General features: G+C 41.7%; 11 protein-coding genes across 12 annotated transcripts; 2 read left to right on the top strand and 9 right to left on the bottom strand.

The window, feature by feature from the left end:
• Positions 1–6081: 6081 nt before the first annotated feature.
• On the bottom strand, positions 6082–7391 carry LOC148593456 (Wilms tumor protein 1-interacting protein homolog). Its single transcript, XM_088530815.1, has 2 exons — positions 6577–7391; positions 6082–6191 (listed from the first exon to the last, which is right to left on the bottom strand). The coding sequence occupies exons 1-2, from the start codon at positions 7365–7367 to the stop codon at positions 6188–6190; spliced, it is 795 nt and encodes a 264-aa protein (XP_088386941.1). The 5' UTR covers positions 7368–7391; the 3' UTR covers positions 6082–6187.
• Positions 7392–15319: 7928 nt separating this feature from the next.
• UBA2 (ubiquitin like modifier activating enzyme 2) lies at positions 15320–28951 on the bottom strand. Its single transcript, XM_088530823.1, has 17 exons — positions 28804–28951; positions 26387–26470; positions 26045–26115; positions 25520–25584; positions 25011–25111; positions 24728–24849; positions 24046–24113; positions 22403–22524; positions 21477–21576; positions 20876–21036; positions 20311–20404; positions 20100–20212; positions 19473–19628; positions 18789–18885; positions 18008–18113; positions 17378–17514; positions 15320–16228 (listed from the first exon to the last, which is right to left on the bottom strand). Exons 1-17 carry the CDS (start codon positions 28945–28947, stop codon positions 16047–16049), a joined length of 1923 nt encoding a protein of 640 aa, XP_088386949.1. The 5' UTR covers positions 28948–28951; the 3' UTR covers positions 15320–16046.
• An 834-nt stretch (positions 28952–29785) lies between these two features.
• PDCD2L (programmed cell death 2 like) lies at positions 29786–35260 on the bottom strand. The gene is made up of 7 exons (XM_088530804.1): positions 35165–35260; positions 33405–33534; positions 33146–33315; positions 31889–32283; positions 31261–31374; positions 30171–30319; positions 29786–29932 (listed from the first exon to the last, which is right to left on the bottom strand). Exons 1-7 carry the CDS (start codon positions 35258–35260, stop codon positions 29802–29804), a joined length of 1185 nt encoding a protein of 394 aa, XP_088386930.1. The 3' UTR covers positions 29786–29801.
• A 1552-nt stretch (positions 35261–36812) lies between these two features.
• Positions 36813–45301, bottom strand: LOC148593457 (fatty acyl-CoA hydrolase precursor, medium chain-like). Its single transcript, XM_088530824.1, has 13 exons — positions 45179–45301; positions 44272–44476; positions 43338–43482; positions 42825–42958; positions 42371–42524; positions 41323–41424; positions 40198–40302; positions 39562–39702; positions 39390–39476; positions 38228–38375; positions 37881–38012; positions 37499–37571; positions 36813–37087 (listed from the first exon to the last, which is right to left on the bottom strand). Exons 1-13 carry the CDS (start codon positions 45249–45251, stop codon positions 36913–36915), a joined length of 1674 nt encoding a protein of 557 aa, XP_088386950.1. The 5' UTR covers positions 45252–45301; the 3' UTR covers positions 36813–36912.
• Positions 45302–48494: 3193 nt separating this feature from the next.
• On the bottom strand, positions 48495–56745 carry LOC148593458 (fatty acyl-CoA hydrolase precursor, medium chain-like). Its single transcript, XM_088530805.1, has 13 exons — positions 56673–56745; positions 55711–55915; positions 54775–54919; positions 54262–54395; positions 53838–53991; positions 52793–52894; positions 51666–51770; positions 51028–51168; positions 50856–50942; positions 49733–49880; positions 49385–49516; positions 49002–49074; positions 48495–48751 (listed from the first exon to the last, which is right to left on the bottom strand). Exons 1-13 carry the CDS (start codon positions 56743–56745, stop codon positions 48577–48579), a joined length of 1674 nt encoding a protein of 557 aa, XP_088386931.1. The 3' UTR covers positions 48495–48576.
• Positions 56746–60071: 3326 nt separating this feature from the next.
• Positions 60072–69112, bottom strand: LOC148593459 (fatty acyl-CoA hydrolase precursor, medium chain-like). The gene is made up of 13 exons (XM_088530828.1): positions 68857–69112; positions 67890–68094; positions 66955–67099; positions 66435–66568; positions 65964–66117; positions 64908–65009; positions 63778–63882; positions 62696–62836; positions 62525–62611; positions 61366–61513; positions 61041–61172; positions 60658–60730; positions 60072–60246 (listed from the first exon to the last, which is right to left on the bottom strand). The coding sequence occupies exons 1-13, from the start codon at positions 68927–68929 to the stop codon at positions 60072–60074; spliced, it is 1674 nt and encodes a 557-aa protein (XP_088386954.1). The 5' UTR covers positions 68930–69112.
• A 3021-nt stretch (positions 69113–72133) lies between these two features.
• On the bottom strand, positions 72134–81198 carry LOC104576362 (fatty acyl-CoA hydrolase precursor, medium chain). 2 transcript variants are annotated; one of them, XM_088530825.1, is made up of 14 exons: positions 81120–81198; positions 80150–80354; positions 79001–79145; positions 78475–78608; positions 78001–78154; positions 76947–77048; positions 75821–75925; positions 75671–75721; positions 75342–75482; positions 75170–75256; positions 73568–73715; positions 73222–73353; positions 72839–72911; positions 72134–72426 (listed from the first exon to the last, which is right to left on the bottom strand). In XM_088530825.1, exons 1-14 carry the CDS (start codon positions 81190–81192, stop codon positions 72252–72254), a joined length of 1725 nt encoding a protein of 574 aa, XP_088386951.1. In that variant the 5' UTR covers positions 81193–81198; the 3' UTR covers positions 72134–72251. The 2 variants fall into 2 exon arrangements, with proteins under 2 accessions (XP_088386951.1, XP_088386952.1); XM_088530826.1 differs by lacking the exon at positions 75671–75721.
• Positions 81199–87151: 5953 nt separating this feature from the next.
• LOC148593460 (fatty acyl-CoA hydrolase precursor, medium chain-like) lies at positions 87152–96098 on the bottom strand. Its single transcript, XM_088530827.1, has 13 exons — positions 96020–96098; positions 95057–95261; positions 94120–94264; positions 93601–93734; positions 93125–93278; positions 92077–92178; positions 90950–91054; positions 89868–90008; positions 89696–89782; positions 88542–88689; positions 88214–88345; positions 87830–87902; positions 87152–87426 (listed from the first exon to the last, which is right to left on the bottom strand). The coding sequence occupies exons 1-13, from the start codon at positions 96090–96092 to the stop codon at positions 87252–87254; spliced, it is 1674 nt and encodes a 557-aa protein (XP_088386953.1). The 5' UTR covers positions 96093–96098; the 3' UTR covers positions 87152–87251.
• A 6159-nt stretch (positions 96099–102257) lies between these two features.
• On the bottom strand, positions 102258–111156 carry LOC148593461 (fatty acyl-CoA hydrolase precursor, medium chain-like). The gene is made up of 13 exons (XM_088530830.1): positions 111043–111156; positions 110183–110387; positions 109242–109386; positions 108725–108858; positions 108251–108404; positions 107205–107306; positions 106077–106181; positions 105004–105144; positions 104832–104918; positions 103678–103825; positions 103350–103481; positions 102967–103039; positions 102258–102555 (listed from the first exon to the last, which is right to left on the bottom strand). The coding sequence occupies exons 1-13, from the start codon at positions 111113–111115 to the stop codon at positions 102381–102383; spliced, it is 1674 nt and encodes a 557-aa protein (XP_088386956.1). The 5' UTR covers positions 111116–111156; the 3' UTR covers positions 102258–102380.
• Positions 111157–113496: 2340 nt separating this feature from the next.
• Positions 113497–114926, top strand: CIAO2B (cytosolic iron-sulfur assembly component 2B). The gene is made up of 5 exons (XM_088530831.1): positions 113497–113644; positions 113749–113828; positions 113905–114030; positions 114135–114180; positions 114721–114926. Exons 1-5 carry the CDS (start codon positions 113497–113499, stop codon positions 114816–114818), a joined length of 498 nt encoding a protein of 165 aa, XP_088386957.1. The 3' UTR covers positions 114819–114926.
• A 13052-nt stretch (positions 114927–127978) lies between these two features.
• On the top strand, positions 127979–130902 carry RRAD (RRAD, Ras related glycolysis inhibitor and calcium channel regulator). The gene is made up of 4 exons (XM_010216125.2): positions 127979–128337; positions 128425–128498; positions 128968–129172; positions 130022–130902. The coding sequence occupies exons 1-4, from the start codon at positions 128001–128003 to the stop codon at positions 130297–130299; spliced, it is 894 nt and encodes a 297-aa protein (XP_010214427.2). The 5' UTR covers positions 127979–128000; the 3' UTR covers positions 130300–130902.
• Positions 130903–141013: the final 10111 nt, after the last annotated feature.

Below are 141013 nucleotides of genomic sequence, written 5' to 3' on the forward strand. Positions count from 1 at the left end.
CTGGACCCCTCCAGACGGTGTACCTGGCTAGGGTGGCTTTGGGGGGGCGGGGCAGGGGGTGGATAAAAACCTCATATTACTGCTGGGAATTAGACTAGCTCTTACTTTAGGAATGCAATGCAAGTCTGGCTTGGAACTTGTGACTGTATCCTAAAAAATGAGCAGATCCAATGAATTGCTTAGTGTTTTATACAGAAGCCCTGTGGCTTTGGAATTACCAGTTGCACAGCACACTCCAAACCAAAGCAAACTAAGGCATGGGCTGCACTCAGCACTCACAAACCAACAGCCTTTTCACAAGGATACAGACTCTTTGAAAGAGGCAAAAGTAAATTCCTTATCCACATACATTTTGAATGTAAACAACCTCTTTTATTTCCGATCTGAGGAACTGTGTGGTTTGTTCCTCCCCTCCCCCTTGACACATGGGCTGCATCAGTCCATGGCAAAAATAATAAATAAATAAAGGGCAGGGGGAATGCTGCAACACTCAGAGAGGGACACACACAGGTACCAAACCATACTGTGACAGAAAGGATTAAAATAAAACCTGTTATATTATGACAGTACATACACTCATGCCAGCTCTATAGCACATCCAAATCTCCATCAGAAATCTTATGTTAGCAACAACTGTTGTTGTTTTTCCTGTTTTGGAATCATAATCATGCTTTACATCCAGAATTTTATCACAACACAGACTGAAAGAAAAGGTAAATATGTACAACGTGTACTACTTTAGGGAAAGGGAGGATGGGAGTAGACACACACACACACAAAAAGGCGCTAAGCCATCAAATAATCACCCTGTTCACAGTCAAGTTTCCTGCAGCTGAAAAGAGGAAAGTGTGTCTGCTCATAATAAGGGGTTTTGAGACAATGACAGTCACTCAACTTTATATTTAATACATGTTATTTGAATGCATGTTACACAACTAGCATATACACTGAAAATAATACAGTTATTACATCCTGCAACTCTCTCCTCCCCCTACCGCATGGTCTGGCTCCTTCCAGCTTCATCTAGAGTCAGGAATGTACCTACGGCTAGCAGGGATTTCAAGAAACCATCTAGGGCTACGCCCACGTTTCCATGTGATAGCAGTAAGATTTCTCTTCCAACAGCAGCAGTGCTCTGCTGACTTTTAGCACTTTTGGATCAGCATCACTGCCTCTCTCGCCCCACACCTTCCTACTCCTTCCTCCCACGGCATTATCCTCAAGGTCCAAGCTTTCTCATGCACCATACTTTTCACCACTATTTTAGCCCTCTGCTCACTCTTGGGCTGCGCTCTACAATCATGCAGATAGCACTGTGCACTCACGCATGCACCCACATCCTGCGACCTGCCCTCTGCCTATCGCCTTCAAGAGCGAGATCTCACAAGACAGACGTGAACATACAACACTGAACTTGCAAGCACATTCCAGGGCTCAAAAGTCAAGCTTGTCATGCCAGCAAAATTTCTCAATACAAAGACACACATTTGCATTGATGACTATGTACATAAAGTGCACAAAGGGTTTGGATGGGTCTAGGTATCTACTTCCTCCCTTCACCTACACACCGGGCCAAGGGCTTTTCAACAGGACGGTATCAGCAGTGTTTCCTGGTGGTTCCATTCCAAAAATGTTTGCTAGTATGACTGGGTGGCCTTCTGCAAAGATCCAGGATATCTAGAAATGCAAGGCTACTCGCCTGAGTGAGAAATCTTGTTTACTAGACAGTTTACTACAATTAACAGAATTTGGACTTTGTATCTCATCCTGAAACATCAAATGACCCCCTGCTTTGCTTACTGGGACCTCTCACTGGGTATTGAGAAAGGAGCCATCTTCCTCAGAATGGCAGAGCCCCACATGGAAGTACGTTTGGAAGACAAAGGAAGGTGACAGCTCGTTGTGTCAGGATCAGCTATTTCTCACTATTAAGCACTTTCCATATTCTACACAGAGATAAAAAGCGAGATACTAAGGACAAAGTAGCAAGCAGGAAGAGGTAAGATGACGCTCTAGATGCCCAACAGATCTGAGGAAAAAAAACACTCTTACTAAAGGAATGCTGCACAGTATTAATGTCATCAAACATACTAATGTCTGAAAAAATGCAAATACCACTTGCCTCTCTTAAGAGTTTGCATAAACTAAAACAATTTCCTCTCTTCCACCTCCCCAGTTTCCCAACGTCTTTTTTATTTCCTCTCTAAGCCAAAATGGTGAGACAGTTCAATCACTTCTCGTGCTGTATCCCTGCACCCTGTCTGGAAGCAGAAGAGGATGAGGGCTTTGGATGAGAGCTGCAGCACAGCATGGGCAGCTGCAAAGACACATGGGGCTGCACAGAGGCAGGTAACTGCTGTCTAAGTCTCCCTCTCAATTCGCCCTCAATTTTGACAGTGCTGCTGGGGAGCCACAGGACGCAGGTCTTGGACTAACACAACCACCACATCAGTATGACATTTCCCTGGTCAGTAAAATGACGAGCAATAGGTTTACAGGCTGACTCAAAAGCACTGCTTGGATTTGAATGGGCATGCCAAAAATCCGTTTTTGCCTGGACATGAGACTGAAGAGCTCCACAGAGCACACAGAATTTGAGTAGAGACTGAGCCGGTGAGTCTCCAACACCCACAAATAACTTGTTAACACCTTAGGATGTACATTCAATTGAAAACATCCATGAAACTCAGCTTGGACAGCTTAGCCCACCACATACAGAGGCACAGCTGAGAACACACATGAAAGTGAATGAAATTATATTTTAATACTTCTTAATTTCTTCTCAGCATCTGTCACTCCCTGGCTCCCCCAGAGACCCCTTCAAGGACCTGACTGCTGCACCTATCCCATCTACCACGAGGCCCTGGGTGCCTGCGGGGCTCCTAGGTGCCTTCTGGAAGGCTGTCCACCCTCCTAGAGGCAGTCCCCGCTTCCCACTGCCTGGCAAGCACTGCAAGAAAGCCAGCTCTCGCCCCTTCTCTGCGAGCACTTTTAGCAGGGCCTTCACTTAGTGCAGAAGCCATATCCAGAGTGCCTCTTCTCCCCTCTCCTTTGCTCTAATGCCCTGGTCATCTACATTTTAGTGACTTCTCCAAGTGGAAGTGGCATTAGGAAATCCCAACCCCTCGCCCCCACCAAGAGGGCTGTGGACACTTCCTCAGGGAGCCCACATAAGCAAAGCGGAAAGGCAAGAACTGCAGCAGCAACACCATGGGCTTTTTTCTTCTTTTTTCTTCACAGATTAGAGATTTCTTCTGAAGTGGAATAGCAAAGTATGGGAAAGCAGCCAGGGACTGCCAGCACTACTGTGGTTGGGGGAACACCCAGACACACAAACCCACAAACAAAATGAAAGCAAAGTAGAATTATTCCTCTTCCAAAGAGGACTGATTAGTCATTTGACCTCAAATTCAAAATAATTCGCTGTTCAATTTTTCAAAGTTGCATTTGGACATATGACAAAATAGAGTGGCCTGTGGACAGCATAATGGAACAGCCCCATGTAGAGCAGCCCTCCCTCCGAGCAGACAAAGCCAGGATTGTTTGGGGCTGGGAGTGGGCATGGTAAAATTAGCAGTGTCACAATATGAGCATTTACTCACTAGACAATTCATCTCATCTAATTAAGGAGTATTAAACATCTGCTCTGCTCATGCTACTTTGTTAGACTCTTAGGCTCGGTGTTTTTGTTTTCCAAGGGAATTGCAGGCATCTGAGCTCCAACCCAACACTGTTCAACTGCCTTCTAAGCATGCCAGGTAAGTGTCCAAGGAGGCAACAAACAGGCAAGCAGTGACACTGAGATATGAACAACACCAGTTTGGCTGGGACTGGGCCACATGGCTGAGATATGAACCAGTACATTTCTACTGGCTTCCCTTTACAAAGGCTGTACTAAGACCCTCTCAGAAAAGTCAGTCAATCTGCTTTAGTCTCATTCATAAGCAAACTTCTCTCCCTTCTCTTCTCATTCTCCTTGTCTTTAACCCTTCAGATGCAGTCAAACTGGGCCAAACCGTGCCACACTTATGTAGCCAAAGCTTATCCTTCTGCTCAGCAACTGCCTTGAATCAGAATCAAGCTCATCAAGACTCATTAAAACAGCAGCAATTCACAGAAATCATTCCTGTCTTCTAGAGCACTCCAGCCTTCTAGGTTGGGAGTGCTACAGGGAAGTCACAGAAGCACTTCTTTGTGCCACTACAGTAACAAATAGCTCCAGGGCAGCTCCGCAGGCTCTCTAAGCACTTACTGCTGCTCATCTGACACACACCACATCTGCCCAGGCTTAAGGCATGTTGCAACATGTTACCAGAGAACATACCTGCAGGTAGTAACACAACAGGCAAATTCTTAAAAAATAATAAAAGTGGGGTGGGGGGACTGCCATGCACAACACACCTTTGTAAGGCTCCTCCTGGAGCCCCCAGTCACACCCGGGCCCCCTTAGTGCACCCTTCCCAGTGGTGCAAGGCAGCTATAATTCTCCCTTCTTGCTCTAAATGTATCTTGATTCTCCAACTTTCACTGCGCCCCCACCCCGGCATTTAGGAGGCACACATTTTTGGTACATGTTAATTAACACCCCCAAACAGCTTCTGCAGACACTCGGGGGTTATCTGTTATTATCCACAGCTGATTATGTTCCTACAGCTCCGTACAGCCTCTCGCCAGGTGCTAGGCATTGCAGAAGACACAGCTGGTGACAATTAGCTTTATTCTTCAGCCCCACATTAACCAGAAGATAGATAAGAGTCAGGCATTAAGCAGGCACTGGATTCAGCTTCCTTTGGACACAATGCTATGCAGTTAACAACACAAGTTTACCTGGTACTAGAGAGTACTTGCTCAACTGCCTCAGATGATGTTCAGAAATGGGCCTTGCAACACTTCCGTGGAGGATGCATTAATACTGAACTGAAAATGGTATGAAATCCTTTAATAAATTAAGTTCACATGCATCTCCATTCTCTGAGATACCTGTCTCAGTCAAAGATCACAGTCCATCAGAGAGGTGCCTCTCCTCTCAGCATACACAGGCTGGGAGCCATAACTGACTCCCCATCCCAAGGCCACATTTTGTACCACTGAGTCACAGCAGGGATGAGCAGGGGACTGACACATCCCTGGATCTCCTTGTCCTTCCATTCTTACTCTCCTCCTATGAAGAGCTGCACACAGAGCTCCCAGAACCCACCTCCCTAGCTCAAGCAGACAAGCCAATTCTGAAGGCCACCACAATACTGCTGCCCTAGCTATCTACAGAGGTACCCTGAAGGTCCCAGTACCTATGAGGAATAGGACAGTGTTTGCATGCTTAGGGATTCTTCCCAAAACAGGCATCTTGTCCTTATCTATCCATTAGGGGGAAGAAAAAGAAAAAAAGGCAAAAGAGCTTAATCTAAATGGTGCAACTACAAAATGTGTTCACTGTTCTACAAAGAAGCAAGAGAGAAGTTAAGGAGACTCCCCCAACAACAGGCTGACTCAGCTTCACCAGGGCCAGGCAGAGGTGTCCTCTCTCCCAAACTCCTCTCCCTTTTCAGAGAGAAATCCAAGCTCTGCCAGACTCATGTGATAACTAAGAGAAGCCCTGCAAGGCCCCACAGGCCAGAAACAATGTCACAGGCTCCCACGAGTGCTCTGAGCGAGGACAAAGATTTCACTGAACTAGGCACTGAACATTGCTTTACCAGTCCAGCTTGTCTACAGAAATTAAAATACTAGAGCTAGCCTGAAAACACCATAGAAAACACCACAGCCTTGAAAATACCAGAGCTTACTGCAGAGGCTCTGACAGGCTGAAGTTTGCAAGCACTACCTGACCCCTACCAGCCCAAACGGGCTCTGTTTTGCTGCAGACGAGTTTCCTATTGCACCTGGAAGGGGAACCACTACAAATCACAGCGAACTGCAAGCACCAGGCAGAAGAAAAAGATGCCAAGGAAGACTCTTGGCGCAAACACCTCTGATAGCGGTTGTGAGGAGCAGAGCCTGCAGCAGTGTGGCTGCCCCACCGACAGCCAGAGCCTCCTGCAGCGGCTCAGCATCCGGGCCTGTGTGCCCCGCAAGCGCCACTCACCGAAATATTCCTTCTTCATGTGCATCTCCAGCTCCTTCTCCAGCTCCAGCGTCAGCGCTTCCAGCCGCCGCTCCGCCTGGCTGGGGCCGCTCTCCCGGCACGGCGTCACCTGGCAGGGAAGCTTGAATTTTGGAGCCGAAGCGGAGCCTTTGGTCGGGCTGTACGAGTAGGGGGGAGCCGCGTCAGGGCCCGGCGCGGCCGGGTGCTGCTGTGGCCGCGGCGGGGACTGCCCGCGGATGCCGTGGTAGACGTCGGCCGGCTCCGGCGCGGCGCCGTCGTCCTGCAGGCCGGGCGCGAGCAGGGAGGCACGGGGCGAGGGCAGCTGCAGCTCGGGGTAGGCGCTCATGGAGCCCCGCGAGCTGCGCGAGCTCTGACTGGAGATGCTGGAGCGCGGGCTGGCCACGGCGGCGCCGCACACGCTGGAGCGCGGGCTGGCCAGGCGCAGCCCGGCGGCGCCCGCCCCGTCCGGCTCGGCGCTGCCCGGCGGGCCGTACCTGCAGTCCGAGTAGCTGGAGCGCGGGCTGGCGGTGCCCGAGTACTGGCTGGCCGTGCTGGAGCGCGGGCTGGCGTGCCGCTGGTCGTAGCCCATGCTGATGCCGCTCGTGCGGTTGCTGCTGGGCTTGCTGCCGCCGTCGTAGCTGGTGAGGCTGGCGCGCGGACTGGAGTGCTTGCTTGTGTCGCTGGCCGTGCTGGCGTAGCTGGAGCGGGGGCTCAGCGCGGCGCCGTCGTACTGCGCCAGGCTGCCGCGGGGGCTGCCGAACTTGTCCTGGCCGGGCACGGCGAGGCTGGCGCGGGGGCTGCCGAACTTGTCGTAGGGCGGCGCGACGGCGCCCAGGCTGCAGCGCGGGCTGGGGAACTTGCCGTGCTCGGCGGCGGGCGCGGCGGCCGCCAGGCTGCCCCGCGGGCTGGCCGCGCCGTACTTGCCGTCGGGCGCCCGCCCGCCGCCCTTGGCCACGTAGCCGGGCTCGTAGGCGCCTCCGCAGCGGTAGCCCTCGGCCGAGTAGCGCTTGCCCTTGTCGGCGAAGCCGCTGTAGCAAGGCAGCGCCACCTCGGAGCGCGTGCAGAGCCCCTCGTCGCAGCACGGCGGCCCCGCGTACGCTCTGCCGTCGGCGGGCGGCGCGGCGCCGTTGCTCCTGCGGCCCCGCGGCGGCTCCTCGGGCTCGGCGGGCAGCGGCTCGCGACGGGCGGCGCGGCCGAACGCGCCCTCGGCGCACGCCTCGTACAGGGACAGGTCCTCCAAGAGCCGCCCAGCGCGTAGGGCCACGTCCTCCTCGTACTGCTCCATGCTCGGCCGCCCCAGCAAAAAGTAAAGCGAGGAAAAAAAAAAAAGGCAAAAAAAAAAAGAAACAGCGCTCCCCGCGCCCCCTTGCGCGGCCCCGGCGGGATGGCTCCGTCCCTCGCTCGCTCTCTCGCGGCCCCGGCGGCGCAGCGCGCGGTCACCTCGGCGGCATCGCGGCGGCGAGGCGGGCGCAGACGAGGAGCCCCCGTGTCACTTTCCAGCCTTAAATAAGTTGCTGGGTCCAGTCAATGGCGCGCTGCGCGGAGGAATTTGCGCTCGGCGGCTCCCTGCCCCCGCCGCCCCTGGCCGGCCGCCCCGTGCTGGGGCCGGGGCCGGAGCAGGGGCCGGGGCCGCGGCCGGGCCGGCGCCCGCGGGCGGGGGGCGAAGGCGGCGGGCGGCGGCGGGGCGGGCCCGGCGGCCGGGCGGGCGGCGCGGCGGGCCCGGCGGCCGGGCGGGCGGCGCGGCGGGGACTCCTTTGTGTGGGGCAGGAATGCGAGGAAGGAGACGGGGCGCTGCGTCCCGCTGGAATGTAGCTAATGCCGGAGCCAAACAATGATTCTCACCGAGTCAGGCCGGGAGCGGGCGGCCGAGGCGCTGCTCGCCAGCGGGCCGCCCCCCGCCGCCGCGCCCCCGCCTCCCGGGGCCGGGCCGCCTCCGGCGGGGACCAGCCTCTCGCGCGCAGCGCTCGCCGGGCCCCGCGCTGGGCGGCGGGGCCCAGGGACAGCGCGAGCATCCGCGGGGCGGCGGCGGCCGCGGGGCTTCCCTCTGGGCAGCCGTGACGGGGAGGCGAGCGGGGGGCGCAGCCGCTGCGGGACCCCGGCCAGACCCCCCCGCCCTGCTGGAACTTTCCGCGGGGGGGGGGGGAGGGCGCGGGACGCCCCGCCCGCGACCGTTAAACCGTCGCCTCACCTGAGCGGCTGCCGCTCAACCGCCCGCGCGGCGCTGAGGAGAGCGGGCTCCGGCACCTGCCGGCCAGGGGCTGCGGGGACCCGGCCACGCTCCACCGCAGCGGTGGGGTCGTTAGAAAACAGCAAACGTGCCCAGAGGCGCCCCGGAGCTGAGGGGAGTTAGGAGAAGTGGCTGCTGTTTGTGCAGCCCCCCCAAGGCTCCATCGGGCAATCCTGAGGCAAGTGCAGTGCTGCTCGCCCTTCCGATGCGTATATAATGTCAGAAAACACCTCCGAGGCGGTCACTGAGGGGAGACCTTTCCTGTGACACTGCAGCCACCACGGCTGTCCCAGCTCTGCCGCGGCTCCGCGCAGCCCGCGCTGCCACCACAGCGCTGACGTAGCCTTGGCTGCCGCTACCTGAGCGGGGCAGCGCAGCAGCCCGCGAGGGGAGAAGTGCGGGCCACGCTGCCAAGAACATTTTATCGTACCTAATTAAACATTAAAAGTAACTCTGTCCTTAAAAATGTCCCCAGCTTTGGAGGGCAATCAATTGGCAATCTATTTTGTTTCTGTGTGCGGGGTAGGAGAGCAGGCTAAGAACCGCCCCCAAAAACATCTAAATGCACCCACAAGACCCGCAAAGAACACCTGTGAGCACAGGGGCACCTCACCCACGTGAGGTGTTTTGCTAAGGAGCTGCGCTTGCAAATGCAGCCACTTCTGAAGTCAAGCTCTGCTCTGTTTTTACATCTCTAATGCTCTCCTTGCAAGTTTTGCTGGTCTCCTAAGTTGCTTTGCACGTGTGGACATTAGCACTCCATGGGTTAGGTTCCGTCTCGAGCTTGCAAGTCTTGGAAGTGCCTCTTGCTGCTGTGTGTCATCGTGCTCACTGCGAATGACCAGCACGATGCAGGCCCTAGGCGTCCTCAGCAAAGGTGTCCTGGCAAACATGCCGCAAGGCTGACCCAGATCAAAGGGGCAGTTCAACTCCCCATCCCTCTCAAACCTTGGACTTTCTGGTAAAACCCTCAGCAAAGACGTGAGCTTTGCTGCCAGCTGTGCAATGCCGACACGTGCCGCGTTATGGCACCAAGCACCGGTTACTGCCAGGGAGCTGCAGAAGTCGCCCCGAGCCCCATGCGGCGCCCCGTGCAGGTGCACGGCCTGCCAAGCACGCTCGCGAGCTGCTGCTCAGGCCTAGGTAGCAAGTCTGTATGTTAAGCCTTTTGGTACAGAAGTGGTTAAAGAATCTGCTTTCTTTAGGATGAACTCATGGAAAAAAAAACATGCCGGGGACCGAGAGTATCTGGGGAATCTGAAGAAACAGCCCCTTTTAGTAAGCAATGTGGATCAAATGATTAAGAATCCCTTACTGTTACTGTTGAAAGCTTATGCTCAGTAAGTAAATCCTCAAAGCAAGGCACAGACAAACCCGCTGCAGCCCAGGGCCTGTGTGTTCCTGCACAGTGTTCCTGTCTAAGCCCTCCATCGGAGCAACACTACAAACCAGCTCTTCACCAGTAAATCGTGCTTTGTCATGCACATAATGAACATAGCATTTATCCACACTATAGCCACAGATGTAGCCCACGTGGGTAATATAAATACGTTTGCAGTGGTACTTAACACACTTGCGCACCGCTGCATTTTTCATAAAGGACCATATGTACCAGGCCGTGCAAACATGAAGTTTAGAGTTAAAACTGCTGTTGCTGCTTTAAGTACCCTCATCATTCTCCTTCCTGATATATCCATGTGCATATACATATACATAAAAGTAGCAATTACAGTTTGACAATACCACATATTTTCCTTTCAACAGTATTTAAAATATATTTGCTTCATTTTAACAACCAGCAGCAAAGCATGTGTATTGTAAAAACTCCCTCTTAGACAAAGGAAACCCCTCTTCAATAGCTGTCATAGAGCCACCTGACAGTATTATAAAAGCTGAATTTCATTTCGTAATTTGGTGTGTTAATCCTTGTGCCTGATTTGAAGTTATATCAGTAAATCAGATATTAAGGAAAGGCAGCTGCTTCTGTTAAATAAACTCCTTTGTCTAAGACTTAAAGGGAGCAAAAAAGCCAGGTGGAGTTATTGATCTGTGAATATCAGCCGGCTGGGCCTCACAGTCAGTGGACTCCTATTTCTTCTAATTGCCAGAGCCTTCAAGGAAACTCTGACTGAGCCAACTTGTACAGAGAATTGACAGGCTGCCTGGGGATTGTGTCTCCCTGGGCTGCAAATAGTTCATTAACAACAAAGCAGAGAATCTGAAAATAAATAATTCACTGGTGCAACTTTGCTCCCATAGAAAGCAATGACAAAAATCCCTCTGACTTCTTATACTGCATGTTATATTATACCTATTTTTACTGTCACAATACACAGCAGATTTGTTATCAATGTTATGACTGGAACATCATGAAGCTACTTTACAATTTGCTTATCACATTAGAAACTGATTTTTTTCCAACTTCCCTCCTTTTCCTCTCCAGCATTGAGAAAACAATTAAATTATACCTCAAAGTTCAGATTATTTAGGATTTTACAGCCTCAGTTTTCATATTTTTAATTTGATTACTTTCTTGTTAATGTTTCTTCTAATGGTTATTCATTTTCCTTTGTCTGTTTTGAACAAATACATTAAAAAAAAAAAAAAGTTGTGTTGCTTATATCCTATTACTTTGGGCTCTAAATGAGAGTTCAAGCATCCCAGACTTCACTACTTAATTTTGGGGACTTTCACCTTGCTCTAACATATTTTTAAAAATATCAATTTTCAGATATCATATTCATTTTCAGATACACCTTAAAAGTTGAATGTGTTTTAGGGCACCATCTTCTGGTAGAAAGAACACATTGTATTTGAATGGCTACCTTTTGACTAGTAGGCAAAACTATTTAAAATATTTTGACTAAGTGTTCTGTAAGCTTGTAGATCATTTCTCACGCTAAATCTGCAATAAAACACTATTTAACATTTTTTACATTCTTCTTATTCCCTTCATAGCTCACTGCAAATGCAGCCATTTATCATGCTGCATGAATATAGCCAGGGAGAGACCCCGTAAAATTCCCGTTACAACAGCCGCTTTGTAAACACATTATGTTAGACTGACAATGTTCATCCAAGCTTTTAGGACTAGTGCACCATTGGATCTTACTTCTATGGTTTCAATCTTTGCTACCCTTAGATATTTCAAATAGCACTTTTGAACAAAGCAACCTATTAGCCCAGACTTAGCACATGGTCTTAGTCTTCCTGGCAATCACAGGACATAATCAGTGCTTATTCAAGTGATCTATGAACTTAATATTAGCTACTACATTTGCATAAGTTAGCCAGTTCACTTAACAGTGCACCCACTTAGCCCTCTTCAGGAAATAAATTTAGTTTATTTCAGAGACTTGAATATTTAAAACCAGATATTCTCCAGAGCTAAAGGTTGTCCCTTGGAGCTCCCCCATGGCTACAGGGCCCATAGCCCGCCGAGCCCTCAGCTGCTATGTGCAGTGGTTCCCTCCACCACTCCCTCAGCAGGCTTGTCACCTCCCTTCTGTGTGCAAAACTCCTTCTCTACAACATCTTAAGTTCTCTCCCAGGTCTATCTTGAGTCTTCCCTTTATACTATCCACAGCTCCTAGCACTTCCAAGCTTTTTGCTAGGCCTCTTAGCACCCTCTTTCCCTGCTCCCTCAGCTACCTGCCCTGCTCGCTTGGCTGATGCACCGGCTGCCAGCAGGTGCGAGCACAGCCCAGCCGGGCCAAGCTCCCCACAGGGCCCACGTTTACCTGGACAGCAGCAGTAGCTCTGAGATCACAAACGTGTTCAACTTGGAATGCTGCTGGAAAGAACTGGCAGAGCAATCCCATCCGTATCTTTTCTTTAGGAAAAATATAGTGAAAATGTCTCACTTTTCTCTCATATGTTAATTAAGTAGCATGCTGATGAGAAAGGCAAACATAATGATGTTATTTATAAACAGCAACATTCTGTTGTTAAACTACAATCAAGCTGCATCTAGATCTATACACTCTGTTGCTCCCTTAAAGAAGCATCAAGGCTCCACATCATGACATTAGACTGCCTCCTCCTCCTCTCCCTTTCTCTGTAGGTGTGTGACCTCTGTAATCATTCTGCTTAGACACCAGACAAACAATAAAACCAAGACTTCTGGCTTATATGAGATTTGTTACATTTCTTTCATCCCAGTTTTCACATTCTTGAATATTCAGGAGTACTTCAGATATTCAAAACCAAAGTCATTTTCCTTATAATTGCAAAGAGAAGAAAGAAAAATCTCCACCCAGACCAACAGAAAAGCAGAATAAAGAGGAACCCCCTTCGCCCCCTATTTATTTTCCATAGTTCATTGTTTGTTCAGTGTTTTAATCCACATTTACAACTTTCGTGTAGTAGAGATAAGGCTCAAAACAGACACTATGAGCGGTAAATACTAACTGAACACAACCTCGCTTTACCTTCTGCGATCTAATAAACGCTTAGCAAGAGGTCTTTGTGTAAAGGTCACGACTTGAACCGGCACATCAAGCTGCCTGCCAGCTGTCGGAGCCAACGGGCTAGGAAAGCATGCACATCTCTGTGCTTCCGTGCTGCAATGGTTTCACAGGCAAAATTAAAATGTCACAAAGCTCTACTACAAGCATCACAGCAATAGCTACAGGTTACAGTTGCTTTTTAAGAAATAGGCTGATACAAAGCTGCAATATGATAGCCCCAAAAGCTTTTTCCCCTGACTGCAATGGCTATTAATTGCATCTTGAAGGAACAAATACTGTACCTGGATGATGGCCTGTTTCGAGGATCAGATAGGTTGTGTTTCTGTGCAAAGTTTATTTTTATGTACAGTAAGTTTGTTGGAAAGTCCTCACAAATTTCTTCATTTTAAGTGAGAAAAACTTCAGGAATCTCTACCTAACTGCTGTGCTGTGGTCAACACTCCCTTCTATGCTCCAGTGCAGAAAAGGCATACTGAACTAATAGCATACAAAGACAGATAATAAGCTTTCAAGTAATAAAATTATATTAAGTGGTTTAATTTATAATCTGCACCCCAGAACAAGAGAAAGCGTAAATTGAATGGTGACTAGTAGGCAATTAAGGATCCTGACACTTCCATCACTTTTGGAGAAGCAACTTTTCATTTAGCAGAGGTAGTTTGCATTTTACTGGTGCACTCAGTATTACCAAATTAGTAAGAATCCAAAGAAAGAGCTGATATTAAGTGAGCCCCTGTCATATGCTCCATAGAAGCATCTTATTTAAAGGAAATGTATTAAAAACTGTCTCACTTCAAAATATTTTGCAGGAAGCATCTTGGAGCATTTATATCAATCTTGAGTATTTCTAAAGAAACAAGAGCAGCACAATTACATTTCCTAAGTACATCAATATGTATTTCCTTATGTAATTAAATTCTAGGCTACCTTTTATGCTACAAACCAGAGGACACGTAGTTTAAATTCTGTGCTGCTCGAAAATCTAATCTAACTGATCAGTGCCCTGCCGTGGCCCCTCGCATCCAAGATACAATGCGTGGTTACTGCTCAGCAGCCGTGCAACCTGGCTTCGTCAACTGCCCCCAGAGTACCACCAGATTCTTAGAGAAACTGTAATCTTACACTGACACTACACATCAATTGAAACACTATACAATTTAAGGAGAAGTCAGCAAGACTGAATAAAAATTTCCCTTCTTATCCTTCACCTTTTTCGCGGCCAAATTTGTTGGTGCTGCATGTTATTGTAAAAAAATGCTTGAAAGAAGCTCATATCTCATTCATCTTTCAAGTCTTTAATTGTCAACTTCAGTAAAACTGATTTGATAAAGTTACCAGAATTAAAGCTTTTACCTTAACTGCACTCCCTTAAGCAGCCCTGTGCAAGCAGGGAATTCTGTCAGGTAGTAAGTGAGATCGAATTCCAGACATGTCACACATGGCACCTGCTCCTCACTGTGACCTGACAAACCTCTACCACACAGCTAACAAGCAATTTGACAATTAGGTTTATAAACCAGTAAAGTTTAATTTCTAATAAAGCTTGAAAGAAAATACTGATTTTCCAGATTATCTCAACCTATCATTTTAGTGACATCTGAGATGTATGAAATTCTAGTGCTTTAATTAGTTAGGGAGAAAAGTATAAAAACTCCCCATAATGTTGAAAATACTTTTAATCCTCTCATTTACATCTTTACCTCTGTCTTCACTGATGGTGGCCAAGAAGCAACTAACTCAAAAGGTTTTACAGTTTCACAGCAGAGAAGTTTATGTCTCCAGACAAGCCACTGCATATGACTATTATGACCTAAAAGAAGAGATGAAACGTTAATTGCATTCTAGAATCCACCAATTCTGCACCTCGTGGACAAATTAATACTAATTAAAAAGTGGCCTTTGTACTAGACAGAACCAGTTGCAGAACTGAAACCTAAATAATTCTTTTAAATCCTCTTTTTTCCATTATTAATAATTCAGTCATTTTTCAAACTAAAGTAGAATAAATCTCATCTGCTCATTGTCTCTGCTTTCTAAGGCCAAAATGGAGTGCTTATATGTTCAATAAAAGCAGTCTAGTTCATCGATACACCAAAATTTATAAGTAATTTCAGCATGGTGTTGGTAATTAGGATGAAGAATGAGTCTTTAAGAATTGAGACAATTTTAACAACTTCCAAAATATTTACAAAAATGCAGTAGCTTAAAGATATTGTTCCTATTCCATGTTTTGCTCTATGCACGAAGCGTAGTTCATAAAAGATCAGTGCTTTCTCTTTCTAAAAGCAAGCAGTGATGAAAGCCTTTCTACATTGTGGTGTAAGTGCTCCAGCTGAAGAGGCCAATAATTGATTGTCCAGGAAAAAAAAAACATTCACAAAAGTTTTATTAAAAAAATCCCCTTTCACCTCAAACAAGTGAAGCTTAAGTTCTGTACTGCTAGGTTATGTTTAAAAAAATTGAAATAGTACAGTAATTTTTGAAGGCTATACATTGTAAAATCCCACAGATCATCATTAACTTGGACTGTGCAAGCAAATATAGCAAGTATTTCAGATGTCATTTATTTGGTCCATCAGATGTACAGTATAGTAGTAGTATCTGAGTTTACAAAACATCAAATATAAATAACCTGAAACTGTAACAATACACAAAAATTTGCTTCTTACACTGACATACCAGGCAGTACGAGCTGAAAAACTTGAGTAAATTAACAGTTTTACAGTAATGTACATAGTGCCAGTTGAAGTTTAAGAACACTGTTAAAACATGGCACTAATTTGCTTTAGTGAATTTTGTCTTTTACTTGAGTTCAGGGTGTGAAAAATAGTTAGAACTAGACTAACATACTTTTCCGCAAGCAAAAAAAGCAAAATAAAAGTTACTTATACATTTGGATATCAGGTGATAACCCTTTCCTAAACCAGGGTAGTTTTCTTTGTCCTATTGAATTATACCTAAAAGGTATTTACACAAAAATAACATGCCTTTTTTTTTTTTCTTGTGATCTTTTATGCAAATGCTTACGCGTAAATGTTCAGAGACTATATTTCTACTACATTTAATATACCATACGGAAAAACTTCTAAAGAGTCTATCAGGATGAAAGCAGGAACAGACACAAATTATTTAAGTCAGTGGACTGGTATTGTCTTGGAACAAAGGTCTTAAAATTAGTCTAGTTCTTGACATTTTTCACACCCCCAACAGAGCATACTGTTACTGTATTACACTATCTGAATCATTTTGTCAAGGGGCACTTGCATGTTCAGTCTAATGCTATGATTTCATCTTGCTCTTCTGTCTGCTCTGTACGCACTCTCTTAGTACTGACGCACTCTTTATCTTCTAGCTTTCTCTTGCGGCTTTTATTTTCCATATCCTCATCAACGTTGCTTGAAGGACCTTCATCTTCAGAATCAACAATCAATAGATCATCTTGATCTGGAGCTGCAAAATATATGTTTTTAAATCCAATGTATACTGCAAGGATAGTTTATCCTCAACCCAAATTTCATACCACAAAACAAAAATAAGGGTGTGTCTAATACAACACATCTTGAATCATTTATTATACACATCCCTTGTCATTCATATGAGACAATAATTTTCAATTTCCCTGAAATGTACATAAAATAGGTTTTTCACATGTTTCTATCTCTTCACCTGACGTGAAAATATCAGCCATCCAGAAGCATGGAAAATGCATTAGTTATCAAGGTTTTTTTTTTGCACAGGCAAAACAGAAGAACCGTGTACTATCTGCAGGAGTCCCTGAGGAGACAATCTTTACATACACGGAATCATAGTCCACACCGCCTTTTACTGACACACGCACCAGAAGCCAAATCTCCTGAGACACACACATGAAGAAGAAAATCAGTGGAAGGGGAAGCAGGTTTTAACAAAGAGCTAAAAGATACCCATGGAGAGTATAAAAGAGGGAAAAATACTGCCCAATAGAATCTTTTAAGAAAGTCATCAATTCTGTTTCTTTTTAAATAAAATTCAATGTAAAAACTAATTTTATGCTATTTTCTAATATTAGTTTTTATCTAATTTTAATAAATTAGATCAATGTTCTACATTTAGCCTCCCAATACAAGTAAGATGCAGATATCTTAAATAAGACTATCTGACAAGCAAATGAACACGGTTCCAGAGCATAAGACAGAAATACAGATATTTAACTTATGTGTGTCATAACAAATATTCAGATGTACATACTATCCCTATGAACCAGTAAGGCTTTAAATGCTCAAATGTCTTGCATTCAAGTCAAACTATTCTGAATAGGTTTCAAGGTTAATATTACTGTAAACGTTTATAACAATCTTAAATTTATATCTTTATGTATGTAAAATACATATATGCATACATATATTTGTACACCAACATGCATACATATGTGTGCACATATATGCATATATATACACACACACACATATATGTACATATATACACACACGGAGCGAATTTACATTTCACATTAGCAAAAAGAAGTTATGTCCTAATACTAAAGACAACTTACGTTTTAATTGGACTGCACTACTGAAAGATTGCATTTCATTTTGTTTAATATTCATTTCTATCACTTACCCGTCGATGTTGACGGTTGCGCTCCATCATCGCTACCATTGGTTATGTTCCTGGGTGTCGGTTCTGCAGGTTTAGGGCCAACTTTTTCAGGGGCATCACCAACAACTTCAAATTCTACATCTTTTTCTAGGTCTTCACTGTGGAAAAAAAATATTATTTTAAAAATGCTAGAATTTGCAAACTGATTTTTTCAAAAAAATATACTTCACTCAGCTATTAGAGCACCCTACAACTATGACAAAAAGGGGGGAAAAATTAAAAGCAAGGCAAGTCTGCTCGGTCCTCCTTCACAAATTAGCAAGGTTCTTTGGACTTTCTGGAATTTCTGACACATTATATTAAATTCATGATAAAACTCAAAGGTTAAGCCGCTGAAAATAAATATTGGGTGTAGTATTTTTTAACTAGTTGCTGTAGAATGTTTTTTACTAGAATAGTAGTTGCAAAGAGTATATTTTATTTGATTCAGTATGTTCATTGCATAAGGTAAAAACGCAATACAAAACTATATTTACTTTTGAGACTACCAGTAAGTGAGAAACTGCAAAGGATTTAAAACAAACAGTGTCAGAAATTACAGATAGAAGTACTTAAAATATATACATGAAATAATTATTTCAGAATCCTTACCTATGAAGCACATTGATTAACAGAGTATAGTCCTGGAGGAAATCATCTGCTTGTAGTCGAGTGCCATTTCGAATTCCAAAGTCTGATAATTTCCTATGATTATTTGCTAGAAAAACAGTGAAATGTTGTGGTACAAATGGGTTAATATATTAAGATTTTACTTAGTTTTAAAATTCAAAACTATCCTTTATATCTGAACAAATTTGATGAAAGGAGTACTCCAGAAATTTTATGTAGAGAAACAAGATTAATGTTTACTACCTATATTTAAAGGAAAAAAAATGACGTTTAAGCCTATATGGAGTTAAATCTATATGTTTGACTTAGTTACTTCTGGTGCATCCTTACATTTAGGAATGTTTAGCATCATTATTACATTCAGAAATGTTTTCTGGAGAAAATATTTGTATTACAATGGGGTCTACAAACATCAGTCGTTCATTTTAAAAAGATCCTATGTAAGAACCTAAGAACAAGAAGAGGAATGGGCTTTCAATTAGGAGGAGCTAATGGGAGCACTTCTAAAGCTGAACATTGACTCTTGAAGGAATTCTGATGCTCAACGTGAAAGCACTTTATACAGGAAAGCTCAACACTACTTATAGGCGTGCAGACAATACTACCAGTTATTCTCAAGCCATTTACATACATGCAGGTCCAGTTCTCTTCAAATATTACTCCAGAGAATGTACACTTAGAAATATGCTATAATTACATGCTGTACTACTTAGATACTTTCTAGTTTCTATTTATTCTTATTTAAAAGTTTTAATATGCATACCTTCTGTTTCTCCTTCTTCGGAAGAGATAAGAATAGTTCCTTTTCCATCATCTATTTGTACATCTGGTGCTACCATAGCAAATTTTTCTTTCACTATCTGAAAATATGAACATGATTGTTATCATCTTACCTGAAACTACTTATGAAGGAAATAACCTTAAATAATGGTGGTTTTCCTATCCTAGCCCAGGCTCATTAAAGCATCTGCTAAAAGCTATAAAATTACTATTTTTTTTTCTCTCATAAACAAAATAATTATCTTTTTGCAATCTGAAGCCACAGATCCAGCCACTACAGACACCACCTAAAAACCCTGTAATTTCTCCTTTAGAGGTTCAGCCATTATGCTGAAAAAAAAAAAAAAACTTCCAAAAAAGCACAGAATTACAATTCAGTTTTTATTACAACACTATAACCTGGCTATTGTAATTTTAAAATGAAATACAACTCTTCTTTGCTGTTAGATGCAAGCAGGCTTTAAAATATCAAAGAATTACAAAATACAAGTATTCTTACACAGGAGTCAGAAGGGCACTGACTAATCTAGCTTTTATTTTGTCTAAGAGAAATGCAAGTTACAGAGCAAAAACAAACAGCTAAAGTATAGCGAATAATCCATGTAACAAAACAACTTCATTCATGTATATTACAATCAAAATAAAAGCTGTAGATAACAAGATTTACCTTATCTTGGAGCGTTAACACGGTAACTTTGTGTACATTAAGTTTCACAGTCACTTCTGGTTTACTTGCACAAACGTAACAGTTAGGATTTGGTGGATCCAAAGCACAAGGGACCAATAGCTTCTTTCTGGGATTTGGCTGCTTGTTCAGAAAAATCTTGAAGGAAGAAGAAAATAAGTTATTCGTTAAGTAACAACACTAATAAAACTTGGTTTCCTAGAGATTTATTCCTAGTCTCACAGGATGTTCTCTCCCCTAGTCCTCTTTGACATGCCTGTTGAGCAGGAGAAAGTGCATGTTATGGCCAGCCCGCAATGACACCTCTTCTCATTGAGGAACTATTGCCAAACAGACACGTAACATGGGACAGTTGTGTTTCAAGCAGGGTCAGAGTCTGGTTCTCTCCCTCCCACCCAGCAGTCAATTTTCATGAGATGAGAAGGAACTTCAGGATCCTTGAGATTTCCATTTCTCTTTCTGAGCTGAAACTTCCCAGCACATTCAGGATCTACTGGGGTAACAACAACTGACAGAGAGTAAAACTGCACACTAGTCAAAGCAGGTTAAGCACAACTGTTAAATACATAATGAATAACAACAAAATAAAAATATCTTATTCCCACTTACCGTTCTACACTGATCTATTTTTCCTGATAAAATCTTCAAACCCTCCAGCACTATCAGACCAGCTATTACTGCATTAGTAGTAGCTATAGCTGGGATAATATTTCCTGCCATTGCTGCAAAATAAGCAAGAGTATGCAAATTTTTAACAGTAAATGAAGACTACAAAAAATAGGTATCTTTCTATTTAAGTGATGGTATATTTTATTCTTACATTTGATGTCAAATCTGCTCTTCATATTCATACTGAAAACATGCATCCTGAGGTTTGCAGCAGAAGTGACAAAATCCATTGCAGATGGATCATCCTGACAAGAAGTTAATGCAAAAGTATTTAAAATCAGATAACATACTGGAAAAAAAATTGCAACACATGGTTTCTAAATTATTATCTTAAAGAGAGATACATCTCTTATTATACATATCTCTTTAGAGATGTACAAATCCAGTTCAGTGTTAATTCACTCTGTCTCTTTCAAATGTATGTCCAGGCAGTTTCAATGTTGTGTTGATGATTATTTCTGAAATTGTGTTTTTTAAAGTTTTTGAATTAAGCTATTACCTTGCACCTCAATACTTAATTCTTAGATAAATGAGTAATAAAATATGACGTGTCTAAAGTATAGACAAAAAGTGTTTTCTATGAGATGCCAGACATTTTTGTAGTACTATTTTGTTAAGTACTGTAAGTATTATTTTGGAGTGAAATTTGAGAGTCCAATAATATTTGTTCTAAATACATAGCATATAAGTGGTTCCTACGTATTTGGGGAACTAACCTTATCCCATATAAGTTCTGCTCCATCACCCTTCTCAGCTAGGTGAAGTCTCAGGGTTTCAACACTCTTGGAAAATAAGTGTGCATAGCTCTTTACATCCAGAACCTGCTGATCCTTCAAGACTGCTGAGGACTCGTTTTGTTGGTCAGACACACTCTTCTCTTTGGGGAAAGAATAAATAATTAAGACTAGGAATATTTAGAAATCTGACAAAAGTTCTCTTAAAGGGCTAAGCTTTCCAGTTTCAGTAAAATTAAATGTTTACTAAACCAAAAAAACAATGTCCTTAAACAACAGTAGTCCCACCGTTTTACAATAAATCTGCATTTAAAACTGCAGTCTAAAGCTATCCTTACATCAATTGCTTGGAGATACACTACTCAATAGCAACCATGAATTTCCAGACCAATTTGACAAATATATTTGTGTGTATGGAAAAGAGTCCCAGAATAATACAAAAAAAATGTTGGAACCACAGTCAAGTAAATATGTTCATTGTCAGTTCTCAAACTTTGACAGTGAAAAAATGTTCATATCACAGAGATGCACTAACTAACAGGAGGTATGACCTACAGATATACAAGGCGAGGGGAACAATTACCTTGATTTTGTACCTCAGCCCAGTCTAGCGGCACTGGAGGCTTTCTCTTCCTCCATAGCTTATCCATTGTCAGCAAATACCTAATGTCATCTTTGAAAAGCTGGGAAATATCCAAAACAAAAACAAAACAAAACAAAAAGAGAGAGAGAGGAGAAAGAAAACAGACTTAAGTACTTTACTTTTAATCTGCTTTGAAGTTTTTGCTTTTCATCTTCATCCACATAAATAAATCAGACGACACAGAAGAAAAGTTACAAAAAAGTTCTTATTTCTCATCGTCTAACACAAAGGAGACAGCTCTGATTTTTTTTTTTAAGTAAAGTAAGTCAAGGAACAATAACCCAAGCAGTGGGTATATCTGCTTACTGAAGCCATCATTGCAACTATTTTAATACTCTCCCTGAGATATTCTTCTCTGGATGTTAATGAACAAACTTACATCCAATTCCAAGGAAAATGGCTACTGTCCATCAATACATACTCATACTCTCATATTCTTTTCCCATTCACCCCCCTTCTGGTAGCTTTTTAGAAGAAAATCTCCTAAAACAGCTTGTATTTCCTTATGCCAGGGTCTGATTATATACTGGAGGTGAATGACAGCCACTTCCCCCTCAGACTGCAGTGTGATGAGGCGCACTGAAGACCCTATAGGATTCAACAGTTTTTATTTTTTATATTAAAAATAATCCAAATGAAGGTTTCTGTGTACAATATGGAACCAGCTGCTGCAGCAGTAGTACAGATGTAGATCGAACACCATAAAAGTCACGTGTTGTTAATACCAACACCAGCAAAACTAGTGGAAGCCATGACATAATCGCATAATCAATGGCTACCAGTAAGCATATAAACTGTGTTTTGGGTTAACTTTAAAGCAGTTCACACACTTGAATACAGACATTTACTGGGGGGAAAAACGATACCTTAGTAAAAAGTTTAACTGGATCATATCCAGTTGATTTAGCCCACTCCTTAGTTGAAACACGTTTAATCTCACCATCTTCATTGGATGCTCGTGCTCTGGCTTCTGCTTCTGCTGGCTCCCCTATTAACAGAGTGTTAACTAAGTATTTTAATTAAAAAACAAACAAACAAAAACACGAATCCACAACCAAATATTTCCCCTAGAATCAACAAACATTACACAGGGACCACAACATGGTCCCTACCACTTTAGTACTTTATCCACATAAGAATCAATCTGTTCACAGGCATATCTAATATTGTTGACCCTAACACACCACTGATACCCACTGCATTTAACCAACATTACAACCACTGCTAGTTTGCTCAGTACAGACATCGGCCTACAGCTCCATTCCTGGAATTTCCCTGGAATACCTCCTTAAAAAATTAGCATGGCATCTGCTATCTTAAAGTCTTCCAGCAACAATTGTTATAACTTAGTTACGTGCCACTCTCGCAAGGTTTAGTTATTCCACTCTGAATTTCCTGGAGGAATACTGGTAAGTGAATACTATCTGCTGCTGAGAGGACCTGAAGTATCAGCAGATCCCCTAACCTTCCTCTCTCAAACTCATGCATCTGTTAAAGGTCCAGAAAAAGAAGCAGAAGATACTTATTCACCTTTACAGCAACTACAGTTATGGGCATTCAAAAGATACAGGACAGGTTCAAAAACATAACTAAAAATGAGCATATACCCTGTACATATGAACACAGAAGTATTTCAGACCAAAAGCATTCACACATGATCCCTGTTCTTCTTTGCAATCCCTCAGTTAGGAGTTAAAAATGAAGAGCGACTACAAATACCACTTAGTTCTCTGTCCTCAGTTCAAAGGACAAGACTCTCCGCTGCAAGGAAGGAAGCATGCCCTCACACCCAAGTATAAAGGACCTCCATCCCATGGAGACCAGTATACTTAATTTTCACTTCCAGCTCACTTTGCATTTCAGATTTCTGTACACAGAGTAAAGAAAGTTGCTCTACATGCAACAGGAGTCTCTGAATACACAGTGAAAGCCTCTTTTATCTAAATCATACAATTTACCCCGGATGTGTTAATCCAAACTTTATAATTAGTAGGAACATGACTGTTCCTCACAGCTGCTCTACCCAGATTACCTCTGACAAAACTAATAAATGCCAATGACCTGCATGACACTGCAGTAAAAACGTTTTCACAACAGCTGAACAAATCATTTTATTAATTTTCAGACTGCCCACACGACAGTTCTGATAACAGACAATGGTCATCTTGAAGAGTATTTTTTGCACACTGACCACACTTAAACATCTCTGACATTGTACATATCAAGGAATCCAAAAGACATTGGAATTGTTTTATATTTCTATTAAGTGCTAGCAAGCAGGCAATGAATTACCTATGGTGAACAAAAAGGTCTAAGGAAAATTACTGTTAACACTCCAAACTCATGCAGTACATGGGCACTTGAAGTGGAATCCTTAGAAGAAAACAGAGTTTAACTGCCCAACTTTAACTAACTTTAAGAAATGGATGGAAACAAGTCATGATTTCTGAAACAGAACTTTAGTAAATAGGCAGTGCTCAAGTAAGCTACCAGTTTATATCACACTCACAGGCAGCTTCAGGATCAGCTCTGTCAGGAGAGACTTCTTGATCAGCATCTTCTTCTCCAAAGAGCTGGCTGTATGAAAATTAAAAACAGAAACATAGCACTAGGTTTTCATCATATCTAATTAATCACTAAAATATTTCCTAACTGATGTGCATCCATTTGAGAATTCTTATTAAAGCACCACTTCATATTGAAATTCACCACATGTAGACTTAGTACTGACAACACAGAAAATACTATAAAAATTAAGTAAAATAGATTTATGCAACTTATTCAATAGTTCATTTAGCTTTACCTTTATATTGCAGTACTGAATGAATCGCCTATATCACCTCTGTAAAATCTTAGCAAATTTTACAATCGTGGATACAATACTTATTCTGAAAAATGTGTTAACTTCACAGGAAATAAGTGAAGGATAAAGCAAGTTCTTAACAACCCAGACTGCTGTACCAAATTTTTCTGCCAGGTTTTCTGTGATAGCAGAACAAGCCTCAGTACTAACAGACATGTTACTTTTTTAACAAACACACTGATAAAACAACAGAAAGATTTCTCAATAATCCACAATAAATTGAAAAAAATGTTTTCGTTTTGTTTCTCAGACTACAGGTATCCAATTAAAAAAAAAAAAAAAAAACAAGAATGAATCACAGTGACTATTTTCTTTAAAAATGACTTACTTGAACAAATACTTAGCCCACACAATGCAATGGATAGGCTCTGATGGTGTATTGCGGATTGTGCAGCCTGGAAAAGTCTTCTGAGTTGGTTTAGGATGACATTCATAACATTCTGTCACTCCCTGGGGAAAAGTGAAATATTTATTTGCCACACTGTGAAGGCTACTGATAGTATATGCTATTATCAGATGAACTGGAGGTGTATCTCAAAATACCCAGCACCTGGCTGCCTAAAATACCCACTGATTTAAACTTAAAGTGATACAGCAATAAACAACCTGACCTTTTTAATAACTGTTACTTGTCCAAGGTAGCCTGCGGTTCCACTCTCTATAAGGGGAACATCAGCAGCCAGACACATCCTGTTCACATGGTTACGAGCAGCTGCAAAAGGAAGAATTTTCAAAAAATTTAAATAAATAGAGAAACGATTGACTTGTCTGGACTCAAACTAGTCTCTCATGCAAGTATTTATTTGGAATCTGCCTCATTTCATCATACGTAGAATTACGTCTTTTTAATTTAGCCCATCTTGCAATTAATACAAAATAAACTGTCACTATTAAATACAACTGAAAATGTATATATGTACTTACAACACTTATTTCTTCCCATAAAAGAGTAACATCAAAATTAATGTTCACTTTGTAACAGCATTGACTACATTTTAAAGTTTATAGTCAAAATATTAATAGCTTAAGAGTTTAATACGTTAATTTCTGAGTTAACTGACATTGCAGAAGTAGCAATAGTATTTTAATTTCAAATATAAAAGTATAGGGAAAAATTCACCTCTGTTATCCAGAGCATTCATAACCAATGTAAACTGGCGGAAGAACTCTACATTATAGTCAGGGCTACAGAAAAGAAAAACAATATTCAAAACAGTACATGAAACTTGTTCATCATTATGCCATTACAGAAACTACCTGCATTCAAAAGTAGACTGAGTTAGTAGACTACTAATCTACTAGTAGACTACTACTTAGTAGACTAAGTTATTCACGTACACACACACGCGCACAGACTTCATGGGTTGTTTTAGATCATGGGCTCAACATTCCCATTTATTTTCATCCAATTATTGCTCAGAACATCTGGGAATCCTCACAGTGTAGAAACTTCTATATTAACTGTTGTTAATAACAGGGAAACTTGACACAACAAAAACTTCAGCTCCCTATCAAAGCATAAGAAAATTCATGGAAAGTCCATATTCCCACCAGGTGTATGGTAGTGTTACATTTACATTGTAGCATTAAATAAGCCACTATTTGCAAATCAAAACAAGTAATTAGAACTTAAAAAAAAACATACTTCATGATGCTATCATGATAAGCTATAATATTAGCTTCTGGACAAAACTGTAAGACGCTTTCCTTGGCAACCTAGAAACGAGAAAAAAAAGAACAAAATGTGCTTATTTTGTCTTCTTTTTAAAGCTAAATGCTCTAGCTTACTCGCACCTTGGAGCTTGCAATACATTTAAATGAAGTGGGTAGCCACAATGAGCCCAACACTTACTTTAGCAACTCTTCCACATAGAAGACAAAAATATTATAAGCAGAAGCACGTATAGTATAAGCACAGTTGTGACATATTTCTAACACTGACCATGAAATAATAGTACTGAATAGGAAAGACTAACTTTTTTCTCACCTGTGATTTTGATCTTCCAACATGTTTCTTTTGAAATAAAAACTGCCTGTTGAGATTGCTGACATCAATAGTATCCAAATCAATCTGTAAAAACACAAGAGGCAGCCATTTCATTTTAAAGAAGTAGAAAGGAAAAAATCATTACTTGACTTTGAAACAACTGTGACTGAACAAAGAACATGAACTCTATAGCTGCATTTTCAGAACTGCATACAGATAGTTATTACATTTGCATTATTGCAGCCATTGAAGCAAAGTTGATTAGTTGATAATCTTCAGGAATAGCCAGATTTTAAACAATTATTCATGATGGAAATGTATTTCAGAAATAAGGGCTACATGACAACAAATTGATTAGAAAGAGTCTCTGCTCAAATGCACGGCACATGTTGAGATACACACGTGGAGTGTTAATATCGGGATTTTTCTAGTTAGCATCAACAGAGACACAAGGATCCGCTGGGAACACTACGGATGCATCCAGGGAGGTGCTGCAGACGCGAGCCCGGCTGCAGCCAGGCTCTGCAGCCAGCTCCCTGCTGAGCACGGGCTCTCTGCCACGCTTGCCCCAAGGCCTGGGGCTGCTCGGCAGACTAGCTAGTCCTTCTGCTTCGCATGTGAACACAGCTCTGAGCAACCGAATCAGCACACCCGGGGCTGCGTTTCGTCTCATTCACACATTGCGGGACAAAAAACTTTCACTATTTGCTACCAGGACCAACTGCTTCCATGCACTCTACAAAATTAGGAAGTCTGGTTACAAAGAAGTACAATCAAGACACTTAAAATCGGAACACCCAGAGTGCACAACCTCAAAAAGTTGCACCTTTAATTTCCCAGAGCCAGGTTTCTATTTATCATATGCACATGAACTTGGTGGTTTACAGTGGCTTTACTTCCCCCTTGTATACAATCATGCTAGAATTAAGAAGATTTAAATAGAACCATGAGAAGAACTTGAACTGTTTTCAAACCTTTGTTGCTGCTACTCTAAGTCAAAAAAGTTTATCTTGCCAATTGCTGCTGTGAAAGGTCCTCTCCTCTCCCATCCCTAGCAAGGGCAGGGAGAAGAGTTTTCTAAGCCTCAGTAAGACATTTTAGACTTGAGAACCTTCTAGAAAGCCAAATGTTAATATTCTTATTTCAGACATGGATTTTGTCTAATTTTGTCCTCACAAATAAAAGACACATGGCTCTATCAACCAAGCATAGTTACATATTTCTGAACTATACATTCAAAACTAATTTTTATTATTGCTTTTGCTAACAATAATAATAATAATAAAGGAAAAGTCTGCCATGGCTTTCCTCGCCCCTCAAAAAAACAAAAAGCATTTTCTTGCATCCAAATGTATTAGTGTTTTTTAATCAAGGAAAACCTATAAAAATCACAGTCAGTAAGAAAGGCAATTTCTTTTCACGATAGCAGAACTCTTTTTATATAACAATACATTCTTTGGGCCTCATCTTGTCCTTTGCCATCCATTCTCTACATTACCAAAATGCTACATTCTTGCATAAAACACTGCCAAATAATACTTTTAAAAGATCATGGGCCTGATCCAACATCTACTTAAACTGATGGAGTCCAGCCAGGTTGGACCTGAGAATGCAGTGCAGAAAATCCCAGCGCAACACGTGAAACAATAAACATGCCCCAATCAGCTTCGTGCTGGCAATTAACCGGGAAACGAGGTTTGCAGTGACACGGGAAGGGAGGGAAAGGAGGGAAGAGCAGCGCGGGCCTCTGCTTTCCCTCCCGAGCTGGACTCGGGGAGTTGGTGCTGGCGCCGGCCGGGCTCCCCGCGGGCTGCGGGGAAAGGGGCAACGTGGGCAGAGCCCGAGCGGCTCCTGCGCGGCTCAGGAGGCACCGCCGGGCAGAGGTTCGAGTCCGGGGAGCCGAGGGACGGGGAGAGCAGCCGCGCGCGCTGCGGACCCGGCGGTCCCCACACGGCTCCGCTCGGGAGGTCTGAACGCGGCCCGCCCTCACCCGCCCTGAGGCGCCCTCCGGAGCCAAACGGCCCCGCGGCCGCCACGGGGCCCCGTCCCGCTGCCCCGCGGCCGGGCCCCGGGAAACAAAAGCGAAAGCGACGGCGGGACCGTGGCGCCCGCCCCGCACGCGTGATGGCCGCGGCGCCCACGCGTGTTGTGGCCGGGGCCGCGGCGCCCCCGCACGCCCGGGAAGCGCCGTCCGGGCGCGCCAGGGCGGCAGGAAAAGCGGGGGGGGGGGGTCACCGGGGCCCGCGCGGCGCCGCCCTCCCGCGGCCTCGGCGCCAGCCCCCGCGGCGCCCGCCCGTCCCGCGCAGCGGCGGGGCCCGCAGCCCGCGGCCCCTCGCGCGTCCCCCGACGCGTGCGGCGCCGTTCGAAAGCGCGCACACCCCGCGGCGGGGCCGCCCCGCGCCCGCCCCGGGCCGCACCACGTCGATGTTGCTGAAGCCCGTGAGCACCAGGTCCTTGAGCAGCTCGCAGCCGATGCCCCCGGCCCCCACGACGAGCAGCCGCGCCTGGGCCACGGCCTCGGCCAGCTCGCTGCGCAGCGGGCCCGACACCGGCGCCGACATGGCGGGCGGGCGGGAGCGGCTCCTCGGCCGGGCCGCGCTCCGCACAGCGAGCCGGGGCACAGAGCGCCGCCGCGCGCGCGCCCCGCCGCAGCGCCCCCTGCCGGCCCGGAGCGGCAGCCCGCGCGGCGCCGCCGCGCCCGCCGGTTCGAGGCCCGCGCCCGCCGGTCCGCGGCCCGGGCCCCGCAGCGTAGGGCAGGCGGCAAAGGAGGACGCGGGTTTCCTGGGGCTGCTGAGGGATCCCTTAGAGCTTCCTCCCACTCGTGCTCAGTGGAGCAGTGTTGATGCCCTGGCGATGAGTCTGTACAAATCTTTAGGGACCATCACTTAAACTACTCCTCCCTTAAGTCAATTAAAACACAGCAATTTAGCCCTAAGCCACAAGGGGGCTGCTTTAACTAAAGCAGCGTGAGCCACTTGCAAGTGAGGTAACAAGCCCAGCACTCTGCTATTTCCAATTTGTTTTTTAAAATAAGGCATTAAATTTCTGATATTTAATTTCTACAAACTGGAACCCAGCCCCATAGCATGAGTAGTAGAGTAAGTACCTAGCAATATAAAAAGTAACTAAAGTGGACAATCTTTCTCCTTCACTTTCCTCCTCAAAATGTTTAAAAGTGTAACCAGCATCACAAAACAAAATCCATTCAGCATGTTTAAACAAAGTGAGCAATTTTCTACGTCACTACCTTTTACAAGGCATGCTATAGATACTGCAAGCAATTTGTTATTCTTGGAAACGAGCCCCACATGACATGGATTTCATTTTTCATTTCTAGCAAAAAAAACTCTGACATAATTACACATGCTCAAGTTAAGTCAAAAATAGACTTTCCATACATGTGCTGTAATATGTTTTATTTAAATAATTTCTGATCTGGGTCTTCTTGTACAAAAATGAATTCTTCAAGAGGGGTTTGATGATTTGTTGGCCAACAGCTCCTCTCACATGTGTAAACTATAGCAGTCCCAAACTCCACTGATAGATCTAAAAACAAAATGAAGACGTGTATTAGGAAATCGATCCATGCAGGGGCTTTTACTTATTACTGTCCTTGCATTTATGTATAGACTTGCATAACTTCATTACTCAGTTGGTCACTTACATTAAATTAGTGGTCATTTTTGGGGGTATAGTTCAAAGTTCTGTACAATGATTCAGCATAATGATTATACCAAGACGCTGGCAGTTTCTAGTGTTCAGCTAAAACAAGAGAAGTCCACACCTGTATCACTCTGAAGCATGCTGACCAGTGCTGGCATAAGCTGAAATTCAAACACTCTGTTACTTCCACAGTTACTGCAGGCTGGAATATCTTTGTTAATGTCGGCTGGAGGAGATGTTATGAATAGAGGCTCCCCTCCCCAGGAGTATCTACGGCAAGAAAATAAAAAATACATATATATATACATATATGTATAATCTAAATTTCACAGCAAAACATACATGTTGGTGTCAGTGTTCAAGATTCTCTGAAACCTCAGGGCTTGCTTGAAGCACACACACACAAAAAGGTTAGGCACCACAATCATTGCTAAGTTTAAGGAGAGTCATTCAAGATTAAAGATGGGGAAGGGAAAATTCTTGGAAGGTCAACACTTGGAGATACTTGTAGAGAGCGTTACATTAAAAAAAAAATTTGAATTGATATTACAAAATATCCTGTACCCGACTTGTATTTTATCAAACAAACTATACTTTCCTGGAAATAGAACCCTCATTGCTGGCCGTTAAGTATATCCAACACTATCAGCCTTCACAAGCCTTGTACATACTGACACACAAAAAAAATATTGCTGAGGGCTATCATAGCTCTGCATATAAGTACCACCATGATGAAATACAGTTTCCACTGAATGCCAACTGGTGATTCCATGTTGTGCTGACAGCACAATAAAGAGGCTTGAGATATAAGCAATGACAATAACATGACCAAACTTCAGAGGAGCAGATGACCTTGAAAATATTCTCACAAGAGCATCCCACTGTGCCTTATGGTTTCCCCTCAAGACTGCCTCTGGAAAACTCCATACCTAGGTTTCAGTGGGTCTTCAAGCAACAACGTGGCTCTTGTCAGGGCTTAGGTTGGACATCCTCCCATAGGCAGGTCCATGCTCTCTGACCCTGCTTTGTTTCTTGTCTTCTACTTTGTATTTAGCCAGTGACTAAGTCTGGGTAGCATACGTGCTAGTAGTGCTGTGCCCAAATGTTTTCATAAGAAAAAATATCTTTCCAATGATATAATTTATTTTGATGTACTAGCAATCCATGACTACAGACTATATCTCCCTTTTACAACAAAGAGATCATCATACCTTATAATCTGTTCAGGACAGACAGATATTCTTTTCATAAATTTATGAAATGTGTGATCCCTGCTTTTGACCTCACTCTTCTCATATTTTTCCTTGTCACCTTCACCTGCAAAACTATGGAGAAAGACGAAAACGAAACTTCCAACCAGGTTTTCGTTAGTGAGCGTTCTGTAAATCAGCAATATTACTCTATATTCATGTTACCATTATCCCAGTCTCTAGTCCATGATTAGATCAATTTCCAAGTAGTTATACTTTTAAAATCTCAAATACAATTGAAGGAAAAGTAGCATGCTGAAAAGTCAAACTGACGATACAAACTTGTGGTTTAAGCCACACTTCATGTTAAGAGACTGAAGGTCCACTAGACCATCCAGAGCTCAAGAAGGTTCCAGTTGTTCAGCATCTCAGAAACAGGTACATCTCTGAATAACGCAAAGTTTCAAGTTTTAACAAAACTGTGCTCATTCTTGAGATCCTCCTGCAAGGTACCACACATCATTGATTCCTGGTGGAATCAGTTATGAACAAAAAGGACTCAGATGTACCGAGAATCACATGTAGTCTATCAGCCAGCACACAGGAAACTACGCAACCCCTTCAGCACAAAATCTAAACCTGCTCTCACCTTTCTGACATCAGCTGCTCCAAATCAACACCCTCTCTCTGCTGATACTCCCTTAAAAGCTCATCTGCATGATCTGTGTCAAGGAAACCAGCGTAGTCCTCCTCATCCACAACATTAATGTAAAAGGGCTGGAACGCAGGGGCTGAACCAGCCACTGCTGCTCCCTCCCCAACAGGAGGGCAGGGACTCGGGGGAGCTGGCGTGTCCGGAGCTTCGGACAAGCGGAGCTCTTGGAACCGGGATGCACACTCCACCTCTCTAGGCAAGGAGTTGCTCATCACCGCTTCGTTTAAGCCAAGCAGCTGAAGGGATGTGAACGCCGGAGGTCCTGCTTCATCATGGCCTCCCCAGTCATCTGCTTCTTCACACCAATCACTTGCAGCAAAGGTGGGATCCTGTTTGTGAGGGAAAAAACAAAAGGAAACATTTTCAAAACTCACTACTCTATCGACCATCAAATACAGTTTCACTATTACAACAGAGAAGTACATTCCCACATACTAATGCTTTACATTATTTTGTCTGTTTGCCCCAACATGCTGGGTACCTGCAAACCCATGGCTGCTTTTCACAACAGTGTGCACAGCATGGCAAAAGAAATCTCAAATTGTAGAAATATCTCAAAATGGTACACACTGTTTGGAATATTTATCCAAACCATAGTTCCTGCTCCATAGACAAGCTCAAAGAGCAGCATGTGCAGGAAATACATAATACGTAGATGCAAATTAAGTTAATTGTTTAAAAATATACTGTGGGAGCAAAAGGCTAGGGAAAGAAAGTAGAAAGCAATAAAAAGGTCCATCAAAATTTTACCCATCAAAATTTCATAGTGCAAATGCAGCTCTGGAGTTAACACTCTTACAGCCTGTAATCATTAGCTTGCAAGCCACCCATCCCCCCCTTTCAATTTTTTAAAGCCAACTTACAGAAACCTGTCTTTAAATTTATAGAAAATTATCTTTAGGAGGGAAAATCCCATAAGCACACTAACAATAATTAAGTCAGATTAGTTAAAATCGATGATAAAAGAGGCTAGGAAGATCATACACGTTTTTAGGCCTCACTAAATAGCACTGGGCGTTCTGCCCCAGAGCGGACAGCGGTACCTGCTGCGGGCGGCGCGGCGGCGGCGCGGGCGGCGCGGCCTGCGGGCCCTGCGAGCGCAGCACGGCCCAGCTGCGCGGCACACGGGAGAGGCGCGTCAGGAGCGGCGGCCGGCGGCGCGGGGCGGGCCGCGGGGCGCCCCCCGCTCACCTGCGGGCCCGGCCCCAGCAGCCGCTCCGGGCGCAGGCGAAGACGTTGGCGACGCGGTGGAGCGGCGAGGCCTCGAGGGGGCAGTAGAGCTGCACGAGGTGCGCCAGGGCCGCGCCGCACACGCCGCAGCGCGGGCCGGGGCCGCCCGCGCGCACGCCGGGCACCGCGTCCTGCGGGAGCGAGAGCACGGGCCGCGCTGGAGACGCCTCGCCAGCGCCGCCCCGCCGGCCCCCGCCCCGGCCCGCCCCGCCGCCCGTACCGCGCGGCCGCCCAGCTTGTTGGTGGCCCAGGCCGCGGGGTGGCCGCCCGGCGCCGCCATGGGCGCGTCGCGCAGCCCCAGCAGCACCGGCCGCCTCGCCGCGACCGCCATGGCCGGCCCGCGCGCGCCGCTCCGGCAGGCGGCGAGGCCGAGCGCGCCGCCCCGCTCCCTGCGCGGCCCCTCAGCGCCCCCGCCGGCGGGGAGGCGCGCGCGTGCGCGGCTGGGCGGGAGCCGCCCCCGCCACCGGGGCTGGGCGGGGCGCGCGGCGGCGCCATTTTGTGTGTGGGGAGGGGCGGGAGGCGGCGGCGCCGGGCGGGCCCGCGAGGCGCCCCGCGCTGCTCGGCAGCCCCCGCAGGACTCGTGCTCGGGTCGACTGCAACCCAGAAACCCGAGGTGTCTCCCTGGAGCGCCCGGGGGACAACTGTTAATGCTTTGGAATGATGATCAGCAGATCTACTGGAACTGCACTCAATAAGTGTCGAAGCGTTTACAACGTACTGTCTATTAATCTTCAGGCAGTCGAGTTGTCCACAGCTGTTAGCCTAAGGCAAGGCTATGAAATACCCCACTTGCACTCACTAACAAAGTAACATGTTTGATTGAGGTAGAAAAAGGCAACCTTACCTGTTCTGAGCCAGGTTGGACCGGCACTGCATAGTGGCTCTGCAAAGTTTAAGTTCCCCCATGCAGCATTCACAAGGCAGGAGAGGAGGGAAAAGCAGGGAGGGCACAGGATGAACAATCATGCAGAGCATCCATCGTTTTTCCTTTCTCTTTTGAACTGACTTTTAGGAAAAAAAACTTCCCATGAATACAAGCTTCAGAACTGACTCCAAATGAAGGATATGAGGGAAAGGCATGAATCCACAGTTATACAGGAAAACTAAAATTTCTTATGCTACTAGAAATGCTTTTTATCTTACCAATGCATAGGTACGAACAAGAGGGAAACAAATGATTTGGCAGTTAAAAATTCAGGGGTTGCCAAGGAGAGCTTTCAAAGTACAAAGACGGTGTTATCTCTATACCCTGCTTCTATTGGCCTTGTATGCTCAGTTCAACTTGGTTCATGTTGCGCTTCATCAAAGTTCACGGGATTATCAGCATCTAATAGACAAATAAAACATTAATAGTTCTGGTAATAACATAACTGAAAATTATACGCTTAAAACAAGAGCTACCATAATAACATGTGGGTGAAATGACTATCCTACTAACTCTAAATGTGAGCTATGAGGACACTGTGTGTTCTCAAAGATTAATAGGAAGGAATCCTTTACATGCCAGCACACCCTGACACGGAGCTGGTGCCATTACCGCTATCAGGGACCTACCTGGTGCTGAACTGTGAAGCAGATTTTACCTGAAACCATTGCAGAAGACCAGAGCCTCTAGAAGCTCTTGCTCTGTGTTATGTTCATGGGGGGCATTTGTATTCATCCTCTTTCTGCCATATAAGCTCTGCTCTCTCCTGCCATACATTTTGAGTTCCTCTCTAAGAATGATTCCCAATCTTCAGTGTCCTATGGACTTCAGTGCTGAAGACTTCAGCGAAGTGACTCTGCACACGAGTGACACAAGTCAGCTGAAACAAACTCGGGCAAGTTACACGTTGCCTCCACTTGATATTCGTCTTAACTTCCTGTGCCTGCATGCAGCAGTGCCAGAGCTTTGGGGACCAGTGCCTCACCCCTGCCAGGGGAATTTCAGCTGTTGGGACAAGTCACCAGTTTTAACATGCATCAAAGATAGAAGCTCACGCATTGTTCCGAGGATAACTTCAGAACATCCTGAAGGAGACATGGGCTGAAAACATGTTGAACAGTTATGGTAACAGAAACATTGAGGAGCTTCATTCTCGGCCTTTGCTTCATGTGCTCAGTTCAGGTATTTTCCTAAAGCTGGTCACTCAACTCTGGTATCTAGCTGTTTCAAAGGATGGAAAAACAAATATTGCATCTCCTACTGCCTCAAGAAAAAACATCTCACATTTCCGCAGGGTTCTGTGAGTTTTTTACATACTCATCATATACTGGACAAGCAAGCTCTGGAGAAACGTGCAGAAAAAGACCTATTATTTTAAAGCAAAGCAAAACTGGAATCACTGAAAAACAGTAAGCATGGATTTAGCATGAAATAGCTCATCAGTGTGTAAAGCAAAGTCATGCTTAGAGCTGTGTGAGAGCACCCTTAGAAACGTGTAATTCATAAAACACAAGAAATGGCAAATGCCTTCAGCTGAGTTTTCCCATGTTGCAAATGAGTGGGAGACTACTATGTCATCTGCTATATCATTGCTAGCGAGACTATGTACCTTGTGTAGCTAATAAAGGGTCAAGAAGATAAACCATTTTATGCTAGCGGGAGAGCAGAGAGGGCAAAAACCTGATAAAATTAGGGGGATGGAAGAATGAGAATGTTACGTTACGAGAACGTGACAATGTTACGTTTCTTAAGTAGATTAGGCTGCAGCTTTTGGAGATGCTGGATATGATCATATTTTAACTGCAGTTGAAATTACAAACAAGTCCCTCTTCTGCCCAAATACAGCTCAGCAGAATGCAGACTGATGCAACAAAAGAGACCAAGATCCACACAAAATACAGGGATTAACCACTAAAGCTGACTTTGTCACAACGTGTAGGCCAAAACACTCCAGGCTGGGAACTGGCTACCACTACAGGAGCCCTGTTTGACCCCATAATTCTTTACGTGCCCGTGCAACACTTTTCACATCAGCTTCCCTCCCATGCCCAGCCCAGGGACACCGCCACGGAGCAAACAGTGACTGGTGAACAACCCCATGCTTTCCCCTCCGCTCACTCTGGGTGTGCGGCTGCCTTCTCAGCAGAGCGTCCTTCCCTGCCCCGTGAATCATGGATTCTTTGCCAGGAAGGACAGAAGAACACAAAATCACGCCACAGAACAGGCCGTGAAAGCTTCAGAACCTCCAGACTCACGTCTTGCCACAGAAAGTAGGAAAACTTAGATCTGAAACCTTTAGGGTGAAGAAATAAACGGAGCGCAGTTTTCACTTGCTGGGTGTAATTTAACCAAGGGGTGTCAGACAGAAGGGTCAAAGAGCAGCTCTTCCTTGCGTGATGTTGGTTGTATGCAGCTCTCCAAATGGGCCATCGGTTTCAGTAAACAGGAAATGCAACTTCAGGTATTTTGAGACTGCACGTGTGCTAGAACCACCCGAGGAAATATCAAACAACTGTGACCTTCTGTATGTAGACATTTTTACTCCATCGTAAATAGACATTACCAATATAGCACATTTCAGGATTCTGAAGTTTTGAAGTGTTCCCCCACTTCATTACATACTGATTTTTTTTTGTCTCAGGAACATTCCAGATTTCCCGTGATTCTCTCCTACCACTGGGATCATGACACCAAATTACATAATATTCACTTTCCAACTCACTACTAAATTCTGCATTCTGACAGACTGATTTGGTTTGGCTTTGCCTCAAGTTTTAAAAGCAAATCACATCTCCTGACACACTTATAAATCTGTGTGTTCTGTTTTTCTCTCTGTGGTTTGTTTTGTCATCTGTGCCCAAAACTCCATTTTGTGTTCTTTCAATTTCCTCGCTTCCTTTTGCGTTAGGTCTATTTCCAGGTATCTCTCATCCACATCATACTGAGGCCAGTGCTCCAAGCCTTCTCCGTTAGGATTTCTGGAAAGAGCATAATGAAAAGTTAGCTATTAGCCTGTCAGTTGCCCTCTGACTGCTCAGGCTCTGTTTCAGAAAACCAACAGGAGCCCAGATTATGTGATTTTCATAGCTGAATATTTAGATGTTCCTATTAAAATGCTCACTGGTGGAATAGCAAAATTTAATAACTGCCATTAGAGTTTTGGAACTCAAACTCCACTGCAGATGGAGTAATAGAACTTGGATTTTTTTTTCTGTTGTTGGTAGTCAGGTTCATTTCAAAAGTTTTTCTTGGAGTTGTTAGGAATATGAACAATTTTCAATATTTATCTTTTATTCTGCAGAATTTGTGGAACCACCATGTAAGTATGGTTGTCGTGTTTCAGGCAGCACAGGTAAAACTGGAGCTGTAATTAGCACTCTGATTCTCACCCATTTCTAGCAAAGTTAGTCCAGTATCTCATAACCGTTCGGCTAAGCTTATTTTCTTCTTCTGTAGCATTTCCTGAAAAGTAAGAGATGAAATTGCAGCATTAGAAAACAAGTAATAAACCACTTAATTCCAATAAACTATAATCAGTTCTACTTGCTACTCTGAGCTATGGGATGTTGAGACTCTAGGACATAGCTGCAAATGAAGGATTTCATGAAAAGGAACTACTTCTTAAAAAGGGACAATAAAACATGGAAAACTGATATTTTTATTTTTATATTTCTGAAAGGACATTCTATTCCAAAAGCACTCAAGAAAGTAAAAGGACCCCTAATAAAGATGCCTTAAAAAAGAATTCTTTAGCAAGCACAGATACATCACCTGCTAAAAACGGCTTTCCAAAGACAAAGGCGATCTCATCTCCATGGTCTGCTTTTACAAACTCTGGTCTAACACCTATAAAGGAACTGGATCGATGCTGAAATTCATAAAAGTAGACTGGGTGGCCAGCATCTAAAGGAAAATAAAAAGAAGAGTGCTACTACTGCTGCTGCTGAAAAAAAATGCTATTAAAGACAATAAAGTTTCATCACTATTTCATGCAATAACAGTATCACAATAAAAACACATCTGTGCCTTTAATAATTAAGTATGATATGTACTATTTCTACACCCACCCTAGAACAGAATTGTACATTTCCTCAAAGAGATGCTAAATTGAGACTCACCTCTGTGGTATCTGGCTGATTCAATGGATGAAAAAAAAAAGACAGCATCTCTTAGCGCATCTAGAAGCCCATCTCGCACTTCAGTGCGGTCCTCAATATCCCCTATGTATTCCTTGTAGATCACATCTACGGCATCATGAGTAGCATCCTGAAGCGAACAGAAAAGTTAGCTCCTTCAGTCGTGATGGACATAAAAATGAATAGCAGCACTAACACTACCTTCTTTTCAGAGAAAATCCCCAGGTGTGCTCTGGGGTGAAAGCTCAGAGCTCAGAACTGGGAATCACACAATTCCCAGATATTCTCTCAGGGGAGGAGATGGGCAACATTACAAAGAAGCCCCTCCAGCATGTTTAGATAGATACCACTTAGTGATGCTGGTTATTGTAGTCAATACTCCCTTCTGTGGAAATAACCAACATAAAAGAAACCCTAATGGATTCCATAAAATTCCATTATTATTATCATCAATGATCACCGTTTAATCCCTTTTGGAACAAACGTGGACTCTACTGTCCCAAACTTATCTCTGATAGTTGTGGCTCTGAATGATCTGCTCCATGTACAGGCAAGGCAAATACAGCCTATTTTCTGGATTTTTCCATATTCACTAGTTTCAGGATGGCATCCAGGAAGCAGAAAGTTAAGACCTTTTCACGTTACAGGAGCCAAAAATAGAGATACCTAAGCCTAGATTTCTCAGTGCCATTTTCAACATCTCAAGGTATCCTTGCTAATCTCCAGCTGCTGCTTCATAAGGGCCTGTGTGTTCTATAGGTCTTTTGTCCTGCCTGCCAGGACCGTGTAGATGCGCTGGAAAATATCCAGGGATACAGGAAAGGATACAAGGTATCTAAAGTGTCACAAAAGACCTACCTGTAGGTATGAGAATCACTCCTGGATTTCTGCATAGCTCCTTTTATAAAAGATGGAGCATTTAGGAGGGCAATAACTAAATTTAGAGCATATTTTCTGTGTTAATCACTTGCTAGGGACGTAGAAATTAGCACCATGTTGGCTGCTCATTTGAGAATTAAGGCTCCACAGTAGGAAGCTGTCACACACCACAAAGTTTACCTCTAAAATACACCACTCCAGGAGTACAAACAGCACCAGCCCAGTCAAGAAGCAGCACTAGATAATTACTGAAATAATCTCTTACTGTGGAAGACAATTGTAAGATGCTCTGTAAAATGTGACGTGCTTCATCTCTGTCCACACCTTCGGTGATATCAGGAAATTTCATTAACTGCACGACAGTAAAGATATGTATAGAATAGGAAGTCTTATATTAACAATATTACATACAAGTAGAACTACTTTAAGTCTCTTACTTTAGGAAGTATCCATCCAAACTCACAGTTATTTACTCCTATTATATACGGGACTGCATTAATTGCTTTTTCAGATAGCAATTGCTGGGGACTCTTAGGAAAAAATACACCATCCACAGATGCACTGATGAACAAGGGAGTCTGAGAAAGAGAAAAGTTCAATGAATGAATACCATGAAAATTAAAATTATATTTTGAATAGATATGAAATGTAGGTGGTTTTGCTCAGTTTCCTTTTCTTCTTATTTAGTTCAATCCTATTATGGATGTGTGAAGCAATGGGCGAAAAATTTCCATGCCCAGACTGCAAAGGAACTAAGAAGTCAGTACTAGAAATTTTGGGTTGGACCTTATACATATGGTATTAAATATATAGGTTCTCTAGGTGAAATTGTGACATTTCACACACCCTTATTCTTTCCCTGTTACAGCATGACACCAAAACACAAGTAGCTCAAAGCCCATATAGAAAAGGTGGGAAGTAACCTGATCACATTTTTCAGTTGAGGTACGGCATAGCCTCACTGCTGTGAATTCCTGCAAAAGTTCAAGAAGAGGTTACATTCACTTCAAGTTCCCCTGCTGTTACAACAAACAGAGAGCATTTATGATAACTTTGACCAGAATTTCATCTACCATCTTTAGAGTTATTTGTTCCATCTCTTCTTCTGTTTTTTTTCTCAAGCACTGAACCATTGCAGCTGAACTGGATGTCGGGCAACCAGCTACCGCAGCAACTGTCTGCAAGCAATAAAAACAAACAGTACAGTCACTGTTTTCATTGATTTTCACTGATAATCCATACTCTAATAATTGTCCTTATCATTATTACTCTTGCAGGTTTTAATTGCCTCTGACTCTGGGACTCCAGGAAGGAGGTGGGGGTGGTGGGGACACAGGCATCTAAACTTCTCAGCAAGGACTTCTCATCAGAGCCAGACTTGTTCCAACTGCAGAGGCAAGGACAGAGCAGCCTTCATAACCCTTCACACTGTGGGTCGAGCACAAACACCACAACACACTCCTCTAAAATATTCTGATAAAGGACAAGGTGTGTCACCCTTGCAAACTGTATGCTGGCAGAGAAGGCAGGAGAACATATAGGACCTAGTGCCCTGACTCAGAACACAGCCACACAGATGGTAACAGAGAGCACTTTACAGCTTCTTAATGATGCACAGGTATTTTAGGGTGGAAAAATGTAATTTCTCAGTTGTCATTACAGTGACAGAGATCGGTAGAGCATTCCCTTTTTTTTTTAGTATATTCTAGATTAGCAAATCTAGATTCCTGAAAGCTGTTTCTTATAGGTGGAGACAGCAAGGTTGAAATGAGCTCTTCTTTTGTATACTCGATCATGAACTGAATTTGAAGAAAATGGAACATTTGGCTTCTTTGAGTATGACAGAAATCAAACAGGGGGAGGACGAAAAATATTTGCAGCCTGCCATGATGTTTCATCCAAACATTTGTGTTCACCTTTTCCTGAACACCATGGAATGAAGTTCATTGCACTTGGTGCCTTTTCCCTGCCTTCTTTCTCTGCCTGCTTACTCTTTGGCTTTCTCTTAGGCATTGTGGATATCTGGGTATACCAAAAGCAAAAGATCTTTAAACATGTACTTCTTATCTGCACATAGAAATGCTGTCTTTAGTGCCTGTGGCTGTGGTTTCAGAGGAAAATGACCTAGCTTTTCAATAAACAGTACATAACCTGCAAAATGATTTGGAGCGTATGTTAAAATACCACAAAGCACCCACACGTGCTTGCTGCTCAGGATTGTCAGTGAACAAACTCTTGACCGCAGTACCGCTCTCTGAGATGGCCTTGTGGAACAAGCCCCTTGCCAGAGGAGAGAGGACCTGAGAAACAAGAAAGGGCATTTCAAGAATGACAAGCACCGTACAAACATTTCAAGTATGGCAGAACACTAACTTAGAATATCAGAAACTACTTCTTAAGGCATCTTGAAAACAAATGTCACAAGAATAAACGTTCTGTAGACTTGGGTCCTTGATCAGTTATGCAAAGGAATGTGGCAACAACCACACTCAAGAGTTCATGCCTGTCCTTTTCTCTCCCACAGCAGCCTGTTTCCAAGATTTTATGGAACTACACTGTGAGCTAGATAAGGATTGAAAATGACGGCGTCCCAGGTAGTTGCTTATAACTGTACTGCAGCACAGCCACACTATTTGCCAGAGGGCAGGAGGTTAGCAAAGAGGAATTACTGCTAACACACATGGATCACGGAAACACGGTTTCACTGTGCATCTTCTATCAAAGTGTGAGAATTTGAACAGGAGCCTCTTAATCTTAACTGCACCTCAAATGTGCTCAGTACGGACTACAAATTTTACATCAACACTGGGTCTCAAAATGCACATCTGGTTCACACATTATCACAATTATTCAATTTGAGTAACTGCATGAGTGACTGTCAACATGAAGGAAATGGGCAAGAGGGCATCCTCTAAAAGCACTTTTCTCACAAGGATGAATTTTGGTTTTACAGTTCTTGGAGAAAAAAAAAACAGCCTCAAAACCCCACAGAATTCAGACTAGTAGATGAGAAACAACACTTTGGATCTGAACAAGAAGATTTGGGTATAGAGCATTTTGATCAGCCAGAAGGTGCTTTTATGTCACATTGTCTAAAAGGCTGAAGTGGTCTCTAAGACAGTACAATACAAATCTATTGCAAAACCATCACTTCTCTCCTCCTGACTTTTCTTGCAGATACTAAAAATGAGCATGAATGGTATTTTTTTTTAGAGTTATTAAAACTAATGGTTTCTATGAACTTACAAGAGCAGAAACACTGACTCCTCCTGCAGATTCTCCAGCAATAGTGACGGATGCTGGATTTCCTCCAAATTTGATGATATTTTCCTGAATCCATCGAAGAGCTGCTACTTGATCCAAATAACCCCAGTTCCCCTGGGCATGCTCATCACCAGTGCTAGAGAGGAAAAACAAAAACAAAAAACAAAACAAAAAAAAAACAAAAAAAACGTAGGGGAGCATTTATTTAAATGCTTGATGAAGGAAAAAGTAGAGATAAATACAATCTGTGGTAAAAGAAATGAGCTGCGAAAGAACCTCTCTAACACAACTGAACAAGAAGTGGCTCAGGAAAGGCTAAGTTCAGCTATCAAATAAGTACAGATTCTGAATTTGTGTTGTTCTGAAATACTGTCCAGGTAATGAAAAAATGTTAAGTTTTTAATCACTTAGGAAAAATTAGGATAGAACCACTCACCTAAAATATCCAAGAATACCTAATCTGTACTGAATCGTTACAACTACCACATTGTCAAAGGCTGCTAATGCTGAACCATCATATGATGAAGCTGCTCCAAAAACAAATCCACCTCCATGGATCCATACAAAGACCTGGAAAGGAAAAATATGCATAAACAAACTAACAACCAAGTACAGATGAGAGGTCCTTGTTCAACAAACTAAATATAAAACAAAATAGAATATTTTATGCCGTTTCACTCACAACTCACAATGCAATCAGACTGCATTTCACAAAGAGTAGATTTCTTTTAAATATGAGATCTGCAGACTTACAAAATGGTACTCATTTTATTAAACGTTTGAATTAAGTCTACCGACTTTTCAGAGGAAGTCAAGCATTTGACTACCTCTAAATCAAACAAAGTTATATTAATCTTGAGGAAACGTTTAGAAGTTTAAAGCCTAACTTGTTCCATGAGGGCACAAAAGCAATCAAGGTTTTTCGAGATTTTATAGAGATTTTGCTTACCGGCAGCTTCTCCTGTTCTCCAGCACCACTGGGTGAATACACATTTAGGTATAAGCAGTCTTCAGACATTTCAAGACGAATTTTTTCTTTTCGATTAGTAATAGAGTCTGAAAAAAATTGTCCTTGTTCTTTATCCTGTAGACACCTGAATAAGTGAAAAATAACAAGCAATAAATATTAAACTTCCAACTGTCTTCCTATGAAGTACTGTCGAGGAATCAACGCCTAGAACATTCCCTGTTTTTCTGTTGGCAACATAAAAACTATATGTATTTTTCTTCATTCTTAATGCATTTTCTTCCTTTTACTGCCAGTCAGACAAGTCATTAACAGGCTCTGTAAAATACAGTCATAGTGAAGAGTAGAACAGTGACATCAAGTTGTAACTTAGCATGAATCAACTTATTGCAGAAATCTACCTGCAAGTGGATATGACCATGAGGAAATTCACTGAAAAACTAAATGAATGATTTGGCATCTTATATAGTTTTTTTTTTTTTAATTCTACATGCAGGTTTTAGGCTAATGAAGGGCATCCACTGCAATGAGGTGAATGGATGTCACTGGATAGTTCATTCTTCCAACTTTACTCCAACATTTCACAGCTCATTTTTGTTTTTGCTCTGAATTTACAAGGTTCATAAAAATCACTAAGTAATGGATGAATGTCCCCAAAGCACAACATTATCCACCAAGTGCTTGTCCTTAATAGTTTATTGCTGAAACCCATTAGATAGCACTTTGTTTTTTTTTTAAAGAGCATCTTATAAAGATATCTTTAAAAATGCATTCATTGTAAAGCAATTGCAAGTAGCATTGAGACGGCATCATAAAATTTCTCAGTGTCCCTTTCCATTCCCCTGTATATCAGGGCCCTGGAGCAGCATGTAACATAAAGTCATCATAAAGATCAGTAGTTTTGTCGTTATCTTACACTGGTGGGTAGGAAGTGGCATTTCTGACACCTTCCCACGGCTCAGGCGCCTGGGGTTCGGAAAACCTCAGTGGTCCAACCGGAGGCTTAGCAAAGGGAAGTCCCAAAAAGACATCGACACTCCTCTGGGCTGCATTTACTCTGACTCGGTTCCCTCGGATTCTCCCATATTTCGTCACCACTTCTGGTTGCTCTGTGTTTTGACCTATGTGCACAAAATCAGGACTGATTTTGTAAGCATTTACAAGCAATTGACACATTTCTAAGAGCTTTAGCTACTTAAAAATGCACATTTTGTTTGCTTAAAAAATTCATTTTCATACATAAGGCTTCAGAAAGTACATGAACCAGAACGACCAACATTTCAGCCTTCATTCTGATTGTTTTTGTATGTAAAACCTCTCACATGTATATCATCCATTTTATCTTAATAGCCACATGCACAGATAACTACATATAGCTCTTAATCCTTTGGACCTAAGTTATTACTTAGACTTCTCTAGATTGCTCTAAGAAAAGACATCTTTCTTTCTTAAGAAAAAGACCCTTGAATACACAGAATACACTTGGGAATCTTGATAGTAGAGCTAATAAATAATCCCAATATTCCTGAAAACAGCACAGCATACCTTTTTTCTTTCTTTCATGTTTTCACATTTAGGTAAGATGGGTTTCAAAATCAGCATGAAAGTTCTCACCACCAAATTAAAACTGTGACGTGTTGGTCTTTGACTCAGCAGACTGGATTTGGAGATAGGGATTTGATTTCACTATTTGTGAAAAAGGCAAGTAAGGCAAATGTCTGAAAATAGGTCACCAAAAACACTGGAATTCCCTAGAGAGAGCAGCTTGTGCACGTCCTATCTCCTTACACAAGGCAACAGTGAAAAACATTTTTGAAGCTTACCAGTAACGACAAGAGCTGTGACGCCGGCGGTGACGATCAAGCACAGCAGCAGGCTTTTCTTCCCAAATGCCATTTTGCAGGCTAGTCACACATTTACCTCCTCGCTTTGTTGCCTTATATACTCCGCGAAGTATAAATGTCATGCAAAGCAAACACGGATTGGGAAAAGCGACAGGCAGGCTGGGAAGCAGCAGTAGCTGCGAGCGGCGGAACAAGTGTCCAGGACTGCAAGCCACTCCTCCCGGGAAGCGCAAGGCAGCTCCGCCGCGGGCGACAGCCCAAACCTCCTGCCCTGCAGCGCGGCCCCGACACCGACACCGGCGCTGGCCGTCCCCAGCTCCTCCGGCATCTTGCACGAGCTCCGGCAGCAGGTGCTTTCTTTCAAATGCTCTGAACAGAGTTTGTTTATCCACACAGAGATGGATTCCTAGCCTTACATTGCAAGAATTTTTGCTTTACACACCAGTGATCGAAGGAGATGGCAAGAAGGAACACCCTGCGTAGAATGAAACAAGCCCCATCATTTAATAGCAGATTTTAATGAAATGACAGTGCAAATAGTTGAGTTTCAGGACCCGACTCAATGTTCCCATGTCCCCGTATTAGGGAACTACATAGATTTAAATCACTGTAGCAGTGGAAAGCTAGCATTGAAGTGCAGCTGATTTAAAAAGGAATCTATCCATCTTTTAAGCAAGTCATGAACCACTAAGTAAGACTTGAAACAGGTCAGCTTACCCAAAGAATCCAAGTAGTCCAAGTCTGTACTGAATTACTACTAACACAACGTTATCATAGGCTGCAAGTGCCAAACCATCATAACTAGAGGCCCCACCAAACGTAAAATTGCCACCATGGATCCATACCATTATCTTGAAGAAAAGAAAGTGAGATTTATTTTTATACATATATCTCTTGGCAGATTTCATGTGAAAAGGACAGACAACCACAGAGAATTAGGAATTCCGAATCACTGAAATTCTGGAGAGCTGAATTTTAACCCAGTGGACTTTGAATTTCACATAACAATATTGTTTTTGGTACTGCAGCATCATATTTTTCAGAGGGAGCTCTTTTTTATTTCCTTTTGTTTTTTTTTGGATAATGACTGTTTATCTATATGCATTGACAATGGAATTATAGGATTTGCCCTATTAACAGTATCTATAACCCGTTCATTGCTCCTGAGGACTCAGCACAAAATGGATGAAAATACCAACAATGGGTACACAAATGATTTAGCAATCATGAGGATGTTGCTTGCCAAGGAGAGCTTTCAAAGTACAAATCCAGTGTTATCTCTATAGCCTGCTTCTATTGGCCTTGTATGCTCAGTTGAACTTGGTTCATGTTGAGCTTCATCAAAGTTCACGGGATTATCACCATGTAATAGACAAATAAAATATTAATCGTTCTGGTAATAACATAACTGAAAATTATATACCTAAAACAAGAGCTACCATGATAATGTGAGTGAAATGACCATCCTAACAACTCTAAATGTGAGCTATGAGGACACTGTGTATTCTCAAAGATTAATGGGAAGGAATCCTTCAAATCCTTCACCAGTGCCTCACCCCTGCCAGGGGTCTTTCAGGTGCTGGGACAAGACAGCAGTTTTAACATGCATCAAAGATAGAAGCTTATGCAATATTCCGAGGATAACTTCAGGACATCTTGAAGGAGACATGGGCTGAAAACATGTTGAAGAGTTATGGTAACAGAAACATTGAGGAGCTTCATTCTCGGCCTTTGCTTCATGTGCTCAGTTCAGGTATTTTCCTAAAGCTGAACTGGTCACTCAACTCTGGTATCTAGCTGTTTCAAAGGATGGAAAAGCAAATACTGCATCTCCTCATGCCTCGAGAAAAAACATCTCACATTTCCGCAGGGTTCTGTGAGTTTTTTACATACTCATCATATACTGGACAAGCAAGCTCTGGAGAAACGTGCAGAAAAAGACCTATTTTTTTTAAAGCAAAGCAAAACTGGAATCACTGAAAAACAGTAAGCATGGACTTAGCATGAAATAGCTCATCAGTGTGTAAAGCAAAGTCATGCTTAGAGCTGTGTGAGAGCACCCTTAAAAACGTGTAATTCATAAAACACAAGAGATGGTAAATGCCTTCAGCTGAGTTTTCCCATGTTGCAAATGAGTGGGAGACTACTATGTAAGCTGCTGTATCATTGCTAGCGAGACTATGTACCTTGTGTAGCTAATAAAGGGTCAAGAAGATAAACCATTTTATGTTAGCGGGAGAGCAGAGAGGGCAAAAACCTGATAAAATTAGGGGGATGGAAGAATGAGAATGTTACGTTACGAGAACGTGACAATGTTACGTTTCTTAAGTAGATTAGGCTGCAGCTTTTGGAGATGCTGGATATGATCATATTTTAAATGCAGTTGAAATTACAAACAAGTCCCTCTTCTGCCCAAATACAGCTCAGCAGAATGCAGACTGACTCGACAAAAGACCAAAGATCCACACAAAATACAGGGATTAACCACTAAATCTGACTTTGTCACAATGTGTAGGCCAAAACACTCCAGGCTGGGAACTGGCTACCACTACAGAAGCCCTGTTTGACCCCATAATTCTTTACGTGCCCGTGCAACACTTTTCACATCAGCTTCCCTCCCATGCCCAGCCCAGGGACACCGCCACGGAGCAAACAGTGACTGGTGAACAACCCCGTGCTTTCCCCTCCGCTCACTCTGGGTGTGCGGCTGCCTTCTCAGCAGAGCTTCCTTCCCTGCCCCGTGAATCATGGATTCTTTGCCAGGAAGGACAGAAGAACACAAAATCACGCCACAGAACAGGCCGTGAAAGCTTCAGAACCTCCAGACTCACGTCTTGCCACAGAAAGTAGGAAAACTTAGATCTGAAACCTTTAGGGTGAAGAAATAAACGGAGCGCAGTTTTCACTTGCTGGGTGTAATTTAACCAAGGGGTGTCAGACGGAAGGGTCAAAGAGCAGCTCTTCCTTGCGTGATGTTGGTTGTATGCAGCTCTCCAAATGGGCCATCGGTTTCAGTAAACAGGAAATGCAACTTCAGGTATTTTGAGACTGCACGTGTGCTAGAACCACCCGAGGAAATATCAAACAACTGTGACCTTCTGTATGTAGACATTTTTACTCCATCGTAAATAGACATTACCAATATAGCACATTTCAGGATTCTGAAGTTTTGAAGTGTTCCCCCACTTCATTACATACTGATTTTTTTGTCTCAGGAACATTCCAGATTTCCCGTGATTCTCTCCTACCATTCTGATCATGACACCAAATTACGTAATATTCACTTTCCAACTCACTACTAAATTCTGCATTCTGACAGACTGATTGGGTTTGGCTTTGCCTCAAGTTTTAAAAGCAAATCACATCTCCTGACACACTTATAAATCTGTGTGTTCTGTTTTTCTTTCTGTGGTTTGTTTTGTCATCTGTGCCCAAAACTCCATTTTGTGTTCTTTCAATTTCCTCGCTTCCTTTTGCGTTAGGTCTATTTCCAGGTATCTCTCATCCACATCATACTGAGGCCAGTGCTCCAAGCCTTCTCCATTAGGATTTCTGGAAAGAGCATAATGAAAAGTTAGCTATTAGCCTGTCAGTTGTCCTCTGACTGCTCAGGCTCTGTTTCAGAAAACACTGACTTGTTGGTAGTCAGGTTCATTTCAAAAGTTTTTCTTGGAGTGCTTAGGAATATGAACAATTTTCAATATTTATCTGCAGAATTTGTGGAACCACCATGTAAGTATGGTTGTTGTGTTTCAGACAGCACAGGTAAAACTGGAGCTGTCATTAGCACTGTGATTCTCACCCATTTCTAGCAAAGTTAGTCCAGTATCTCATAACCGTTCGGCTAAGCTTATTTTCTTCTTCTGTAGCATTTCCTGAAAAGTAAGAGATGAAATTGCAGCATTAGAAAACAAGTAATAAAGCACTTAATTCCAATAAACTATAATCAGTTCTACTTGCTACTCTGAGCTATGGGATGTTGAGACTCTAGGACATAGCTGCAAATGAAGGATTTCATGAAAAGGAACTACTTCTTAAGAAGGGACAATAAAACATGAAAGACTGATATTTTTATTTTTATATTTCTGAAAGGAAATTCTATTCCAAAAACACTCAAGAAAGTAGAAGGGCCCCTAATAAAGATGCCTTAAAAAAAGAATTCTTTAGCAAGCACAGATACATCACCTGCTAAAAACGGCTTTCCAAAGACAAAGGCGATCTCATCTCCATGGTCTGCTTTTACAAACTCCGGTCTAACACCTATAAAGGAACTGGATCGATGCTGAAATTCATAAAAGTAGACTGGGTGTCCAGCATCTAAAGGAAAATAAAAAGAAGAGTGCTGCTACTGCTGCTGCTGAAAAATATCTGCTATTAAAGATAATAAAGTTTCATCACTATTTCATGCAATAACAGTAGCACAATAAAAACACATCTGTGCCTTTGATAATTAAGTATGATATGTACTATTTCCACACCCACCCTAGAACAGAATTGTACATTTCCTCAAAGAGATGCTAAATTGAGACTCACCTCTGTGGTATCTGGCTGATTCAATGGATGAAAAAAAAAAGACAGCATCTCTTAGCGCATCTAGAAGCCCATCTCGCACTTCAGTGCGGTCCTCAATATCCCCTATGTATTCCTTGTAGATCACATCTACGGCATCATGAGTAGCATCCTAAGGTGAACAGAAAATAGTACCATTAGCACTGCCCTCTTTTCAGAGGAAATCCCCAGTTGTGCTGTGGGGAAAAAGCTCAGAGCTCAGAACTGGGAATCACACAATTCCCAGATATTCTCTCAGGGGAAGAGATGGGCAACATTACAAAGAAGCCCCTCCAGCATGTTTAGACAGATACCACTCACTGATGCTAGTTAGGTTAGTCAGTACTCCCTTCTGTGGAAATAACCAACATAAAAGAAACCCTAATGGATTCCATAAAATTCCATTATTATTATCGATGACCACCGTTTAATCCCTTTTGGAACAAACGTGGACTCTACTGTCCCAAGTTTATCTCTGATAGTTGTGGCTCTGAATGATCTGCTCCATGTACAGGCAAGGCAAATACAGCCTATTATCTGGATTTTTCCATATTCACTAGTTTCAGGATGGCATCCAGAAAGCAGAAAGCTAAGACCTTTTCACGTTACAGGAGCCAAAAATAGAGATGCCTAAGCCTAGATTTCTCAGTGCCATTTTCAACATCTCAAGGTATCCTTGCTAATCTCCAGCTGCTGCTTCATAAGGGCCTCTGTGTTCTGTAGGTCTTGTGTCCTGCCTGCCAGGACCGTGTAGATGCACTGGAAAATATCCAGGGATATTGGAAAGGATACAAGGTATCTAAAGGGCCATAAAAGACCTACCTGTGGGTATGAGAATCACTCCTGGATTTCTGCATAACTCCTTTTATAAAAGATGGAGCATTTAGGAGGGCAATGGCTAAATTTAGAGCATATTTTCTGTGTTAATCACTTGCTAGGGACGTAGAAATAAGCACCATGTTGGCTGCTCATTTGAGAATTAAGGCTCCACAGTAGGAAGCTGTCACACACCACAAAGTTTACCTCTAAAATACACCACTCCAGGAGTACAAAGAGCACCAACCCAGTCAAGAAGCAGCACTAGATAATTATTGAAATAATCTCTTACTGTGGAAGACAATTGTAAGATGCTCTGTAAAATGTGACGTGCTTCATCTCTGTCCACACCTTCGGTAATACCAGGAAATTTCATTAACTGCACGACAGTAAAGATATGTATAGAATAGGAAGTCTTATATTAACAATATTACATACAAGTAGAACTACTTTAAGTCTCTTACTTTAGGAATGATCCATCCAAACTCACAGTTATTTACTCCTATTATATATGGGACTGCATTAATTGCTTTTTCAGATAGCAATTGCTGGGGACTCTTAGGAAAAAATACACCATCCACTGATGCACTGATAACCAAGGGAGTCTGAGAAAGAAAGAAAAGTTCAATGAATGAATACCATGAAAATTAAAATTATATTTTGAATAGACATGAAATGTAGGTGGTTTTGCTCAGTTTCCTTTTCTTCTTATTTAGTTCAATCCTATTATGGATGTGTGAAGCAATGGGCGAAAAATTTCCGTGCCCAGACTGCAAAGGAACTAAGAAGTCAGTACTAGAAATTTTGGGTTGGACCTTATACATATGGTATTAAATATATAGGTTCTCTAGGTGAAATTGTGACATTTCACACACCCTTATTCTTTCCCTGTTACAGCATGACACCAAAACACAAGTAGCTCAAAGCCCATATAGAAAAGGTGGGAAGTAACCTGATCACATTTTTCAGTTGAGGTACGGCATAGCCTCACTGCTGTGAATTCCTGCAAAAGTTCAAGAAGAGGTTACATTCACTTCAAGTTCCCCTGCTGTTACAACAAACAGAGAGCATTTATGATAACTTTGACCAGAATTTCATCTACCATCTTTAGAGTTATTTGTTCCATCTCTTCTTCTGTTTTTTTTCTCAAGCACTGAACCATTGCAGCTGAACTGGATGTCGGGCAACCAGCTACTGCAGCAACTGTCTGCAAGCAATAAAAACAAACAGTACGGTCATTTTTTCACTTATTTTCACTGATTATCCATACTCTAATAATTGTCCTTATCATTATCCCTCTTGCAGAAGGCTTCAATTGTCACTGACTCTGGACTCCAGGAAGGAGGTGGGGGTGGTGGGGACACAGGCATCTAAACTTCTCAGCAAGGACTTCTCATCAGAGCCAGACTTGTTCCAACTGCAGAGGCAAGGACAGAGCAGCCTCCATAACCCTTCACACTGTGGGTCGAGCACAAACACCACAACACACTCCTCTAAAATATTCTGATAAAGGACAAGGTGTGTCACCCTTGCAAACTGTATGCTGGCAGAGAAGGCAGGAGAACATATAGGACTTAGTGCCCTGACTCAGAACACAGCCACACAGATGGTAACAGAGAGCACTTTACAGCTTCTTAATGATGCACAGGTATTTTAGGGTGGAAAAATGTAATTTCTCAGTTGTCATTACAGTGACAGAGATCGGTAGAGCATTCCCTTTTTTTTTTTTAGTATATTCTAGATTAGCAAATCTAGATGCCTGAAAGCTGTTTCTTATAGGTTGAGACAGCAAGGTTGAAATGAGCTCTTCTTTTGTATACTCATCCATACACTGAATTTGAAGAAAATGGAACATTTGGCTTCTTTGAGTATGACAGAAATCAAACAGGGGAGGATGAAAAATATTTGCAGCCTGCCGCGATGTTTCACCCAAACATTTGTGTTCACCTTTTCCTGAACACCATGGAATGAAGTTCATTGCACTTGGTGCCTTTTCCCTGCCTTCTTTCTCTACTTGCTTACTCTTTGGCTTTCTCTTAGGCATTGTTGATATCTGGGTATACCAAAAGCAAAAGATCTTTAAACATGTACTTCTTATCTGCACATAGAAATGCTGTCTTTAGTGCCTGTGGCTGTGGTTTCAGAGGAAAATGACCTAGCTTTTCAATAAACAGTACATAACCTGCAAAATGATTTGGAGCGTATGTTAAAATAACACAAAGCACCCACACGTGCTTGCTGCTCAGGATTGTCAGTGAACAAACTCCTGATCGTGGCACCGCTCTCTGAGATGGCCTTGTGGAACAAGCCCCTTGCCAGAGGAGAGAGGACCTGAGAAACAAGAAAGGGCATTTCAAGAATGACAAGCACCGTACAAACATTTCAAGTATGGCAGAACACTAACTTAGAATATCAGAAACTACTTCTTAAGGCATCTTGAAAACAAATGTCATGAGAATAAACGTTCTGTAGACTTGGGTCCTTGATCAGTTATGCAAAGAATGTGGCAACAACCACATTCAAGAGTTCATGCCTGTCCTTTTCTCTCCCACAGCAGCCTGTTTCCAAGATTTTATGGAACTACACTGTGAGCTAGATAAGGATTGAAAATGACGGCGTCCCAGGTAGTTGCTTATAACTGTACTGCAGCACAGCCACACTATTTGCCAGAGGGCAGGAGGTTAGCAAAGAGGAATTACTGCTAACACACATGGATCACTGAAACACGGTTTCACTGTGCATCTTCTATCAAAGTGTGAGAATTTGAACAGGAGCCTCTTAATCTTAACTGCACCTCAAATGTGCTCAGTACGGACTACAAATTTTACATCAACACTGGGTCTCAAAATGCACATCTGGTTCAGACATTATCACAATTGTTCAATTTGAGTAACCGCATGAGTGACTGTCAACATGCAGGAAATGGGCAAGAGGGCATCCTCTAAAAGCACTTTTCTCACAAGGATAAATTTGGTTTTACAGTTCTTGGAAAAAAAAAAAAGCCTCAAAACCCCACAGAATTCAGACTAGTAGATGAGAAACAACACTTTGGATCTGAACAAGAAGATTTGGGTATAGAGCATTTTGATCAGCCAGAAGGTGCTTTTATGTCACATTGTCTAAAAGGCTGAAGTGGTCTCTAAGACAGTACAATACAAATCTATTGCAAAACCATCACTTCTCTCCTCCTGACTTTTCTTTCAGATACTAAAAATGAGCATGAATGGTATTTTTTTTTTAGAGTGATTAAAACTAATGGTTTCTGTGAACTTACAAGAGCAGAAACACTGATCCCTCCTGCAGATTCTCCAGCAATAGTGACGGATGCTGGATTTCCTCCAAATTTGATGATATTTTCCTGAATCCATCGAAGAGCTGCTACTTGATCCAAATAACCCCAGTTCCCCTGGGCATGCTCATCACCAGTGCTGGAGGAAAAAAAAAAAAGGGAGGGGAGCATTTATTTAAATGCTTGATGAAAGAAAAAGTAGAGAAAAATACAATCTGTGGTAAAAGAAATGAGCTGCCAAAGAACCTCTCTACACAAGTCAAGAAGAAGTGGCTCAGGAAGGGCTGAGATAAGTCCAGCTATCAAACAAGTACGGATTCTGAATTTGTGTTTTTCTGAAATACTGTCTAGGTAATTAAAAATGTTAAGTTTTTAATCACTTAGGAAAAATTAGGATAGAACCACTTACCTAAAATATCCAAGAATACCTAATCTGTACTGAATCGTTACAACTACCACATTGTCAAAGGCTGCTAATGCTGAACCATCATATGACGAAGCTGCTCCAAAAACGAATCCACCTCCATGGATCCATACAAAGACCTGGAAAGGAATAATATGCATAAACAAACTAACAAGCAAGTACAGATGAGAGGTCCTTGTTCAACAAACTAAATATAAAACAAAAAAGAATATTTTATGCCATCTCACTCACAACTCACAATGCAATCAGACGGCATTTCGCAAAGAGTAGATTTCTTTTGAATATGAGATCTGCAGACTTACAAAATGGTACTTGTTTTATTAAACGTTTGAATCATGTCTACTGACTTTTCAGAGGAAGTCAAGCATTTGATTTCCTCCAAATCAAACAAAGTTATATTAATCTTGGGGAAACGTTTAGAAGTTTAAAGCCTAACTTGTTCCATGAGGGCACAAAAGCAATCAAGGTTTTTCGAGATTTTATAGAGATTTTGCTTACCGGCAGCTTCTCCTGTTCTCCAGCACCACTGGGTGAATACACATTTAGGTACAAGCAGTCTTCAGACATTTCAAGAGGAATTTTTTCTTTCCGATTAGTAATAGAGTCTGAAAAAAATTGTCCTTGTTCCTTATCCTGTAGACACCTGAGTAAGTAAAAAATAACAACCAATAAAAAACTTCCAACTGTCTTCCTATGAAGTACTGTCAAGGAATCAATGCCTAGAACATTCCCTGTTTTTCTGTTGGCAACATAAAAACTATATATATTTTTCTTCATTCTTAATGCATTTTCTTCCTTTTACTGCCAGTCAGACAGGTCATTAACAGGCTCTTCACAGTCATAGTGAAGAGTAGAACAGTGACATCAAGTTGTAACTTAGCATGAATCAACTTATTGCAGAAATCTACCTGCAAGTGGATACGACCATGAGGAAATTCACTGAAAAACTAAATGAATGATTTGGCATCTTATATAGTTTTTTTTTTTTTTTTTTTTTTTTATTCTACATGTAGGTTTTAGGCTAATGAAGGGCATCCACTGCAATAAGATGGATGAATGTCACTGGACAGTTCATTCTTCCAACTTTACTCCAACATTTCGCAGCTCCTTTTTGTTTTGGCTCTGAATTTACAGGGTTCATAAAAATCACTAAGTAATGGATGAATGTCCCCAAAGCACAACATTATTCACCAAGTGCTTGTCCTTAATAGTTTATTGCTGAAAACAATTAGATAGCACTTGGTTTTTTCTTTTAAAGAGCATCTTATAAAGATATCTTTAAAAATGCATTCATTGTAAAGCAATTGTAAGTAGCATTGAGACGGCATCATAAAATTTCTCAGTGTCCCTTTCCATTCCCCTGTATATCAGGGCCCTGGAGCAGCATGTAACATAAAGTCATCATAAAGATCAGTAGTTTTGTCGTTATCTTACACTGGTGGGTAGGAAGTGGCATTTCTGACACCTTCCCACGGCTCAGGCGCCTGGGGTTCGGAAAACCTCAGTGGTCCAACCGGAGGCTTAGCAAAGGGAAGTCCCAAAAAGACATCGACACTCCTCTGGGCTGCATTTACTCTGACTCGGTTCCCTCGGATTCTCCCATATTTCGTCACCACTTCTGGTTGCTCTGTGTTTTGACCTACGTGCACAAAATCAGGACTGATTTTGTAAGCATTGACAAGCAACTGACACATTTCTAAGAGCTTTAGCTACTTAAAAATGCACATTTTGTTTGCTTAAAAAACTCATTTTCATACATAAGGCTTCAACAAATACATGAATCAGAACAACCAACATTTCAGCCTTCATTCTGATTGTTTTTGTACGTAAAACCTCTCACATGTATATCATCCATTTTATCTTAATAGCCACACACATAGATAACTACATATAGCTCTTAATCCTCTGGACCTAAGTTATTACTTAGACTTCTCTAGATTGCTCTAAGAAAAGACATTCCTCTTTCTTAAGAAAAAGACCCTTGAATACACAGAATTCATTGGGAATCTTGATAGCACAGCTAATAAATAATCCCAATATTCCTGAAAACACAGCATACCTCTTTTCTTTCTTTCATGTTTTCACATTTAGGTAAGATGGGTTTCAAAATCAGCACGAAAGTTCTCACCACCAAATTAAAACTGTGACGTGTTGGTCTTTGACTCAGCAGACTGGATTTGGAGGTAGGGATTTGATTTCACTATTTGTGAAATAGGCAAGTAAGGCAAATGTCTGAAAATAGGTCACCAAAAAGGCTACCTGCTCTCCAACACACCTGTACAGCAATATCAAGTACCCTGGTCCTCCAAAAACACTGGAATTCCCTAGAGAGAGCAGCTTGTGCACGTCCTATCTCCTTACACAAGGCAACAGTGAAAAACATTTTTGAAGCTTACCAGTAACGACAAGAGCTGTGACGCCGGCGGTGACGATCAAGCACAGCAGCAGGCTTTTCTTCCCAAATGCCATTTTGCAGGCTAGTCACACATTTACCTCCTCGCTTTGTTGCCTTATATACTCCGCGAAGTATAAATGTCATGCAAAGCAAACACGGATTGGGAAAAGCGACAGGCAGGCTGGGAAGCAGCAGTAGCTGCGAGCGGCGGAACAAGTGTCCAGGACTGCAAGCCACTCCTCCCGGGAAGCGCAAGGCAGCTCCGCCGCGGGCGACAGCCCAAACCTCCTGCCCTGCAGCGCGGCCCCGACACCGACACCGGCGCTGGCCGTCCCCAGCTCCTCCGGCATCTTGCACGAGCTCCGGCCGCAGCTGCTTTCTTTCAAATGCTCTGAACAGAGTTTGTTTATCCACACAGAGATGGATTCCTAGCCTTACATTGCAAGAATTTTTGCTTTACACACCAGTGATCGAAGGAGATGGCAAGAAGGAACACCCTGCGTAGAATGAAACAAGTCCCATCATTTAATAGCAGATTTTAATGAAATGACAGTGCAAATAGTTGAGTTTCAGGACCCGACTCAATGTTCCCATGTCCCCGTATTAGGGAACTACATAGATTTAAATCACTGTAGCAGTGGAAAGCTAGCATTGAAGTGCAGCTGATTTAAAAAGGAATCTATCCATCTTTTAAGCAAGTCATGAACCACTAAGTAAGACTTGAAACAGGTCAGCTTACCCAAAGAATCCAAGTAGTCCAAGTCTGTACTGAATTACTACTAACACAACGTTATCATAGGCTGCAAGTGCCAAACCATCATAACTAGAGGCCCCACCAAACGTAAAATTGCCACCATGGATCCATACCATTATCTTGAAGAAAAGAAAGTGAGATTTATTTTTATACATATATCTCTTGGCAGATTTCATGTGAAAAGGACAGACAACCACAGAGAATTAGGAATTCCGAATCACTGAAATTCTGGAGAGCTGAATTTTAACCCAGTGGACTTTGAATTTCACATAACAATATTGTTTTTGGTACTGCAGCATCATATTTTTCAGAGGGAGCTCTTTTTTATTTGCCTTTTGTTTTTTTTGGATAATGACTGTTTATCTATATGCATTGACAATGCAATTATAGGATTTGCCCTATTAACAGTATCTATTACCTGTTCATTGCTCCTGAGGACTCAGCACAAAATGGACGAAAATACCAACAATGGGTACACAAATGATTTAGCAATCATGAGGATATTGCTTGCCAAGAAGAGCTTTCAAAGTACAAATCCAGTGTTATCTCTATAGCCTGCTTCTATTGGCCTTGTATGCTCAGTTGAACTTGGTTCATGTTGAGCTTCATCAAAGTTCACGGGATTATCAGCATCTAGTAGACAAATAAAATATTAATCTTTCTGGTAATAACATAACTGAAAATTATATACTTAAAACAAGAGCTACCATGATAATGTGAGTGAAATGACCATCCTAACAACTCTAAATGTGAGCTATGAGGACATTGTGTATTCTCAAAGATTAATGGGAAGGAATCCTTCAAATCCTTCACCAGTGCCTCACCCCTGCCAGGGGTCTTTCAGGTGCTGGGACAAGACAGCAGTTTTAACATGCATCAAAGATAGAAGCTTATGCAATATTCCGAGGATAACTTCAGGACATCTTGAAGGAGACATGGGCTGAAAACATGTTGAAGAGTTATGGTAACAGAAACATTGAGGAGCTTCATTCTCGGCCTTTGCTTCATGTGCTCAGTTCAGGTATTTTCCTAAAGCTGAACTGGTCACTCAACTCTGGTATCTAGCTGTTTCAAAGGATGGAAAAGCAAATACTGCATCTCCTCATGCCTCAAGAAAAAACATCTCACATTTCCGCAGGGTTCTGTGAGTTTTTTACATACTCATCATATATTGGACAAGCAAGCTCTGGAGAAACGTGCAGAAAAAGACCTATTTTTTTTAAAGCAAAGCAAAACTGGAATCACTGAAAAACAGTAAGCATGGACTTAGCATGAAATAGCTCATCAGTGTGTAAAGCAAAGTCATGCTTAGAGCTGTGTGAGAGCACCCTTAGAAACGTGTAATTCATAAAACACAAGAAATGGCAAATGCCTTCAGCTGAGTTTTCCCAGGTTGCAAATGAGTGGCAGACTACTATGTCATCTGCTATATCATTGCTAGCGAGACTATGTACGTTGTGTAGCAAATAAAGGGTCAAGAAGATAAACCATTTTATGCTAGCGGGAGAGCAGAGAGGGCAAAAACCTGATAAAATTAGGGGGATGGAAGAATGAGAATGTTACGTTACGAGAACGTGACAATGTTACGTTTCTTAAGTAGATTAGGCTGCAGCTTTTGGAGATGCTGGATATGATCATATTTTAAATGCAGTTGAAATTACAAACAAGTCCCTCTTCTGCCCAAATACAGCTCAGCAGAATGCAGACTGACTCGACAAAAGACACCAAGATCCACACAAAATACAGGGATTAACCACTAAAGCTGACTTTGTCACAACGTGTAGGCCAAAACACTCCAGGCTGGGAACTGGCTACCACTACAGGAGCCCTGTTTGACCCCATAATTCTTTACGTGCCCGTGCAACACTTTTCACATCAGCTTCCCTCCCATGCCCAGCCCAGGGACACCGCCACGGAGCAAACAGTGACTGGTGAACAACCCCATGCTTTCCCCTCCGCTCACTCTGGGTGTGCGGCTGCCTTCTCAGCAGAGCTTCCTTCCCTGCCCCGTGAATCATGGATTCTTTGCCAGGAAGGACAGAAGAACACAAAATCACGCCACAGAACAGGCCGTGAACACTTGAGAACCTCCAGACTCACGTCTTGCCACAGAAAGTAGGAAAACTTAGATCTGAAACCTTTAGGGTGAAGAAATAAACGGAGCGCAGTTTTCACTTGCTGGGTGTAATTTAACCAAGGTGTGTCAGACGGAAGGGTCAAAGAGCAGCTCTTCCTTGCGTGATGTTGGTTGTATGCAGCTCTCCAAATGGGCCATCGGTTTCAGTAAACAGGAAATGCAACTTCAGGTATTTTGAGACTGCACGTGTGCTAGAACCACCCGAGGAAATATCAAACAACTGTGACCTTCTGTATGTAGACATTTTTACTCCATCGTAAATAGACATTACCAATATAGCACATTTCAGGATTCTGAAGTTTTGAAGTGTTCCCCCACTTCATTACATACTGATTTTTTCGTCTCAGGAACATTCCAGATTTCCCGTGATTCTCTCCTACCACTGGGATCATGACACCAAATTACATAATATTCACTTTCCAACTCACTATTAAATTCTGCATTCTGACAGACTGATTGGGTTTGGCTTTGCCTCGAGTTTTAAAAGCAAATCACATCTCCTGATAGACTTATAAATCTGTGTGTTCTGTTTTTCTTTCTGTGGTTTGTTTTGTCATCTGTGCCCAAAACTCCATTTTGTGTTCTTTCAATTTCCTCGCTTCCTTTTGCGTTAGGTCTATTTCCAGGTATCTCTCATCCACATCATACTGAGGCCAGTGCTCCAAGCCTTCTCCGTTAGGATTTCTGGAAAGAGCATAATGAAAAGTTAGCTATTAGCCTGTCAGTTGTCCTCTGACTGCTCAGGCTCTGTTTCAGAAAACCAACAGGAGCCCAGATTATGTGATTTTCATAGCTGAATATTTAAATGTTCCTATTAAAATGCTCATTGGTGGAATAGCAAAATTTAATAACTGCCATTAGAGTTTTGGAACTCAAACTCCATTGCAGATGGAGTAATAGAACTTGGATATTTTTTTCTGTTGTTGGTAGTCAGGTTCATTTCAAAAGTTTTTCTTGGAGTTGTTAGGAATATGAACAATTTTCCATATTTATCTTATATTCTGCAGAATTTGTAGAACCACTATGTAAGTATGGTTGTCGTGTTTCAGACAGCACAGGTAAAACTGGAGCTGTAATTAGCACTGTGATTCTCACCCATTTCTAGCAAAGTTAGTCCAGTATCTCATAACCGTTCGACTAAGCTTATTTTCTTCTTCTGTAGCATTTCCTGAAAAGTAAGAGATGAAATTGCAGCATTAGAAAACAAGTAATAAAGCACTTAATTCCAATAAACTATAATCAGTTCTACTTGCTACTCTGAGCTATGGGAGGTTGAGACTCTAGGACATAGCTGCAAATGAAGGATTTCATGAAAAGGAACTACTTCTTAAAAAGGGACGATAAAACATGGAAAACTGATATTTTTATTTTTATATTTCTGAAAGGAAATTCTATTCCAAAAGCACTCAAGAAAGTAAAAGCACCCCTAATAAAGATGCCTTAAAAAAAGAATTCTTTAGCAAGCACAGATACATCACCTGCTAAAAACGGCTTTCCAAAGACAAAGGCGATCTCATCTCCATGGTCTGCTTTTACAAACTCTGGTCTAACGCCTATAAAGGAACTGGATCGATGCTGAAATTCATAAAAGTAGACTGGGTGGCCAGCATCTAAAGGAAAATAAAAAGAGTGCTACTACTGCTGCTGCTGAAAAATATCTGCTATTAAAGGCGACAAAGTTTCATCAAGGGCTATTTGGATACTATTAAAGCAAATCTGTTCTTTTGATAACGAAGCATTATATGTACTATTTCCAAACCCACCATTGTGCATTTCCTCAAACAGATGCTGAAATAGACTCACCTCTGTGGTATCTGGCTGATTCAATGGATGAAAAAACAGCCAAAACGTCTCCCACCGCATCTAGAAGCCCATTTCGCACCTTAGCGCGGTCCTCAATATCCCCTATGTATTCCTTGTAGATCACATCAATGGTATCACTAGTAACATCCTAAAAGGAACAGAAAAGATATTTCCTTCAGTGGTGATGGACATAAAAAGGATTAGCACCATTAGCACTACCTTCTTTTCAGAGAAAATCCCCAGGTGTGCTGTGGGGAAAAAGCTCAGAGCTCAGAACTGGGAATCACACAATTCCCAGATATTCTCGCAGGGGAAGAGATGGGCAACATTACAAAGAAGCCCCTCCAGCATGTTTAGACAGATACCACTCAGCGATGCTAGTTAGGGTAGTCAATACTCCCTTCTGTGGAAATAACCAACATAAAAGAAACCCTAATAGATTCCATAAAATTCCATTATTATTATCGATGACCACCGTTTAATCCCTTTTGGAACAAATGTGGACTCTACTGTCCCAAGCTTATCTCTGATAGTTGTGGCTCTGAATGATCTGCTCCATGTACAGGCAAGGCAAATACATCCTATTTTCTGGATTTTCCTATATTCACTAGTTTCAGGATGGCATCCAGAAAGCAGAAAGCTAAGACCTTTTCACGTTACAGGAGCCAAAAATAGAGATGCCTAAGCCTAGATTTCTCAGTGCCATTTTCAACATCTCAAGGTATCCTTGCTAATCTCCAGCTGCTGCTTCACAAAGGCCTGTGTGTTCTCTACGTCTTGTGTCCTGCCTGCCAGGACCGTGTAGATGCACTGGAAAATATCCAGGGATATTGGAAAGGATACAAGGTATCTAAAGTGTCACAAGAGACCTACCTGTAGGTATGAGAATCACTCCTGGATTTCTGCATAACTCCTTTTATAAAAGATGGAGCATTTAGGAGGGCAATAACTAAATTTAGAGCATATTTTCTGTGTTAATCACTTGCTAGGGACGTAGAAATTAGAACCGTGTTGGCTGCTCATTTGAGTATTAAGGCTCCATAATAAGAAGCTGTCACACACCACAACGTTTACCTCTAAAATACACCACTCCAGGATTACAAACAGCACCAGCCCAGTCAAGAAGCAGCACTAGATAATTACTGAAATAATCTCTTACTATTGAAGACAATTGTAAGACGCTCTGTAAAATGTGACGTGCTTCATCTCTGTCCATACCTTCGGTAATACCAGGAAGTTTCATTGCCTGCACAATAGAAAGGATATATTTGGAAAGGAAGTCCTATATTAACAATATTACATACAAGGAGAACTACTCAAAATCTCTTACTTTAGGAAGGATCCATCCAAACTCACAGTTATTTACTCCTATTATATATGGGACTGCACTAGTTGCTTTTTCAGATAGCAATTGCTGGGGACTCTTAGGAAAAAATACGCCATCCACTGTTGCACTGATGAACAAGGGAGTCTGAAAAAGAGAGAAAAGTTCAATGAATGAATACCATTAAAATTAATATTATATTTTGAATAGACATGAAATGTAGGTGGTGTTGCTCATTTTATGTTTCTTCTTATTTAGTTCAATCCTATTATGAATGTATGGATCAATAGGGGAAAAATTTCTGTGTCCAGACTGCAAAGGAACTAGGACGTCAGTACTTGAAATTTTGGATTAGACCTCATACATACGGTATTAAATATATAGGTTCCCTAGGCAAAATTGTGACACCCTTAGTCTTTCCCTGTTACAGCATGACACCAAAACACAAATAGCTCAAAGCCCATATAGAAAAAGACATTGTAGAAAAAAAATGTCCAGATTTTTCAAATGAGGTACAGCATAGCCTCTGTGTTGTGAATTCCTGCAAAAGTTCAATAAGATGTTAGGTTCACTTAAAGCTCCCCTAGTGTTACAACAAACAGGGAGCATTTTTAATAACTTTGACAGTAACATGTGAATCATAGAATGCTCAAGGTTGGAAGGGACCTCCAGAGGTCATCTAGTCCAACCCCCTGCAGGGTCACCTAGAGCACGTGGCACAGGACTGTGTCCAAGTGGGTTCTCAAGACCTCCAGAGAAGGAGACTCCACAACCTCTCTGGGCAGCCTGTTCCAGTGCTCTGTCACCCTCACTGTTAAAAAGCTTTTCCTTAAGTTCCTGTGGAACTTTTGATGCGTTAGTTTCTGGCCATTTCCTCTAGTTCTGTTGGTGGCCACCACTGAAAATAGGCCAGCACCATCCTCCTCACTGCCTTCCTTGAGTACTTATAGACACTGATTAGATCCCCTCTCAGCCTTCTCTTGTCCAGGCTGAAGAGGCCCAGCTCTTCCAAGCTTTCCTCACAGAGCAGATGTTCCAGGCCCGTGATCATGACGTGACAATTAAACGCAGACCAGAATTTCATCTACCATCTTTAGAGTTATTTGTTCCATCTCTTCTTCTGTTTTTTTTCTCAAGCACTGAACCATTACAGCTGAACTGGATGTCGGGCAACCAGCTACCGCAGCAACTGTCTGCAAGCAATAAAAACAAACAGTACAGTCACTGTTTTCATTGATTTTCACTGATAATCCATACTCTAATAATTATCCTTATCATTATTACTCTTGCAGAAGGCTTTGATTGCCTCTGACTCTGGGACTCCAGGAAGGAGGTGGGGGTGGTGGGGACACAGGCATCTAAACTTCTCAGCAAGGACTTCTCATCAGAGCCAGACTTGTTCCAACTGCAGAGGCAAGGACAGAGCAGCCTTCATAACCCTTCACACTGTGGGTCGAGCACAAACACCACAACACACTCCTCTAAAATATTCTGATAAAGGACAAGGTGTGTCACCCTTGCAAACTGTATGCTGGCAGAGAAGGCAGGAGAACATATAGGACCTAGTGCCCTGACTCAGAACACAGCCACACAGATGGTAACAGAGAGCACTTTACAGCTTCTTAATGATGCACAGGTATTTTAGGGTGGAAAAATGTAATTTCTCAGTTGTCATTACAGTGACAGAGATCAGTAGAGCATTGCCTTTTTTTTTTTTAGTATATTCTAGATTAGCAAATCTAGATTCCTGAAAGTAGTTTCTTATAGGTTGAGACAGCAAGGTTGAAATGAGCTCTTCTTTTGTATACTCATTCATAGACTGAATTTGAAGAAAACGGAACATTTGGCTTCTTTGAGTATGACAGAAATCAAACAGGGGGAGGATGAAAAATATTTGCAGCCTGCCGCGATGTTTCACCCAAACATTTGTGTTCACCTTTTCCTGAACACCATGGAATGAAGTTCATTGCACTTGGTGCCTTTTCCCTGCCTTCTTTCTCTACTTGCTTACTCTTTGGCTTTCTCTTAGGCATTGTGGATATCTGGGTATACCAAAAGCAAAAGATCTTTAAACATGTACTTCTTATCTGCACATAGAAATGCTGTCTTTAGTGCCTGTGGCTGTGGTTTCAGAGGAAAATGACCTAGCTTTTCAATAAACAGTACATAACCTGCAAAATGATTTGGAGCGTATGTTAAAATACCACAAAGCACCCACATGTGCTTGCTGCTCAGGATTGTCTGTGAAGAAACTCTTGACAGCGGCACCGCTCTCTGAGATGGCCTTGTGGAACAAGCCCCTTGCCAGAGGAGAGAGGACCTGAGAAACAAGAAAGGGCATTTCAAGAATGACAAGCACCGTACAAACATTTCAAGTATGGCAGAACACTAACTTAGAATATCAGAAACTACTTCTTAAGGCATCTTGAAAACAAATGTCACAAGAATAAACGTTCTGTAGACTTTGGTCCTTGATCAGTTATGCAAACGAATGTGGCAACAAACACATTCAAGAGTCCATGCCTGTCCTTTTCTCTCCCACAGCAGCCTGTTTCCAAGATTTTATGGAACTACACTGTGAGCTAGATAAGGATTGAAAATGACGGCGTCCCAGGTAGTTGCTTATAACTGTACTGCAGCACAGCCACACTATTTACCAGAGGGCAGGAGGTTAGCAAAGAGGAGTTACTGCTAACACACATGGATCACGGAAACACGGTTTCACTGTGCATCTTCTATCAAAGTGTGAGAATTTGAACAGGAGCCTCTTAATCTTAACTGCACCTCAAATGTGCTCAGTACTGATTACAAATTTTACATCAACATTGGGTCTCAAAATGCACATCTGGTTCAGACATTATCACAATTATTCAATTTGAGTAACCACATGAGTGACTGTCAACATGCAGGAAATGGGCAAGAGGGCATCCTCTAAAAGCACTTTTCTCACAAGGATAAATTTTGGTTTTACAGTTCTTGGAAAAAAAAAACAGCCTCAAAACCCCACAGAATTCAGACTAGTAGATGAGAAACAACACTTTGGATCTGAACAAGAAGATTTGGGTATAGAGCATTTTCATCAGCCAGAAGGTGCTTTTATATCACAATGTCTTATGGACTGAAGCGGTCTCTAAGACTTTACAATATAAATCTATTACAAAATCGTTACTTCTCTCTTCCTGACTTTTCTTGCAGATACTAAAAATAAGCATGAATGGTATTTTTTTTCTTTTTTTTTTAGAGTGATTAAAACTAATGGTTTCTGTGAACTTACAAGAGCAGAAACACTGATCCCTCCTGCAGATTCTCCAGCAATAGTGACGGATGCTGGATTTCCTCCAAATTTGATGATATTTTCCTGAATCCATCGAAGAGCTGCTACTTGATCCAAATAACCCCAGTTCCCCTGGGCATGCTCATCACCAGTGCTGGAGGAAAAAAGAAAAAAAAAAAGGGAGCGGAGCATTTACTTAAATGCTTGATGAAAGAAAAAGTAGAGATAAATACAATCTGTGGTAAAAGAAATGAGCTGCCAAAGAACCTCTCTACACAACTGAACAAGAAGTGGCTCAGGAAGGGCTGAGATAAGCCCAGGTATCAAACAAGAATGGATTCTGAATTTGACTTGAGGCTGTTGTGTTGTTCTCAAAGGTTGTCTGTGTAATTAAAAAATCTTTAGTTTTTAATCTATTTTAGGACTTAATTTTGGAAATCCCATAGCAAAGATTAGGATAGAACCACTTACCTAAAATATCCAAGAATACCTAATCTGTACTGAATCGTTACAACTACCACATTGTCAAAGGCTGCTAATGCTGAACCATCATATGACGAAGCTGCTCCCGAACGGAATCCACCTTCATGGATCCATACAAAGACCTGAAAAAGAAAAGTATATTAAAAAAAAAAAGAATGAAAAACAAATGAACAAAAAGTACAGTTGAGAGGTCCTTGTTCAACAAAGGAGATGTAAAACGAAATAGAATATTTTATGCCATTTCACTCACAACTCACAATGCAATCAGACTGCATTTCACAAACGGTAGATTTCTTTTGAATATGAGATCTGCAGACTTACAAAATGGTACTCATTTTATTAAACCTTTGAATACTGACTTTCTAGAGGAAATCAAGCATTTGATTTCCTCTAAGTCAAACAAAGTTATTTTAATCTTGGGGAAACGTTTAGAATTTAAAGCTTAACTTGTACCAAGAGGTACCAAGGCAATCAAGTTTGTCCGAGAATTTAAAGAGATTTTGCTTACTGGCAGCCTCTCCTGTTCTCCAGCACCACTGGGTGAATACACATTTAGGTACAAGCAGTCTTCAGACATTTCAAAAGGAATTTTTTCTTTTCGATTAGTAAGATAGTCTGAAAAAAATTGTCCTTCTGCTTTATCCTGTAGACACCTGAATAAGTGAAAAACAATAAGCAATAAAAACAACTAAAACTTCCAACTGACTTCCTCTATAAAGTACAAACCAGTAATCGATCCCTAGTACATTCTCTATTTTTCTGCTGGCAACAGAAAAGGATTTTTTTTAAATATATTTTTAATGCCTTTTCTTCCTTTTACTGCCAGTCAGACAAGTCATTAATGGGCTCTGTAAAATACAGTCATAGTGAAGACTAGAACAGTGACATCAAGTTGTAACTTAGCATGAATCAACTTATTGCAGAAATCTACCTGCAAGTGGATATGACCATGAGGAAATTCACTGAAAAACTAAATGAATGATTTGGCATCTTATATACGATTTTTTTTTATTCTACATGTAGGTTTTAGGCTAATGATGGGCAACCACTGGAGTAAGATGGATGGATGTCACTGGACAGTTCATTCTTCCAACTTTATTCCAACATTTCGCAGCTCATTTTTGTTTTTGCTCTGAATTTACAAGGTTCATAAAAATGACTAAGTAATGGATGAATGTCCCCAAAGCACAACATTATTCACCAAGTGCTTGTCCTTAATAGTTTATTGCTGAAACCCATTAGATAGCACTTTGGTTTTTTTTTAAAGAGCATCTTATAAAGATATCTTTAAAAATGCATTCATTGTAAAGCAATTGCAAGTAGCATTGAGACGGCATCATAAAATTTCTCAGTGTCCCTTTCCATTGCCCTGTATATCAGGGCCCTGGAGCAGCATGTAACATAAAGTCATCATAAAGATCAGTAGTTTTGTCGTTATCTTACGCTGGCGGGTAGGAAGTGGCATTTCTGACACCTTCCCACGGCTCAGGCGCCTGGGGTTCGGAAAACCTCAGTGGTCCAACCGGAGGCTTAGCAAAGGGAAGTCCCAAAAAGACATCAACACTCCTCTGGGCTGCATTTACTCTGACTCGGTTCCCTCGGATTCTCCCATATTTCGTCACCACTTCTGGTTGCTCTGTGTTTTGACCTACGTGCACAAAATCAGGACTGATTTTGTAAGCGTTTACAAGCAATTGACACATTTCTAAGAGCTTTAGCTACTTAAAAATGCACATTTTGTTTGCTTAAAAAATTCATTTTCATACATAAGGCTTCAACAAGTACATGAATCAGAACAACCAACATTTCAGCCTTCATTCTGATTGTTTTTGTACGTAAAACCTCTCACATGTATATCATCCATTTTATCTTAATAGCCACACACATAGATAACTACATATAGCTCTTAATCCTCTGGACCTAAGTTATTACTTAGACTTCTCTAAATTGCTCTAAGAAAAGACATTCTTCTTTCTTAAGAAAAAGACCCTTGAATACACAGAATACACTTGGGAATCTTGATAGTAGAGCTAATAAATAATCCCAATATTCCTGAAAACAGCACAGCATACCTTTTTTCTTTCTTTCATGTTTTCACATTTAGGTAAGATGGGTTTCAAAATGAGCACGAAAGTTCTCACCACCAAATTAAAACTGTGACGTGTTGGTCTTTGACTCAGCAGACTGGATTTGGAGGTAGAGATTTGATTTCACTATTTGTGAAAAAGGCAAGTAAGGCAAATTGTCTGAAAATAGGTCACCGAAAAGGCTACGTGCTCTCCAACACACCTGTACAGCAATATCAAGTACCCTGGTCCTCCAAAAACACTGGAATTCCCTAGAGAGAGCAGCTTGTGCACGTCCTATCTCCTTACACAAGGCAACAGTGAAAAACATTTTTGAAGCTTACCAGTAACGACAAGAGCTGTGACGCCGGCGGTGACGATCAAGCACAGCAGCAGGCTTTTCTTCCCAAATGCCATTTTGCAGGCTAGTCACACATTTACCTCCTCGCTTTGTTGCCTTATATACTCAGCGAAGTATAAATGTCATGCAAAGCAAACACGGATTGGGAAAAGCGACAGGCAGGCTGGGAAGCAGCAGTAGCTGCGAGCGGCGGAACAAGTGTCCAGGACTGCAAGCCACTCCTCCCGGGAAGCGCAAGGCAGCTCCGCCGCGGGCGACAGCCCAAACCTCCTGCCCTGCAGCGCGGCCCCGACACCGACACCGGCGCTGGCCGTCCCCAGCTCCTCCGGCATCTTGCACGAGCTCCGGCAGCAGCTGCTTTCTTTCAAATGCTCTGAATAGAGTTTGTTTATCCACACAGAGATGGATTCCTAGCCCTACATTGCAAGAATTTTTGCTTTACACACCAGTGATCGAAGGAGATGGCAAGAAGGAACACCCTGCGTAGAATGAAACAAGCCCCATCATTTAATAGCAGATTTTAATGAAATGACAGTGTAAATAGTTGAGTTTCAGGACCCGACTCAATGTTCCCATGTCCCCGTATTAGGGAACTACATAGATTTAAATCACTGTAGCAGTGGAAAGCTAGCATTGAAGTGCAGCTGATTTAAAAAGGAATCTATCCATCTTTTAAGCAAGTCATGAACCACTAAGTAAGACTTGAAACAGGTCAGCTTACCCAAAGAATCCAAGTAGTCCAAGTCTGTACTGAATTACTACTAACACAACGTTATCATAGGCTGCAAGTGCCAAACCATCATAACTAGAGGCCCCACCAAACATAAAATTGCCACCATGGATCCATACCATTATCTTGAAGAAAAGAAAGTGAGATTTATTTTTATACATATATCTCTTGGCAGATTTCATGTGAAAAGGACAGACAACCACAGAGAATTAGGAATTCCGAATCACTGAAATTCTGGAGAGCTGAATTTTAACCCAGTGGATTTTGAATTTCACACAACAATATTGTTTTTGCTACTGCAGCATCATATTTTTCAGAGGGAGCTCTTTTTTATTTGCCTTTTTTTTTTTTTTTTGGATAATGACTGTTTATCTATATGCATTGACAATGGAATTATAGGATTTGCCCTATTAACAGTATCTATAACCCGTTCATTGCTCCTGAGGACTCAGCACAAAATGGATGAAAATATCAACAATGGGTACACAAATGATTTAGCAATCATGAGGATATTGCTTGCCAAGGAGAGCTTTCAAAGTACAAATCCAGTGTTATCTCTATACCCTGCTTCTATTGGCCTTGTATGCTCAGTTGAACTTGGTTCATGCTGCGCTTCATCAAAGTTCACGGGATTATCAGCATCTAATAGACAAATAAAATATTAATCGTTCTGGTAATAACATAACTGAAAATTATATACTTAAAACAAGAGCTACCATGATAATGTGAGTGAAATGACCATCCTAACAACTCTAAATGTGAGCTATGAGGACACTGTGTATTCTCAAAGATTAATGGGAAGGAATCCTTCAAATTCTTCACCAGTGCCTCACCCCTGCCAGGGGTCTTTCAGGTGCTGGGACAAGACAGCAGTTTTAACATGCATCAAAGACAGAAGCTCACGCATTGTTCCGAGGATAACTTCAGGACATCTAGAAGGAGACATGGGCTGAAAACATGTTGAACAGTTAAGGTAACAGAAACATTGAGGAGCTTCATTCTCAGCCTTTGCTTCACGCGCTCAGTTCAGGTATTTTCCTAAAGCTGAACTGGTCACTCAACTCTGGTATCTAGCTGTTTCAAAGGATGGAAAAGCAAATACTGCATCTCCTCATGCCTCAAGAAAAAACATCTCACATTTCCGCAGGGTTCTGTGAGTTTTTTACATAGTCATCATATACTGGACAAGCAAGCTCTGGAGAAACGTGCAGAAAAAGACCTATTATTTTAAAGCAAAGCAAAACTGGAAGCACTGAAAAACAGTAAGCATAGCTCAGCAGTGTGTAAAGCAAAGTCATGCTTAGAGCTGTGTGAGAGCACTCTTAAAAAAGTGTAATTCATAAAACACAAGAAATGGCAAATGCCTTCAGCTGAGTTTTCCCATGTTGCAAATGAGTGGCAGACTACTACGTAAGCTGCTGTATCATTGCTAGTGAGACTATGTACGTTGTGTAGCAAATAAAGGGTCAAGAAGATAAACGATTTTATGTTAGCGGGAGAGCAGAGAGGGCAAAAATCTGATAAGATTAGAGGAATGGAAGAATGAGAATGTTACGTTATGAGAATATATGAGAACGCTGTAATGTTATGTTTCTTAAGTAGATTAGGCTGCAGCTTTTGGAGATGGTGGATATGATCATATTTTAATTGCAGTTGAAATTACAAACAAGTTCCTCTTCTGCCCAAATACAGCTCAGCAGAATGCAGACTGACTCGACAAAAGACACCAAGATCCACACAAAATACAGGGATTAACCACTAACGCTGACTTTGTCACAACATGTAGGCCAAAACACTCCAGGCTGGGAACTGGCTAACGCTACAGGAGCCCTGTTTGACCCCGTAATTCTTTACGTGCCCGTGCAACACTTTTCACATCAGCTTCCCTCCCATGCCCAGCCCAGGGACACCGCCACGGAGCAAACAGTGACTGGTGAACAACCCCATGCTTTCCCCTCCGCTCACTCTGGGTGTGCGGCTGCCTTCTCAGCAGAGCGTCCTTCCCTGCCCCGTGAATCATGGATTCTTTGCCAGGAAGGACAGAAGAACACAAAATCACGCCACAGAACAGGCCATGAAAGCTTCAGAACCTCCAGACTCACGTCTTGCCACAGAAAGTAGGAAAACTTAGATCTGAAACCTTTAGGGTGAAGAAATAAACGGAGCGCAGTTTTCACTTGCTGGGTGTAATTTAACCAAGGTGTGTCAGACGGAAGGGTCAAAGAGCAGCTCTTCCTTGCGTGATGTTGGTTGTATGCAGCTCTCCAAATGGGCCATCGGTTTCAGTAAACAGGAAATGCAACTTCAGGTATTTTGAGACTGCACGTGTGCTAGAACCACCCGAGGAAATATCAAACAACTGTGACCTTCTGTATGTAGACATTTTTACTCCATCGTAAATAGACATTACCAATATAGCACATTTCAGGATTCTGAAGTTTTGAAGTGTTCCCCCACTTCATTACATACTGATTTTTTCGTCTCAGGAACATTCCAGATTTCCCGTGATTCTCTCCTACCACTGTGATCATGACACCAAATTACATAATATTCACTTTCCAACTCACTATTAAATTCTGCATTCTGACAGACTGATTTGGTTTGGCTTTGCCTCGAGTTTTAAAAGCAAATCACATCTCCTGACACACTTATAAATCTGTGTGTTCTGTTTTCCTTTTTGTGGTTTTTTTTGTGTTCTGTGCCCAAAACTCCATTTTGTGTTCTTTCAATTTCCTCGCTTCCTTTTGCGTTAGGTCTATTTCCAGGTATCTCTCATCCACATCATACTGAGGCCAGTGCTCCAAGCCTTCTCCGTTAGGATTTCTGGAAAGAGCATAATGAAAAGTTAGCTATTAGCCTGTCAGTTGTTCTCTGACTGCTCAGGCTCTGTTTCAGAAAACCAACAGGAGCCCAGATTATGTGATTTTCATAGCTGAATATTTAGATGTTTCTATTAAAATGCTCATTGGTGGAATAGCAAAATTTAATAACTGCCATTAGAGTTTTGGAACTCAAACTCCACTGCAGATGGAGTAATAGAACTTGGATTTTTTTTTTCTTTTGTTGGTAGTCAGGTTCATTTCAAAAGTTTTTCTTGGAGTTGTTAGGAATATGGACAATTTTCAATATTTATCTTATATTCTGCAGAATTTGTGGAACCACCATGTAAGTATGGTTGTTGTGTTTCAGGCAGCACAGGTAAAACTGGAGCTGTAATTAGCACTGTGATCCTCACCCATTTCTAGCAAAGTTAGTCCAGTATCTCATAACCGTTCGACTAAGCTTATTTTCTTCTTCTGTAGCATTTCCTGAAAAGTAAGAGATGAAATTGCAGCATTAGAAAACAAGTAATAACGCACTTAATTCCAATAAACTATAATCAGTTCTACTTGCTACTCTGAGCTATGGGAGGTTGAGACTCTAGGACATAGCTGCAAATGAAGGATTTCATGAAAAGGAACTACTTCTTAAGAAGGGACAATAAAACATGGAAAACTGATATTTTTATTTTTATATTTCTGAAAGGAAATTCTATTCCAAAAGCACTCAAGAAAGTAAAAGCACCCCTAATAAAGATGCCTTAAAAAAAGAATTCTTCAGCAAGCACAGATACATCACCTGCTAAAAACGGCTTTCCAAAGACAAAGGCGATCTCATCTCCATGGTCTGCTTTTACAAACTCCGGTCTAACACCTATAAAGGAACTGGATCGATGCTGAAATTCATAAAAGTAGACTGGGTGGCCAGCATCTACAGGAAAATGAAAAGAAGAGTGCTACTACTGCTGCTGCTGAAAAAAAATGCTATTAAAGATAATAAAGTTTCATCACTATTTCACACAATAACATTATCACAATAAAACCAAATATGTTGCTTTGATAATGAAGCATGATACGTACTATTTCCACACCCACCCTTGGATGGAATTGTGCATTTCCTCAAACAGATGCTGAAATACACTCACCTCTGTGGTATCTCGCTACTTCAATGGCTGAAAAAACAAAGAAAGCATCTCCCAGCGCATCTAGAAGCCCATTTCGCACCTTAGCGCGGTCCTCAATATCCCCTATGTATTCCTTGTAGATCACATCTACGGCATCATGAGTAGCATCCTGAAGCGAACAGAAAAGTTAGCTCCTTCAGTCGTGATGGACATAACAATGAATAGCAGCACTAACACTACCTTCTTTTCAGAGAAAATCCCCAGGTGCGCTGTGGGGAAAAAGCTCAGAGCTCAGAACTGGGAATCACACAATTCCCAGATATTCTCTCAGGGGAAGAGATGGGCAACATTACGAAGAAGCCCCTCCAGCATGTTAAGATAGATACCACTCAGTGATGCTACTTAGGGTAGTCAATACTCCCTTCTGTGGAAATAACCAACATAAAAAAAGACAGATTCCATAAAATTCCATTATTATTATCGATGACCACCGTTTAATCCCTTTTGGAGTAAACGTGGACTCTACTGTCCCAAACTTATCTCTGATAGTTGTGGCTCTGAATGATCTGCTCCATGTACAGGCAAGGCAAATACAGCCTATTATCTGGATTTTCCCATATTCACTAGTTTCAAGATGGCATCGAGGAGCAGAAAGCTAAGACCTTTTCACGTTACAGGAGCCAAAAATAGAGATGCCTAAGCCTAGATTTCTCAGTGCCATTTTCAACATCTCAAGGCATCCTTGCTAATCTCCAGCTGCTGCTTCACAAAGGCCTGTGTGTTCTCTACGTCTTGTGTCCTGCCTGCCAGGACCGTGTAGATGCGCTGGAAAATATCCAGGGATATTGGAAAGGATACACGGTATCTAAAGTGTCACAAAAGACCTACCTGTAGGTATGAGAATCACTCCTGGATTTCTGCATAACTCCTTTTATAAAAGATGGAGCATTTAGGAGGGCAATGACTAAATTTAGAGCATATTTTCTGTGTTAATCACTTGCTAGGGACGTAGAAATTAGAACCGTGTGCTGCCTTTCGGCTTCAATTGCCTCAACGCATCAAGCAGGCACAGGTTCCACCACCCGGGAACCCGGGCCAAATGAGCACACACACCACTATGGTGGATGCAGCACTTGGCACTTATTGCAAACACATCCAAAGTTATATAGGGCACCTGTGACCACATCCGAACTTATATAGGGCACCTGTGTGTGGAGGCACGCCCCGTAGCCCATAGCCTTAACATCGCCTCCCATATTGGTTGGCCTCAGAAAAATCCTTTATGCATCAAGCAATCAGACCACAGTTTTCATCCCTGGCCACACCAACCTTTATTCCTACATATCCTGCTGCCTTTTTTGTTCTCTAATAAGAGAATCTCCTCTATTCTGTTGCTTCCTTTAGTTTTTCTGAAATATTATACAGGCAGGTGCCCATCTCCCCTATTCTTCCGACCGCCGTACCCTACAACCGTGTTGGCTGCTCATTTGAGAATTAAGGCTCCACAGTAGGAAGCTGTCACACACCACAAAGTTTACCTCTAAAATACACCACTCCAGGAGTACAAACAGCACCAGCCCAGTCAAGAAGCAGCACTAGATAATTATTGAAATAATCTCTTACTGTTGGAAAAAAATGTAAGGAGCTCTGTAAAATGTGACGTGCTTCATCTCTGTCCACACCTTCGGTGATATCAGGAAATTTCATAAACTGCATGATAGAAAGGATATATATGGAATAGGAAGTCTTATATTAACAAAATTATATAAAAGGAGAACCAGTATAAGTCTCTTACTATAGGAATGATCCATCCAAACTCCCAGTTATTTACTCCTATTATATATGGGACTGCATTAATTGCTTTTTCAGATAGCAATTGCTGAGGACTCTTAGGAAAAAATACACCATCCACAGATGCACTGATGAACAAGGGAGTCTGAGAAAGAAAGAAAAGTTCAATGAATGAATAATGAATTAAAATTATATTTTGAATAGACATGAAACGTGTATATAGGTTTTCTAGGTGAAACTGTGACATTTCACACACCCTTATTCTTTCCCTGTTAGAGCGCGACACCAAAACACAAGTAGCTCAAAGCCCATATAGAAAAGGTGGGAAGTAACCTGATCACATTTTTCAAATGAGGTACGGCATAGCCTCAGCGTTGTGAATTCCTGCAAAAGTTCAAGAAGAGGTTACATTCACTTCAAGTTCCCCTGCTGTTACAACAAACAGAGAGCATTTATGATAACTTTGACCAGAATTTCATCTACCATCTGTAGAGTTATTTGTTCCATCTCTTCTTCTGTTTTTTTTCTCAGGCACTGAACCATTGCAGCTGAACTGGATGTCGGGCAACCAGCTACTGTAGCAATTCTCTGCAAGCAATAAAAACAAACAGTACGGTCATTTCTTCACTTATTTTCACTGATAATCCATACTCTAATAATTGTCCTTATCATTATCCCTCTTGCAGAAGGCTTCCATTGTCACTGACTCTGGACTCCAGGAAGGAGGTGGGGGTGGTGGGGACACAGGCATCTAAACTTCTCAGCAAGGACTTCTCATCAGAGCCAGACTTGTTCCAAATGCGGAGGCAAGGACAGAGCAGCCTTCATAACCCTTCACACTGTGGGTCGAGCACAAACACCACAACACACTCCTCTAAAATATTCTGATAAAGGACAAGGTGTGTCACCCTTGCAAACTGTATGCTGGCAGAGAAGACAGGAGAACATATAGGACTTAGTGCCCTGACTCAGAACACAGCCACACAGATGGTAACAGAGAGCACTTTACAGCTTCTTAATGATGCACAGGCTTATTGGGGCAGAAAAGTGTAATTTCTCAGTTGTCATTACAGCAACAGAGATCGGTAGAGCATTCCCTTTTTTTTTTAGTATATTCTAAATTAGCAAATCTAGATTCCTGAAAGCTGTTTCTTATAGGTGGAGACAGCAAGGTTAAAATGAGCTCCTCTTTTGTATACTCGATCATGAACTGAATTTGAAGAAAATGGAACATTTGGCTTCTTTGAGTATGACAGAAATCAAACAGGGGGAGGATGAAAAATATTTGCAGCCTGCCGCGATGCTTCACCCAAACATTTGTGTTCACCTTTTCCTGAGCACCATGGAATGAAGTTCATTGCACTTGGTGCCTTTTCCCTGCCTTCTTTCTCTACTTGCTTACTCTCCGGCTTTCTCTTAGGCATTGTGGATATCTGGGTATACCAAAAGCAAAAGATCTTTAAACATGTACTTCTTATCTGCACATAGAAATGCTGTCTTTAGTGCCTGTGGCTGTGGTTTCAGAGGAAAATGACCTAGCTTTTCAATAAACAGTACATAACCTGCAAAATGATTTGGAGCGTATGTTAAAATACCACAAAGTACCCACATGTGCTTGCTGCTCAGGATTGTCTGTGAAGAAACTCCTGATCGCGGTACCGCTCTCTGAGATGGCCTTGTGGAACAAGCCCCTTGCCAGAGGAGAGAGGACCTGAGAAACAAGAAAGGGCATTTCAAGAATGACAAGCACCGTACAAACATTTCAAGTATGGCAGAACACTAACTTAGAATATCAGAAACTACTTCTTAAGGCATCTTGAAAACAAATGTCACAAGAATAAACGTTCTGTAGACTTGGGTCCTTGATCAGTTATGCAAAGGAATGTGGCAACAACCACATTCAAGAGTTCATGCCTGTCCTTTTCTCTCCCACAGCAGCCTGTTTCCAAGATTTTATGGAACTACACTGTGAGCTAGATAAGGATTGAAAATGACGGCGTCCCAGGTAGTTGCTTATAACTGTACTGCAGCACAGCCACACTATTTGCCAGAGGGCAGGAGGTTAGCAGAGAGGAATTGCTGCTAACACACATGGATCACGGAAACACGGTTTCACTGTGCATCTTCTATCAAAGTGTGAGAATTTGAACAGGAGCCTCTTAATCTTAACTGCACCTCAAATGTGCTCAGTACTGATTACAGATTTTACATCAACACTGGGTCTCAAAATGCACATCTGGTTCAGACATTATCACAATTATTCAATTTGAGTAACTGCATGAGTGACTGTCAACATGAAGGAAATGGGCAAGAGGGCATCCTCTAAAAGCACTTTTCTCACAAGGATAAATTTTGGTTTTACAGTTCTTGGAAAAAAAAAAAGCCTCAAAACCCCACAGAATTCAGACTAGTAGATGAGAAACAACACTTTGGATCTGAACAAGAAGATTTGGGTATAGAGCATTTTCATCAGCCAGAAGGTGCTTTTATGTCACATTGTCTTATAGGCTGAAGTGGTCTCTAAGACAATACAATATAAATCTATTGCAAAACCATCACTTCTCTCTTCCTGATATTTCTTGCATATATTCTTGCATACCATTCATGCTCGTTTTCTGTATTTTTTTTAGAGTGATTACAATTAATGGTTTCTATGAACTTACAAGAGCAGAAACACTGATCCCTCCTGCAGATTCTCCAGCAATAGTGACGGATGCTGGATTTCCTCCAAATTTGATGATATTTTCCTGAATCCATCGAAGAGCTGCTACTTGATCCAAATAACCCCAGTTCCCCTGGGCATGCTCATCACCAGTGCTGAAGAAAAAAAAAAAAAAAAAAAAAAGGGAGGGGATCAATTATTTAAATGCTTGATGAAAGAAAAAGTAGAGATAAATACAATCTGTGGTAAAAGAAATGAGCTGCCAAAGAACCTCTCTACACAACTGAACAAGAAGTGGCTCAGGAAGGGCTGAGATAAGTCCAGCTATCGAACAAGAACGGATTCTGAATTTGACTTGAGACTCTTGTATTGTTCTCAAATGTTGTCTGTGTAATTAAAAAATCTTTAGTTTTTAATCTATTTTAGGACTTAATTTTGGAAATCCCATAGCAAAGATTAGGATAGAACCACTTACCTAAAATATCCAAGAATACCTAATCTGTACTGAATCGTTACAACTACCACATTGTCAAAGGCTGCTAATGCTGAACCATCATATGGCGAAGCTGCTCCCAAAACTAATCCACCTCCGTGGATCCATACAAGGACCTGAAAAGAAAAAATATATTAAAAAAGAAAGAAAAACATAAACGAACAACCAGGTACAAATGAGAGGTCCTTGTTCAACAAACTAAATGTAAAACAAAATAGAATATTTTATGCCATTTCACTCACAACTCACAATGCAATCAGACTGCATTTCACAAACGGTAGATTTCTTTTGAATATGAGATCTGCAGACTTACAAAATGGTACTCGTTTTATTAAACGTTTGAATCATGTCCACTGACTTTTCAGAGGAAATCAAGCATTTGATTTCCTCTAAATCAAACAAAGTTATTTTAATCTTGGGGAATCGTTTAGAAGTTTAAAGCTTAACTTGTTCCATGAGGTACAAAGGCAATCAAGTTTTTCTGAGATTTTATAGGGATTTTGCTTACCGGCAGCTTCTCCTGTTCTCCAGCACCACTGGGTGAATACACATTTAGGTATAAGCAGTCTTCAGACATTTCAAGAGGAACTTTTTCTTTTCGATTAGCAATATAGTCTGAATCATATTGTCCTAGTACTTTATCCTGTAGACATCTGAATAAGTAAGAAATAACAAGCAATAAAAATAACTAAAACTTCCAACTGACTTTCTCTATAAAGTGCAAACCAGTAATTGATCCCTAGTACATTCCCTCTTTTTCTGTTGGCAACAGAAAAAGTATATTTTTTTTATTTTTTTATGCATTTTCTTTCTTTTACTGCCAGTCAGACAAGTCATTAATGGGCTCTGTAAAATACAACCATAGTAAAGGGTAGACTCATAGAATTATAGAATGCTTAAGGTTGGAAGGCACCTCTAGAGGTCATGTGGTCCAACACCCCTGCACACGCAGGGTCACCCAGAGCACGTGGCACAGGACTGCGTCCAAGCGGGTTTGGAAGATCTCCAGAGAAGGAGACTCCACAACCTCTCTGGGCAGCCTGTTCCAGTGACTTCAAGTTGTAACTTAGCATGAATCAACTTATTGCAGAAATCTACCTGCAAGAGGATATGACCATGATGAAATTCAGTGAAAAAACAAATGAATTATTTTGCATCTTATATAGGATTTTTTTTCTACGTGTATTTTTTAGGCTAATGAAGGGCACCAACTGCAGTAAGATGCTTATGGTATAGACTAAAAGTGCTCTGTGTTTCACACATATCCTGTGGAGCATGCGACTCACTGGACAGTTCATTCTTCCTATATTTTATTCCAACATTTCACATCTCTTTTTGGTTTTTGCATCAGAATTTACAAGGTTCATAAAAATTACTAAGTAATGGTTGAATGTCCCCAAAGCACAACATTATTCACCAAGTGCTTGTCCTTAATAGTTTATTGCTGAAACCCATTAGATAGCACTTCATTTTGTTTGAAGAGCTTCTTATAAAGATATTTTAAAAAATGCATTAATTGTAAAACAATTGCAAGTAGCATTGAGACGGCATCATAAAATTTCTCAGTGTCCCTTTCCATTCCCCTGTATATCAGGGCCCTGGAGCAGCATGTAATATAAAGTCATCATAAAGATCAGTAGTTTTGTCACTATCTTACACTGGCGGGTAGGAAGTGGCATTTCTGACACCTTCCCACGGCTCAGGTGCCTGGGGTTCGGAAAACCTCAGTGGTCCAACCGGAGGCTTAGCAAAGGGAAGTCCCAAAAAGACATCGACACTCCTCTGGGCTGCATTTACTCTGACTCGGTTCCCTCGGATTCTCCCATATTTCGTCACCACTTCTGGTTGCTCTGTGTTTTGACCTACGTGCACAAAATCAGGACTGATTTTGTAAGCGTTTACAAGCAATTGACACATTTCTAAGAGCTTTAGCTACTTAAAAATGCACATTTTGTTTGCTTAAAAAATTCATTTTCATACATAAGGCTTCAACAAGTACATGAACCAGAACAACCAACATTTCAGCCTTCATTCTGATTGTTTTTGTACGTAAAGCCCCTCACGTGTATATGATCCATTTTATCTTAATAGCCACACGCACAGATAACTACATATAGCCCTTAATCCTTTGGACTTAAGTTATTATTTAAACTTCAGTAGATTGCTCTAAGAAAAGGAATTATTCTTTCTTAAGAAAAAGACCCTTGAATACACTAACTACATTTGAGAATCACGATAGCAGAGCTAAAAACATCCAATATTCCTGAAAACAGCACAGCATACATTTCTTTTTTTTTTTTTTTTTTTTTTTTTTACATTTAGGTAAGATGCGTTGCAAAATCAGCACGAAAGTTCTCACCACCAAATTAAAACTGTGACGTGTTGGTCTTTGACTCAGCAGACTGGATTTGGAGGCAGGGATTTGATTTCACTATTTGTGAAAAAGGCAAGTAAGGCAAATGTCTGAAAATAGGTCACCGAAAAGGTTACCTGCTCTCCAACACACCTGTACAGCAATATCAAGTACCCTGGTCCTCCAAAAACACTGGAATTCCCTAGAGAGAGCAGCTTGTGCACGTCCTATCTCCTTACACAAGACAACAGTGAAAAACATTTTTGAAGCTTACCAGTAACGACAAGAGCTGTGACGCCGGCGGTGACGATCAAGCACAGCAGCAGGCTTTTCTTCCCAAATGCCATTTTGCAGGCTAGTCGCACATTTACCTCCTCGCTTTGTTGCCTTATATACTCAGCGAAGTATAAATGTCATGCAAAGCAAACACGGATTGGGAAAAGCGACAGGCAGGCTGGGAAGCAGCAGTAGCTGCGAGCGGCGGAACAAGTGTCCAGGACTGCAAGCCACTCCTCCCGGGAAGCGCAAGGCAGCTCCGCCGCGGGCGACAGCCCAAACCTCCTGCCCTGCAGCGCGGCCCCGACACCGACACCGGCGCTGGCCGTCCCCAGCTCCTCCGGCATCTTGCACGAGCTCCGGCAGCAGCTGCTTTCTTTCAAATGCTCTGAACAGAGTCTTCCATAACGCCGGGGCTTTCTTCCTGCTGCTCTGCATCTTTGCCAATCACGCTAGGACAATTAAGTCACTATTTAGTTGCTCCTGCTACTCAGTGAAGAGACTATGGAATAAAACTATTGTTCGCTTATAACATTTATTTCATTAATTTAACATCTCATATAAAGATCACATAATAAAGCCATATAGAGCAAAATCAGAATGCTACTCCTGAAAACAAAAAGGCCTTTACTGAAGTGAAGGCTTTTTCACGTCACAGAACAAGGCTCTTTTATGTCAAATGTCGTATCAGAAAATCCTGCAGGGCGGATACTCTACCTGCCGCTAGTCTCATGAGTCCAGGAATGCGTGCTTGCTTGTTATCTAATACAAAACAAGACGTCTGCAATACTCTGAAAAGAAGCTTTCTTTATCTTCATAATGTGTGGGAGTTATTTTCAAATATTTGATGGCAACTACACATTTAAATCCCTCCATAAAGTCAAGAGGATTTACAAACTTCTGCGTGGAGCCACATTTATCACTGTAAGATAAAAAAAAAAAAGAAGAGATATCTGAATAGAAAAGATAGAAAAAAAAAGTTTTGGGAGTGTTTTTTATCTGCCTATGTCACTACTTGGTCATGTTTTCTCTGTGTTTCACTTTGTAAAGCTGGGCCCCTGCCTATGTTTTGGCAATGCTCAGTGGCTCTTGCCCCAGAGAGTCTCATGTTTTGCAATTTTGTAACATGAGAACTCTTTGTTGCCACAAGCGGCGCTTCTATGGATTTTTTAGTGCCCGCACATTGGTTTTCAGCTACGTGTGCCTTAAAGACCCATAGTCATGAAATTAGCTGAGCATGTTTTAAGCAGGTAGTGGTCCTGTGCGCTATGGATGTACTAGTGTACTCTGAAGAAATTCTTTACTCCCGACTTTTCCAAATACATTTGCACAGGAATGACTTGCAGCTCATGTTAGTAAACACAAGCAAGCTTTAAACTAGGCAGCCCATGAAGTAAATTGGCAGGAGGTATCTTCATTCATATATATATATATAATGTTAAGCACATTCTGAATATCTATATTTACTCTACTTATGCGCTCAGAGGACTTTTGCCCTCTTTCTCATCGGGTGGTCAATGCCTGGTATACACCAGCTAGTGGAAAAATACTAAATTTTCCAATAACTTGGAACTTCCAAGAAAAGAGCGTGGACAATATCTTGTTTGCAGAATTCTTGCTAGTGTGTCTGAGACACCAGCCTGAGACTTTTCTTTTTTATGTTTTCTCCCGGTACTGTTTTTGAAGAACTGAATTCTTTATCTTTAAGGTACCTCCATGTATGTGAAAAGTTTCCTGTAAGTAAAGTGACTTGTTCTTGGTCATCCAAGTACTCATCAGGGTGTTGGAGTAATTCTGGTATGTGACTCCCTGCAGTGCTAGTAATGAAAGACCATGAACTAGAGCAAAGAGAGAACCTGGGACAGATTGGAGAGGCCTAGTAAGCAACATGGGACAAAAAGAAAGTGTGGAATTAATGTTACTAGAATGCTGTAAAATTAAAAAGGAAAAAAAACATGGGAGTAGTAGTTCCCTCTTTTATAATGGTTGAGAGAAGTCTTAATTCCAGCACTCTTCTTACAGACTAAGCATCTGATCAGTCAGAAACATACTGAGCCCTGACATATTTGGAAGTAAAACTGACTTACGAAACAGAACAATTTTTTGGTTTCAGTAAATTTGGCAAAGTGCATTTCTGTAAGTGAAATGGAACAGAGCTTTTGCACCATCATTGACGCACTTGAATAACCATCGATACACTTGAACATCTGACATCAGAAAGACAGTTTTACTTGCAAAACGGGCCTTTATTGATTTCGTTATATTAAAACAATGTTGCTGCTATATTCGGTCTTCAGTCATGGGAAAGACATACAAAACCCGAGCAGGAGAGAAATCTCGTAACTGTGTTTAATAAGTGAGAGTTCTAACGTGGACATGAATGCGGGATCACAAAATGGAAACAGCTAGACTGAAATCGTTATGATGAATATCTGTAAATGTGACCACGGGAAAGAAACAAGAAGAGAAACATCATTTGAACCTCAAAAATAGTTTAAGTAATTAATTTTGCTATCATAATAGTATGGCTATTGTGCATATGCTTAGTCTGCAAGATGTAACTTCAAATTAACCTTTCTGTTTTCCTTTTTTCACTATTTATCTTTTCAAATATCACCTTTCTCCACAAGTCCACATTCTTTTCTTTCTGTTTACTGGCTTTCTTCTGTTTTAGATTTATCTCTAGGTATTTTTCATTTACGCTGTTAGATGGCCATTCGACCAAACCTTCTCCTTTTGGATTTCTGAAAACGAGAAGAAAGACCAAGAGCCCTTTTCACTCTGCAAGGGAAGTTAAGAGTGATTCCACAAAACAGTCAACTCATTGTGAAGGCAGCACAAACCAGCTAAAATACTTATCTGTGTGCCACGAGTCTCATGATTCTCACCCATTTTGAGCAAAGTTGGCCCAGTACTTCATCCGAGTTCTGCTAAGGTGCTTTTCTTCCACTGTTACTTCATCTGAAAGACAGAATACAAAATTATTAAAATTACCGCTGGCAGAAATCAAACATTTCTGCTATAGAAGTATCATGTCAGTCTGTGAATGCATTCATCTTCACACCACTTATTGGTTAAAACAAAAATATTTCAGCCAAAATAACATAGTAATAGTTAGAGTGTGTTACCTTATTATTTATACGTACACATCAAGAAAATATTGGCTATTCTAATGTTTTCAAACCCTAGAAAAATAGGAAAAAAAAAACCCACCATGTATACTACTCTCTAGGGTAGGGTGAAAATAAAACACTGATTAATGAATGACTTTACCAGAAAGGTGGACTACTCCAAAGGTCACTGCAGTAAAAGGAAATCTTTTCATTGGTCTTTGAAACAGACTGTGAAATACCACCTCAAAGTAAGTAGAATTTCTTTGTTTCTTCACCAAAATAAGAACTGCACAAATCTGTTTCTTGGGAAAGAAAATACTCTGAGTATTTCCTCTCCCCACCAAATAGAAAGTTCAATCCATACCATTATCTTGAAGAAAGAAAAGTGAGATTTAATTTTATACATATATCTCTTGGCAGATTTCATGTGTAAAGGACAGACAACCACAGAGAATTAGGAACTCCAAATCACTGAAATTCTTGGGAGCTGAATTTTAACCCAGTGGGTTGGTACCCAACAATGGGTACACAAATGCAATCATGAGGATATTCCTTGCCAAGAAGAGCTTTCAAAGTATAAAGCCAGTGTTATCTCGATAGCCTATTGGCCTTGTATGCTCAGTTCAACTTGGTTCATGTTGCGCTTCATCAAAGTTCACGGGATTATCAGCATCTAAGAGACAAATAAAATGTTAATAGTTCTGGTAATAACATAACTGAAAATCATACGCTTAACAGTTACAATGATAACATGTGGGTGAAATGACTTATCCTACTAACTCTAAATGTGAGCTATGAGGACACTGTGTGTTCTCAAAGATTAATAGGAAGGAATCCTTTACATGCCAGCACACCCTGACACGGAGCTGGTGCCATTACTGCTCTCAGGGACCTACCTGGTGCTGAACTGTGAAGCAGATTTTACCTGAAACCATTGCAGAAGACCAGAGCCTCTAGAAGCTCTTGCCCTGTGTTATGTTCATGGGGGGCATTTGTATTCATCCTCTTTCTGCCATATAAGCTCTGCTCTCTCCTGCCGTACATTTTGAGTTCCTCTCTAAGAATGATTCCCAATCTTCAGTGTCCTATGGACTTCAGTGCTGAAGACTTCAGCGAAGTGACTCTGCACACGAGTGACACAAGTCAGCTGAAACAAACTCGGGCAAGTTACACGTTGCCTCCACTTGATATTCGTCTTAACTTCCTGTGCCTGCATGCAGCGGCGCCAGAGCTTTGGGGACCAGTGCCTCACCCCTGCCAGGGGAATTTCAGCTGTTGGGACAAGTCACCAGTTTTAACATGCATCAAAGATAGAAGCTCATGCATTGTTCTGAGGATAACTTCAGGACATCCTGAAGGAGACATGGGCTGAAAACATGTTGAACAGTTAAGGTAACAGAAATATTGAGGAGCTTCATTCTCAGCCTTTGCTTCATGTGCTCAGTTCAGGTATTTTCCTAAAGCTGAACTGGTCACTCAACTCTGGTATCTAGCTGTTTCAAAGGATGGAAAAACAAATACTGCATCTCCTACTGCCTCAAAAACATCTCACATTTCCGCAGGGTTCTGTGAGTTTTTTACATACTCATCATATACTGGACAAGCAAGCTCTGGAGAAAGGTGCCGAAAAAGACCCATTATTTTAAAGCAAAGCAAAACTGGAATCACTGAAAAACAGTAAGCATGGACTTAGCATGAAATAGCTCATCAGTGTGTAAAGCAAAGTTATGCTTAGAGCTGTGTGAGAGCAACCTTAAAAAGATGGCAAATGCCTTTAGCTGAGCTTTCCCATGTAATCTGCTGTATCATTGCTAGTGAGACTATGTACCTTGTGTAGCTAATAAAGGACCAAAAAGATAAACCATTTTATGCTAGCGGGAGAGCAGAGAGGGCAAAAATCTGATAAGATTAGAGGGATGGAAGAATGAGAATGTTACGTTACGAGAACGTGACAATGTTACGTTTCTTAAGTAGATTAGGCTGCAGCTTTTGGAGATGCTGGATATGATCATATTTTAACTGCAGTTGAAATTACAAACAAGTTCCTCTTCTGCCCAAATACAGCTCAGCAGAATGCAGACTGACTCGACAAAAGACACCAAGATCCACACAAAATACAGGGATTAACCACTAAAGCTGACTTTGTCACAACGTGTAGGCCAAAACACTCCAGGCTGGGAACTGGCTACCACTACAGGAGCCCTGTTTGACCCCATAATTCTTTACGTGCCCGTGCAACACTTTTCACATCAGCTTCCCTCCCATGCCCAGCCCAGGGACACCGCCACGGAGCAAACAGTGACTGGTGAACAACCCCATGCTTTCCCCTCCGCTCACTCTGGGTGTGCGGCTGCCTTCTCAGCAGAGCTTCCTTCCCTGCCCCGTGATTCTTTGCCAGGAAGGACAGAAGAACACAAAATCACGCCACAGAACAGGCCGTGAACACTTGAGAACCTCCAGACTCACGTCTTGCCACAGAAAGTAGGAAAACTTAGATCTGAAACCTTTAGGGTGAAGAAATAAACGGAGCGCAGTTTTCACTTGCTGGGTGTAATTTAACCAAGGGGTGTCAGACGGAAGGGTCAAAGAGCAGCTCTTCCTTGCGTGATGTTGGTTGTATGCAGCTCTCCAAATGGGCCATCGGTTTCAGTAAACAGGAAATGCAACTTCAGGTATTTTGAGACTGCACGTGTGCTAGAACCACCCGAGGAAATATCAAACAACTGTGACCTTCTGTATGTAGACATTTTTACTCCATCGTAAATAGACATTACCAATATAGCACATTTCAGGATTCTGAAGTTTTGAAGTGTTCCCCCCACTTCATTACATACTGATTTTTTTTTTTGTCTCAGGAACATTCCAGATTTCCCGTGATTCTCTCCTACCAATTTGATCATGACACCAAATTACATAATATTCACTTTCCAACTCACTACTAAATTCTGCATTCTGACAGACTGATTTGGTTTGGCTTTGCCTCAAGTTTTAAAAGCAAATCACATCTCCTGACACACTTATAAATCTGTGTGTTCTGTTTTTCTCTCTGTGGTTTGTTTTGTCAACTGTGCCCAAAACTCCATTTTGTGTTCTTTCAATTTCCTCGCTTCCTTTTGCGTTAGGTCTATTTCCAGGTATCTCTCATCCACATCATACTGAGGCCAGTGCTCCAAGCCTTCTCCGTTAGGATTTCTGGAAAGAGCATAATGAAAAGTTAGCTATTAGCCTGTCAGTTGTCCTCTGACTGCTCAGGCTCTGTTTCAGAAAACCAACAGGAGCCCAGATTATGTGATTTTCATAGCTGAATATTTAGATGTTTCTATTAAAATGCTCACTGGTGGAATGGCAAAATTTAATAACTGCCATTAGAGTTTTGGAACTCAAACTCCATTGCAGATGGAGTAATAGAATTTGGATATTTTTCTCTTTTGTTGGTAGTCAGGTTCATTTCAAAAGTTTTTCTTGGAGTTGTTAGGAATATGAACAATTTTCGATATTTATCTGCAGAATTTGTGGAACCACTATGTAAGTATGGTTGTTGTGTTTCAGGCAGCACAGGTAAAACTGGAGCTGTAATTAGCACTGTGATTCTCACCCATTTCTAGCAAAGTTAGTCCAGTATCTCATAACCGTTCGGCTAAGCTTATTTTCTTCTTCTGTAGCATTTCCTGAAAAGTAAGAGATGAAATTGCAGCACTAGAAAACAAGTAATAAAGCACTTAATTCCAATAAACTATAATCAGTTCTACTTGCTACTCTGAGCTATGGGAGGTTGAGACTCTAGGACATAGCTGCAAATGAAGGATTTCATGAAAAGGAACTACTTCTTAAGAAGGGACAATAAAACATGGAAAACTGATATTTTTATTTTTATATTTCTGAAAGGAAATTCTATTCCAAAAAGCACTCAAGAAAGTAAAAGGACCCCTAATAAAGATGCCTTAAAAAAAGAATTCTTCAGCAAGCACAGATACATCACCTGCTAAAAACGGCTTTCCAAAGACAAAGGCGATCTCATCTCCATGGTCTGCTTTTACAAACTCCGGTCTAACACCTATAAAGGAACTGGATCGATGCTGAAATTCATAAAAGTAGACTGGGTGGCCAGCATCTACAGGAAAATAAAAAGAAGAGTGCTACTACTGCTGCTGCTGAAAAATATCTGCCGTTAAAGGCGACAAAGTTTCATCAAGGGCTATTTGGATACTATTAAAACAAATCTGTTCTTTTGATAATGAAGCATTATATGTACTATTTCCAAATCCACCATTGTGCATTTCCTCAAACAGATGCTGAAATAGACTCACCTCTGTGGTATCTGGCTGATTCAATGGATGAAAAAACAGCGAAAGCGTCTCCCACCGCATCTAGAAGCCCATTTCGCACCTTAGCGCGGTCCTCAATATCCCCTATGTATTCCTTGTAGATCACATCAATGGTATCACTAGTAACATCCTAAAAGGAACAGAAAAGATATTTCCTTCAGTGGTGATGGACATAAAAAGGATTAGCACCATTAGCACTACCTTCTTTTCAGAGAAAATCCCCAGGTGTGCTGTGGGGAAAAAGCTCAGAGCTCAGAACTGGGAATCACACAATTCCCAGATATTCTCTCAGGGGAAGAGATGGGCAACATTACAAAGAAACTCCTCCAGCATGTTTAGACAGATACCACTTAGTGATGCTGGTTATTGTAGTCAATACTCCCTTCTGTGGAAATAACCAACATAAAAAAAGACAGATTCCATAAATTGCAATTACCGTTATAGATGACCACTGTTTCATCCCTTTTGGAACAAACGTGGACTCTACTGTCCCAGGCTTATCTCTGATAGTTGTGGCTCTGAATGATCTGCTCCATGTACAGGCAAGGCAAATACAGCCTATTTTCTGGATTTTTCCATATTCACTAGTTTCAGGACGGCATCCAGGAAGCAGAAAGCTAAGACCTTTCCACTTTACAGGAGCCAAAAATAGAGATGCCTAAGCCTAGATTTCTCAGCGCCATTTTCAACATCTCAAGGCATCCTTGCTAATCTCCAGCTGCTGCTTCACAAAGACCTGTGTGTTCTGTAGGTCTTGTGTCCTGCCTGCCAGGACCGTGTAGATACCCTGGAAAATATCCAGGGATATTGGAAAGGATACACGGTATCTAAAGGGCCATAAAAGACCTACCTGTGGGTATAAGAATCACTCCTGGATTTCTGCATAACTCCTTTTATAAAAGATAGAGCATTTAGGAGGGCAATGGCTAAATTTAGAGCATATTTTCTGTGTTAATCACTTGCTAGGGACGTAGAAATTAGAACCGTGTTGGCTGCTCATTTGAGAATTAAGGCTCCACAGTAGGAAGCTGTCACACACCACAAAGTTTACCTCTAAAATACACCGCTCCAGGAGTACAAACAGCACCAGCCCAGTCAAGAAGCAGCACTAGATAATTACTGAAATAATCTCTTACTGTTAAAGACAATTGTAAGACGCTCTGTAAAATGTGACGTGCTTCATCTCTGTCCATACCTTCAGTAATACCAGGAAGTTTCATTGCCTGCACAATAGAAAGGATATATATGGAATAGGAAGTCCTATATTAACAATATTACATACAAGGAGAACTACGATAAGTCTCTTACTTTAGGAAGGATCCATCCAAACTCACAGTTATTTACTCCTATTATATATGGGACTGCATTCATTGCTTTTTCAGATAGTAATTGCTGGGGACTCTTAGGAAAAAATACACCATCCACTGATCCTCTGATAACCAAGGGAGTCTGAAAAAGAGAGAAAAGTTCAATGAATGAATACCATTAAAATTAATATTATATTTTGAATAGACATGAAATGTAGGTGGTGTGGCTCATTTTATGTTTCTTCTTATTTAGTTCAATCCTATTATGAATGAATGGATCAATAGGGGAAAAATTTCTGTGCCCAGACTGCAAAGGAACTAGGACGTCAGTACTTGAAATTTTGGATTAGGCCTCATACATACGGTATTAAATATATAGGTTCCCTAGGTGAAATTGTGACACCCTTAGTCTTTCCCTGTTACAGCGTGACACCAAAACACAAGTAGCTAAAAGCCCATTTAGAAAAAGACATTGAAGAAAAAAAATGTCCACATTTTTCAAATGAGGTACAGCATAGCCTCTGTGTTGTGAATTCCTGCAAAAGTTCAATAAGATGTTAGGTTCACTTAAAGCTCCCCTAGTGTTACAACAAACAGGGAGCATTTGTAATAGCTTTGACAGTAACATGTGAATCATAGAATGCTCAAGGTTGGAAGGGACCTCTAGAGGTCATCTAGTCCAACCCCCTGCAGGGTCACCTAGAGCACGTGGCACAGGACTGCATCCAAGCAGGTTCTCAAGACCTCCAGAGAAGGAGACTCCACAACCTCTCTGGGCAGCCTGTTCCAGTGCGCTGTCACCCTCACTGTTAAAAAGCTTTTCCTTAAGTTCCTGTGGAACTTTTGATGCGTTAGTTTCTGGCCATTTCCTCTAGTTCTGTTGGTGGCCACCACTGAAAATAGGCCAGCACCATCCTCCTCACTGCCTTCCTTGAATACATATAGACACTGATTAGATCCCCTCTCAGCCTTCTCTTGTCCAGGCTAAAGAGGCCCAGCTCTTTCAGACTTTCCTCACAGAGCAGATGTTCCAGGCCCCTGATCATGATGTGACAATTAAACGCAGACCAGAATTTCATCTACCATCTTTAGAGTTATTTGTTCCATCTCTTCTTCTGTTTTTTTTCTCAGGCACTGAACCATTGCAGCTGAACTGGATGTCGGGCAACCAGCTACTGTAGCAATTCTCTGCAAACAATAAAAACAAACAGTACAGTCACTTTTTTCATTGATTTTCACTGATAATCCATACTCTAATAATTGTCCTTATCATTATCCCTCTTGCAGAAGGCTTCCATTGACACTGACTCTGGACTCCAGGAAGGAGGTGGGGGTGGTGGGGACACAGGCATCTAAACTTCTCAGCAAGGACTTCTCATCAGAGCCAGACTTGTTCCAACTGCAGAGGCAAGGACAGAGCAGCCTTCATAACCCTTCACACTGTGGGTCGAGCACAAACACCACAACACACTCCTCTAAAATATTCTGATAAAGGACAAGGTGTGTCACCCTTGCAAACTGTATGCTGGCAGAGAAGGCAGGAGAACATATAGGACTTAGTGCCCTGACTCAGAACACAGCCACACAGATGGTAACAGAGAGCACTTCACACCTTCTTAACGATGCACGGGCTTTTTGGGGTGGAGAAATGTAATTTCTCAGTTGTCATTACAGTGACAGAGATCGGTAGAGCATTCCCTTTTTTTATTAGTATATTCTAGATTAGCAAATCTAGATTCCTGAAGGCTGTTTCTTATGGGTGGAGACAGCAAGGTTGAAATGAGCTCTTCTTTTGTATACTCGATCATGAACTGAATTTGAAGAAAATGGAACATTTGGCTTCTTAGAGTATGACAGAAATCAAACAGGGGGAGGATGAAAAATATTTGCAGCCTGCCGCGATGTTTCACCCAAACATTTGTGTTCACCTTTTCCTGAACACCATGGAATGAAGTTCATTGCACTTGGTGCCTTTTCCCTGCCTTCTTTCTCTACTTGCTTACTCTCCGTCTTTCTCTTAGGCATTGTGGATATCTGGGTATTTCAAAAGCAAAAGATCTTTAAACATGTACTTCTTATCTGCACATAGAAATGCTGTCTTTAGTGACTGTGGCTGTGGTTTCACAGGAAAATGACCTAGCTTTTCAATAAACAGTACATAACCTGCAAAATGATTTGGAGCGTATGTTAAAATACCACAAAGCACCCACATGTGCTTGCTGCTCAGGATTGTCTGTGAACACACTCCTGACCGCGGTACCGCTCTCTGAGATGGCCTTGTGGAACAAGCCCCTTGCCAGAGGAGAGAGGACCTGAGAAACAAGAAAGGGCATTTCAAGAACGACAAGCACCGTACAAACATTTCAAGTATGGCAGAACACTAACTTAGAATATCAGAAACTACTTCTTAAGGCATCTTGAAAACAAATGTCATGAGAATAAACGTTCTGTAGACTTGGGTCCTTGATCAGTTATGCAAAGGAATGTGGCAACAACCATATTCAAGAGTTCATGCCTGTCCTTTTCTCTCCCACAGCAGCCTGTTTCCAAGATTTTATGGAACTACACTGTGAGCTAGATAAGGATTGAAAATGACGGCGTCCCAGGTAGTTGCTTATAACTGTACTGCAGCACAGCCACACTATTTGCCAGAGGGCAGGAGGTTAGCAAAGAGGAGTTACTGCTAACACACATGGATCACGGAAACACGGTTTCACTGTGCATCTTCTATCAAAGTGTGAGAATTTGAACAGGAGCCTCTTAATCTTAACTGCACCTCAAATGTGCTCAGTACGGATTACAGATTTTACATCAACACTGGGTCTCAAAATGCACATCTGGTTCAGACATTATCACAATTATTCAATTTGAGTAACCACATGAGTGACTGTCAACATGCAGGAAATGGGCAAGAGGGCATCCTCTAAAAGCACTTTTCTCACAAGGATAAATTTTGGTTTTACAGTTCTTGGAAAAACAAAAAAGCCTCAAAACCCCACAGAATTCAGACTAGTAGATGAGAAACAACACTTTGGATCTGAACAAGAAGATTTGGGTATAGAGCATTTTCATCAGCCAGAAGGTGCTTTTATATATCACAATGTCTTATGGACTGAAGCGGTCTCTAAGACTTTACAATATAAATCTATTACAAAATCGTTACTTCTCTCTTCCTGACTTTTCTTTCAGATACTAAAAGTAAGCATGAATGGTATTTTTTTTTAGAGTGATTAAAATTAATGGTTTCTGTGAACTTACAAGAGCAGAAACACTGATCCCTCCTGCAGATTCTCCAGCAATAGTGACGGATGCTGGATTTCCTCCAAATTTGATGATATTTTCCTGAATCCATCGAAGAGCTGCTACTTGATCCAAATAACCCCAGTTCCCCTGGGCATGCTCATCACCAGTGCTGGAGGAAAAAAAAAAAAAAAAAAAAAAAGGGAGGGGAGCAATTATTTAAATGCTTGATGAAAGAAAAAGTAGAGATAAATACAATCTGTGGTAAAAGAAATGAGCTGCCAAAGAACCTCTCTACACAACTCAACAAGAAGTGGCTCAGGAAGGGCTGAGATAAGTCCAGCTATCAAACAAGAATGGATTCTGAATTTGACTTGAGACTCTTGTGTTGTTCTCAAATGTTGTCTGTGTAATTAAAAAATGTTTAGTTTTTAATCTATTTTAGGACTTAATTTTGGAAATCCCATAGCAAAGATTAGGATAGAACCACTTACCTAAAATATCCAAGAATACCTAATCTGTACTGAATCGTTACAACTACCACATTGTCAAAGGCTGCTAATGCTGAACCATCATATGACGAAGCTGCTCCCGAACGGAATCCACCTCCATGGATCCATACAAAGACCTGAAAAGGAAAAGTATGTTTAAAATAAAAGAACGAGAAACAAATGAACAAAAAGTACAGTTGAGAGGTCCTTGTTCAACAAAGTAAATGTAAAACAAAATAGAATATTTTATGCCATTTCACTCACAACTCACAATGCAATCAGACTGCATTTCACAAACGATAGATTTCTTTTGAATATGAGATCTGCAGACTTACAAAATGGTATTCATTTTATTAAACCTTTGAATACTGACTTTTCAGAGGAAATCAAGCATTTGATTTCCTCTAAATCAAACAAAGCTATTTTAATCTTGGGGAAACGTTTAGAATTTAAAGTTGAACTTGTTCCAAGAGGTACCAAGGCAATCAAGTTTGTCCGAGAATTTAAAGAGATTTTGCTTACTGGCAGCCTCTCCTGTTCTCCAGCACCACTGGGTGAATACACATTTAGGTACAAGCAGTCTTCAGACATTTCAAGAGGAATTTTTTCTTTTCGATTAGTAATATAGTCTGAATCACGTTGTCCTTGTGCTTTATCCTGTGGACACCTGAATAAGTGAAAAATAATAAGCAATAAAAACAACTAAAACTTCCAACTGACTTCCTCTATAAAGTACAAACCAGTAATCGATCCCTAGTACATTCTCTGTTTTTCTGCTGGCAACAGAAAAGGATTATTTTTAAATATATTTTTAATGCCTTTTCTTCCTTTTACTGCCAGTCAGACAAGTCATTAATGGGCTCTGTAAAATACAGTCATAGTGAAGAGTAGAACAGTGACATCAAGTTGTAACTTAGCATGAATCAACTTATTGCAGAAATCTACCTGCAAGTGGATATGACCATGAGGAAATTCACTGAAAAACTAAATGAATGATTTGGCATCTTATATAGGATTTTTTTTTTTATTCTACATTTAGGTTTTAGGCTAATGATGGGCAAGCACTGGAGTAAGATGGATGGATGTCACTGGACAGTTCATTCTTCCAACTTTACTCCAACATTTCACAGCTCCTTTTTGATTTGGCTCTGAATTTACAAGGTTCATAAAAATGACTAAGTAATGGATGAATGTCCCCAAAGCACAACATTATTCACCAAGTGCTTGTCCCTAATAGTTTATTGCTGAAACCCATTAGATAGCACTTTGTTTTTTTTTAAAAGAGCATCTTATAAAGATATCTTTAAAAATGCATTCATTGTAAAGCAATTGTAAGCAGCATTGAGACGGCATCATAAAATTTCTCAGTGTCCCTTTCCATTCCCCTGTATATCAGGGCCCTGGAGCAGCATGTAATATAAAGTCATCATAAAGATCAGTAGTTTTGTCACTATCTTACGCTGGCGGGTAGGAAGTGGCATTTCTGACACCTTCCCACGGCTCAGGTGCCTGGGGTTCGGAAAACCTCAGTGGTCCAACCGGAGGCTTAGCAAAGGGAAGTCCCAAAAAGACATCGACACTCCTCTGGGCTGCATTTACTCTGACTCGGTTCCCTCGGATTCTCCCATATTTCGTCACCACTTCTGGTTGCTCTGTGTTTTGACCTATGTGCACAAAATCAGGACTGATTTTGTAAGCATTGACAAGCAACTGACACATTTCTAAGAGCTTTAGCTACTTAAAAATGCACATTTTGTTTGCTTAAAAAATTCATTTTCATACATTAGGCTTCAACAAGTACATGAACCAGAACAACCAACATTTCAGCCTTCATTCTGATTGTTTTTGTACGTAAAATCTCTCACATGTATATCATCCATTTTATCTTAATAGCCACACACATAGATAACTACATATAGCTCTTAATCCTCTGGACCTAAGTTATTACTTAGACTTCTCTAGATTGCTCTAAGAAAAGACATTCTTCTTTCTTAAGGAAAAGACCCTTGAATACACAGAATACACTTGGGAATCTTGATAGCACAGCTAATAAATAATCCCATTATTCCTGAAAACACAGCATACCTCTTTTCTTTCTTTCATGTTTTCACATTTAGGTAAGATGGGTTTCAAAATCAGCACGAAAGTTCTCACCACCAAATTAAAACTGTGACGTGTTGGTCTTTGACTCAGCAGACTGGATTTGGAGGTAGGGATTTGATTTCACTATTTGTGAAATAGGCAAGTAAGGCAAATGTCTGAAAATAGGTCACCAAAAAGGTTACCTGCTCTCCAACACACCTGTACAGCAATATCAAGTACCCTGGTCCTCCAAAAACACTGGAATTCCCTAGAGAGAGCAGCTTGTGCACGTCCTATCTCCTTACACAAGGCAACAGTGAAAAACATTTTTGAAGCTTACCAGTAACGACAAGAGCTGTGACGCCGGCGGTGACGATCAAGCACAGCAGCAGGCTTTTCTTCCCAAATGCCATTTTGCAGGCTAGTCGCACATTTACCTCCTCGCTTTGTTGCCTTATATACTCAGCGAAGTATAAACGTCATGCAAAGCAAACACGGATTGGGAAAAGCGACAGGCAGGCTGGGAAGCAGCAGTAGCTGCGAGCGGCGGAACAAGTGTCCAGGACTGCAAGCCACTCCTCCCGGGAAGCGCAAGGCAGCTCCGCCGCGGGCGACAGCCCAAACCTCCTGCCCTGCAGCGCGGCCCCGACACCGACACCGGCGCTGGCCGTCCCCAGCTCCTCCGGCATCTTGCACGAGCTCCGGCAGCAGCTGCTTTCTTTCAAATGCTCTGAACAGAGTCTTCCATAACGCCGGGGCTTTCTTCCTGCTGCTCTGCATCTTTGCCAATCACGCTAGGACAATTCAGTCACTACTTAGTTGCTCCTGCTACTCAGTGAAGAGACTATGGAATAAAACTATTGTTCACTTATAACATTTATTTCATTAATTTAACATCTCATATAAAGATCACATAACAAAGCCATATAGAGCAAAATACAGAATGCTACTCCTGAAAAAAAACAGGCCTTTACTGAAGTGAAGGCTTTTTCACGTCACAGAACAAGGCTCTTTTATGTCAAATGTCATATTAGAAAATCCTGTAGGGCGGATACTCTACCTGCCGCTAGTCTCATGAGTCCAGGAATGCGTGCTTGCTTGTTATCTAATACAAAACAAGACGTCTGCAATACTCTGAAAAGAAGCTTTCTTTATCTTCATAATGTGTGGGAGTTATTTTCAAATATTTGATGGCAACTACACATTTAAATCCCTCCATAAAGTCAAGAGGATTTACAAACTTCTGCGTGGAGTTACATTTATCACTGTGAGATTTAAAAAAATAAAAGAAGAGATATCTGAATAGAAAAGATAAAAAACACTCCCAAAACTTTTTTTTTTTTTCTATCTGCCTATGTCACTACTTGGTCATGTTTTCTCTGTGTTTCTCTTTGTAAAGCTGGGCCCCTGCCTATGTTTTTGGCAATGCTCAGTGGCTCTTGCCCCAGAGAGTCTCATGTTTTGCAATTTTGTAACATGAGAACTCTTTGTTGCCACAAGCGGCGCTTCTATGGATTTTTTAGTGCCTGCACATTGGTTTTCAGCTACGTGTGCCTTAAAGACCCATAGTCATGAAATTAGCTGAGCATGTTTTAAGCAGGTAGTGGTCCTGTGCGCTATGGATGTACTAGTGTACTCTGAAGAAATTCTTTACTTCCAACTTTTCCAAATACATTTGCACAGGAATGACTTGCAGCTCATGTTAGTAAACACAAGAAAGCTTTAAACTAGGCAGCCCATGAAGTAAATTGGCAGGAGGTATCTTCATTCATATATATATATAATGTTAAACACATTCTGAATATCTATATTTACTCTACTTATGCGCTCAGAGGACTTTTGACCTCTCTTTCTCAACAGGTGGTCAATGTCTGGTATACACCAGCTAGTGGAAAAATACTAAATTTTCCAATAACTTGGAACTTCCAAGAAAAGAGCGTGGACAATATCTTGTTTGCAGAATTCTTGCTAGTGTGTCTGAGACACCAGCCTGAGACTTTTCTTTTTTATGTTTTCTCCCGGTACTGTTTTTGAAGAACTGAATTCTTTATCTTTAAGGTACCTCCATGTATGTGAAAAGTTTCCTGTAAGTAAAGTGACTTGTTCTTGGTCATCCAAGTACTCATCAGGGTGTTGGAGTAATTCTGGTATGTGACTCCCTGCAGTGCTAGTAATGAAAGACCATGAACTAGAGCAAACAGAGAACCTGGGATAGATTGGAGAGGCCTAGTAAGCAACATGGGACAAAAAGAAAGTGTGGAATTAATGTTACTAGAATGCTGTAAAATTAAAAAGGAAAAAAACATGGGGGTAGTAGTTCCCTCTTTTATAATGGTTGAGAGAAGTCTTAATTCCAGCACTCTTCTTACAGACTAAGCATCTGATCAGTCAGAAACATACTGAGCCCTGACATATTCGGAAGTAAAACTGACTTACGAAACAGAACAATTTTTTGGTTTCAGTAAATTTGGCAAAGTGCATTTCTGTAAGTGAAATGGAACAGAGCTTTTGCACCATCATTGACGCACTTGAATAACCATCGATACACTTGAACATCTGACATCAGAAAGACAGTTTTACTTGCAAAACGGGCCTTTATTGATTTCGTTATATTAAAACAATGTTGCTGCTATATTCGGTCTTCAGTCATGGGAAAGACATATAAAACCCGAGCAGGAGAGAAATCTCGTAACTGTGTTTAATAAGTGAGAGTTCTAACGAGGACATGAATGCGGGATCACAAAATGGAAACAGCTAGACTGAAATCGTTATGATGAATATCTGTAAATGTGACCACGGGAAAGAAACAAGAAGAGAAACATCATTTGAACCTCAAAAATAGTTTAAGTAATTAATTTTGCTATCATAATAGCATGGCTATTGTGCATATGCTTAGTCTGCAAGATGTAACTTCAAATTAACCTTTCTGTTTTCCTTTTTTCACTATTTATCTTTTCAAATATCACCTTTCTCCACAAGTCCACCTTCTTTTCTTTCTGTTTACTGGCTTTCTTCTGTTTTAGATTTATCTCTAGGTATTTTTCATTTACGCTGTTAGATGGCCATTCGACCAAACCTTCTCCTTTTGGATTTCTGAAAACGAGAAGAAAGACCGAGAGCCCTTTTCACTCTGCAGGGGAAGTTAAAAGTGATTCCACAAAACAGCCAACTCATTGTGGAGGCAGCACAAACCAGCTAAAATACTTATCTGTGTGCCACGAGTCTCATGATTCTCACCCATTTTGAGCAAAGTTGGCCCAGTACTTCATCCGAGTTCTGCTAAGGTGCTTTTCTTCCACTGTTACTTCATCTGAAAGACAGAATACAAAATTATTAAAATTACCGCTGGCAGAAATCAAACATTTCTGCTATAGAAGTATCATGTCAGTCTGTGAATGCATTCATCTTCACACCACTTATTGGTTAAAACAAAAATATTTCAGCCAAAATAACATAGTAATAGTTAGAGTGTGTTACCTTATTATTTATACATACACATCAACACATCAAGAAAACATTGGGTGTTCTAATGTTTTCAAACCCTAGAAAAATAGGAAAAAAAAAAAAAACACCATGTATACTACTCTCTAGGGTAGGGTGAAAATAAAACACTGATTAATGAATGACTTTACCAGAGAGCTGGACTACTCCAAAGGTCACTGCAGTAAAAGGAAATCTTTTCATTGGTCTTTGAAACAGACTGTGAAATACCACCTCAAAGTAAGTAGAATTTCTTTGTTTCTTCACCAAAATAAGAACTGCACAAATCTGTTTCTTGGGAAAGACAATACTCTGAGTATTTTCTCTCCCCATCAAATAGAAAATTCAATCTATACCATTACCTTGAGAAAAGAAAAGTGAGATTTACTTTTATACATATATCTCTTGGCAGATTTCGTGTGAAAAAGATAGACAACCACAGAGAATTAGGAACTTCAAATCACTGAAATTCTTGGGAGCTGAATTTTAACCCAGTGGACTTCGAATTTCACATAACAATATTGTTTTTGCTAGTGCAGCATCATATTTTTCAGAGGGAGCTCTTTTTTATTTCGTTTTTTTTTTGAAATGACTGTTTATCTATAGGCATTGACAATGCAATTATAGGATTTGCCCTATTATCAGTATCTATTGCCCATTCATTGCTCCTGAGGAGCCACAAATAGTACGAAAATACCAACAATGGGTATACAAACGATTTAGCAATCATGAGGATATTGCTTGCCAAGAAGAGCTTTCAAAGTATAAAGCCAGTGTTATCTCTATAGCCTGCTTCTATTGGCCTTGTATGCTCAGTTCAACTTGGTTCATGTTGTGCTTCATCAAAGTTCACGGGATTATCAGCATCTAAGAGACAAATAAAATGTTAATAGTTCTGGTAATAACATAACTGAAAATCATACGCTTAACAGTTACAATGATAACATGTGGGTGAAATGACTATCCTACTAACTCTAAATGTGAGCTATGAGGACACTGTGTATTCTCAAAGATTAATAGGAAGGAATCCTTTACATGCCAGCACACCCTGACACGGAGCTGGTGCCATTACCACTATCAGGGACCTACCTGGTGCTGAACTGTGAAGCAGATTTTACCTGAAACCATTGCAGAAGACCAGAGCCTCTAGAAGCTCTTGCCCTGTGTTATGTTCATGGGGGGCATTTGTATTCATCCTCTTTCTGCCATATAAGCTCTGCTCTCTCCTGCCGTACATTTTGAGTTCCTCTCTAAGAATGATTCCCAATCTTCAGTGTCCTATGGACTTCAGTGCTGAAGACTTCAGCGAAGTGACTCTGCACACGAGTGACACAAGTCAGCTGAAACAAACTCGGGCAAGTTACACGTTGCCTCCACTTGACATTCGTCTTAACTTCCTGTGCCTGCATGCAGCGGCGCCAGAGCTTTGGGGACCAGTGCCTCACCCCTGCCAGGGGAATTTCAGCTGTTGGGACAAGTCACCAGTTTTAACATGCATCAAAGATAGAAGCTCACGCATTGTTCTGAGGATAACTTCAGGACATCCTGAAGGAGACATGGGCTGAAAACATGTTGAACAGTTAAGGTAACAGAAATATTGAGGAGCTTCATTCTCAGCCTTTGCTTCATGTGCTCAGTTCAGGTATTTTCCTAAAGCTGAACTGGTCACTCAACTCTGGTATCTAGCTGTTTCAAAGGATGGAAAAACAAATACTGCATCTCCTCATGCCTCAAGAAAAGACATCTCACATTTTCACAGGGTTCTGTGAGTTTTTTACATACTCATCATATACTGGACAAGCAAGCTCTGGAGAAACATGCAGAAAAAGACCCATTATTTTAAAGCAAAGCAAAACTGGAATCACTGAAAAACAGTAAGCATGGACTTAGCATGAAATAGCTCATCAGTGTGTAAAGCAAAGTTATGCTTAGAGCTGTGTGAGAGCAACCTTAAAAAGATGGCAAATGCCTTTAGCTGAGCTTTCCCATGTAATCTGCTGTATCATTGCTAGTGAGACTATGTACCTTGTGTAGCAAATAAAGGATCAAGAAGATAAACCATTTTATGCTAGCGGGAGAGCAGAGAGGGCAAAAATCTGATAAGATTTGAAGGATGGAAGAATGAGAATGTTACGTTACGAGAACGTGACAATGTTACGTTTCTTAAGTAGAGTAGGCTGCAGCTTTTGGAGATGCTGGATATGATCATATTTTAAATGCAGTTGAAATTGCAAACAAGTCCCTCTTCTGCCCAAATACAGTTCAGCAGAATGCAGACTGACTCGACAAAAGACACCAAGATCCACACAAAATACAGGGATTAACCACTAAAGCTGACTTTGTCACAACGTGTAGGCCAAAACACTCCAGGCTGGGAACTGGCTAACGCTACAGGAGCCCTGTTTGACCCCATAATTCTTTACATGCCCGTGCAACACTTTTCACATCAGCTTCCCTCCCATGCCCAGCCCAGGGACACCGCCACGGAGCAAACAGTGACTGGTGAACAACCCCATGCTTTCCCCTCCGCTCACTCTGGGTGTGCGGCTGCCTTCTCAGCAGAGCGTCCTTCCCTGCCCCGTGAATCATGGATTCTTTGCCAGGAAGGACAGAAGAACACAAAATCACGCCACAGAACAGGCCGTGAACACTTGAGAACCTCCAGACTCACGTCTTGCCACAGAAAGTAGGAAAACTTAGATCTGAAACCTTTAGGGTGAAGAAATAAACGGAGCGCAGTTTTCACTTGCTGGGTGTAATTTAACCAAGGTGTGTCAGACGGAAGGGTCAAAGAGCAGCTCTTCCTTGCGTGATGTTGGTTGTATGCAGCTCTCCAAATGGGCCATCGGTTTCAGTAAACAGGAAATGCAACTTCAGGTATTTTGAGACTGCACGTGTGCTAGAACCACCCGAGGAAATAACAAGCAATTGTGACCTTCTGTATGTAGACATTTTTACTCCATCGTAAATAGACATTACCAATATAGCACATTTCAGGATTCTGAAGTTTTGAAGTGTTCCCCCACTTCATTACATACTGATTTTTTTTTTTTGTCTCAGGAACATTCCAGATTTCCCGTGATTCTTTCCTATCACTGTGATCATGACACCAAATTACATAATATTCACTTTCCAACTCACTACTAAATTCTGCATTCTGACAGACTGATTAGTTTGGCTTTGCCTCAAGTTTTAAAAGCAAATCACATCTCCTGACACACTTATAAATCTGTGTGTTCTGTTTTTCTTTCTGTGGTTTGTTTTGTCAACTGTGCCCAAAACTCCATTTTGTGTTCTTTCAATTTCCTCGCTTCCTTTTGCGTTAGGTCTATTTCCAGGTATCTCTCATCCACATCATACTGAGGCCAGTGCTCCAAGCCTTCTCCGTTAGGATTTCTGGAAAGAGCATAATGAAAAGTTAGCTATTAGCCTGTCAGTTGTCCTCTGACTGCTCAGGCTCTGTTTCAGAAAACCAACAGGAGCCCAGATTATGTGATTTTCATAGCTGAATATTTAGATGTTCCTATTAAAATGCTCACTGGTGGAATAGCAAAATTTAATAACTGCCATTAGAGTTTTGGAAGTAAAACTCCATTGCAGATGGAGTAATAGAACTTGGATTTTTTTTTCTTTTGTTGGTAGTCAGGTTCATTTCAGAAGTTTTTCTTGGAGTTGTTAGGAATATGAACAATTTTCAATATTTATCTTATATTCTGCAGAATTTGTGGAACCACCATGTAGGTATGGTTGTCGTGTTTCAGACAGCATAGGTAAAACTGGAGCTGTAATTAGCACTGTGATTCTCACCCATTTCTAGCAAAGTTAGTCCAGTATCTCATAACCATTCGGCTAAGCTTATTTTCTTCTTCTGTAGCATTTCCTGAAAAGTAAGAGATGAAATTGCAGCACTAGAAAACAAGTAATAAAGCACTTAATTCCAATAAACTATAATCAGTTCTACTTGCTACTCTGAGCTATGGGAGGTTGAGACTCTAGGACATAGCTGCAAATGAAGGATTTCATGAAAAGGAACTACTTCTTAAGAAGGGACAATAAAACATGAAAGACTGATATTTTTATTTTTATATTTCTGAAAGGAAATTCTATTCCAAAAGCATTCAAGCAAATAAAAGGACCCCTAATAAAGATGCCTTAAAAAGAGAATTCTTCAGCAAGCACAGATACATCACCTGCTAAAAACGGCTTTCCAAAGACAAAGGCGATCTCATCTCCATGGTCTGCTTTTACAAACTCCGGTCTAACACCTATAAAGGAACTGGATCGATGCTGAAATTCATAAAAGTAGACTGGGTGGCCAGCATCTACAGGAAAATAAAAAGAAGAGTGCTACTACTGCTGCTGCTGAAAAATATCTGCTATTAAAGGCGACAAAGTTTCATCAAGGGCTATTTGGATACCATTAAAACAAATCTGTTCTTTTGATAATGAAGCATTATATGTACTATTTCCAAATCCACCATTGTGCATTTCCTCAAACAGATGCTGAAATAGACTCACCTCTGTGGTATCTGGCTACTTCAATGGCTGAAAAAACAAAGAAAGCGTCTCCCACCGCATCTAGAAGCCCATTTCGCACCTTAGCTCGGTCCTCAATAATCCCTATGTATTCCTTGTAGATCACATCAATGGTATCATTAGTAACATCCTAAAAGGAACAGAAAAGATATTTCCTTCAGTGGTGATGGACATAAAAAGGATTAGCACCATTAGCACTACCTTCTTTTCAGAGAAAATCCCCAGGTGTGCTGTGGGGAAAAAGCTCAGAGCTCAGAACTGGGAATCACACAATTCCCAGATATTCTCTCAGGGGAAGAGATGGGCAACACTACAAAGAAACTCCTCCAGCATGTTTAGACAGATACCACTTAGTGATGCTGGTTATTGTAGTCAATACTCCCTTCTGTGGAAATAACCAACATAAAAAAAGACAGATTCCATAAATTGCAATTACCGTTATAGATGACCACTGTTTCATCCCTTTTGGAACAAACGTGGACTCTACTGTCCCAGGCTTATCTCTGATAATTGTGGCTCTGAATGATCTGCTCCATGTACAGGCAAGGCAAATACAGCCTATTTTCTGGATTTTTCCATATTCACTAGTTTCAGGATGGCATCCAGGAAGCAGAGAGCTAAGACCTTTCCACTTTACAGGAGCCAAAAATAGAGATGCCTAAGCCTAGATTTCTCAGCGCCATTTTCAACATCTCAAGGCATCCTTGCTAATCTCCAGCTGCTGCTTCACAAAGACCTGTGTGTTCTGTAGGTCTTGTGTCCTGCCTGCCAGGACTGTGTAGATGCACTGGAAAATATCCAGGGATACTGGAAAGGATACAAGGTATCTAAAGTGTCATAAAAGACCTACCTGTAGGTATGAGAATCACTCTTGGATTTCTGCATAACTCCTTTTATAAAAGATGGAGCATTTAGGAGGGCAATGGCTAAATTTAGAGCATATTTTCTGTGTTAATCACTTGCTAGGGACGTAGAAATTAGAACCGTGTTGGCTGCTCATTTGAGAATTAAGGCTCCACAGTAGGAAGCTGTCACACACCACAAAGTTTACCTCTAAAATACACCACTCCAGGAGTACAAACAGCACCAGCCCAGTCAAGAAGCAGCACTAGATAATTACTGAAATAATCTCTTACTGTTGGAAACAAATGTAAGACGCTCTGTAAAATGTGACGTGCTTCATCTCTGTCCATACCTTCGGTAATACCAGGAAGTTTCATTGACTGCACAATAGAAAGGATATATATGGAATAGGAAGTCCTATATTAACAATATTACATACAAGGAGAACTACTATAAGTCTCTTACTTTAGGAAGGATCCATCCAAACTCACAGTTATTTACTCCTATTATATATGGGACTGCATTCATTGCTTTTTCAGATAGTAATTGCTGGGGACTCTTAGGAAAAAATACACCATCCACAGATGCACTGATGAACAAGGGAGCCTGAGAAAGAAAGAAAAGTTCAATGAATGAATACCATTAAAATTAATATTATATTTTGAATAGACATGAAATGTAGGTGGTGTTGCTCATTTTATGTTTCTTTTTATTTAGTTCAATCCTATTATGAATGAATGGATCAATAGGGAAAAATTTCTGTGCCCAGACTGCAAAGGAACTAGGACGTCAGTACTTGAAATTTTGGATTAGACCTCATACATACGGTATTAAATATATAGGTTCCCTAGGTGAAATTGTGACACCCTTATTCTTTCCCTGTTACAGCGTGACACCAAAACACAAGTAGCTAAAAGCCCATTTAGAAAAAGACATTGAAGAAAAAAAATGTCCACATTTTTCAAATGAGGTACAGCATAGCCTCTGTGTTGTGAATTCCTGCAAAAGTTCAATAAGATGTTAGGTTCACTTAAAGCTCCCCTAGTGTTACAACAAGCAGGGAGCATTTGTAATAACTTTGACAGTAACATGTGAATGCTCAAGGTTGGAAGGGACCTCTAGAGGTCATCTAGTCCAACCCCCTGCAGGGTCACCTAGAGCACGTGGCACAGGACTGCGTCCAAGTGGGTTCTCAAGACCTCCAGAGAAGGAGACTCCACAACCTCTCTGGGCAGCCTGTTCCAGTGCTCTGTCACCCTCACTGTTAAAAAGCTTTTCCTTAAGTTCCTGTGGAACTTTTGATGCGTTAGTTTCTGGCCATTTCCTCTAGTTCTGTTGGTGGCCACCACTGAAAATAGGCCAGCACCATCCTCCTCACTGCCTTCCTTGAATACATATAGACACTGATTAGATCCCCTCTCAGCCTTCTCTTGTCCAGGCTGAAGAGGCCCAGCTCTTTCAGACTTTCCTCACAGAGCAGATGTTCCAGGCCCCTGATCATGACGTCACAATTAAACGCAGACCAGAATTTCATCTACCATCTTTAGAGTTATTTGTTCCATCTCTTCTTCTGTTTTGTTTCTCAGGCACTGAACCATTGCAGCTGAACTGGATGTCGGGCAACCAGCTACCCCAGCAATTCTCTGCAAACAATAAAAACAAACAGTACAGTCACTTTTTTCATTGATTTTCACTGATAATCCATACTCTAATAATTGTCCTTATCATTATCCCTCTTGCAGAAGGCTTCCATTGACACTGACTCTGGACTCCAGGAAGGAGGTGGGGGTGGTGGGGACACAGGCATCTAAACTTCTCAGCAAGGACTTCTCATCAGAGCCAGACTTGTTCCAACTGCAGAGGCAAGGACAGAGCAGCCTTCATAACCCTTCACACTGTGGGTCGAGCACAAACACCACAACACACTCCTCTAAAATATTCTGATAAAGGACAAGGTGTGTCACCCTTGCAAACTGTATGCTGGCAGAGAAGACAGGAGAACATATAGGACTTAGTGCCCTGACTCAGAACACAGCCACAGAGATGGTAACAGAGAGCACTTTACAGCTTCTTAATGATGCACAGGTATTTTAGGGTGGAAAAACGTAATTTCTCAGTTGTCATTACAGTGACAGAGATCGGTAGAGCATTCCCTTTTTTTTTTAATACATTCTAGATTAGCAAATCTAGATTCCTGAAAGTAGTTTCCTATACGTAGAGACAGCAAGGTTAAAATGAGCTCTTCTTTTGTATACTCGATCATGAACTGAATTTGAAGAAAATGGAACATTTGGCTTCTTAGAGTATGACAGAAATCAAACAGGGGGAGGATGAAAAATATTTGCAGCCTGCCATGATGTTTCACCCAAACATTTGTGTTCACCTTTTCCTGAACACCATGGAATGAAGTCCATTGCACTTGGTGCCTTTTCCCTGCCTTCTTTCTCTACTTGCTTACTCTCCGGCTTTCTCTTAGGCATATGTGGATATCTGGGTATTTCAAAAGCAAAAGATCTTTAAACATGTACTTCTTATCTGTATATAGAAATGCTGTCTTTAGTGCGTGTGACTCTCGCTTCAAACAATCTAGTCCCACCTTCTGAATAAACAGCTTATAAGGCGCTAAACGATATGGAGCGTATGTTAAAATACCACAAAGCACCCACACGTGCTTGTTGCTCAGGATTGTCTGTGAAGAAACTCCTGATCGCGGTACCGCTCTCTGAGATGGCCTTGTGGAACAAGCCCCTTGCCAGAGGGGAGAGGACCTGAGAAACAAGAAAGGGCATTTCAAGAACGACAAGCACCGTACAAACATTTCAAGTATGGCAGAACACTAACTTAGAATATCAGAAACTACTTCTTAAGGCATCTTGAAAACAAATGTCATGAGAATAAACGTTCTGTAGACTTGGGTCCTTGATCAGTTATGCAAAGGAATGTGGCAACAACCACATTCAAGAGTCCATGCCTGTCCTTTTCTCTCCCACAGCAGCCTGTTTCCAAGATTTTATGGAACTACACTGTGAGCTAGATAAGGATTGAAAATGACTGTGTCCCAGGTAGTTGCTTATAACTGTACTGCAGCACAGCCACACTATTTACCAGAGGGCAGGAGGTTAGCAAAGAGGAATTGCTGCTAACACACATGGATCACGGAAACACGGTTTCACTGTGCATCTTCTATCAAAGTGTGAGAATTTGAACAGGAGCCTCTTAATCTTAACTGCACCTCAAATGTGCTCAGTACTCATTACAAATTTTACATCAACATTGGGTCGCAAAATGCACATCTGGTTCAGACATTATCACAATTATTCAATTTGAGTAACTGCATGAGTGACTGTCAACATGAAGGAAATGGGCAAGAGGGCATCCTCTAAAAGCACTTTTCTCACAAGGATAAGTTTTGGTTTTACAGTTCTTGGAAAAAAAAAAAAGCCTCAAAACCCCACAGAATTCAGACTAGTAGATGAGAAACAACACTTTGGATCTGAACAAGAAGATTTGGGTATAGAGAATTTTCATCAGCCAGAAGGTGGTTTTATATCACATTGTCTTATAGGCTGAAGTGGTCCCTAAGACAGTACAATACAAATCTATTGCAAAATCATTACTTCTCTCTTCCTGACTTTTCTTTCAGATACTAAAAATAAGCATGAATGGTATTTTTTTTTAGAGTGATTATAACTAATGGTTTCTGTGAACTTACAAGAGCAGAAACACTGATCCCTCCTGCAGATTCTCCAGCAATAGTGACGGATGCTGGATCTCCTCCAAATTTGATGATATTTTCCTGAATCCATCGAAGAGCTGCTACTTGATCCAAATAACCCCAGTTCCCCTGGGCATGCTCATCACCAGTGCTGGAGGAAAAAAAAAAAAAAAAAAAAGGGAGGGGAGCAATTATTTAAATGCTTGATGAAAGAAAAAGTAGAGATAAATACAATCTGTGGTAAAAGAAATGAGCTGCCAAAGAACCTCTCTAACACAACTGAACAAGAAGTGGCTCAGGAAGGGCTGAGATAAGTCCAGCTATCAAACAAGAATGGATTCTGAATTTGACTTGAGACTCTTGTGTTGTTCTCAAATGTTGTCTGTGTAATTAAAAAATGTTTAGTTTTTAATCTATTTTAGGACTTAATTTTGGAAATCCCATAGCAAAGATTAGGATAGAACCACTTACCTAAAATATCCAAGAATACTTAATCTGTACTGAATCGTTACAACTACCACATTGTCAAAGGCTGCTAATGCTGAACCATCATATGGCGAAGCTGCTCCCAAAACGAATCCACCTCCGTGGATCCATACAAAGACCTGAAAAGGAAAAGTATATTTAAAAAAAAAGAATGAAAAACAAATGAACAAAAAGTACAGTTGAGAGGTCCTTGTTCAACAAAGTAAATGTAAAACAAAATAGAATATTTTATGCCATTTCACTCACAACTCACAATGCAATCAGATTGCATTTCCCAAACGGTAGATTTCTTTTGAATATGAGATCTGCAGACTTACAAAATGGTATTCATTTTATTAAACCTTTGAATACTGACTTTTCAGAGGAAATCAAGCATTTGATTTCCTCTAAATCAAAAAAAGCTATTTTAATCTTGGGGAAACTTTAGAATTTAAAGCTTAACTTGTTTCAAGAGGTACCAAGGCAATCAAGTTTGTCCGAGAATTTAAGAGATTTTGCTTACTGGCAGCCTCTCCTGTTCTCCAGCACCACTGGGTGAATACACATTTAGGTACAAGCAGTCTTCAGACATTTCAAAAGGAATTTTTTCTTTTCGATTAGTAAGATAGTCTGAAAAAAATTGTCCTTGTGCTTTATCCTGTAGACACCTGAATAAGTGAAAAATAATAAGCAATAAAAACAACTAAAACTTCCAACTGACTTCCTCTATAAAGTACAAACCAATAATCGATCCCTAGTACATTCACTGTTTTTCTGCTGGCAACAGAAAAGGATTATTTTTAAATATATTTTTAATGCCTTTTCTTCCTTTTACTGCCAGTCAGACAAGTCATTAATGGGCTCTGTAAAATACAGTCATAGTGAAGAGTAGAACAGTGACATCAAGTTGTAACTTAGCATGAATCAACTTATTGCAGAAATCTACCTGCAAGTGGATATGACCATGAGGAAATTCACTGAAAAACTAAATGAATGATTTGGCATCTTATATAGGATTTTTTTTTATTCTACATGTAGGTTTTAGGCTAATGATGGGCAAGCACTGGAGTAAGATGGATGGATGTCACTGGACAGTTCATTCTTCCAACTTTACTCCAACATTTCACAGCTCCTTTTTGTTTTTGCTCTGAATTTACAAGGTTCATAAAAATGACTAAGTAATGGATGAATGTCCCCAAAGCACAACATTATCCACCAAGTGCTTGTCCTTAGTAGTTTATTGCTGAAACCCATTAGATAGCACTTGTTTTTTTTTTTTTTTTTTTTTTAAAGAGCATCTTATAAAGATATGTTTAAAAATGCATTCATTGTAAAGCAATTGCAAATTGAGACGGCATCATAAAATTTCTCAGTGTCCCTTTCCATTCCCCTGTATATCAGGGCCCTGGAGCAGCATGTAATATAAAGTCATCATAAAGATCAGTAGTTTTGTCACTATCTTACGCTGGCGGGTAGGAAGTGGCATTTCTGACACCTTCCCACGGCTCAGGTGCCTGGGGTTCGGAAAACCTCAGTGGTCCAACCGGAGGCTTAGCAAAGGGAAGTCCCAAAAAGACATCGACACTCCTCTGGGCTGCATTTACTCTGACTCGGTTCCCTCGGATTCTCCCATATTTCGTCACCACTTCGGGTTGCTCTGTGTTTTGACCTACGTGCACAAAATCAGGACTGATTTTGTAAGCGTTTACAAGCAATTGACACATTTCTAAGAGCTTTAGCTACTTAAAAGGCACATTTTGATTGCATATCATCCATTTTATCTTAATAGCCACACACATAGATAACTACATATAGCTCTTAATCCTCTGGACCTAAGTTATTATTTAAATTTCGATAGATTGCTCTAAGAAAAGACATCTTTCTTTTTCAAGAAAAACACACTTGAATACACAAGATACATTTGCGAATCTTGTTAGCACAGATAAAAAAAATAATCCCTATACTCTTGAAAACAGCACAGCATACCTTTTTTTCTTTCTTTTTTTTTCTTACATTTAGGTAAGATGCATTGCAAAATCAGCACGAAAGTTCTCACCACCAAATTAAAACTGTGACATCTTGGTCTTTGACTCAGCAGACTGGATTTGGAGGTAGGGATTTGATTTCACTATTTGTGAAAAAGGCAAGTAAGGCAAATGTCTGAAAATAGGTCACCGAAAAGGCTACCTGCTCTCCAACACACCTGTATAGCAATATCAAGTACCCTGGTCCTCCAAAAACACTGGAATTCCCTAGAGAGAGCAGCTTGTGCACGTCCTATCTCCTTACACAAGGCAACAGTGAAAAACATTTTTGAAGCTTACCAGTAACGACAAGAGCTGTGACGCCGGCGGTGACCATCAAGCACAGCAGCAGGCTTTTCTTCCCAAATGCCATTTTGCAGGCTAGTCACACATTTACCTCCTCGCTTTGTTGCCTTATATACTCAGCGAAGTATAAGTGTCATGCAAAGCAAACACGGATTGGGAAAAGCGACAGGCAGGCTGGGAAGCAGCAGTAGCTGCGAGCGGCGGAACAAGTGTCCAGGACTGCAAGCCACTCCTCCCGGGAAGCGCAAGGCAGCTCCGCCGCGGGCGACAGCCCAAACCTCCTGCCCTGCAGCGCGGCCCCGACACCGACACCGGCGCTGGCCGTCCCCAGCTCCTCCGGCATCTTGCACGAGCTCCGGCAGCAGCTGCTTTCTTTCAAATGCTCTGAACAGAGTCTTCCATAACGCCGGGGCTTTCTTCCTGCTGCTCTGCATCTTTGCCAATCACGCTAGGACAATTCAGTCACTACTTAGTTGCTCCTGCTACTCAGTGAAGAGACTATGGAATAAAACTATTGTTAGTTTATAACATTTATTTCATTAATTTAACATCTCATATAAAGATCACATAATAAAGCCATATAGAGCAAAATACAGAATGCTACTCGTGAAAAAAAACAGGCCTTTACTGAAGTGAAGGCTTTTTCACGTCACAGAACAAGGCTCTTTTATGTCAAATGTCGTATCAGAAAATCCTGCAGGGCGGATACTCTACCTGCCGCTAGTCTCATGAGTCCAGGAATGCGTGCTTGCTTGTTATCTAATACAAAACAAGACGTCTGCAATACTCTGAAAAGAAGCTTTCTTTATCTTCATAATGTGTGGGAGTTATTTGCAAATATTTGATGACAATTACACATTTAAATCCCTCCATAAAGTCAAGACTTCTGTGTGGAGCCACATTAATCACTGGTGTGTGAGATACAAAAAGAAGAGATATCTGAAAAGACAAAAATAGGAAAAAGAGAGAGGAACGAAAACTGCCTATGTCACTACTTGGTCATGTTTTCTCTGTTTCCCTTTGCAAACCTGGGCCCCACCTATATTTTTGGCAAGGCTCAGTGACTCTGTCCCCAGAAAGTCTCCTGTTTTGCCATTTTGTAACATGAGAACTCTTTGTTGTCACAAGCAGCACTTCTATGAATTTTTTAATGAATAATCAGAAATTGTCACAATCATTAACATTTTCTACATTTATCACCCAACAAGATATTCAAGTTAAACCATTTAGGTAATTCACAAAAGTTTTGATATTTACCCCTTAAGAAACAAACCTTTTCATTAGTTTCCCAATAGATTTATCATCAGGAATGGTTCCAACCCACAAAAACAGTCATTTTTACATCAAACATACTAGGGTAGGTCTAGGGAACATAATTTTACAACAAGCTTCTACAGATACAGGTATCTGATATGCCAATGCAATTGTAAGAGATGTACTCCCTTTGGAAACGATTATCCTGCAACTTCTTAGAGCAGTTACTTCCTCATCATTAACACGAGTTTTTCTACCACACCTTCTGTTCCACAAACGCTGACCGCTACACTACACATCAGGGTGCAAAGCAAAGGATGACGGCTCTCAGGAGCCATGTTCTCCACAGTTTGGGTATTTTCCGTTTTCGTGCAGAATAAAGAGGTACAAAGGCCCCTCCCTGCTCTTGCAACGCTGGGTAAGGAATGCAGTTAAAACCCCCTTTCAACGCACACTATGTTATGCCCTTCCAGAGCTGCACCTGATACAGAGCGTAACCACAATCCCTCTGTGGAAGGCACCTAATCATTACCTTTCACTGGGAACGGATGAGCCAAAAATGAGTAGTGATCTTTAATCTGCACAAACACCACTTTTGGACCCATAAATGATATCCAAACTATTGCACTATTTCTAACAAAATATCAGATGAGGGTCTTGTTGAGCAATAGGCTCTGATCACCTTGTATTTAAAGTGCTGTCTCATGTTACAGAGAGAAACACTTTTTCTTAAGAGCATCTTGTAACCCCTCATTGTTCCCAAGGAGCCACGAATTGGACAAAGTTTCACCTGACCTGATCCCTCTCTCCTTACACCATCAAATTAACTACCCGACCTGACTTCCAAGACAAGTGCAGAGCCAATCCTTTAGGCATTTCCTTTCCGTCACTGCTGAGTGACTGACTGCTTCCAAACCAGGACGCGAGCTCCCAAACTCCCGCCTTTTATCCCATTCCTTAGGGACGCGTTAGGTGCTTGAATCCCTGGCTGCGGCCCTAGGACAGGTGCCCGGAAGCAGTGAATTCCCTGGAGCTGGTTGCTGCCTGTGTTATTCGCGGTACTTTCCACAGAAACCTCCGCACGGGTCCGCCAGCGCAGGCACCCACGCGAGCGCCCGCTGCGGAGGCCAAGCGCCGCCGGGCTCCTTCCGCCGCCGCGCCGGAAGTGCGGGCCCTGGCGCGGCCGCGCGGGCCATGGTGGGCGCGGGGGCCGCGGGCGGCCCGGCGGCGCCGCTCGAGAACGCCAACCCGCTCATCTACCGGCGCTCCGGGGAGCGGCCCGTCACGGCGCGGGAGGAGGACGACGAGCTGCCCGACTCCATCGACGACCGCGAAATCTTCGATATCCTGCCGGGCCTGGGTGGCGGTCGCGGCGGGGCCGGGCCTGGGGCTGGGTGGCGGTCGCGGCGGGGCCGGGCAGTGCAGCGCGTTTCCTCAGCCTCGCACATCTCATCCGCTCCATCAACGACCCCGAGCACCCGCTGACGCTGGAGGAGCTTAACGTGGTGGAGCAGGTCCGCGTGCAGGCGAGTGGCCGGCCCGGGGAGGGGGGCCGGGGCTCGGCCTGCACCTGGGTGCGAGCGCGGGGCTCCTTGTCCCCAGGTGAACGACGCCGAGAGCACCGTGGCCGTGGCCTTCACCCCCACCATCCCGCACTGCAGCATGGCCACCCTCATCGGCCTCTCCATAAAGGTGAAGCTGATCCGCTCCCTGCCAGAGAGGTTTAAGGTGGGCAATGACATAATCAAAAAGAAGGTGGAGGGGCTTAAAATCGCAAGGGCTCAAACTTGCCTGGTGTTGTTGACTTGTCCCCTCTTTCTTCTTCTGTTAAGGTGGATGTTCACATAACACCAGGAACACATGTCTCTGAGCACGCAGGTAAGCTCTTTAGTTCTCTCTTGCGTGGCTTTCTCTACATTGTTAATCTTGCAGACTAGAGATGAGAGAGACTCCTGAATTTGCAGAAGCAGCTGTGCAGTAGCTGGGACTTGACACACACCAGCCGCTTCCAGCAGATATTACAGAACTGAAATGGATAGTAATGAAACTAGATAAGTCGTACACCTTAGCTGAAACATTTCATCAGACAGCCTGTGCTCTCAAATAGTCCCTGGTTTGCCCAGGTAATGGAGGACACAGAAAATGAGAAGCTGGGGATAAATTTCTTGTCTTTTTGCAGCTATATGTGCATAGGTCACTGCTGCAGAATTATAAATAGCCTTCTTGTCTAATTTGTGATATAATACAGTAGCTCTGACTTTATATTACAATTCTGTGGTGTACTCAGCCTCTGCAGAGTTACTAGTCTACCTGAGTATCGTAGCAACAGTCTAATTATCAGTCAATATAAAATGTTTTTAAAAAGACATTGCATAACAATGTTTTGACTAGTTCTAACTTTTTTTTTTCCCTGAACAGTTAATAAACAGCTTGCTGATAAAGAACGTGTAGCAGCTGCTCTGGAAAACTCTCACTTGCTGGAAGTAGTGAATCAGTGCTTGTCTGCTCGGTCATAATTGCCCACTGAGGAAACCTTTGGTATTATGTTTTGTTAAGTTAATTTTGTATATAAGTGCTGATGCAAGTGTTTCACTATCTGTGTATCTATAAACAAAACAAAATTATTTGTATTTTCTTAAAGAAACATTTCATTACTTCTACAAAAATTATGTGGGAAATTTTATTGCAGGTAACTACACAAATATTATAAAAATTGAACTTTAAATTTGTTAGCTATAGCCCAATGAGATTTTTTGTATTAGAAAATAGTCCCGTCACAGGGTGTTAAAATATGACACAGAAGTTCAAGTCCATTTCTACCACAGGCAACTGTTGGGTAAGAGATATTTTAATCCTGGACCACATAGGGGAGGAAAAAAACAGACTTTTAAATAGACAAGGTGTTTTGGTGCCTGCACAAATGCAGTGCTGTGTGTCAGGTATCAAACACCTTCACCCTCGTCAGGTAGCTGAAGAGTGAGGATCTCATACACTTTCCGCCCCCCCCCCCAAAGTAGATTGTGCTGATCCTATCTATAATACTCTATTTTTCAGTACTAGTTTCTCTTGAAGAATCTTGGAGGATCCTTTAAAATGGTGAACCTTACTAACAGACTGTGTAAATCACAGCCTGACACTTCTGCTGAGTTTTTTTTTTAAAAAAAAAAAAAAAAAAAGAAGTGGTAACCAGGTAGGATAGCTCATATCACAGAGCAAACTAGGACAGAAATAAGTCCTAATTTCCTTCCAGTTTGGGAGTGAGATACCTAGTTTTCACAGGGGTTGTGCAGAATGCCAGCTCTGCAGCAGCCTTCATCTGCTCATTTGGTTTAGCGTCCTTGGAATGATCAGTTCTTGCCTGGATGCATGAATTTGAAACTGTAAATAAAGAAATATTTGTGTAATACTAATACTGGAAAAGGAGCAGAAAGTGCCTTCTGTTTGCATTACCTTCCTTCTCTGCTTCTCTTGTTGAATCATTAATCAGTTCTGATGTTGCCAGCTATTGCACCACAAATGAAAGCTTGGACCATGGCAGAGTGTGCAGGCATCTCATGGGTGACAAGCTTTGTTGGATTTTTGTTTTGTTTTCTTTTTTCTTCTTTAATAGAAAGTGAATGGTGCCTTCCAAGCTTTACAGGAAAATTAGAGTGCAAGTATGTGTGTGGAGAAAACAGAAGGATGAGTAACTGTCAACAGATTGCTTCAACCTGCACTCCAAATGGAAAGGGAATCTGGAAATTATATTTAATTGAATCAATACTGCTCAGCTTTTGGTGTTATACGATAAGAAATTGAATAATTTATTGAGATGTTGGCATTTGCCTTGCCAACATGATAACACTCAGGGCACACTGTACATAATAACCCTGGGAGATTTTTTTTTAATCACTCACCTTTTCAAAGCAGCAGAAACATGTGTTTTCAGTGTTTAGATTCCATAGTTGTCAGAAGAATAGAAAATCTTCAGTCATAATGATTATTATCTGGCTCCTGCAGAGCAGGAAGAAAATAGGAGTAAAAAATGCTACAAATACCTGTTTTCAAACATTTCCACCCCCCCAATTTCATCTCTGGAATGCCTTGTAATAGGACACCTCAGAAAATATGACTCTTTGCAGCAGCTGCAGTGAGTACGAGCAGCCTTGTTCAGGCAGAGTGCCAGCAGCAGCCACGTGTTTGCCGAGCGGAGGCTCCCGGGGGTGCCCAAGCGGCGCTCGCTGCTCTGAACTGCAAACGCGGCAGCTCAAGCTCCCCGGCCGCGTCGTGCTCTGGAGCAACCTGCCGCGTGCCCAGGCCACAGACCCACGCGGTGCGGTCCGAGCACCTCCACCCTGCCCCTCGGCACGCGCTTGCCTGCCCCTACCCGCGGGAAGGAACTTTCCCTCTTTCTGGGTGCCCTCCTTCTGTCATTGCTTTCTAGTACCATCAACCTGCAACTTTTGAAGTTGGTTCCTCCCCCAGTTTCATTACAAGTGGATAGAAAACAGCCTGGGGACAACTTCTTTTTCAGAGGTACAAGTAAAACACTGTCCATGGAAGATGTCACAGATTTACACTTTGAAGGGAAATATTTCTTGTGTTCCTCGGGTGATGTGTGCCACACACGGGGAACTGTTTAAGGAAAAAAAAAAAAAAAAAGTTATTCCAATCTTCTGACCATACTCAAGATTGATGTGTTTACATGAATAAAGTACTTTGATAGAGATCTCCCTCTGCAGTTTTGATTTATAAACTACATGTTTTGGAATTTTTTTTTTATGGCTGCTAAAAACATCTCTATTGAACCTGTCAAGGAGATAACTATGCCATTTCCCTGACAAAATGCACTCTTTGGCATTAATACAGACTGCAAACAAAAGGCAGACTCAAAGTTTTCCTTAACTGAAAGGGAAGTTTTATAGCAAAATCTTTCAAATGTTACTATGGAAAGCTAAGTATCATTTTAGAAAATAATCCCAGGGGGAATTGAGGCTGTTACCTAGGTACTTAAATTTGTTGGTGTGCCTCACCACCTGCCAACAAAATTAAAAGACATGCTACCTACTTCGGTATCCTTAAATATTTCTTATTACCTGTTTATGTACTTCTCCCATGCCTCACCTGTAAGGAATATCTACAACCTACAGCAGCTCTGGAGCAGCATTGCTGCACTGAGAATGTCATCCTGGTTGTCTGCATGGATTAAAATCCTGCTCTCCAGATTCATTCCACACATTTACCCGCATCCTTAAATAATCTGCCAGTCACCAGCACAGGAAGAGAAAGAGAAGGAAAGGGCAGGAACAAACACCTGTGTCCAGCCCCTGCCTCTGGGAGGCTTCCAGCCTCCTGCTGCAGCAGGGAAGACCCAGGAGCTTTTACTGCCGCTTGCAGGAAACGCCACCCGGCCAAGCGCAGGGAACCCAGACTCCCATTACCTTATGGCAGACGCCTCCCCACCTCAGGTTTGCACCTTGGGCACGGGCAGAGCCTGCAGCCAGGCAGACCACGAGGAGCCTCAGCGTGATGCGAACGCCCGGGTGCTGCCGAGCAGGCCAAGAGCTGCCCCAGTCCCTCTCCCTTCAGCACCCCAGCTGCTAGTGCCTCGCACAGCAGCGGCAAAGCCCTGGCAGCCCCACTGCACGGGACCCAGGTCCCTCCCTGCCAGCAGCTCCAGGAGGGCAGGCATCCCTTCTCCCCATCTACCCAGTTAGTCCCATCTGGCTTCCCAGCAGATGGGTCCCAGGGTTTGCACCAAGATATTCCCAGCAGATTGTCGGGAGCACTGGCTTACTTAACCCCTGCTTCCTGGCTGCTCCAAGAGCCGACACTGTTGCTGATGGAAGAGCTGGCACCTGCTCTAGCCAAGGATGGTGAAGGTCCTTAAGCACCAATCCTTGCCCTCCTCAGCTGACAAATAAACCGTGCATGTTGTCCGAATTGCATGCAGAGAAACCCAGTAAATGAGAACAGATTCCAAAATTTACTCCCAACAGTTTAAACAGAGCAATGCTTGTTTTATTAACAAAAATTGAATAATAATAAAAAAAGCTGCAGTGCTGTTTTTAAGACATTTCCTGTAGATGCGAAATTATTAGGAGCAAGTCATATAAATTATTTCTCTTTGAATTTCAAAATGAGTTTTTAGTCACTTTCTGAAAGATGGAAGTGGATAAGAGAAAGTGCTAGGCAAATTCTATTTTATAAATGATTCTCACTAATGACAAATATTGACCAGGAGTTGGAAATAGGATTTGCTGATTAAGCAATTTCCTCCCCTCCCCTTCCATAATACCTATCAGCTAGTGTACCACTGCACTTTTACAGCATATTCTACTAACCCTCAAAACTGCAGTAACTTTGTTATGACTGTCATCAGAGTCTGAAATAAGCAGTTGGGAACGATGGCATGCCCCCCTCTGACATCTCACTGTGTGCCAGGCTGCAGCCTGCTACAAGCTGCTCAAGTCTTTGACAGACTACAAATAGACCATGTGTTTTTGTCCTATGCGCCTCACTGGGCAATCCCTGCTTGCAACCAGGAGTGACGAGATGAAAGAGGCAACGTGCTCTGCATCGTAGCTCGGTCCAGCTGGGAACAAGGGAAAGGATCCCGCCGAGCGGCTCCAGCGCACACAGATAAAATAATAAGGGCTCCTGCCACCGCTGACCACCCATCCTGGCCATGCAGCTGTCTGGGCCGCACTCAACCTGGAAAGCAGAGTGTTGTACAGATGTTGTACACGCAGCTTGGCAAAGAGAACACGGGAGGAATGGGAGACAGGAAACACCCGCCTGCAATTCCACTGCAAGCTCTCGTGCTGCTCGGGGCTGCTGGCCTTACCCCGGTAGATGGTGCTGCTATTTCACACAGCCAGCAGCCAAGGGCCGAGGTCTCAGCGAGCACAAACCCAAGAGCAAGAGCAGGGCAAGGATCTTTGCCCAGAGACCAGGGCCGGCAGCCCCAGGCGCTGCCCCATGCGCACCCGTGGCCGTGCACAGCGGGACGCCCTGCAGCCCGAGGCCAAGCCTGGCTTTGAGCCGCGACCACCGTCTCACGGAACCGAGATTCCATTTACTTCAGCTGACTTGATACCTGCTGAAGCATTCTAATTACTGATGCTTAGTGAAATCTGTCATAAAATCTTGTGGTTTCTAGCCTTGTGTGAAATAACTCACAAATTAACAATGCATTGTTAATGGTACCTATTTTTTTATTTCGCAGATAATCAAGGGAAGCCTATATATCCATATGGCTTGATGATGACAGGATGACGGACTCATTTCTCCAATGAACAGTTTTCTTCTTATAAGGAAAAAAGCTCAGCAACCGAACGAGATCACGGAGGAAAACCCTCCCTCCTGAAAAATACTATATTCTTGTTTGTTGCCTAGCGACAGGCCGCTGTTACCCTAGAAGGCTGCAGATCCATCTGAACGTTTCTGGTAGTGCTGATGTGGCTGTGCAAGTATATAACCCTTTCTTTGGTAGAGCTTATGAAAGATGCATCCCTATGAAAGGATGCTAAAAAAAGTTGTGTGAAAAGAAAGCACCTTCGCAGAAGAGAAATTCAGTGTGTTCATCAGCCAGGGTACGTGTGCGCGCAGGCACTGAAATGACAGGCTCAATGTTTTTGATGCGAGAGTGATGCCAGGGAAGCACTTGCCTGCTTAATGTTAATTACTGCTGTGAGTAAGTGTTGAGAAGGGAAAAGCCCATCAAGGCCTGATTCTGATCTCATCTCCAAGACTAATCCAGTAAGAGTGCCATGAAAGGTAACAGTGCTGACAAATTTCATTACTGACAAAGTGGAATGATCGCTCAATCTCTCTTAAAATATAAGCATCCTTAGTTTAAAAAAAAAAAAAAAAAAAAAAAAAAAAAGGATTTCCTAATTTAGAAAAATTAAGTGCCTAAAACCCCAATACTTGCACTGTAAAGTGCCTTTTGAAGGAACGTCTGACAGGGAACTCTGCCCTTGAGCACGAGATGCGCCGGGTTTGAGAGCGTGAGCAGTCACCCTGGCCCAGCGGAGCAGCAGCCCCACACACCTCCGCCGCACAGTGGGGTGGCCACCGGCCACACTCCGTTCCCAGCTATTGCTTTTGAGAGGAATAAGATGAATGCAGAAACAAAGTTACTTCGTGTCTGCTTCACTGTACCTGGTCTGGAGGCAGAATAGTTTTGATATGGGTCAAGATTAGGACGTTTTATCTCTAGATCTAAAGGATTTTTAGCACTGGAGCTTCAATCAAGCTTATTCCAGCAACGGCTGGTTTTGAAATCAAGATTTACCATTGGGTCATGTAATTTCTTTTATGAAATAATTCTTTTTCCATGTCTGCACTGTCCTATAGTCCTCTTTACAGAGGAAAGATTTTACATCTCAGTCTGCACTTGACTCATGACAAATACACATAGACTGAGTACTAGATGTTCATTGGTTCATTTTTTTCTAAAGAAAACAGAAAATGAGTCTTTTTTAAACTATTGTCATCATAGTTATTGTCATATTGTCACTTTCACAGGAATAAAATTAAAAAGAACTTAGACAAGTGAAAATAAAATCTATATGATTTTAGTATAGATCTATAATATGAATTTTGGATCCCCTAATCAGAATACGTATATAACAGTAAAGATAAAACAGAAAACAAGGCATATAAAGGAAGATAGAGATGCCTATTACTCCTCTGTTACATGAACACAGAGTTTGCCAAACTCAGCACACTCCAACAGGACAAATTCAGAGTTTCTCCTAAAACAGATAACACCTCCCACATCCATTTGCCCCCATGATTTTACACAAAAGATACCATGTAAAGGTTTTCCAGCTCAAATTCCTAAGTCTCCCCTCCTCCCTCTATGAGCATTCCTCTTGGTTTCAAACTTTCCTTTCTTGAAAAAGAAAATGGAGCTTTCCATGCAAAAGAAACAAGATCAGACTTCAGTGCATAAAGCAAAAGGGCAATTATGTTTTAATTATTGTCACCATCACTCCCTTCCAGGAGCCTTATAAAAGATCCAGTTAATCTAAGAATTATAAATGGACTTCTGTAGACAAAGTTAAAGCTTTCTCTTTAAAGGGAAAAATATAAGAATCCCTATTCTTTTTTAGGATCTAGTACACAGAAGAGGGCAGCATAGTTAAAGTTGCACTTGCTATTGTCACTAACATTGCAAACTGTGTTTCTCCCACCTCCTCAGCAGGAGGATCTGTGACCAAGGTCTGGATCTCGGATGGAGAGAACCCCTCTGAAGTTTGGTTTCCTCAGAGGGCCACAGCCTGCTGCCAGGCCCAGGCTGTACTTTCATTGCAAGGAGGCTTTCTCAAAGGCATTTGCTCACCTGCCATATTCACAGAATCATCCATAATAAGATTATTTTAGTCGAGGTTATTTAGAATTTAGATATAGTCCATACATGCATTTGTCTATGCCCCAGATCTTTTCCTTAAGATCTTGGCAGCGTGCCAAAACATAACCAGTATTTGTCACCAATGCAATCTGCTAGGTAACCTGCTGCGTTCCAGACACGCTCACTCTCATCTCCTGCTACAGGGAAGTTTTCCTTTACAAATCTATTTTTGCTTTTGCTAATTTCTGCAATATTTCTACGGCATTACACTGCAAGAAACATCTGAAGACATTGCTCCCTGGGCATGTGGGAGAAACAGGCTCTGCCTGGAGGGGAAGTTCTAATATCTTTGTCATATTCTTACACTCTTCCTTAGAGATCTGCTACTGACAGCTGTGAGAAACTGGGGGTAAGCTGAACATGACCCAGCATAGCTCCTTTAATTCATTCTTGTAAATAGATTCATTCCTCTCACCAAGAGCTACTGCAGGTGAGCAATAAATCTTATGTTTGCAATTTGCTTCTTTACCACTACGTTCTTCTCAGTAGGACAGAGAAACAGACATCTATTTTGTCTGCTCCATAAACAAACTGCCTGTTGACAATCTGTAAATTCCCAAGTTTTCACAGTATCAGACTTTAGGTATTTCTTGTAAAGCATCTCTGAAACCCACACTGAGCAGCAGATGTCCCACAGTCTTTGCAACAGGATATTTAGCATGCCATTCATAGATGGATGAAATGTCACACACTGGCTCTGACAGGTTTAATACTGGAAAAGAGGAATTAAGGATGATAAAATAAAATAATTATGGAGACAGGTTAGATCATCGTCTGGTTTTATTCCAAATTTGAAATTCAATAGGAGCAAACAGCTGATCAGACGCAGTACGTGCTAATGAGTCCATTCCCCAGCAACTGGTGAAACTAAGGGGGTATCCAACTTCTGACTTGTGTATCATGTCAGAAGCCATGAGCAGTTCCCATATCAGTAAGAAATAAATCTGAGTCTGAAAAGCTAAACAACAACATAAAACTGGAGTTAAATCAAGATAGATTACCTTTTACAAATATGTTCTAACAGAAGAGTTTACCAATAATGTATTACATTTTATGATAAAGAAAGAAGCTGGAAACTGTGCAGGGAGAAGTGAAATTAGATATATCACTTGTGTAACTTCCTTTTCCGAGTAATGATTCACCTAGTTCAGTTGGTCATGAGCTTAATCTAGCAGCGAAAGCTTTTCAGATTACTCAAAGTGGTCAGAACTTCAGAGAAGTAGGAGATGAACCACTCTTCCAATCATTCTTATCCCAAGTTATTTTTGGGCTCTTTAGCAGAAGGACAGAGACCTGTGCCTTAAGTTGCAACCAATTGAACAAACATACCTGTTCTATGCTTCTCCAACTGAAAAACAAACAGCAACACTCTTGTGCCAGACCTAATTTGTGAGCTTTAGAATTCCTGGTCTGCAGCTGGAACAACCTCAACAACTGTTAAGCACCTCTCTCCACTTAGGTTTTTTCTTATTAAAAAAAAAAAAAGTCTTTCCTACTGCAGCCTCTGCCTTGTCTCTCCCTCGCCTGAGCATGCCAGCTGTGCAATTACAATAATAATAATAAATACACCCTTATTTCATTTTTAGTCCAGGTATTTGGGAGGCTGCCAGACTCTCACTTCTGCAGGAATAATGCTTCATGCGACTTGGCAAAAACCAGACCTTTGGGGAGCTCTCTGGAGCCAGCGTAGAAATAGCTTCACCCACATAACAATTGATTAATTAGACTTGAGGCAGTGCAGAGGAGCTGAAAAGCTGCAAGAGCAGAAACCAGCTTCCAGCGCAGAGTCCAGCTGCAGACAATACTTTCTCACCAGCCTCACTACTGCTAATCCTGTCTTCAGCCTGAACTTACTTTGTTCAAAATGTTTCAGACTTGATTAGAAATAATAGAAACAACAGCAACATAAGACAAAACAAAAACCAGAATTCAGTGATAATCTTGAATAAGTATAATAGATGTGTCATTCATAATTTGGTATTTGACCTTGAACAAACACTGATAAGATGGAATCATATACAATTAATTCCACCCCAAATATCATCTTTGAATTTATAAACCAAAATGCAGATATCAGGTGTCATGTAACATCTGCTTAATTATCACTACATCCCCTCCGAAGTCTGTACCTATTTTTTAGATCATGAAATGTATTGTGCACCTAATATAGCATATAGAAACTCTGGTATAAGCTTTATTCCACTAGTAACTGAAAACATAGAATAAGAAAGCATGTTTTAAGTTCTCGATATGATGGAAAAAAATCACATGCCAACAGAGTGCACTAGGGGGAAACACTGACACAACTCAAACTAGAGAAACACTGCAAGGAAACAGAAGAAAAGAATGGGATGACAGAAGAAAGAAGCTGGGTCTGCTACAACAATAGAATACAAAGAAAAGGCACCTTAGGTAAAACACAATTGAAATAAGGAAAATGAAAATCATATGAAGATGAAGTGAGATCTTTGGAGGAAAAAACTTGTAATTTTTTTAGAGCTTTGGGCTCAACTCCCCATTATGAAGCACATTAACCTTCCTCTCCTTTTGAAGTCTCATTAAATTCACCCATGAGACCCACAAGAGACATCACAGATGCTGGGTAACCAAGCAAAGCAAAACTTTTGGATTTACTCACAGGTAGGAAGCTACAGGACTTTCCCCTGGACCCCAGAACACTGCTGGGTGTCAGGACAGAGCTGACTTAGGTACCTGGCACCAGAGGTGATCCCATGACTTCAACCCCTGCAGAGGCTCCTGGCTACTTTGATAAGACCACATTCCCTCACAAGAACAAGAGAGGACTTAGACCACTCAGCAACCCACCCTGCAGCTCTCATTATATAGCAGAGGTGGCCCAGGAGCCACCTGCGGCTCGGGAACCGCAGCTGGTATCGCTCTGCTTCACTTGTCCCTGATCTGCAACACAGGCTGTGAAATTTGCCCTCCAAAATTGACAGAACCTAGGTCTGGCTTCATGTAGAAATCAATGAAACTACAAATTTTCCTGTTTCCATTTCAATATGTAGGGAATGGTATATCAGGCTTGCTAAAAATATCAAGTCTACAGTATATGACAAGAGTACTTACCAAATTAAAACAAACCTCAGACCAGTAGCAACTAAAACAATGGGTCATAAAAGCAGAAATAACAAGACAGCAAAAATCTCATTTTAACTAAAATAAATTACAGAAATACGTCTGTTAAAAATCACCATCCAATCAGTGCTACCTGAGCAGTAGGAGCTACCAGAGGAAACAGATCAAGAGAGAACGGAGAGGGTTTGAAAATCCTTTGGAGGAACTAAGTTTGCGTGGTCTCATATACATCCCACTGAAATCATCAGGCGCCACAGTAGCATATACATAAATATACAGTAATAATGAACAGCAAGCAGAACTATATGCAGTGTGAAGAAGCATGTTATCTATCTCCAGCGATTAACTCGAAGTATCTGCTAATTCCTTCCAACTTCACAAAATAGCTGAACCTATAAAGATCAAAGGAGATAACTTAGCTACATAACCCCAGTGATTTCTCCCTTGCTCTGGTTCCAGGCACAAATCCTGTGGCAGATGGGAAACAGATCGGCTGCTTGGCACACGGCTCCGGCTGCTTTGGCACAAGGCTCCTCTGAAACTTGCAGTCATCCCTCCAGGAACAAGCAGATCCCCAGGGACCTAATCCAGGGCCGTCTCACTTTCTGTGAAAGGACAAGGCACAGAAGCCAGTGCCAGGCCCCCCAGAGCCTGGCAGGACCGGCTCTCAGAAATACCCAGGGCTGGTTTTATTCTGTAATCTCCAGACTACACGATGGTTGTCCCTAACAATCCTTCCAATCCGAGGAGGAGCCCCACATAGGGGCTCTTGTGGACTTTACAAGGAGCTGTAAATCATATTTTTCAGATCAAGGAAACATACTTTTACTCCGTGAGTTCTTTAAACTCAGCAGTAAATCCATAAGCACATGGTAATATTCAACCATTAATTCATTAATTGTATCTATGGCTGGCACAAAGCAAGTAATTGCACGTAGTCCCGATTCTTTTGTACAATTGTTGTCACTTTTTTATTTTCAGTCACCTTTACTGCTAAGGCACTGTTCTCTCAAGGTTTTTATTTAGCAGGTTTTCCTGCTAAAAGCCTTTCCTGATTTTTTTTTTCTCTTTTATTTTGCGGGGGGCGGGGGGGGAGGTGTGGATGGGAGGGGTAATGATGGCTCTATTCTGCATTTACTTCATTAAAATGTTCATGATTATCATCAGCCAAAGACATGGAATAAACTATGGGTTTTTAAAGTCCTGATTCCGAAACTCCTTCCCATTTTTTAGCTCTGTTCCAAACAATTGTGCTATGTGAGGCATAAAATTAGCACAATAGCCTTGGTTCTAATGCTTTCCAGACTTCCCTTCTTTTCTATATAAACTATCAAAATAAATTAAAAAAAAATAGAATAAAAAGGAAACAGCTTACATGACAACTACCAACTTCTATAGTTTGCCCTTAAATACAGTAAAGACATATAAGAAAGTTTGGCCCAAAAGACTCATAAACCCACTCGGAATGCCTTGAGGTGAGTTTTTTTAGCCAGAAACATTGTAATTTTTATGCAGTTAGATGAAGACAAGCCGTTTCTGCGAGTGTATTTACTTAGCCAGTTGCATGTAACTACAGATTAGCCAGTGCTTTGCTTATCCGGTTTATCCAAGTAAAGTAGCCATTTTGCACTTAAGACGTTAACTATAAGCTATTCAAATATGATTTAAAATGTTAACAGTTGTTTTAGGATTCAGTTCATGTAGCTGAAGCGCTCACACGGTTTAACCGGCAAGCTCTGGCTATTCAAAGTGACAGGGCTATTTTGGCTGCTGCTTCGTGGCGGGCCGGGTGCCTCGCTGCAGGCCATGCGTGATCTTTAGCTGCCACACAACACCCCAGACTGCAGCTATCGGGGCAAGGGGGCCAGAAACCACCCCGAGAGCAGGGACCGGACTGTCATCATTAGCTCAGAAAATGACAGAATATTCACTCGTTTGACTTCATAGGAAAAAATATCCATTCCTTGTGGTCAGCCCCTTTAAAATATTTTTTGTATGTTTATTTCTGCCTCAGTTGAGCCCCTAAAGCATAATGTTACAGCAAAAAAGGATGTTTCTGAGCTGCCTTATATGTATTATGCCTTATGGACTAAAAACCCATAACCCAACTCCACAGATTCCTTTCTTTTCCTAACTTTATTCCTATCACTTCATTTGCATCATTCCCCTATTTATCTCTTGCTGTCTCCAGCATTTGATGTGTAAACCCTTAAACTTTCATGAATTTGATGGCAACGGTCCCTGAGGAGAGTCATGGGGATTTTCCTGTACACTGACCAGGCTGTAATCTTTAGGGAGCACGAACCGGAGTTATTCTGGCTGTAAAACATCTCGCATGTCCCGGTTGCTAGGTAAACAGTAAACTGTATCCACGCTTCTTGGATGAGCCACTGGCGCGCAAGGATGGGTATCTGGTTAGTTGTCCCCACACTTGATCACACGGGAATGACGGTGTCACCCAAGAGATAGCACTTGCACAGTCTCCTTGAGCGCCTCAGGTGAAATCGAGGGGAGAATTTGACCTTTACACACTGTGTTGGCCTCTGAGACCACCGTGGTGCACCCAAACACAGCCCCAAAACATCAAAGCAGTGCGAACACGGAGCGACACAAGTATTACTGCAATTACAATTACAACACGACCATTACCAGCCGGCCCGCTGGGAGAGCTGGCGGTGGCGGAGCGAGGTGCGAGGTGCCCCGAGGCCGCGACCCTGCGGGTCCCCGCGCGTCCTCGGCGGCTCCTCGCAGCCTCGCGGGCAGCGGCGGCACCAGCCCCCCCGCTGCGGCCGCCGGGCCCCCCCGCCGCCCCCGGGGCTCCCCCGTCACCGCGGGGGCTCCCTCCCCCCGCCGGGGCTCCCGCTGCCCACGCGGTCGCTGTCGCGGCGCCGCCTCGGCGCGTCACGGCGGGCGGGACGGGACGGGGCGGGCGGCTCCGCTCGCGGCATAAATAGGAGCGCGGCGAAGCGCGGCGGCACCGCTCGCTGGCAGCACCGGCGGCAGCACCGGCGGCAGCACCGGCGGCAGCACCAGCAACAGCGCGTGGCGGGGATCCTCTTTTCCTTCGCGCACCTCCCGCCTTCCTCCGGCCTGCAGCAGGTGAGGAGCCCTCCGCGGCGCGGGGCTGCGGGCGGCGCGGGGCTGCGGGGCTCGGTGCGGTGCGGTGCGGTGCTGACGCCGTCTCTCCCCTCGGCAGCCCATGACGCTGAACGGCGCGGGGCGGCGGCGGGGCAGCACGCCCTTCCCCGCGCAGCAGCCGCTGCACCGGCGCAGCATGCCCGTGGACGAGCGGGACCTGCGGGCGGCCCTGCCGCACGGCGAGCTCGCGGGGCTGCTGCGCTGCACCTCGTACAGCCCCGGCGAGGCGCCGCGCCACAGCTGGGCCTCCGACTCCTCCGACTCCGTGGTCTCCTCGGGCAGCGACTCGGACAGCAACGTCTACAAGGTGATGCTGCTGGGCGAGCACGGCGTGGGCAAGACCAGCCTGGCGCGCATCTTCGGCGGTGTCGAGGACTGCGTGGACGCGGAGGAGGCTGGTGAGCGCGGGTGGGGAGCGCGGTCTCGCGTGGGTGCCCGCAGCTCCGCATGGGCACCTGGGCTGACTCTGCTACGCTTGCCCCTAGGGAACACGTACGACCGGTCCCTCGTGGTTGACGGCGAGGAAGCCTCACTCGTGGTGTTCGACATATGGGAGCAGGTACTTGCCGATTTCTTGCTTCTCTTTAGACTGGCCCGCGGTTCACTATAGAGATGTATATGGGAATGGAGCAATTCTGCCTAGTTACCTACTGCACCAGACCGGTAACACTAAACACAGGCTTGTTCTGCGCTGCCTCAGCACCCTGCAGCCGCTGCCAGCGGGGTGGGCAGCCCCAAGCCCTGAGGGAGAAGCTCTCATTGCTGCGAGCAGCCCGAGAAATACTAGTCAGATGAGGGGGTCGTGCTCTGTAGTGCCGGATCTGATCGTATTTCTGGAAGCATGAGAATTGTTTTGTGATCTGTGTTCAAAATGGGAAATTTTTAGGAACACTTTGTGGAAACTGGTTTATTTTTAGAGACTCTCTAGAGTAAAACAAGAAATCTTTGTTGCTTGCAATAATTAAATCATTAGTTACAGTTATTGCATTGCAAATATAACAAGCCTATTCTTTTGCCTTCTGTTTTAGGATGACAGTCAATGGCTTCAGAATCACTGTATGAAGATGGGAGATGCTTATATTATTGTATATTCAGTGACAGACAAAGTTAGCTTCGAAAAGGCTTCTGAGCTAAGAATCCAGCTAAGAAGAGCAAGGCAAACAGAAGACATTCCTATTATTCTTGTGGGCAATAAGAGTGACCTGGTCAGATCCCGGGAAGTCTCAGTTGATGGTAAGAAACACTAATTTTACAGTAATATTTAAATTGGCAGCAGAGGCTTCAGAGGATCCTGATCTAGTAAAACTAGTCCAGTTTTGATGTAGAAAAATGTATAATCTGAGGCACACTTGAGACATCATGCCAACAGGTCTGTGTTGAGGGATTCTGTATGGTGGAAAAGTGATGGAGATAGTGGTAGAGGATTTCTGGCTGTGCTGGCCAGAGTAATGCTCTGAGCTGCAGTGCAAGAGAATGCCTCAGGGCTGCAGCTCCAGCGTAGTGCTCTGTGTAGGATTTATTTTGGCCCAATATGAACTGAAGAGGCCTGGTTCTGCCGTTCCCTGGGTTAAATGCTCAGTAGCCTGAGCAGGGGACTGATTAGAGCTTATCAGGAGATTGTTTTCAGGCTGATGGCAGTGCATGGATAGTGATGCCACTACTTTGCTCAGATTTGTCACTTTGTCATTATTTGCCACATGGCAAACATAGAAATCTGCATGTTTTGGAGTTGCATAGTTATCCCTGGAACATCAGAGACTGAGCATCTTCTGTTGTCAATGCAGTCCTAATTAAACCCAGAATCTACAACTTCATGGCCTCTAGTGACAGCCTGTCTATAGAACTATTGTTGCTTTATGTTCAGTTCCCATAATCAGGTCATATTCCTGCCAATACCACAACAATAAATGAAGTGTCAAAACCATCACTGCAAACTTGTTCCTTCCTACCATATAACAAAGCTCTCCTGTGGTAATAAATACTCTCTCCTTATTTCTAAGTCAAATATAGTCCTCTCTGCCAGTATAAATAAATAGAAAATGCCAGTTTCCACTCAGGTCCCTATTTTCTCTTCCAATCCAGAGGGACGAGCCTGTGCGGTGGTATTTGACTGCAAGTTCATTGAGACCTCAGCTGCTCTTCACCATAACGTCAAGGACCTCTTTGAAGGTATCGTTCGGCAAATCAGACTGCGCAAAGACAGTAAGGAAGACAACGCGAGGAGGATGGCCAACACGAAAAGAAGAGAAAGCATAGGCAAAAAGGCAAAGCGCTTCCTTGGGAGAATTGTGGCCAAGAACAACAAGAAGATGGCTTTCAAAGCAAAATCAAAATCTTGCCATGACTTATCTGTGCTTTAGAAGTTTTCAGCAAAGCCAGATGTTGTACATGGCTGCTGGAGAAGCATTTGACTGTTCTCAAAAGTGTATGGATCATCCTCACGGTGATAAAAGAATGACTGTCTGAGACTCTTAAATGCCTTAAGGTGCACAAGCAAGACTGGAAGTTGTGTTACAGTGTCTGCTTCGTTGATAAATTGCTTAAGTTTCAATATGTGCAAGTAAATGAACTAGCAAGTGGCTTCCCAAGCCCACACTTTCACTGTGTACATATATGATGTCCTCTTGTCCTGTGGATACCAGAGATGCACAGATAAAGGATGATAGAAAATGAAGTATCACCTCAGACTTTTCTCATTTGCAGAGCAAAACTTGAAAAATGTACGCAGGCTCGTACACTCTTTTTAGTATAAAGCAAACAATGTTAAATCTTTTTAAAATTAAGTGTAGGGTGGGAGGGTAGAACCACCTTAGAATGGGAGAAAGCAAATTATATATATAGACTTAAATACAGAATAAATATCATTTTATGAAGTTAATTTGCACTTCCATTAACTGTTGTTCAATTAATTTGTTACTTGTTTACAGGCAGATTTTATAATAAAGCATTATTTCCTGTTATAATCTGCTTTTTTTCATAGCATGGATAGAGAACAGCCTTTTTATACTGGCTTTTTTTCCTCTGCTGTACAAAACTATACACAGATTTCAAATGATCTGTGCAGACTGACACCTGGTAAACTTCTGGAATGAAATGAATCAGGAATACTTGGCATCTATTCCTCTGTAGATAGTTTTCTAGAGATAAACCCTACTTTTATTACTTTTTTGAATATCCTACTATGAAAACTTGTATTGAAGCAGAACAGGAGCTGGACCAGGACCTCTTTTACTGTTTATCTTCAGCCTTGTTCTCATGTCAGCTCTGGCAGGAACAGGCCTCTGTATAATGCCGTTAGCTAGTCTTCTGTACATTGATATATTGAAGCCTATAGTTTTCTACTAAAGTCTTGCTTCCCTTGAAGGTTTTGTGTTCTGGTCAAAAAGCAATTCTCTCTTTCTTGCCTCTCTGGTGGCAGTATAATTCCCTCTCCCATTCATCAGGCTGCAGATGTATTTCAGTGGTTTCAAGCAGAACAAATGAGCTTGGCTAGGCTGCTTGAAAGAGGTAGAGGCAGAGCCTCCAGTAGGTATTGTGGCCTTCAGTACTGTTATGTTCATAGTCATCTTGCATCTCCATAATTCTCCCTATTCACTCTTTATGAGGTTAAATGCTTAGCTAGAAATCATGTCTCAGTGGAAGACTTAAACTTACTATGTTTGTTTTGTAAATTCCCCTTCATAGGATGCATTCCCTCATTCTTCCAGAAACTCGCTTCCCCCATGTCAATGAAACAGAGGCTCCTGTGTCTCTCAACAGCTAAATTCAGCCGAGGAGAGGGAGATTGTTCAGGCTGCTTGGGAACACTTTTGCTCATGGTTTTATAGTCGCTGATCTTTCCCACCCAGCAGCTCCAAGGCATTGCCTGCCTTATCTCAGGACAGGCTTCCATGAGCCTGAGCAAACTCCTCTCCACGGGGCTAGGCCGGTGCCTGGATGCTCAGCAGGGAACAGCTCGTGCTGTGGGAAGCGGCGGCAGGTTTGGCTTGGCAGCGCTCTGTACTCTGAGTCCACAGAATTAGTGTTGTGCTGCTGCTGGAGCCGCCTGGTCAAGCTCTTTAGCACGTGTTGCTGTTAACAGGGGTGTCACATCAGCCTTTGTATGGAGAGAGGTGTTTACTCTGTGTCCTGGAAGTGAATAATTCTGTCCCACTGTTAGAACTTCCACTTCCCTGATGATACAATGTAAGCGAACTTGGCTTTTTTCACCAATCTTGATTCCTGTCACTATTTTCAGCAGGACATCTAACCACTGTCAGAGTATACAGAGCACAGGACATCCATTTACATTGAAGATTTGACTGTTAACACAAAAACAATGCCCTAGCACAGAAAAATCTGCAGCAAAAAAAGTCCAGATTCATGTGCATAAATCTATGCTCATGATAAAGTTAATAACAAAACTACAGTGTCATTTCCTGTGTGCTTGAAAAGCTTTTCATTGTCTTATGCTTTAAGGATAGAGGACAGTAGAGGACTGACATGTTTGATTTGATACGCAAGACAACTGCTGAATTCTGAAATATAAGAAACATGATTCTGGCCCAGCGTTTAAGATGTAGCTTTTCACAAAGAGCTGAGCATCACAAAGATGTGTCACTCTTGACGCTGCACCAGTGCAGCTGCAAAGCCTCTTCAAGGTCATGATGAGCAGCTGTGCTTTCGCCTACTCTGATCTACAAATCAAATAATTTTCTGTGTTCATGAATTCAAAAGATTAGGTTTAGACAACTCTTAAGCCTGGAATATTCACGATGTGCTCTAGCACATTACTAAAGGTTATTTTAAACTGTGGAAAAAATGTATTTTCAAAGTATGTCATATAGGTACTATGAGAAGGAGTCACTCTCAAAGAACTAGGTTGATCTATAATGTATTCTCTCAATAAACACTGAACAATAAAATACTTATTTGAACCATCATTATACTGTTTTCATTTGTTTATACAGTGCTTAGCATAATTCAGCCATGCTACGTGAATAAGGAGAGTGTTCATTTTTACTGCAGCTCTAATAATAACCTGCTCTGGACCAAGATTATATTCTACGCTGAGGAGATATTGCCATGAGTACTATTCTGAAGAGGTTTCGTAGCTCCTAGGGGCTTTTTTACCCAGGAAAGCCTTACGTTTTTCTGGTGTCATTTAGTGGAACTTCAGGCACAACAAGAATTCAGTTACAGATACTTACGTGGCTAATGTCTTCAATAATCAACTCCATTTCTTCAAGGAACTATTTATATGTTTAAGCATTTGAAAGTTGTCCACGGGTTTTTGTAATTTGTGATGTTTTATTGGAACGGATACTCAGATTCTTGCCATTAATAGGTGTGAATCTATGCTGGGAAAAATATTGGGAGTCCCAAGCAGCAGTACTTACTTTCTCTTTATTTATTATCAGAAATGAGTGGCAAGGGTAAAAGCAATGTGAGCATTTTTAGTTTATGCCGGTGTACCTCAGTTTTAATTTGGAGGGACAGTTCACACAGCCATTTAATCCTTACTGCCTTTACTCCTGGTGCCAGCTCAAGTTCCTATTACTGCTAATTGTTGTGGTGGATTTTGTGTTGGCACAAATCCATTTGGAACAGCTCTAATTATGAACATCTACAGTGGAAGGACACTGCCTTTTATGTGTGACACATATGTTAGGTAAATAAAGACTCCTCCGCTTGCTATTGCTAAGCTAGGTTCTGCAAATTTTTCACAGTATGAAAAATGTGAAGAAAATCATTCTTCCACCTGCCAAAAACTAAGAAGCATATGGCCAAGTCACATAGAATTAGATGAAATGTTAGCTATGGGGGGAAGACTTAGTACCACCAAAAATGTAGTTTTACTCAGATGTATTTTCTCAAAATAACCCTAGAAAAAAAAACAACCCACCATCTACATAGTAATGTTGCATAACACAGATGGCTGTGTTTTTCTGAAAATGAAAAATGGTGAATTAATGGCGATTAAGAATCCAGTGTATAATAAAGCTGGGCTAAGAGGTAGTCCAAGGAATGTAGGATAATACTTGAAATATGCTGAGATTGGTGAACTGGTAACTTTATTCAGGGTCAGTGTAAGCTTAACTGCATGTGCTTCACAGAGACCTCACTGAACCTACATTTGCAGTCAAAGGTCTTTGCATTTCAGGACTGTCATTTAATTTCCATTTTACTTTATCATATCTAGGGTTATAATGGACAGTATTATTCCCTCTTTAAAGAATTCCATTCCATTAAAGAATTCATCTAAACTCCAGAACTACTGAAGTTAGTATTTCTAAATTTCTAAAAATTGAAATTGGAAATGTTTTTAACTGTCCTTGTGCCTTATGACATGGGCATTGAATTTAGAAACACAAGATAAAAAAAAAGGAATATATTTAGATCACAACAATTAAAAAATTAAATGACAGGTATTTAGATTACAACAGTTTGATTTGTTTGATACTACAGGAGTAGCTATAAGAGTAGCTATACTTCTGCCAATCAAGGATGCAAAAAGCATGAAATTACAGAAATGCATCTCCACTAGAATGCACAGAAATGTCCAACACCACCCCAATATACAGGAGTTCCACTTTAAGTTCACTACAGGCCTGCTCTGGAGTTTATTGAGGACTGTGCACCCATGCTGCTCCGTAAAAGAGTGAACATAACTTTCTTTGGGTATCAGTTGGGTGGTGAGCAACTTTCTCACATTTTTTTTCAGCTCTTTTCTCAGTATCTCAGTTGTAGGGCTCCCCTTTGTCACAAGCTTTTCATGTCAGCTTCTGTTTTATCTTTCCAGCCTCCATGGTTACACATTGTCACCCTTACAGCAGTGGCTCTGTGCTGGGAACGGGACAGTGACACTCTCCTCCTGCTACATGACTTACTGAAAAACATTAGCTGTCAACACTTGTAACATGAACCTGGTCCCCCCGCTCATTGCTCTACATAATATAGTCCAGATAAAAATGTCAGATTTTGCTGCACATAAGTCCCTGATTAAGACAGCATGGCAAATTAAATTACTCTCTCCTTTAATGTCAGGGTTACCATCGCATGTGCAAGGCAAAAGAGAATGGAGGATTTGCAGCTGACTGGTTCATGGAAAAAAAAAATAAAAGGGATTTGATAAAACTTACGCAGCCCGACAGCCACATCTTGCCTGAAAGTCTGACACATGAGATCCAAAAGAGAGCAAGATAGGTGCTTTCTATGTTTCCATGACTTTCAAAGCCACTAATGAAAACATTTTATTCAACAAATCAACGTTTCTGCGCATGGTTTACAACTCACAGCCTGCAACATTATAGCAGTCCATTAAATTCACGAAGGAAAAACTGGTTATATAAAGAAAAAATCCCACAAACACTGGTTTTGTCAATAAATCAGGGCAAAAATGACCCAGCTACAGACTCTGCATGTTGCTGAGGCAGTTGGGTCTCCAAGGCACTAGTACAGCCGTTCCTGTGTCCTGCCTGCCTGATTTTGCGGTTGGCCCAGTGTGCAGCAGAGCTACCTCAGGCTGCTCCCTCCAGCTCCCTGGATTCCCACGCAGAGCTTTGGGAGCCCACGACCAGGCAGCGGCAGCAGCGAAGAGCCCCGAGCCAGGCGTGCTGCATCCCTTACCCCGCGACACCGGCCACGCAGCACGAAAGCCGAGCTCACTGTGTAAGCTTGTTAGAGAACTGCTTAGTTCCAGTGGTGTACTTGAAATTTCAGGAACAGAGTGTTTAGCACGTCCTACATCACTTCATTCCCAGCCACTACCTGCAAAGTTGGGTTTCTTTCTTTTTTCTCTTACGTAGTAACTCAAAACATAGTACTAAAAATCAGAGGGAGAGTACAGAAGTGAAAAAAAAAGACTAAATCCTTGAAAACAAAGACTTAGGAAGAAAATATGCAACAATGTACTTTTAATTACTTCAGAGATGTCATTAGAGGAATGTCCTGCTCATGTTATTTGCTAAAATCACCTTCAAATCCGAATATGCTAGGAGCTTTGCAATGAACAATTTTATAATCAGCTTTCAGAAAATGAACTGTAAATTAAATTTCTAGTTAATCTCTACAGATTCTTAGTAATTGGTTTTTAATTACAAGGTAAATAATTAACTAGCAAGATTCTTATTATTTTACTTCCGAAGTTCTGTTCTGCCCCTCAGGAGCAAGATGAGGTAAGGAGCATTTTATTTTTAAACCAAAAAAAATGGGAGTAGGCTCATTTGAGTTGTATTCTTGCCATACTATGGGGAAAACAAAAATAGTATTTGGCATTATGAAAGTGTTTAAGTACTATCATGAAAGTGTAATATGCTTGCAGAATAAGGATAGCATTTTGAAAACAAAATAATTTTGCATAAGGGCACAATCACGCTGTGACACAAATGTAAACAAGTACAAAACAGTTCTCCAGGCTGGTCAAAAAGTGCCCAACGCTCCTTCCAGTGATGATTTATTCTACCTTATTTCATCTTAAGGAGCTATAAAAATAAGAGTGATCAGGTATCTGGCACTAGAGCAAGAAAGAGGGACTATATTAATCACAAATGAATTCAACATTGTTGTTTAGGAATGCTCTCAGTATTCACAGATCATCAGAGAAGACAAGAAATTACTGAAATAACAAAGTAAATTAAAGTAACAGACAAACACAGCTTTTATAGAACAAAATGGATGTAAGAATGAGTTTTCCGAAGAAAGGGATACAGTCTAACATCTGTAACTTTATTGCAGGGATAATAGTATTGCAGGGGTAGCAGATATTTTGCTCAACTCTATTTCTTCTTTGATAATGATTTGATACTTTAGGAAATTAACCATTAATTTTGTATCCATCTACTGCTTCTCTTCTGGGGATATAACAATTTATTTTAAGCTTAAGCTTATCTGACATTTTCAGTATTCTAATTAGAAGTAGAATCATTTTATTTAGATAAAGGAAGAAATGATTCTATAAATTTGCAGCACAATATTGTATACTCTTTCCCTATCTTTGACTATAGCAATTAGTTTCATTTTTATAGATTTCTGGCTAACCCTAGTGAAGCCATTAAGAGTTTTCTCTTAAACTTTTAAGTGGGCTCTGTAAAAATTACAAATTATACATAGAAAGAATTTGAAATCTCTGCTTCTTGTTACATGTTTTGCACAAGAATGTTTTGACAGATGGATGCATTCAGACAGGGAAATTGAGAAAATGAACCCAGTAAAGATTTCCTGATTATTTTTGCTTCCAATTTCTTGAATATTTGGATGACTAAATGCAAAACTATGCTTCTATGTCTGGCAGGCAATTAGCAACAACAAAACTGGGGAAAAGTCTTTCATTTTATTTGATTAAAAATAGAGCTGAAGTCTGAGCCCTGCAAAGGGCACACTTTATGTGGCTACATTACTGAGTTAAAGGGAATATCTAAAAAATCGAATATACGTACTGGAGCATATGGGGAGCTGACCTCCCCAGGTCGTTCTCAGCCGCCTCCCGGCAGCGCGTGCGGGTCCCGCACCCTCGAGAGCTGCCCAAAACGCCGGGAGATCCCGGGCACCTCCCCGGAGAGGCGCCCTTGGGCTCGCAGGACGACGACACGGTCACGACCCACGGCAGAATTTACCCGAGCTCTCCTCTCACTGCTCCAGAGACGTGCACAGCTACAGCCCTTCTCTACCAGCCCATGGGCACTACAGAATACACCAGTCAAAACTGCAACGGGTATATTACTTGTAGAGGCAATTTTAATACTACATCTACCCCAGTATACTGATATTTAGGCACTTGATACTATTGAACAAAATCCAATCTAACATGTAACTATACATTTACAGCACCACTGCTCTAATGACTGATGTTGGTATCAGGAGGTCCTTTGGAGTATTACTCTTTTTTGTGTAATGCAATATTTTTTCTCAGAAAAATATATTTTAAAGATATCAGGAAAATACAGACAGATTTAAATAGTGCCCAGGATCTATACAAAAAAAAAGAGAAATGAAAAAGATGCATCCACAGATGGATTTTGTTGCCTTTCACCATGGGAACAGTCAATGATTTGCATTTAGTCAATACGTTTAATTTAGCTTATAACAGGGATGCAATTAAGCCAATCTTCTGACACTAAGTCAAACAGCAGGCACAACTGCCTCTAAAAGCCTGTTTTCCCATACACCACTCTTTATTGTTCACTTTTAACTAAACATAAACATTTCTGGACTGAGAACTTTCTAATAGTTACCTTTCTCTCTTCATAAAACAGTGTTTGCAATAACATTTTCTCATCTTGAATATTGTTAAACATAAACCTGCTACTTTCAATTTTCTAGGATAAATGAACTTCTATTTCACCCTGAAATCTTTTTACCTTTCACAGGGATATTTAAATATCAGGTTTCAGTTATCTAGTTGGTGCCTACAGAACTATCATCAGTCTAGTTTATGGCTGAAATGTTACTTGCTACAGCATTCCAAGGACATTAGCAAGCTCATTCTCCTATTTAATGAATATGTGTTAGCTGAGATTCCTTATAAATGTCTGCCCCTTGCAGATATCTGTTTAAGGCCACTGAGGTTTCACTGATTTAAAACATGAATGTGGCTTCTTTAATTAAAATTCTGACCTTAAAAGAAATAGCATCTCTTGAAACTGTAAATAAAGAATTCTTTTTTTGAGCCTTCCTTTTGACGTAACGGCCTAGGTGCAAATTTATGTTACCACACTTACTACTTGAGAGACATCAAGCTTGCGGGAGGCAATATTTTCCTGAAACAAATTAGTCTGGCACAATTTGTTGTGCCACTGCAATACCTGCTGCCAGCTGAGAAAAACAATACATTATAGCATTATGTGATATTACTGGCAGTTTTATATACAGGAAGTGGTATTCTGTGGTACAACCTGTAAGTATACCTCAAACCTTCAAAACAGGTCACCTGAAGAGGTTGTCCTCTTTTTATCCATTAAGAAGACTTGTCAACAAAATCTGCTTGTTTTCAGAAGCATCGAAAATGATGAAACCTCCCTTTATTTTTTCTACTACTATTTTTTTTACTACTGCTTTTGGCAGGGTGGAAACGGTGCTTGCTTAAATGTTGTATATTCCAAGGTCATTTAATATTTCATATGGGGCTTAGAAATATCTCAAAGTTATAATTTCTTGGATCTGATTTTGGAATGCTGGAATCCCTAGCTTATCTAAGTTTTTAATGGCATGCTTAATTTAAGTAAAAGAGCAGTCATCCTCCTTGAAGAGTTTCATTATTCAGGTACTTAAAAGTGGATGCCTACTTAAGCAAGTGGGTGAATCATGGCCTAAATCAAGAGTTACCATATTTAATTCAACTTACACTGCTGTGAGATCAGAATGAAACATATAGGGTCCAATTCTTCACTTCTTGTCACCTTTTCTTTTAACTGCTGTGCAAAGTGAGTATCTGTGTAACCAGATGTCTCCACTGTGGAGTCAGCTACATGAGGTTAAACAACACGCACTGCCAAGAAAGCCCAGCTGCATTGTATGTTATCTTGAAGCAACCTCTATAGAAATCCCGTTTTTGCAGTTTACCTACATCTCTTCTCACCCAACTACGATTGATTACAGGAAGTTAACGAAAAGCCTCATAAAAGTTCAGATAAAGCTCTTATGCATACAAGAAATGTCACTGACATTTCTCGACCAATTCAAAAATTGGTGAAGACACCAATGTCTCTGATGTTTCTTCTAACACCGACATCAAAGCAGTGACATTGGTACGAAGGAAACACAGTTTACATGTCTCTCTAATCATCTGATTTTTCTGGATGCTATAGAAAGAGTTACAAGACTCGTGAGGACTTTTTACTCGTATGAAGAGTTATATGAGCAGTCCATGATTCTTCAAGTTCTTTTTTCCTCTCCATGATGATTCACAGTACAACAAAAACACCTATATATCTGTATAACATTTTTCCTCCAGAACAGTGAATCATCTGTACCTTTCTGCAGAGACTCATTATCCAGTGGATTAGCACCATATGATATGGCACAATGTTAACTCTCTTGCAGAGATTTGGTTAAGCCCATGTTTCTCTGCATTAGGAGCTGTAATTGTCTATGTTCTTGTCTTATTGGCTAGTGTTCACAAAATGTTAGTTCTAGTTATTAAGGAAATAAACGGGAGTCACACCTTCTATGTGCTATCACATATTCTTTGTGCGTCCTCATTATATAAAGCACATATTTGGGTCATTTTTGGACTATTGAGAAATCTATTTTATATGGTACACTGCAATACCAGGACTGAAAAGTAATGTTTGCCATATCAAGGAGTCCTGATCACATGATATTATTAAATGCGCACGACATATCTGTGATTTTTTTTCAGAGTTTTCCTATATGCTTTTTGCCTAAAATGTAATATGCGAAAAACATCAATCATCAAATCAAGGAAATGTGGCACTTATTAGTCTGTCAGTTGAACCACTTCCTGACACCACTATAAAACAGGTAGGAGTCAAAAAGCCGAAGCTGTCTCCTCTGCACTACAGTGGTCTGGTGTTTTTTGCAAAAAACCTTCTGCTGCATGCCAAAAAATATTTTATTCTTGGCTGTCTATCTGCTTTTAAACCCTCTTGTTCTTGCAGGACCCTTTTGCTGGAATGCAAGAAATAAAAAGAGCAGCCATTGGAATCAGACAAAAACACATTGATTTTAATAAATTTCTTTAACAGCCTCCTTGCTCTATGTCAGACAAACCTTTATATCCACTGAGAGCATTTTGGAAGCAGACTGAATTTAGGAGTTAAGTGTGAAAATGGGACTAAAATAACTTTGTCTGGTCTTGATTTACTTAAAAATTAGCAAATGTTAAAGAAAAGTATTCGGAAAGTGTTTTTCTTCCCAAACAAAAGGTCAACAGAAATGCAAAAGCATTTTTTAAAGCACATTTCAATTTCAAAAGAAAGTCATCAAAATTTAGGTTTGAGAAAGTTGCCATGGTACCTTCACGGAGCGGCAGTTCCTGCCCTATTCTACTGCATGAGCCGGGCATCCGCCATGTGCGTCCCCTCCCCTCTGCCGTCAGAGTCCCTGGCCACCGCACACAGGGGAGACGCAGGGCGA

The sequence above is a fragment of the Tinamus guttatus genome, unplaced genomic scaffold (assembly GCF_059628265.1).
Source record: "Tinamus guttatus ecotype Peru unplaced genomic scaffold, ASM5962826v1 Tinamus_guttatus_pri_ptg000389l, whole genome shotgun sequence".
NCBI lineage: Eukaryota > Metazoa > Chordata > Aves > Tinamiformes > Tinamidae > Tinamus > Tinamus guttatus.

Excerpts from the sequence above, each read along its gene's own strand:
- LOC148593456 (XM_088530815.1), bottom strand. The coding sequence starts at position 7,367 with ATGGAGCAGTACGAGGAGGACGTGGCCCTACGCGCTGGGCGGCTCTTG.
- UBA2 (XM_088530823.1), bottom strand. The coding sequence starts at position 28,947 with ATGTCGGCGCCGGTGTCGGGCCCGCTGCGCAGCGAGCTGGCCGAGGCC. Across the intron at positions 21,577-22,402 it reads CAGTTAAACTTTTTACTAAG|CTTTTCAAAGATGACATTAG; the intron begins GTATCGTTTTTC and ends GATATTTCCCAG. Across the intron at positions 20,405-20,875 it reads CAGAACTTATATGGGATAAG|GATGATCCATCTGCAATGGA; the intron begins GTTAGTTCCCCA and ends ACTTCTTGTCAG.
- PDCD2L (XM_088530804.1), bottom strand. The coding sequence starts at position 35,260 with ATGAAGCTCCTCAATGTTTCTGTTACCATAACTGTTCAACATGTTTTC. Across the intron at positions 33,535-35,164 it reads AGTTATCCTCGGAACAATGC|CGGCGCGCGCGGGCCGGCCA; the intron begins GTGAGCTTCTAT and ends CGCCTGCCGGAG. Across the intron at positions 30,320-31,260 it reads TGTCCTGAACAGATTATAAG|ATACTCCTGGGGAGGGGAGC; the intron begins GTATGATGATCT and ends TTCTTGCCGTAG.
- LOC148593457 (XM_088530824.1), bottom strand. The coding sequence starts at position 45,251 with ATGGCATTTGGGAAGAAAAGCCTGCTGCTGTGCTTGATCGTCACCGCC. Across the intron at positions 39,477-39,561 it reads TTGGATGGATACTTCCTAAA|TTAATGAAATTTCCTGATAT; the intron begins GTAAGAGACTTA and ends ACTGTCGTGCAG. Across the intron at positions 37,088-37,498 it reads ACTAACTTTGCTAGAAATGG|AAATCCTAACGGAGAAGGCT; the intron begins GTGAGAATCAGA and ends TGCTCTTTCCAG.
- LOC148593458 (XM_088530805.1), bottom strand. The coding sequence starts at position 56,745 with ATGGCATTTGGGAAGAAAAGCCTGCTGCTGTGCTTGATCGTCACCGCC. Across the intron at positions 50,943-51,027 it reads TTGGATGGATCATTCCTAAA|TTAATGAAATTTCCTGGTAT; the intron begins GTAAGAGACTTA and ends ACTGTCGTGCAG. Across the intron at positions 49,517-49,732 it reads ATCAGCCAGATACCACAGAG|ATGCTGGACACCCAGTCTAC; the intron begins GTGAGTCTCAAT and ends ATTTTCCTTTAG.
- LOC148593459 (XM_088530828.1), bottom strand. The coding sequence starts at position 68,929 with ATGGCATTTGGGAAGAAAAGCCTGCTGCTGTGCTTGATCGTCACCGCC. Across the intron at positions 67,100-67,889 it reads GCCACTTCCTACCCGCCAGC|GTGTCTACAGGATAAAGCAG; the intron begins GTAAGATAACGA and ends TCACTTATTCAG. Across the intron at positions 62,837-63,777 it reads AACAAATAACTCTAAAGATG|ACTCCCTTGTTCATCAGTGC; the intron begins GTAGATGAAATT and ends TCTCTTTTTCAG.
- LOC104576362 (XM_088530825.1), bottom strand. The coding sequence starts at position 81,192 with ATGGCATTTGGGAAGAAAAGCCTGCTGCTGTGCTTGATCGTCACCGCC. Across the intron at positions 79,146-80,149 it reads GCCACTTCCTACCCGCCAGT|ATGTCTACAGGATAAAGTAC; the intron begins GTAAGATAGTGA and ends TTACTTATTCAG. Across the intron at positions 72,427-72,838 it reads ACTAACTTTGCTAGAAATGG|AAATCCTAACGGAGAAGGCT; the intron begins GTGAGGATCACA and ends TGCTCTTTCCAG.
- LOC148593460 (XM_088530827.1), bottom strand. The coding sequence starts at position 96,092 with ATGGCATTTGGGAAGAAAAGCCTGCTGCTGTGCTTGATCGTCACCGCC. Across the intron at positions 89,783-89,867 it reads TTGGATGGATCCTTCCTAAA|GCAATGAAACTTCCTGGTAT; the intron begins GTAAGAGACTTA and ends TCTATTGTGCAG. Across the intron at positions 87,427-87,829 it reads ACTAACTTTGCTAGAAATGG|AAATCCTAACGGAGAAGGCT; the intron begins GTGAGAATCACA and ends TGCTCTTTCCAG.
- LOC148593461 (XM_088530830.1), bottom strand. The coding sequence starts at position 111,115 with ATGGCATTTGGGAAGAAAAGCCTGCTGCTGTGCTTGATGGTCACCGCC. Across the intron at positions 108,859-109,241 it reads GAGAACAGGAGAGGCTGCCA|GTCTTTGTATGGATCCACGG; the intron begins GTAAGCAAAATC and ends TTTCCTTTTCAG. Across the intron at positions 108,405-108,724 it reads AGTATTCTTGGATATTTTAG|CACTGGTGATGAGCATGCCC; the intron begins GTAAGTGGTTCT and ends TTTTTCCTCCAG.
- CIAO2B (XM_088530831.1), top strand. The coding sequence starts at position 113,497 with ATGGTGGGCGCGGGGGCCGCGGGCGGCCCGGCGGCGCCGCTCGAGAAC. Across the intron at positions 113,829-113,904 it reads TGGAGCAGGTCCGCGTGCAG|GTGAACGACGCCGAGAGCAC; the intron begins GCGAGTGGCCGG and ends CCTTGTCCCCAG. Across the intron at positions 114,031-114,134 it reads CCCTGCCAGAGAGGTTTAAG|GTGGATGTTCACATAACACC; the intron begins GTGGGCAATGAC and ends TCTTCTGTTAAG.
- RRAD (XM_010216125.2), top strand. The coding sequence starts at position 128,001 with ATGACGCTGAACGGCGCGGGGCGGCGGCGGGGCAGCACGCCCTTCCCC. Across the intron at positions 128,499-128,967 it reads TGTTCGACATATGGGAGCAG|GATGACAGTCAATGGCTTCA; the intron begins GTACTTGCCGAT and ends CTTCTGTTTTAG. Across the intron at positions 129,173-130,021 it reads CCGGGAAGTCTCAGTTGATG|AGGGACGAGCCTGTGCGGTG; the intron begins GTAAGAAACACT and ends CTTCCAATCCAG.